We start from the raw sequence: 117,222 nt of genomic DNA, 5'->3' as shown, positions 1-117,222 counted from the left end.
GAATCGCACCCTCACACTCTTAGGCTGTCAGCCTGCACTTCTTCAAGGCAAGAGAATGTCAGCTTTTCCAGTTGGAAGCCAGAATTTTGGGGGACATGTATCAAGCCTTCTAAAGACTGCAGAAGTTACCAATGGCAACCGACTAGCTTCTTTATATCCTATTATAGAACAGGCAACATGTGGCCACCCAGATGTTGTAGAACTACACTACCCAGCATACCCTTCAATTACTAATGAGCTCTGGTAGTTGGTCACGTGACAATGCACTGCTGCTAATAAAGCTTATTGCAGTGGTTCCCAAACTGGGTGCCTCGGGGCACCTACAGGGGGGACACGGGTTGGTGGTCCAGAACCGAATCAAATTATTTATGGTCCATGTGATAGACAAAACCAGAGCTGGCAGCTGCCAATCATCAAACAGAAGAACAACCTGTCCTCCACCACATAACTGACCCTTCGAATGACAGATAAGCAACATTGAATTCATTTAATAATTTCTCCTTCATCCACTAGGGGACACTAAAGCTTAGACAGTAGGGTATAGACGGTGTTAGAGTAGAGCCTGGCACTTTAATTTAGAAGTGTGACTGGCTCCTCCCCCTCTTTGCCCCATCAGCCACAGTTTAGAAAATGTGCCCGAGAGAGCTGGTAGCACATTTGGCTGTCTCCAGCCTATTCAATTTTTTTATTCTTTTCTTTTTTATCAATAAGCTTTGAGGACAGGCAGAATGCTTGCTGTGGCAGTCTGCCTGCTATGGGGGAGCCGACTGGAGGGCACCGCCACGGCTACTGCAGCCTGTGTCTGGTGACCCTGAGGAGACCCTCTGCTACCTCTCCCTCCCCCCCCCCCCGCCGCATCCCCACATGTGGATACAACTAATGGAGGGTTAATTCCCGGTTTAAGCAGGTGAAGAGCTAATTATCGGCTTATGCTGGGCATTCACTATACAATTATCTGTCAGATATCTGTCCAATCTGGCTGGTTGGAATGAAAACCTGGTAATGTATGGGAGCAAATGATAGTCGACCATTTGCTCACAAACACTGGAAAACAGACAAAAAATATTCATTCAGACAAATTGGTTAAAACACACGGATTTAACCAATTTGAACAATTGTCTTTTGTCCGTTTTCCAGTGTTTAAAACCATATGATCGACTGTCATGTGCATCCTCTGGTGATGTTTGTATCCCTGCCTTCGTTACCAGAGATGATGTCACAGATAGGGGTGAGCATCGTTGGAGGTTGTATCCTGTCTTTGTCACTCCTCTGCTTGGAGTGTTTTTCCTCCATCTTGGAGGGAAAGTCATTCTCTGACGGGAATAGTTATATGATTCGCCTTTCCTGCCAGATGGGAGAATGGTAGTTCTCTTCGGAGCGCGAGATGAGCTCGCAGGCTGCTTCACGAGGGCTCTCCCTTAAGAAGATATGGACTTTTCATATCTTAATGCCCATTCTGCGGATTAGCATTTCATAATACTCTTGGGGGAAACCTTTTTTAGACCCCTTACTGGGTTTATGGTGCCTACAGGTCTCTCCCTCCCTTGGCTAGGATCATACACCCCCTACTGTATCACTGTATAGGTACACTTTTCAGGATGCATTCTGGTACACCAAAGAATTAACTTGTCGCTGACTGTACAGATCTAGCTCAGCAAGATAAGTCATTAACGCAATAGCCCCCATTTACGTTTCCCATTAAACATTCTCTCACAGAGCTTATTTGGTTTAAATTATAACAAGACTGTAGTTACGGTTGCTATTTCTACAGGCTTCTGTCCGGCTCCTGCAGTGGGTAATGGGACTGACGTCATGACATCTGTCCCATAATGCTGAGCACGCCAGCCTGGGCAGGAGCGGCGTCGCGAGCAGGACCAGGACCAGAGATTCAGGTAAGTATATATTTTTTTATATATATATATATTTTTATTTATTTTTTTCTTTATCTGCACAACAGGGGAGGGGGGTGGCTACTACTGGGGGGCCCTCTACTGGGGGAGGGGTGGCTACTACTGGGGGCACCTCTACTGGGGGAGGGGTGGCTACTACTCGGGGCGCCATTGGGTGGACCTACTCTACTGGGGACTACTACTTGGGGGGAACTACCACTGGGGGCATTATAAAAGGGGCTTACTACTAGAGGCACTGCACTCGGGGGACCACTACTGGGGGCAATAATAGGAAGGGCCACTACAGGGGGCACTGGATAGGGGGGATCACTATAGGGTGCCTGCATAAGGGGACCACTACTGGGAAAACTGCATGGGGGGGGACTACTACTGGGGGCACCATGTAAAGGGCACTGCATAAGGGGATACCGCTACTGGGCGCACTGCATTGTGGGGACTGCTACTGGGGGCACTGCATAAGGGGGAACACTACATGGGGCACTGCATTTGGGGGGCCACTACTGGGGGTACTGAGTAAGGGGAACTAATTGGGGGCTGTATAAGGGGGACCACTACTGGGGATACTGTATAAGGGGCACTACTATGGGCCTGCATAAGAGGGACCACAACTGCATACTGGGGGTACTGTATAAGGGGTACTACTGGGGTTAAGGTGCATATGGATAGGAATGTTCAGCGTGAAAATAAAGGGGTGTGTCATGTTGACACGCCCCATTTTTAAGTGACCACGTCCATTTTTCCCACGCACGCCTTCGGCACGCGCACATCTCGGGATGTTTGGGAGAGGGGGGGGAGCTCCCTTTTCAAATTTGCCCTCGACTCCAAATACCCTAGTTACGCCACTGACATAGTGTATTGTGTGTCATAATTCCAGCATATACAGGACCAGAGATCACAGTAACCTATTATATGTGTCATACATAGTGTATTGTGTGTCAAAATTCCAGCATATACAGGACCAGTGATCACAGTAACCCATTATATGTGTCATACATAGTGTATTGTGTGTCATAATTCCAGCATATACAGGACCAGCGAGCACAGTAACCCATTATATGTGTCATACATAGTGTATTGTGTGTTATATATCCAGCATATACAGGACCAGAGATCACAGTAACCCATTATATGTGTCATACATAGTGTATTGTGTGTCATAATTCCAGCATATACAGGACCAGAGATCACAGTAACCCATTATATGTGTCATACATAGTGTATTGTGTGTCATAATTCCTGCATATACAGGAGCAGTGATCACAGTAACCCATTATATGTGTCATACATAGTGTATTGTGTGTCATAATTCCAGCATATACAGGACCAGCGATCACAGTAACCCATTATATGTGTAATAGTGTATTGTGTGTCATAATTCCAGCATACACAGGACCAGAGATCACAGTAACCCATTATGTGTCATACATAGTGTATTGTGTGTCATAATTCCAGCATATACAGGACCAGTGATCACAGTAACCCATTATATGTGTCATACATAGTGTATTGTGTGTCATAATTCCAGCATATACAGGACCAGAGATCACAGTAACCCATTTTATGTGTCATACATAGTGTATTGTGTGTCATATATCCAGCATATACAGGGCCAGCGATCACAGTAACCCATTATATGTGTCATACATAGTGTATTGTGTGTCATAATTCCAGCATATACAGGACCAGCGATCACAGTAACCCATTATATGTGTCATACATAGTGTATTGTGTGTCATAATTCCAGCATATACAGGACCAGAGATCACAGTAACCCATTTTATGTGTCATACATAGTGTATTGTGTGTCATATATCCAGCATATACAGGACCAGTGATCACAGTAACCCATTATATGTGTCATACATAGTGTATTGTGTGTCATAATTCCAGCATATACAGGACCAGAGATCACAGTAACCCATTATATGTGTCATACATAGTGTATTGTGTGTCATAATTCCAGCATATACAGGACCAGCGATCACAGTAACCCATTATATATAGTGTATTGTGTGTCATAATTCCAGTATATACAGGACCAGTGATCACAGTAACCATTATATATGTCATACATAGTGTATTGTGTGTTATATATCCAGCATATACAGGACCAGTGATCACAGTAACCCATTATATGTGTCATACATAGTGTATTGTGTGTCATAATTCCAGCATATACAGGACCAGCGATCACAGTAACCCATTATATGTGTCATACATAGTGTATTGTGTGTCATATATCCAGCATATACAGGACCAGTGATCACAGTAACCCATTATATGTGTCATACATAGTGTATTGTGTGTCATATATCCAGCATATACAGGACCAGCGATCACAGTAACCCATTATATGTGGCATACATAGTGTATTGTGTGTCATATATCCAGCATATACAGGACCAGCGATCACAGTAACCCATTATATGTGTCATACATAGTGTACTGTGTGTCATAATTCCAGCATATACAGGACCAGTGATCACAGTAACCCATTATATGTGTCATATATAGTGTACTGTGTGTCATAATTCCAGCATATACAGGACCAGTGATCACAGTAACCCATTATATGTGTCATACATAGTGTATTGTGTGTCATATATCCAGTATATACAGGACCAGTGATCACAGTAACCCATTATATATAGTGTATTGTGTGTCATAATTCCAGTATATACAGGACCAGTGATCACAGTAACCCATTATATGTGTCATAAATAGTGTATTGTGTGTCATAATTCCAGCATATACAGGACCAGTGATCACAGTAACCCATTATATGTGTCATACATAGTGTATTGTGTGTCATATATCCAGTATATACAGGACCAGTGATCACAGTAACCCATTATATATAGTGTATTGTGTGTCATAATTCCAGTATATACAGGACCAGTGATCACAGTAACCCATTATATGTGTCATACATAGTGTACTGTGTGTCATAATTCCAGCATATACAGCACCAGTGATCACAGTAACCCATTATATGTGTCATACATAGTGTATTGTGTGTCATAATTCCAGCATATACAGGACCAGTGATCACAGTAACCCATTATATGTGTCATACATAGTGTATTGTGTGTCATAATTCCAGCATATACAGGACCAGCGATCACAGTAACCCATTATATGTGTCATACATAGTGTATTGTGTGTCATATATCCAGCGTATACAGGACCAGTGATCACAGTAACCCATTATATGTGTCATACATAGTGTATTGTGTGTCATAATTCCAGCATATACAGGACCAGCGATCACAGTAACCCATTATATGTGTCATACATAGTGTATTGTGTGTCATATATCCAGCATATACAGGACCAGTGATCACAGTAACCCATTATATGTGTCATACATAGTGTATTGTGTCATAATTCCAGCATATACAGGACCAGCGATCACAGTAACCCATTATATGTGTCATACATAGTGTATTGTGTGTCATATATCCAGCATATACAGGACCAGTGATCACAGTAACCCATTATATGTGTCATACATAGTGTATTGTGTCATAATTCCAGCATATACAGGACCAGCGATCACAGTAACCCATTATATGTGTCATACACAGTGTATTGTGTGTCATAATTCCAGCATATACAGGACCAGCGATTACAGTAACCCATTATATGTGTCATACATAGTGTACTGTGTGTCATAATTCCAGCATATACAGGACCAGTGATCACAGTAACCCATTATATGTGTCATATATAGTGTATTGTGTGTCATAATTCCAGCATATACAGGACCAGCGATCACAGTAACCCATTATATGTGTCATACATAGTGTATTGTGTGTCATAATTCCAGCATATACAGGACCAGTGATCACAGTAACCCATTATATGTGTCATACATAGTGTATTGTGTGTCATATATCCAGTATATACAGGACCAATGATCACAGTAACCCATTATATGTGTCATACATAGTGTATTGTGTCATAATTCCAGTATATACAGGACCAGTGATCACAGTAACCCATTATATGTGTCATACATAGTGTATTGTGTGTCATAATTCCAGCATATACAGGACCAGTGATCACAGTAACCTATTATATGTGTCATACATAGTGTACTGTGTGTCATAATTCCAGCATATACAGGACCAGTGATCACAGTAACCCATTATATGTGTCATACATAGTGTATTGTGTGTCATATATCCAGTATATACAGGACCAGTGATCACAGTAACCCATTATATATAGTGTATTGTGTGTCATAATTCCAGTATATACAGGACCAGTGATCACAGTAACCCATTATATGTGTCATACATAGTGTATTGTGTGTCATAATTCCAGCATATACAGGACCAGTGATCACAGTAACCCATTATATGTGTCATACATAGTGTATTGTGTGTCATATATCCAGTATATACAGGACCAGTGATCACAGTAACCCATTATATATAGTGTATTGTGTGTCATAATTCCAGTATATACAGGACCAGTGATCACAGTAACCCATTATATGTGTCATACATAGTGTACTGTGTGTCATAATTCCAGCATATACAGCACCAGTGATCACAGTAACCCATTATATGTGTCATACATAGTGTATTGTGTGTCATAATTCCAGCATATACAGGACCAGTGATCACAGTAACCCATTATATGTGTCATACATAGTGTATTGTGTGTCATAATTCCAGCATATACAGGACCAGCGATCACAGTAACCCATTATATGTGTCATACATAGTGTATTGTGTGTCATATATCCAGCGTATACAGGACCAGTGATCACAGTAACCCATTATATGTGTCATACATAGTGTATTGTGTGTCATAATTCCAGCATATACAGGACCAGCGATCACAGTAACCCATTATATGTGTCATACATAGTGTATTGTGTGTCATATATCCAGCATATACAGGACCAGTGATCACAGTAACCCATTATATGTGTCATACATAGTGTATTGTGTCATAATTCCAGCATATACAGGACCAGCGATCACAGTAACCCATTATATGTGTCATACATAGTGTATTGTGTGTCATAATTCCAGCATATACAGGACCAGCGATTACAGTAACCCATTATATGTGTCATACATAGTGTACTGTGTGTCATAATTCCAGCATATACAGGACCAGTGATCACAGTAACCCATTATATGTGTCATATATAGTGTATTGTGTGTCATAATTCCAGCATATACAGGACCAGCGATCACAGTAACCCATTATATGTGTCATACATAGTGTATTGTGTGTCATAATTCCAGCATATACAGGACCAGTGATCACAGTAACCCATTATATGTGTCATACATAGTGTATTGTGTGTCATATATCCAGTATATACAGGACCAATGATCACAGTAACCCATTATATGTGTCATACATAGTGTATTGTGTCATAATTCCAGTATATACAGGACCAGTGATCACCAGTAACCCATTATATGTGTCATACATAGTGTATTGTGTGTCATAATTCCAGCATATACAGGACCAGTGATCACAGTAACCCATTATATGTGTCATACATAGTGTACTGTGTGTCATAATTCCAGCATATACAGGACCAGTGATCACAGTAACCCATTATATGTGTCATACATAGTGTATTGTGTGTCATATATCCAGTATATACAGGACCAGTGATCACAGTAACCCATTATATATAGTGTATTGTGTGTCATAATTCCAGCATATACAGGACCAGCGATCACAGTAACCCATTATATGTGTCATACATAGTGCATTGTGTGTCATAATTCCAGCATATACAGGACCAGTGATCACAGTAACCCATTATATGTGTCATACATAGTGTATTGTGTGTCATAATTCCAGCATATACAGGACCAGCGATCACAGTAACCCATTATATGTGTCATACATAGTGTATTGTGTGTCATATATCCAGTATATACAGGACCAATGATCACAGTAACCCATTATATGTGTCATACATAGTGTATTGTGTCATAATTCCAGTATATACAGGACCAGTGATCACAGTAACCCATTATATGTGTCATACATAGTGTATTGTGTGTCATAATTCCAGCATATACAGGACCAGTGATCACAGTAACCCATTATATGTGTCATACATAGTGTATTGTGTGTCATATATCCAGTATATACAGGACCAGTGATCACAGTAACCCATTATATATAGTGTATTGTGTGTCATAATTCCAGCATATACAGGACCAGCGATCACAGTAACCCATTATATGTGTCATACATAGTGTATTGTGTGTCATAATTCCAGCATATACAGGACCAGCGATCACAGTAACCCATTATATGTGGCAGTAGAGCCATCCTGCCTGAGCTGAATGTTTTTATTTTGGATGTGGGCTCCATTCCAGAGTATTATTATTATTTATTTATTACCAGTTATTTATATAGCGCACACATATTCCGCAGCGCTTTACAGAGAATATTTGGCCACTCACATCAGTCCCTGCCCCAGTGGAGTTTACAATCTATGCTCCCTATCACATGCGCACACACATACACACTAGGGGTAATTTGTGTTGGGAGCCAATTAACCTACCAGTATATTTTTGGAGTGTATGGGAGCAAGTCCTGGAGTCTGGGGGATCAGCAGAAGAACCTAGCACTGCCCTGGACATATATGTACATATTGGGCTCTATAGCAGCACATCCCTAACAGTGCATGTTTTCCAGATCTCCTAGTTGGTGCACAGGTTATTTATTACTGGCTGATTCATGTTTAAAGATCCACAGGTGGTGCTAATTATTTAATTTGTGATGCTGAGAAGAACATGCAGCACCAGTAACTTTTATTATATTACTATTTCCATTGTGTCATGGTGTGGGCTGGGGAGGGGGGTTTCCAGGCAGACGGAACCCCCCCCTGCGTTTGACTATGCAAGGGGCATAGGAAGCCACTCTCCTGTCTTTCTGACAGGCCTATCTGGCTTCTAGGGGCTGCCGCTGATGCAATCCCCAGAAGCCGGTGGGCATGCGCTGTGGTTCTACCACTGTCGTGCGCATGCAAGATCCATTGCACAGGCGCCAGGACTGTGTCTGGAGTCCGGACTACAGCGCGGTCAGCAACACTCTTCCAAGAAGGGAGGTGCTGCCACTGCTAATATGGCTGACATCAGCTTCCACCCATAAGCACACCTCAGCCAGTGAACATATTCCTCTTATAACATGCTTGCCAGTAACATAGCTACGGAAGGTGAGAGTTAAGAGATAGGATGGCAGGTTAATGAGAGAGGTTAAGACATAGCGTCTGATTCAGCGATGGACACTAATCCGATCGCAGCTGCGATTTCGTACAGAACGCAGCTGTGAAAATATGCTGTTAGCAAAGATCACCCGTGCATAAAGACGCCCACTGCTGCCTTTTTACCTGCGCGCGACGACGCATACCTGCGTATATATCTGTAACATCAGAGCACATTGGTGGCCATCTTACCTGCCGCAGCCTTGGGAGCTCTTCTGACACGAAGAGCTGCGTATGCCATCACAGTGGCTAATTTACGCACACGCCCATGTAATGGCGTTCAAACGGCCAGGCACGCCTGCTTTTTGCAGACCACCCCTCCCGTCAACACCCCCAAAACGCTCACTGCCTGTCAGTCACTCTGCGGTGGGCCTCCGTGGCCGGCGTGATTGAAGTGCGATCGCAGAGCTGCCTTCGACCTGCGTGGAAATTGCATTAGCGTCCATCTCTGAATCAGGAGGATTGGGGTTAGTGGATTATAGTAATGATGCTGAGGTGGAATGTTGATGAAGTGGGATTATCTGGAGAAGAGTATGACAACATGGACAGTGGGATACAGAAGCAGTTAGTCATACTTGCCAACCATTGTTGGACTATCTCTCGGACAGCAATGGCCAACTTGCATCTCTTCCTGCCTTCTGATGCAGCTCCCGGGGCGGGAACGGTCTGTGCGGTGGCTCCAGGAGCTGGATAGACCACAGCCGCAATGAGGATCAGCCACAAACCCAGCACAGCTACAACCCCACTCCCCAGAGAGACAGAAGGAGAAGCCAGTTCGCCATTACATGACTTCTCCTGCACACAGCAACACCGTCTATCTGGCAAAAAGGGACAGGAGAGTATGCGGTGGGTTTTTCTGTCAACTGAGGCCTTCCTTCTTCCTCTGCGTGTGTGCTGCTGCAGTATTCAGCAGGGCACAGGCAGGAAAAGGGAGCCCAGGGGCTAACACAATAAAAATGAGAGTTTTATGGTAAGAACTTACCTTTGTTAACGCTCTTTCTTCGAAGTCCATAGGGTCCACAGGGAGACCTTGGGGTGTAGGTGGTGGGAATCAATCCGGGCACCACGCAGTTAAAGCTTTAGCTCCCAGGATGCACTGGCCCCTGAGCCAGAGGCACCTCAATTGATAATAAGCCAAAGGCCGGAGGAGGATAAGAGAGAAGAAAGACTGGTACACTCAAGAAACACTCTCACATAAAAGGAGATGGGAAACCGGTGACCAGCAATATCGTCCATATGAAGCTACGTGCGTCAGGGCGGGTGTCCTATGAACCCTATGGACTTCAGGGTCCATAGGTTCCACAGGGAGACCTTGGGGATGGCCCAAAGCAGCCCTTTTAAGGATGGGGACACTCCTGTGCTGAGAGGAGACTCCGGCGGCTAAAGGAAGCACCCTGAGAGGCGAAGGTATCAAATGCATAGAACCTTAGAAAGATCTGAACAGAAGACCACGTGGCCGCCTTACAAAGCTGAATAGCCAAGGCGCCACGGCAAGCTGTCCACGAGGGACCCATACTGAGTAGAATGAGCCTTAACAGAAGTCGGAACAGGCAGGCCTGCGAGTACGACACCGCCCTGTCCTGGTGAAATATCAGAAAAGGAGGATGACAGGAGAGCGCTCCCAATTCTGACACCCTTCTGGCAGATGCAATGGCCAGAAGAAAAAGACTCTTAGCTGTCAACGTCTTAAGATCAACTGAATCTAGTGGTTCAAATGGAGGACCCTAGAGGGCCCAAAGAACTACTGCCAAATACCAAGGAGTCACTGGTGGGACAAAGGGAGGTTGAATCCGGAGAACACCCTGGAGGAAGGTGCGGATATCCAGAAGCAGAGCAATTCTAAGTTGGAACCACACTGACAGTGCAGAGACATGCACTTTTAACGAGGCCAGGTGCAGACCAAGGTCCAACTCAGCTTGAAGGAATGCCAGTATTCTGGAAATTGGAAACACCTGAGGGTCGTAAGCTCTTGTACGACATCACTGGAAATATGTATGCCACACTGTGGTAAATCCTGGTGGAGGCAGGTTTACGCGCTTTAAGCATCGTATTGATGACCGAGCTAGAGAATCCTTTGGACCTTATGAGGGATGTGTCAAAAGCCACACCGTCTAAGACAGACGATCCAGGTCTGGGTAAGGCAAGGACCCTGAGACAACAGGTCTGGACGTTGAAGCAGCAGGAACGGAGTGTCGATGGAGAGACTCCGAAGATCTGAGTACCAAGCTGGAGCCACCAGCAGCACAGTGCCTCCGCCTTGCTTGAACTTCAGGAGAACTCGAGGAAGCAGAGAGACTGGAGGAAATATGTATGCAAACCGGAAGGTCCATTTTACTGACAGAGCATCCATCAGGCTTGCTTCTGCATCTCTTGTTCTGGACCCCTACACTGGTAACTTGTGATTGTATCAGGAGGCCATGAGGTCCACCTCTGGGAGACCCCATTTGTCCACTAGGAGTTGAAACACCTCTTGGTGAAGAGACCATTCCCCTGGATGCAAGTTGTGATGGTTGAGGACTCCCAGAATGAACACTGCCAAAATGGCCAGGAGATGAGATTCTGCCCATGTCAGAATGCGTGACACTTCTGTCATTGCTACCCGACTTCGAGTGCCTCCTTGATGGTTGATGTACACCACTGTGGTAGCGTTGTCGGACTGAACCTGCACAGGCTTTCCCTGAAATATGTGCTTTGCCATGAGGGCCCTGTACACAGCCTGAAGTTCCAATATGTTGATGGGCAGAGATGCCTCTACCGTTGTCCACCAGCCCTGAAAGGAGTGTGGACCGGTCACTGTGCCCCATCCCCAGAGACTGGCATCTGTTGTTAGGAGTATCCAGTCCAGGATCCAAAAGGGGTGACCCTTGGTTAGATGAGATATCTGCAGCCACTAAGAGAGGGATAGACGCACCTCCGGAGAGAGTACCATCGTCTGAGTTCTGATCCAGTGGGGTAATCCATTCCACCTGGAGAGGATCAGCCCCTGCAGGGGCCTGGAATGGAACTGAGCATATTCCACCATGTCGAATGTGGATACCATGGATCCCAGAACCTACATCGCCGAGTGGACTGACACCCGGTGACTGCGGAGACATCTGCATACTCGCAGCTGCAGCGTGGAGATCTTTTCTGGAGTTAGAAAGATTCTCTGCTGGAGAGAGTCCAGATGGGCACCCAAATGAACCATCCTCTGTGAGGGAATTAGGGAGGACATTTTCCAACTGATCAACCACCTGTGTATTTGTAGGCAAGCAACTGTTAGTTGCAGGTGGTGAAGTACATCTGAAGAACTCGCCAACAAGAGGAGGTCATCAAGATATAGTAGGAGTTGGATACCCTGACTCTGCAGGTGGGTTGCCATGACAGCTATAATTTTGGTAAATACCCTTGGAGCCGTGGATAGTCCAAAGGCCAATGACTGAAACTGGAAGTGCTGTTGCAGTATAGCAAACCACAGATAACGCTGGTGAGAAGGTGTTATTGGAACATGAAGGTATGCATCATGAATGTTCAGCGATACCATGTAATCCCCAGGTTCCATAGCAAGTATGATGGATCGTAAAGTTTCCATCCTGAACCCGGGCACCCTGAGAAACTTGTTCAGAGCTTTGAGGTTGAGGATAGGCTGATGAGACCCATTCGGTTTCTGAACCAGAAAGAGAGTAGAATAGTAACCAGTCCCTTGTTGAGATAGTGGAACTGGTACAATTACCCCTGCTCGCAGCAATGACTGTATGGCCTTCTGGATCTGCAAGGCCTTGGTTTTCTCTGAAGGAGGGCCTTTGCAGAAAAACTGTTGGGGAGGCCTTCGGAGGAATGAGAGGGCGTACCCCTGAGAGACCACTTCTTTTACCCAAGCATACTTGGTGGTTTGACACCAGTACTGGGTGAACTAAAGAAGTCTGCCTCCCACCCTGGGATCCCCCAGAGGGAGGCCCCCCCATCAGGCTGCAGGTTTATCCTCCTGTTTGGAGGCCGGGCGTCTTGTGCTCCAGGCCTGTTTCTTAGGCTTGACAGTTTTCTTGGCAGCGGACTGCCTAGGAAAGGACTGCCTTTTGGCTTTTCCTTGAGGACGAAAGGACCTAAAGGAGGAGCTACGAGACTTTGCAGATGCTGAAGGCAGAAATGCAGATTTGGATTTTGCTAACTTGTATACAATCTTGTCCAGGTCTGATCCAAACAAAATCTCGCCATTATAGGGTAAAGCCTCCAGGCCTTTCTTAGAATCGGCATCTGCGCTCCAATAGCGTAAGCACATGGAACGGCCAGCAGACACGGCACAGCCGAGACCCTGGATGTCAGTAGACTAGCATCCAGAGCGGCCTTACCAATATATGCAGCCGCGTCCCTAATATGGGCGATCAGTGACACATGATCCTCTGGAACTTCCGAGGAGTCCTCAAGTGTATCGGCCCAACTCTCTATAGCCTTAGCTACCCATGAGATAGCCATGGACGGGTGGGCAACAGCTCCTGCAAGAGAGTAAACAGACTTCAGGCAAGTTTCTACCTTCCTATCCGTAGGATCCTTTAAGGATGAAATGGAAGGCATGAGTAACATTGCACTCATTATTAGCCATGTAACGTGTGAATCCACCGCAGGGGGGGATTCCCACTATTTACAATGAGCCTCCGGAAATGGGTAGCAGGAGGTCAAACGTTTCTGAGGTTGATACCTCCAACCAGTCGATTGCCAGGCATCCGCCATGTGATCCACCAGCTGATCTGACAGAGGGAATACTGCTGAAGTCACCTTTACCTGTTTAAACAGGGTGTGTTTGGACTTAGGGGCTGGTTCGTCATCCTCAATAACCAATGCGGATCTGACCACACGCACCAAGGCAGGAATATTAATCCTTTTCTTAGGCTCTGCCTCTTGCTGAGGGTAGTCGGGGCTAGAGGCATCAGCCACCTCTCCGTCATCAGATGACATCTCAGATTCTGACAGCTGTGTGGATCGAGATGACAACACAGGACGCTTAGCTGGTCGTACAGGTTTCTCATTCTGCAACATGGTCTGAATGGCCGTAGAGGTCGCAGCCAGACTCTGTACTGAGGTAGAGAACACATCCGCCCTCAAATAATCCCACTGTAGGAATGACCGCCTGCTGTGGTACAGGAGGGGTCTGCACAATCAGTGGTAGTCCCTGTGAGTGTGGGACGGACTGCTGTGGTACCCTCATAGGAGGAACCACAGTCGGGACCGTGAGGCAGTCCACGATGGAGGCCAGCATCTGAGAAAAAAACACCTAAGGGGGCTCCTGTACTGATGTCGGGGGTTTGGGGCACCTGGCGAGGTATAACATCTCGTACATAACCCATCCCGAACCACAGCCTCCTCACTGGAAACCGCAGTACACAGTCTGCAAGTTTGCGACATTAGTACAGGCATGTGCCCATTACCCTCGTCAGACATGTCTGCAGGGTAAATGGCGCACAATTGCGCTCTGTGTACAAAGAAACCACTATTATATCTAGATACTAACAGGGAGCAATATACTGGTCCTGTCTTATGCTTATGGAAGCTGCAGGAACCCGTTGCCAAGATATGTCACAGTGCAGTACACAACAGTATGTGACAGACCTCAGCAATATAAAATCATATATGTATATATATATGAGGTCAGGTATGAACCACCCTAACAACACCTGTATTAGGGCAGAATGAGAGAAAGGGTATAGCCATAAGCTGACAGATAGAAAAAAAGGATACAGATAGATAGCACTGCTACAAGTCACATACAATGCAGGAAAGATGTTGCAAAGTGGCACTATACTCAACTACACAGATGCAGTGTCTGGTAGGGAAAAGTGCTACATACGCTGACCCTTTGGAGAGGTATGCAGGGGGACTGGGCCACGCTGTCCTGGAAAAACTGCGACTGCACCAGAGAAAATGGCCGCCGGAGAGCTCAGAGAGGGCGTGTCTGGAGGAGGAGAGCAACTCAGGGAAGCTAGACTGCAGTGGAAAGGCGCTCTGAGTTGAGGGGAAGAGCCGCTTGAACAGGGAAGCTGTCTCCCCTGGCCGGTTATTAATCCCTGGGATGCTGGTTTCCCGCATCAATAAGTCCCTGGTGGTCTAGTGGAGCGCAGGGTATGGGGGGCCTGCGTCCACACCCAGCACCCGCTCTGTCGCCTGAGACCGGAGGCATGACTGCTAATATGCGGGTGACCGCAAGCGGTGACCGACCTTACTTATCCCTGTGTCCCGGTTATTCCACGGGGCCCGGCCTAGATCCCAGATCAGTACTAGCGTCACGACGCCGGCGGGGTGACAGCGGCAGTGCGGACATCATATGGACAGTCTGCTGCTGCGCGCTCTGAAGATAGAAGAAAAAACTATCAAATCTTAAAATAAAAATAGCTTTAGGGCTGCTAAGCAGCCCCCCTGCGTTAACAGTGATCTGACTTCGGCCGGGCACCAACTAAAACTGAGGTGCCTCTGGCTCGGGGTATAGAGAGAGTGGCCCCAATGCATCCTGGGAGCTAAAGTTTTAACTGCGTGGTGCCCGGATTGGTTCCCATCACCTACACCCCAAGGTTTCCCTGTGGAGCCTATGGACCCTGAAGAAGAAATTTGCACACACAGCACTATTGACATCATGACGATGCACCACTGGATCAGAGTCATCCTCAAAGAGGAGCAGCAGACAGCAAGAGGTGTGAGCTGGGCTGGAGATGATGGGGCATGGAGGATCGAGCTGAAGACACGGGAATGGGGAGACACAGGCGGATGTACGGGAGGCACACAGAGTGATGGGGCTGAGAGACTGGGTGGGGGGTGATGTTGAAAGACCCAGGGGGGGAAAGGTTAAGAGAAATGGGTTGAGGCTGAGAGATACGGGAGATAAGTCGATGGCTGCATATGGAAAGACAGGGGTATGGCGCTGGAGAGACACAGGGATGGTGATGGAGCAGAACAGGCAAGGATGAGGCTGGAGTGGCACTGGTTGGAATAAGGCTGTAGAGACACAAGCGGGGATGAGGCTGGAGAGACATGTGGAGACAGGTTAACGCTCAGAGACACAGGCGGGAATGAGGTTGGAGAGATGTGGGGTTAACGCTGAGAGACACAGGCGGGGTTGAGGCTGGAGAGACGTGGGGTTAACGCTGAGAAACGCAGGTGGGATGAGGCTGTGGAGATGGAGGAATAAGGCTGGAGAAACGTGTGGGTATGGGTTAACGCTGACAGACAGGCGGGAATGAGGCTGGGGAGATGCGGGGTTAATGCTGAGAGACTCAGACGGAAATGAGGCTGGATAGACACAAGCGGGGATGAGGTTGGACAGATGTGGGGTTAACGCTGAGAGACACAGGCAGGGATGAGGCTAGGAAAATTCCAACAGTTTTATATAGGAAATTTATTGTAAATTATGTATTGTTTCAATGTATGTCTGTAAGTTATGTAAGTGTGCGTTTATAGGGAAAAAGGGAAAAGCCGGAAACATAGTAAATGCATTGAAAAAGCCAGAAATCATTGTAAATGTATTAGAAAAGCCGGAAATCATTGTAAATGTATTAGAAGAGCCGGAAATCCTTAGTGAATGTATTAGAAAAGCCGGAAATCATAGTAAATTATTAGAAAAGCCGGAAATCATAGTAAATGTATTAGAAGAGCCGGAAATCCATAGTAAATGTATTAGAAAAGCCGGAAATCATTGTAAATGTATTAGAAAAGCCGGAAATCATTGTAAATGTATTAGAAGAGCCGGAAATCCTTAGTGAATGTATTAGAAAAGCCGGAAATCATAGTAAATGTATTAGAAAAGCCGGAAATCATAGTAAATGTATTAGAAGAGCCGGAAATCCATAGTAAATGTATTAGAAAAGCCGGAAATCATAGTAAATGTATTAGAAAAGCCGGAAATCATTGTAAATGTATTAGAAAAGCCGGAAATCATAGTAACTGTATTAGAAAAGCCGGAAATCATAGTAAATGTATTAGAAAAGCCGGAAATCATAGTAAATTATTAGAAAAGCCGGAAATCCATAGTAAGTTATTAGAAAAGCCGGAAATCATAGTAAATGTATTAGAAAAGCCGGGAATGGCTGTTATTTATTCATACAGTGGAAAGCAAGTTTTTTGGGCAAAATAAATGCTGCAGTTAAATTAGGGGATATATTTTAGTGTCTACCCTGCCATAGGAAAATAGGGATACACAGGCCTGTATTCAACTAGAAGCGAAAAGCTGAGATCTGCGAAAAAGTATCGCCGATTGAGACTTTTCGTCAGGTGGAAACTTATCTCCGTATTCAATTCCATCGGGCTTTGCGCGGACGCGGAAATGCAATGCAATGTAATAGGCGAAAAAGATTTACCTATGAATAGGTGGAGAAAAAAAGTGCAAAATCGCGATTATGGGGTGCAAAGGAGGGAAACCACTCAGCACCGTGGGACAACCCCCCAAAGGATTTACTGCGTCAAAAAAAAAACTAAAAAAAAAGTGAGGAACACCCCAAAAAAGCACTTTGAAAAAGGGGGCGAAAAAGTGCAAAGTGGGGGTACAAACTTAGAAAGCAACGAAATAGACTTTGGGGGGGGTCTGTAAGTATGGGTGAGGTTTTTTGGGGGGTTTGTAGGTGCGTTTTTTACGTTTCTTATAACTTTAACAACTTTTAAATATGCTAGCGCCCGTTTTCAAGTACCCCAAATTTGTCAGGAATACTTATTGTCTCCTATAAATGCTGCTCTATGCCATTCTTCACCACTTGTGCAAAGATGCTAATTAGTAGTAATTGTGCGAACTTAAGTACCCCAGTTTTATTAGGGATATTCGGGAAGTGTGTGGGGCAGGTGGTGAGGACCAGAAGGATGTCATTATGTTAATGGTCTCTGCACAGAGGGGACATGAGTGGGTCCTGGCAGGGCTTGCTGAGACTCTTGGTTCCACAAATGGATAACCTACATGATGTGTAAACCGTCCTAATATTTATGGCAGCCCCACAAATTGAGGGGTGTTTCAGTCAGGGGTGACTTAAACCCTCACAGACAAAGAAAAGAGACGGGAGAGTAAGGAGTCCTGGTCCTGGATTATCAGCAACTGCCCCTACCAATATGGCGGACAGGTCGTTGCCACCACCAACATGGCGGCCGAAGCCGGCTGTGACAGGACGATTTTTCCGGTAAAGGAGTCTCTCACTTCCGGTAGCTGCTCTGCCTCAGTCACTGTCTGCAAGATGGCGTCAAGTGGCGGCTCCTCGGGGCCCGGGTGGGAGGTCGCGGTCCGCCCGCTCCTGTCCGCCTCATACTCCGCGTTTGACATGAAGGAGCTGCCGCAGCTGCTGTCCTCCGTGATAGAGAGGTGAGGAGGCCGGGGGAGGGCACACGGGGCCGGGGACCAGGGGGGAGGAGAGAGCAGTGTCACTGCGGCCATGACAGCCCTTCCCGGCCACTGACAGAGACAGAGAGACCCCCTCCCCGGCCACTGACAGAGAGACCCCCTCCCCGGCCACTGACAGAGACAGAGAGACCCCCTCCCCGGCCACTGACAGAGACAGAGAGACCCCCTCCCCGGCCACTGACAGAGACAGAGAGACCCCCTCCCCGGCCACTGACAGAGACAGAGAGACCCCCTCCCCGGCCACTGACAGAGACAGAGAGACCCCCTCCCCGGCCACTGACAGAGACAGAGACACCCCCTCCCCGGCCACTGACAGAGACAGAGACACCCCCTCCCCGGCCACTGACAGAGACAGAGACACCCCCTCCCCGGCCACTGACAGAGACAGAGAGACCCCCTCCCCGGCCACTGACAGAGACAGACCCTCCTCCCCGGCCACTGACAGACCCATCCCAGCCACTGATACCCCTGACAGACAGACCCCCAGCCACTGACACACCTGACAGACTCCCTCCCCCAGCCAATGATATCCCTGACAGACAGACAGACCCCCAGCCACTGACACCCCTGACAGACAGACCCCCAGCCACTGACACACCTAACAGACTCCCTCCCCCAGCCAATGACACAGACCCCCAGCCACTGACAGCCCTAACAAACAGACCCATCCCAGCCACTGACACTCCTAACAGACAGACAGACCCCCAGCCACTGACACACCTGACAGACTCCCTCCCCCATCCAATGACAGACCCGACAGACAGAGCCACCCCAGCCACTGACACCCCTGACAGACAGAGCCACCCCAGCCACTGACACAGACCCACCCCAGCCACTGACTCCCCAGCCACTGACTCCCCAGCCACAGACAGACCCACCCCAGCCACAGACAGACCCACCCCAGCCACAGACAGACCCACCCCAGCCACAGACAGACCCACCCCAGCCACAGACAGACCCACCCCAGCCACAGACAGACCCACCCCAGCCAGAGACACCAGACAGACCCACCCCAGCCACTGACAGAGACACCAGACAGACCCGCCACTGACAGAGACACCAGACAGACCCACCCCAGCCACTGACAGAGACACCAGACAGACCCACCCCAGCCACTGACAGAGACACCAGACAGACCCACCCCAGCCACTGACAGAGACACCAGACAGACCCACCCCAGCCACTGACAGAGACACCAGACAGACCCACCCCAGCCACTGACAGAGACACCAGACAGACCCACCCCAGCCACTGACAGAGACACCAGACAGACCCACCCCAGCCACTGACAGAGACACCAGACAGACCCACCCCAGCCACTGACAGAGACACCAGACAGACCCACCCCAGCCACTGACAGAGACACCAGACAGACCCAACCCAGCCACTGACAGAGACACCAGACAGACCCAACCACTGACAGACCAAGCCAAAGACAGACAGACCCCAGCCACTAACAGCCCTAACAGACAGACAGACCCCCAGCCACTGACACACCTCACAGACAGACCCACCCCAGCCACTGACACCCCAGCCACTGACAGACCCACCCCACCCTCCCCAGCCACTGACTCCCCAGCCACAGACAGACAGACAGACCCGCCCCAGCCACTGACAGATCTACCTGACAGACAGACCCCCAGCCACTGACACACCTGACAGACCCCCCTCCCCCAGCCAATGACAGACAGACCCACCCCAGCCAGAGACACCAGACAGACCCACCCCACCCCAGCCACAGACAGAGACACCAGACAGACCCGCCACAGACAGAGACACCAGACAGACCCACCCCAGCCACAGACAGAGACACCAGACAGACCCACCCCAGCCACAGACAGAGACACCAGACAGACCCACCCCAGCCACAGACAGAGACACCAGACAGACCCACCCCAGCCACAGACAGAGACACCAGACAGACCCACCCCAGCCACAGACAGAGACACCAGACAGACCCAACCCAGCCACTGACAGAGACACCAGACAGACCCAACCCAGCCACTGACAGAGACACCAGACAGACCCAACCCAGCCACTGACAGAGACACCAGACAGACCCAACCCAGCCACTGACAGAGACACCAGACAGACCCAACCCAGCCACTGACAGACCAAGCCAATGACAGACAGACCCCAGCCACTAACAGCCCTAACAGACAGACAGACCCCCAGCCACTGACACACCTCACAGACAGACCCACCCCAGCCACTGACACCCCAGCCACTGACAGACCCACCCCACCCTCCCCAGCCACTGACTCCCCAGCCACAGACAGACAGACAGACCCGCCCCAGCCACTGACAGATCTACCTGACAGACAGACCCCCAGCCACTGACACACCTGACAGACCCCCCTCCCCCAGCCAATGACAGACAGACCCACCCCAGCCAGAGACACCAGACAGACCCACCCCACCCCAGCCACAGACAGAGACACCAGACAGACCCGCCACAGACAGAGACACCAGACAGACCCACCCCAGCCACAGACAGAGACACCAGACAGACCCACCCCAGCCACAGACAGAGACACCAGACAGACCCACCCCAGCCACAGACAGAGACACCAGACAGACCCACCCCAGCCACAGACAGAGACACCAGACAGACCCACCCCAGCCACAGACAGAGACACCAGACAGACCCAACCCAGCCACTGACAGAGACACCAGACAGACCCAACCCAGCCACTGACAGAGACACCAGACAGACCCAACCCAGCCACTGACAGAGACACCAGACAGACCCAACCCAGCCACTGACAGAGACACCAGACAGACCCAACCCAGCCACTGACAGAGACACCAGACAGACCCAACCCAGCCACTGACAGACCAAGCCAATGACAGACAGACCCCAGCCACTAACAGCCCTAACAGACAGACAGACCCCCAGCCACTGACACACCTCACAGACAGACCCACCCCAGCCACTGACACCCCAGCCACTGACAGACCCACCCCACCCTCCCCAGCCACTGACAGACCCACCCCACCCTCCCCAGCCACTGACAGACCCACCCCACCCTCCCCAGCCACTGACAGACCCACCCCACCCTCCCCAGCCACTGACAGACCCACCCCACCCTCCCCAGCCACTGACTCCCCAGCCACAGACAGACAGACCCGCCCCAGCCACTGACAGATCTACCTGACAGACAGACCCCCAGCCACTGACACACCTGACAGACCCCCCTCCCCCAGCCAATGACAGACAGACCCACCCCAGCCACTGACTGACCCACCCAGCAGACCCCAGCTGACACACCTGACAGAGACACAACCCCCGGCCTAGCCGCTGACGCACCTGACAGAGACACAACCCCCGGCCTAGCCGCTGACGCACCTGACAGAGACACAACCCCCGGCCTAGCCGCTGACACACCTGACAGAGACACAACCCCCGGCCTAGCCGCTGACACACCTGACAGAGACACAACCCCCGGCCTAGCCGCTGACACACCTGACAGAGATATAACCCCCGGCCTAGCCACTGACACACCTGACAGAGGGCCTGATTCAGCAAGGATCGCAGTTGCATATACGCCCACAATCGGCTGATTAATTTGCACTGCGCATGCATCACAGTGCATGTGCGTGAACCAGACGCTGCTAGCGGGACTGCGATTGCAGAGGATACGCAGACCCATGGCAGAGTGATTGATAGGAAGTGCAGTTCATGGGTGGTGACGGGGGGTGGTCAGGTGAACGCAGACGTGCCAGTGCGTTTCAACGCAGTTGCATGGGCGTGCATAAATTAGCCACTGTGATACCAGGGGCAGCCTGAGGTCCCATAGCGTGCGCAGAAGTTAGCAATTCCTGAGTGAGGTCTGACCTGCCTTACCTGTGCGTATGGGTACGAAGTTACCGATCGTTTCGCTATGTTGCCCAAGTATACGGATATGAGTAAGGGGAAGTGGGCGTCCTTATGTCAGGCTGCGATCGCAATGCGAATGCAAAAATTGAGATCCCCCCCCTCCCCTGTTACTGACACAACTGGCGGAGACCCACCCCCCTCTCGCCACAGACTGACGGACCCCGCACCTGACGGAGACACCCCCTCTCCTGCCACTGACACAGACCTCCCCTACCCTGACACACTTGACAGAGACCCTACCTTTCCCCCCAGCCACTGACACACCTTTCTCCCCGACCACTAACATACCTGACAGAGACCCCCCCCCCCCCCCAGCCCAGCCACTGACAGAGACCCACTTCCCTCCCAGTCACTGAGGCAGACCCCCACCTCAGCCACTGACACACCTGACCCCTCCCCACTCACCGGCAACACTTGACTCAGATCCCCCCCAACCACTGACACCTGAAAACACCCCAAACCTCTGCTGACAGGCCTGGCAGACAACCCTGTACCAGCTCCCCAGTCACTGACTGTACCATATGACCAGGCTGACACCAACTAATGTGGGTTCTGGAAGCCCCAAATATATCCGCTGGAAGCATTCATCTCGTGTTGATTTAAATGATGGTGTGCTTTTATTAACGAGCTATGTGCCTGGTACTCTGGTGCCCAGCCCTGTGACATGCAGCCGTGGTGTCAGTTCTGGGAAACGGTCACTATTTATAATCCCATTTCACACATCGGGTGTCTGTAGGATGTTTCTGGAGGATTCATATTCATTACATAAACACTTCCCTGGCATATGGCCTCAGGGTGTTGGTAATCCTTTCACTGCGCATGTATGAGTTTTGGGGCAGGGATGGTGTGACCCAGAGAGGGCCTCCTATTTTGTGTTGCATTGTGAGATTTCCTACCTAAAGTATTTTGAGCACCCTTGTAGAAAACCGTTCTAGGTTTGGTGCCTGGAGACCACCATCCCTGGGACCTGCATGGCAGTATCCTGGACCAAATGCTGAGCCTGGGCTGGAAATTCTAAACCAGAAGATAAAGATGATAAATATATCACTGTATACTTTATATTTACGTCCGCACTTCTCAATGAGCTGTTACTATATAAAATGTATAGTAAAAATTAATTTGCAGACAAGAAACTAAATGTTCTTATGAAAATAACACTACAACCAGGGAGTAAGTAGATATGTGGCTACAGAGAACTGTGACCTAATAAAATACACAGCGATGGGTTCACCAGCCACTTTATCTGCTTGTTTAGATTGTTCTGCCCGCAATAGCGGCTCCTAGTTAGGGCCAGTAGACAAAATACGTAGTTTAATATCTAAATTATAAACATAAAATATTAGCATCGGGCTTGTGTAGGTGATCGCAGGCTAGCTCTGTTATATCAGTGGAGCCCCCCCCCACCACAGGCAGGTGCGGCTGCTGGTCCTCTGCCACACATGCTGTGCACAGGGCACCTTCCCCACGTTGGGCAGGCACAGGGTGCCCGTGGTGACACCTGCAGCCACTGTCTCTGGTCCAGGCTTGGCCCTGCACGTTCTCCCATTCCCAGGTATAGAGAGAGATGGGGGAAGAAAAGGACAAGCCAGGAGGATGCGTAGCTGCAATTGAAGCTGGCTCGGGTACTGACGCGGCACAGCAAATACCCGGCATCCCAATTGTCCTTCCCTGCGGCAGAGGAGGGGGCATATGGGGAGGTGAAAGCTGCTGCTGGCTGCTCCTTGAGATGGTTTCGGAGTCCATGCTGATGGACATGCCCAACTGGGAAGCCTCACCGGGGAGGACGTGCTGAAGTGATGTCACCGCCAATCACCACTCCGCACTGAGCAATGGCTGCCATGCAAAGGACCGCCCTAGTGCCATGACACGCAGCACCCACCCGCTTTCCTCTTGGCTCCTGCCAGTGATGGTCAAAATTTGTCAAAAGGATCAGTTTAGCTAAAAACCGTCCCCTTGTGTTCTACTGGCAGCGGGATTATTACCCCTGCTGAGAGCAATATGTTCCTGGCCTGATGCTTTTCCTGGCTTACTGGTTTTTGTTGGAGACAAACCATCAGGGTGGAGATTGATGATGGTTCAAATCCATAACTCCCCTTCCGTGGAATCTGAAGTGGATTTGAGCCACTGATCCTGGATGAGTAGAAGATTGGCTCTCATCGCAACTTCCACCTGGTGAATAGCCTTTTCTAGTGGAACTCCAGTCTGTGATGGTCTTAATAGCAGACTAAAAGTACCCTGTCCTGTGGGCACGCTGTGTCCAGCAGAGTGATGGAGGAGGCTTTATATATCCCCACGGTCCAGTATCCCACCAACGTGAAGAGCGCGGTGATGTATAGAAAGCGGAGCCAGATGATGGCAATAATCATGAAGCAGTGACCAGAACTTCATTTGTATATAGAACCTACACATGGTGATATTACAGCTGTCTCAGGCCACAAGATGAGGTCCTGGGTTGAATAGTAGGGAGGTGGGTTACCGTGCTGCACATCAGACTCTAGTGACGAAAAGTTTAATAACTTGGAGCAATAGCTTTGGGTAAATGTCCTGTTTTGTGTGCATTGAATTATTGGGTATTAAGATTAGTGACCCTAATTAATGCCGTTGTTCTCTTTCCAGTGAGTCCGAGATTTTGCACCATGACAAACAGTACGAACCTTTCTACTCATCCTATGTGGCACTGTCCACTCACTACATCGTCACTGTCTGCAACCAGAGTAAGTGCCAGACCTCTGCTACAGAACCTGTGGGTGTTGTATCCTTCTCTTAAACCAGAATCGGATGACCTGTATCTGATGGGTGTGCTGAGACTTGTAGTTCCACAGCCGTAGGACAGCCACAGGTCGCTTAACTTTCCTGTGCACTACTTTTGCCTTCAGGGTTTTGGATGCATGTGCTACTTTCACATGTGTTAGTGGGGTCTCCGGGTATGGAGGTTCCTGGTGGCTCACCCAGGCCAGGGCAGCACTACGCAGGGATTTATTAGGGACGGTAATGTGTGCGACACTTTCGCCAATGTTTGCTTTAATCACACATGGAATAGAATCTTCGTGTATGGTTTTCTGTTATTTTGTGAATTATTTGAGCTGTACACTCTTCATCCTTAGGCCACAAATCGTCTGGTGGCTTGCTTAAAAAAAAAAAAGATCACTTATGTATTCCTGAAAAGATAGAGCAGTCCATAAAACAATGCAATAAAGACACCAGTGGGTGGGGCCGTATGTAGTCAGGAGCCGGCGGTCGAAATGCCGACCACCGGCTTCCCGACTGTGAAATCACGGCATGGGACTAATGATGGGTATCTAAATACAGAAATCCCGACGCCCGGCATGCCGAACGTAGGTAAGCCGGGCATCGGGACATGTTAGCCGTGGAGGGGCGGGGGGGTTAGGGACTACCGGGGAGACTTGGGGTTAGGCACCCCCCCGGGAGGGTTGGCATTAGGCTAGGGGAAGGGGAGGGTTTGGTTTAGGCACCCCTGGGGGGAGTTTAGGGTTAGGCACTGGGGCAGATGTTGGGGTTAGGCACCCCTAAGGGAGGGTCGGGGGGGGGGCGGGGAGGAGGAGGGGAGGAGGAGGGGAGGCAGGAGGAGAAGAGGGGAGGGTTAGGATACTAGCTAGGCACCGTCAGGATCTTCATCTGCCGCGCTTCCGGCGTCGATATTTAAGCCCGGCGGTATGTCATACCGATTCCGGTGGGGCAACACTAGGTACAATGATTAATTAGAAAGTATTTCCTTCTCCCAGTTCCCAGGAACCAGCTACAGTCTGTGGCTGCAGCCTGCAAGGTCCTGCTTGAGTTCTCCGTGCTCCGGCTGGAGAGTCCTGATGAAGCCTGTGCGGTGTCCCAGGTGGGTGCATCTCTTCCTACTAATCATGTTCCTCCATCAGAATGGGAAGCTGCGCTTATTTACAGCATTGGAGACTGAATGGATATTCTCCGATGCTGCTCCTTGTTCAGATTGTTCTACATGGGAATGATGTGTAAGGGAACAGAGGGCCTGATTCAGACCCGGTCGCAAGCTGTGAGCGCTCGCAGCCGGGTCGATGGTGGTCCACAGCGCATGCGCACGACGGAGCCGGCACTGGCGTGCGCATGCACGAGACCCGGCTAGCGACGGGCAATCCGTCGCTCCGGGTCTCGCACCAAAGGGGGCGAGCTGTCGATGTTGAGTGACAGCTCGCCCCTTTTGGTGGGCGGGCCGGGGGGTGGCTGCCCAAAAGGAGGCGTTCCCATGAGAGAGCCTACCGTTTGGGGGCGTCCCCACTGATATCAGTGATGTCAGTGGGAGAGCTTCCGGCTCAATTTGAGCCAGAAGCACTCTGGGGCTTGCGGCCACGAGACCCTACCACAAGGGTCTCGTCGCAAGCCTGATGGTCGCGATGGTCTTGACCATCGCGACCATCACCATCACCCACAGCTTTGCGAGCGGCCAGGAGGCCACACCAAAAAAACAAAACGCCCTGATTCAGAGCGTCCGGCTCTGAATCAGGCCCAAAGTTTTTATATAACAGGCGGCACTCCCAGTAGGAATAAAGATCAACACAGGAACGTGAACTGAATCACCACCGACGTTTCGGTGGTGATTCAGTTCACGTTCCTGTGTTGATCTTTATTCCTACTGGGAGTGCCGCCTGTTTGCTATATATATATATATATATATATATATATATATATATATATATATATATATATATATATATATATATATATAGTAAATTGGGCCCGGCATATGGTGGGACACCTCAGTCCGCCCCTCCCAGCCACATCTCTCCCTCCTCTATTGATTAATTTCCGGTGCAGTGGTCATCCTCTTCGGCTGGTCTGTCTGAGCCTTTGGGTTGCGCGCGCAACGCAGCTATAACTGCGCATGGCACAGACAGGCCAATTTAGAGCATTGCAGATGTGTCCCACATACACCTATCCTTAAATCACGCCAAATAGCTTCACTTGTTACGCCTCAAACTTTGTGACTAAAGGCCCCCATACATCAGCAATTGATTGCAGCAATTTGCAATCGATTGTGTATAAAAATCTTTCCCTTTTTCAATCGATTGCAGAATTGCCACAATCGATTGAAAAAGGGAAAGATTTTTATACACAATCAATTGCAAATTGCACAATTACTGCAATCAATTGCTGATGTTTGGGGGCCTTTAGTCACGCCATGCATCCTGTTGCAAAGTTATGTACTAAATTTGCATCACTAATGCACCAAAAGTACATTGCATGGGTACCCTGGACACTGGGGTTGCATGTAGTCACTGCGTGTGACTCGGATGCTAACCTGGGTAAAAAACAAGATTAACAACCGATATGAGTGAGCCGCACCATGCAGCGTTGTGTATAATCTGGATTTTATAACAACTCCGTTGTGACAGATGTACATATCTCCTCGAGGACACTATAGCGACAGAAATAAGTATGAAAGCCCAGGAATCGCTGCTGGAGGAGGAGTGTCTGAGTTGTGCCATATGACGCACATAGGCTACCTGTAGGACACATCTGTACATAATAGATGGCTACATACATCCGACTGTTTTTGTTTCCTGGGCCAGGATGAAATCCCTTCTGGTGGATATGTAATAACTGATAGCATTGTGTGTTTGTATTTTGTAGAAGCACCTGATCCTCCTGATTAAGGGTCTGTGTACCGGCACCAGCCGCCTGGATCGCACGGAGATCATCACTTTCACCGCAATGATGAAATCCTCCAAACTCCCGCAGACTGTGCAGACTCTGTCGGATGGTGAGTGGGAGGGAATGTAAAGGTGTCTGTGAACGCTGGTGCATGTGGCGTTAGGCGCTGTTTGGACTTCTGCCACTAGCTGCGTCTGTGGGAGATTGGTTATATTTATGAAGTTGTTGTATCCAACGCTCCTGTTATCTCCAACAGTGGAGGACCAGAAAGAAATTGCAGTTCTGCTGAGTCCTGAGCTGCGCCAGAAGGAGGTGAAGATGAACTTTCTCAACCAGCTGAAGTCTGTGTTTAACCCCCGGAGCTCCACTTTACCACAGTCACACACACAGGTCGGTGCTCTACTGCTTTCTTACATCCTGCACTGTCATACAAGCAGGGAAAAGGAGATCACCCATAATCCAGTGCTCCCATCCTGTATCTGTGGTCCCCACGTTTCCATGCAGCTCTCCTGACTCTGGATATACTGTAACCTAGCAGCATCTTACATAGCGTATTACAGTGTATGAGAGACCCATCAGGTCTTCTCCTTGTGGGCTTGTGAGACGTCCTTTTTATTCTGCTCTGTTATCTTCTGATCCGTTAGGTGGAGACAGAGGGAGACGACACAAGTTCTGATCAATCATCTGCTGCTAATACCAAAAGCACCTTCATAGCCCAGAATGTGGCCAGTCTCCAGGAGCTGGGTAAGATGGGGGGCAGTCAGGTTCTAATGAGCCAGATAGAAGTGTTACACTCGGTGCTTCATGGCACTTCATATTCCCCACCACCCCTGCCACCAACCACCAAAATGAAAGCTCTGGTGGGGTTACATCTCAAGGGTCCCGACTCAGTCACATCCTCTAGTCCAGGCCTGGCCAACCTGTGGCTCTCCAGCTGTTGTGAAACTACAAGTCCCAGCATGCCCTGCTACAGTTTTGCTATTAGGGAATGCTAAAACTGTTGCAAGGCATGCTGGGACTTGTAGTTTCACAACAGCTGGAGAGCAACAGGTTGGCCAGGCCTGTGTCTGGTCAGCTGTTATATGCCCAGGTGTAAGTAATTGGCGATCTCTGTAATTAATAAATCCCTAGTGTGGTTTATAAATCCTGATTTCTAGAGACTTCTTAAACAGTGCAGCTTTTCAGAATATCCCTGTTTGAGCACGTTAATGTAGAGGTAACTCTGTGCTGTCACAGGAATGCTGCTCCTGTCCTGTAGCGTGAAGACGGTGGGATTGACACAGGCTGGTTTCTCCTAGGAGTAATGTAGAATTAGTATAATAGTGTTGTGTCTTGCACAGCACCATTAGACATATAGTTTATTTTAGCTCCGGTCATCTACCTTACGATGTTCTGTGCTATGTGGTGACCCTATTTTGCTCATTAGTGTTTCCCTTTGTGTGTTGTAGGCGGCTCAGAGAAGTTGCTAAGAGTCTGCCTGAACCTACCTTACTTCCTGAGATACATTAATCGTTTCCAGGACGCCGTATCCGCAAACTCCTTTTTCATAATGCCGGCGACAGTGGGAGACGCCACAGCCGTCCGCAATGGGTGAGTGGTTGAGAGATATTAACGTGTTGTAAGTGCTTGTAGCTTACACTGGGCAGGCACTATACTCTGATTGTCAGTCACCTTACAAGTCATGATCAGGCCGATATAATGTCCGCAGGAGAAGTAGGTACAAGCCACTCAATGGAAGTGACAAATCGGTTTACATAGGTGTCAGTGTCTGCTCTTGTGAAGTGGGTTAATGTGCGCTGCGCTCAGCCTCGTGTTCCCTGACATGTTACAGGTTTCATTCCCTTGTGATTGACGTGACGATGGCCCTGGACACACTGTCCCTCCCAGTGATGGAGCCTCTGACTCCTCCTCGGCTAAAAGACGTCACTCTCCTGGCCCTGAGCTGCCTGTATGCAGGTAAATCTTTCTCCTTATCCAACCGTTCTCTGCTCAGCTTGTGTCATAGCACAATGACGGGACCTCGTCTCTCCCGCTGTGTGCAGGTGTGAGCGTCGCTACCTGCATGGCTATTCTCCATGTTGGGGGTACCCAGCAGGTCCGGACCGGATCGACAAGCTGCAAAGAGGAAGACTACGAGAATGACGCTGCCACCATAGTGCAGAAATGTGTACGTGTCTCATTCTTTTTATGGTTTATTTACAAGGTGCCACAAAAAGCGCCGTAAAGTGGGAATATACATAAGACCTAATAGGTATGGTAATATAATATAGAAGGTATATAACTTGTTGTAAAGACCATGCTGGAGGCACGATACAAGGGTGCACGAGGTGGGAGCAGACAATGTTTTGTGAGCTTATAATAGTCATTTACTTTGATCATTCTGTCTTGTAGCTGGAGATCTATGAGCTGATCGGCCAGGCCATAAACAGTTCCAGGCGAGCAGGAGGAGAGGTGAGCTGCACTTCTGTCTCTAGGTGCTCATAGATCTGAAATGGGGGTATACCTGGAGACCGAGCAAAGCGTCCCGTTCAGGAAGCTCTTTCCATCCATTATCTCCTCAGGAGTAGTCATTCCAGTCCCAGAGGACCAGAAGGGGTTACTGTTCTACTCAAATCTCTTCTGCGTTTACAAACCGGACACATTCTTGTTGCCCATTCTAAACCCAAACATTCAGCTTCCAGTGGACAGGTTTAAGTTGGAGTCTTAGAGTATTACTCTTATATTTACATAGCGCCATAAGGGTTCCGTACTGCTGCACACGGAGGCAAGAACGTACTACAAAATACAATGTACACACCGCTAAAGACCTGTTCAGTTTTACATATATACATAAGTTCCGTAGAGAAAGCAAAGGGGAGAGGGCCCTGCTCACAAAAGCGTACATTCTAAAGGGAACCTGGGTGGATGCAGAGAGGGCGGGGGAGCGGAGCTGGGGAATGTAGAGAGTGGACATATAGGGGCATGGCTGGGAAGCTGGGTGTGGGAGGGCATTTCAGAGGTAGGCAGCTGTGTGGCAGAAATTCTGAAGGCGTGATGGAGAGGAGGCAGCAGTGTGTATATATGAGGTTGGAGATATAGGGAGGAGAAGAGTAATCAAGGTGGGAGTTTAATTCTGTAGGGGAGAGGGAGCCAGTGGGGAGACAGACGGAGGTGGCGCAACCAGAGAGGAAAATGAGGTGTAAGTGAATGTGAGGATAGACTGATGAGTGGGGCAAGGTGGTGTGGAATGCCAGGGGGGAAGGTCATGGTAGACAAGGTGAGAAATAAGCGGATAGATAAAGGATTTAGTGGCTTCCAGCTGAGTCTCTATAGCTAGTGTCCCAGTGTCCCCCCCAATGGACTCCGCAAAGAGGGTTTGATGAAACATCCCCCTTTTGTTATATATGAATGTGTTTCTGGATGTGTGTAATGAAGATCTGTGTGTTCTGTTCAGCCTGTAGTCACCGGTGCCTGTGATCTGTATTGTAGCATTATCAGAACTTCCAGCTCCTGGGGGCCTGGTGCTTGGTGAATAGTCTGTATCTGATCCTCAACCTCAGCCCTACAGCCCTGGCAGACAAAGGGAAGGAGAAAGATCCGCTGGCAGCGCTCCGCGTCCGGGACATCGCCCGAGCCAAAGAAGGGGTGGGCTCCCCAAAACTGGGTCCTGGTAAAGGGTAAGCATGCGGAGCAGAAATAGGGCAAAGATTATATCCTGCTGCCCTGACCTGCAGATGAGCCTTTGCCCAGTTGTCAGGGTGTAAATGAGGATCCCTGTTAGCTCTGACACGTAGCTCAGTTGTTGGACCGTTATGTGGCTGTTACTTATTCTCTCTAATTAGTTGATAATGATCGGAATCTGTTTATCATCCACTACCCGATAATACCATCTATGTCCTTCAGTGTTCCATAATTAAACAAGTCTATAAATTCTCTCTTATGACCGTGATACCTGACCAGCTAGTCAGAGGATGTTACATTATGCCTTTTCCATTAGGCACCAAGGCTTTGGAGTGCTGTCGGTCGTGCTGGCGAATCATGCTATAAAGCTGCTCACCTCTCTCTTCCAAGACCTGCAAGTGGAGACTCTGCACAAGGTGACTAATGTCTGAACTCCTCCTGTCCTCAGCTTCTCCCATAACACTGCACAACAATGAAAATGTGTCCGATGGGAAAATAGTTACTTCTAATTGATGTCAGCATGCAAAGAATGAATATGACATGTAAATCTCAGTTAGCTCTGAGTTCGGAGATATAGCCCATTTATGATGATGTAGGGGTATTCCTAGTGTAGTGGGCAGAATGGAGAGAATCTTACCAGCAATCTGCGTTCCGCGCAGAGGGGGCGGGGCCTAATGACCCAATTACATGAATCAGTTTTGTCCCCTCCCCTTTTCAAATATATGCAATTCATGGGATTACCCCACACAAGATAACTGTGGTGCACTGAGTGACCAGCATAGGGAGCGATTCCACCAAGACATCTCAGCAATGGGACAAAGATATCAGGGTAGGTGACAGTGACAAGAGATGCCCCAGAAGAGGAGTACAAGCGACAAGCAAAGAGAAAGCACCCCCATGTATAGGCCACTATATTACATAGTACTTTCCTGTGCTGTATGTATGTTTCCTAGGCTGTGTGTATGTTTCCTAGGCTGTGTGTATGTTTCCTAGGCTGTGTGTATGTTTCCTAGGCTGTGTGTATGTTTCCTGGGCTGTGTGTATGTTTCCTGGGCTGTGTGTATGTTTCCTGGGCTGTGTGTATGTTTCCTGGGCTGTGTGTTTGTTTCCTGGGCTGTGTGTTTGTTTCGTAGGCTGTGTGTTTGTTTCGTAGGCTGTATGTTTGTTTCGTTTTGTGTTCTTATTTGTGATTGATAGAAAATAAACAGTTGTTTTAATTCAATCAAGAAAATATCAGATTATTTAATAATAGCTTTCACTATGACTATGTTACTTAAGTACATACAGTATAGTGCAAGTAGTGTAGCTGAAAAAATAGAGCCAGTAAAAACATTCTGAAATCATTTGTTTTTCTTGACATCAGATTACTGATGTGTGACTGTTAGTAATGTGTGACTATTAGTAATGTATGGCTATTAGTGATGTATGACTATTAGTGATGTGTGGCTGTTAGTGATGTGTGGCTGTTAGTGATGTGTGACTGTTAGTGATTTGTGGCTGTTAGTGATGTGTGGCTGTTAGTGATGTGTGGCTGTTAGTGATGTGTGACTGTTAGTGATGTGTGACTGTTAGTGATGTGTGACTGTTAGTGATGTGTGACTGTTAGTGATGTGTGACTGTTAGTGATGTGTGACTGTTAGTGATGTGTGACTGTTAGTGATGTGTGACTGTTAGTGATGTGTGACTGTTAGTGATGTGTGACTGTTAGTGATGTGTGACTGTTAGTGATGTGTGACTGTTAGTGATGTGTGACTGTTAGTGATGTGTGACTATTAGTGATTGATGTATGACTGTTAGTAATGTGTGGCTGTTAGTAATGTGTGGCTGTTAGTGATGTAGGACTATTAGTGATGTAGGACTATTAGTGATGTAGGACTATTAGTGATGTAGGACTATTAGTGATGTAGGACTATTAGTGATGTAGGACTGTTAGTGATGTGTGACTGTTAGTGATGTGTGACTGTTAGTGATGTGTGACTGTTAGTGATGTGTGACTGTTAGTGATGTGTGACTGTTAGTGATGTGTGACTTAGTGATGTGTGACTTAGTAATGTGTGACTTAGTAATGTGTGACTTAGTAATGTATGACTGTTAGTGATGTGTGACTGTTAGTGATGTGTGACTGTTAGTGATGTGTGACTGTTAGTGATGTGTGACTGTTAGTGATGTGTGACTGTTAGTGATGTATGATTATTTTTTTAGAAAGGAAGCAAATTAAAAGTATTTGTTGTACAGTGTAATTGGCTAATGCCTGACCTTGTCTCTGACTGCCGTAACATGGTGCAGCGAGACCGCGCTGCCCCTGCTAAGATCACATGACCGCTTTTATCGCCCTTCTCTCACTACGCACGCACAGCCTCGTTCCATACTGTCCCTGCTTTACCCTCTATGCTGAGATCACACCTCGTCTCTTGCAGCAAACCTGGGACACAGACGGGCCCCTGGCTGAGCTCAGCATCGCAGCCCAGAGCACATCTATCCAGAGGATTCAGCGGCTCATTGACTCCGTTCCCCTGACAAACTTACTGTTCACCATTTTATCCACATCCTACCGCAAGGTGAGAGCAGTGCATTTCCTGGGATGTTTGGGGGAAGAGTCCCATGTACTAAAGGATTACATTGCCTCCCATCGCTCTCACGCAGGCCTGTGTCTTACAACGGCAGAGAAAGGGATCTGTGAGCAGCGATGCCAGCGCATCCACCGATTCCAACACCTACTATGAAGATGATTTCAGCAGCACAGAGGAAGACAGCAGCCAAGGTAGCTTCTACCCCCTACTCCTTCCATCTTTTATATACTACTCTGGGGGATCTATAACTATGCAGGCAGCCGGAGACGGGTATTTGTAGGTGTTTATCAATGCATGTTCCTACTAGTTTCTTAGTATTTGTGTGGGGCAGGATCACTGCCGCTATGAATTTTAAAGCTGTTGAAACTTATGCTGTTCTGGTTGGTCAGATTGTCCTGACATAGTTACACGCTCATTGTTTTAGTTATCTAAAGAATGTTTTTATTCTGCTTCTCCATCTGCAGAGGGGCAGTGACTTGTGTCTCACCCCTAGGAGGCAGGGCACTGTGAGACTATCCAGTCCTCCACCTCCCGGTATCCCCACTGCCGCTCGCTGAGTTCCTTGTACCCTGAATCGTGGGTGGGCTCAGGGTCTTTTGCCCCTTCTCATGCTGTTCATTTCACTCTATTGAAATACTCAGGCACCAGCTCCGTGTGTCCTTTCTTCGCCACTCCCACCTCTGGCACTGTCACGTGGTCCCTCGTCCGTTCAGGGCGAGGACAACTACAGGCCGCGCTGTCGGTCACACTAATGCTGTTGAAAAGATGTTAAGGCGCTAATAAAACAAAACTGCTATGAACTAGGTGAATGTAGCAATTACATCCCTAACATTCATAAGTCCTTAAGCATCACTTCGTCATAGAGTGGATGACTACAATAATAATAGTGCTGTATCTTATAATGTGTGTGAGATATACTATAGTCCCCTTTCAGAAGTTTGTTATACAATTAACATCTTAGTTTGGTACAGTCGGCGTGAATATTGCTACAATCGCCATTATTAACAGACTGAAATAGTTTGACCTCTGCAGCTTCCATGGCGTTCCTTGGGCTCCGCTTCATAGTGTGTTCCTACCCCAGGAGCTGCCTTCCCTCATTATTACCAACCTATGGCCCATTCTGCTGCACCACATTCACAGTGCTCTTTGTTTGATGCACAAATCTCTTGGCCACTACCATTTGTCTTCCTTACAGGGTGGGTGGGTCAGTCCTGTATGACGGCATGGCGACGACCCTGGGTGCCAGTCTCCTGGCATGGGGGAGGCAGTCTTCCTTCATCACAATGCCTAGATTACAGCTCAGTGTGCTAAATTGTGTCCTGAACATTGGTATCTTTCTCCACTGAGTTCTGCCTTGTTACTTTCTCCATCACTGTAGGGCCCACACACCATGGAATAGGTCTGTACTATTCCACTGGTTTGTGTTTTACTCTTCCCTGGGCTAGTTATGGGGGAACGAGTGTTGTCGGGTTTTGTTGTTTTCCAATGCCCGGCCTCCTAGGGATGAATCTAAGCCCACCATCTGTGTCCCCTACAGTCCCAGACCAAGGGATTTAGGACCTTATTCAGAGGCAGCCGTACGGTCTACAACCGCACGGCCGCCTCGATGTTTTGCCAGTGCGCATGCGCACGAGGGAGCCTGAGGGGGCGAGCTGTCGATGTTGATTGACAGCTCGCCCCATTTGGAAGGCGGGCCAGGGGGGGTGGCAGCCCAAACGGAGGCGTTCCCATGGGAACGCCTACCGTTTGGGGGAGGCCCCACTGACATCACTAGTGATGTCAGTGGAGAGCTTCCGGCTCTGACAGAGCCAGAAGCTCTCCGGGGCTTACGACAAGTGAAACCCTACCCTAGGGTCTCGTCGTAAGCCCCGATGGTCTCTGACCATCGCGACCATCACCCAAGCGGTCGTTAGAGCTGTGGGTGTTAACCCACAGCCTAACGACCGCAACAGAGGCGGGCGGTCAGGATGCAAGTGGCCGCCCAGTTTCTGAGCGACCGCTTGCATCCTCCGACCGCCTCTGAATGAGGCCCTTAATGGTAACTATAAAATTCCACCTTTAATTTTTACATTGGTTTGTTCTTGTTACAGTCTATAGTATTTCATGGTTAAAGGAGGCTTGTGTGCGGAATGTATAGGTCATTGTTGGCATGAACTTGTAATTCTGCTATTCCCCTGCAGATGATGACAGCGAGCCTATCCTGGGGCAGTGGTTCGAAGAGACTATCTCCCCAACTAAAGAGAAGGTACCACCTCCGCCCCCACCACCACCTCCTCTCGAGAGTTCCCCTAGAGCCAAAAGTCCGAGCAAACAGCACCCTGCTGGGAATGGCAATATCCTGGCCAGTCGCAAGGACCCAGAACTGGTATGAATGGTCTCATAACCTTTCCATCAGCAATGGTGCCTGTAGCCTGCACCAGGATCCTCTGCGTGATTCTGATTCCTTAATTTAGTCTGTGGTAACATCAAAGCTTGCGATCTCCTATTTACGCTACAAGACTGTCTGGATATTACACATATATGCACTATTCTGCTCTCTTAGACCTCTCAGAGTGCTCGTAGGCCTGTGGACGTATAACATGGCCTCTCTGTGTTTCCTCCAGTTTCTCAGTCTCGCGTCCAACACGTTGAACTTTATCACCAGCTGCATGCTGAACTCCCGCAGTAATTTCATCCGCAACTACCTGAGCGTCTCGCTGACCGAGCAGCACATGGCCACGCTGGCCTGCATCATCAAAGACGTGGATAAGGACGGCCTGAAAGGTGAGTGCTCATAAGAGGGAGCATCGCTTGCCCCGTAGGCGTGTTGGGTTTCTTACACGCGCGCAATTTGTCTCGTAGGCTCATCCGATGAGGACTTCGCTGTCGCTCTGTACCAGTTTAATCACTGTTTGGTGACCTCTGATCTCCAGTCTCCTACACTACAGGTAATCTCATGGGTTTGTCTGCACCGTGAATGGTAACCGCTACTAACTGGTACTTTAGCTTGTTACTTTACCCCAGTGAGTGATGCATTCCTGGTGTCTCTTTAATGATCTTTCCTGTCATTGATACTAATGAAGGTTCCTTGTAGGAAGCTAACAAGAGATCACAAGACCTTATCACAGAGCCGGGTGCTCGCTGTGTAGATGAGGCTGTAGCACAGGCCTGGCCAACCTGTGGCTCTCCAGCTGTTGTGAAACTACACATCCCAGCTTGCCCTGCCACAGTTTTAGCATTCCCTAAATAGCAAAGCTTTTGCAGGGCATGCTGGGACTTGTAGTTTCACAACAGCTGGAGAGCCACAGGTTGGCCAGGCCTTCTGTAGCACATAAAGCATTATGCTCTGTCCGAGCCCTGGCTGCACACTGATCCCTTTCATTCTCTGCTGTATTTTCAAACGTTGGGGGTGTTTTGGCGCAGGGCGTATGCAGCTACAGAGAAGGACTGTTAATGCCTATGAAGGGAGAAGTGTTACTTTGGGGGTCCATGTGTGGGAGTTAGTACGTGGTTCAGCATAGGGCGTTTAGGTCGGATTATTTTCTTTTTCCTGCAGATTATTGTTTTTTTAAAAAATGTTATTTCTTTTCTTGCCTGGCAGAGCGCCCTCCTGCAGCAGCTCGGCATCGCCCCCCTGAGCGAGGGCCCGTGGCCCCTTTACATACACCCCCAAAGTCTTTCTGTGCTGTCCCGTCTTCTCTTGCTCTGGCAGCACAAAGCCAGCATCCAGGGAGAGCCGGATATCGCGGAATGTCTCCGCGTCTGGGAGAGGTAAGCGCTGCTCTGGGCAAGAGCCCCAGCTCCATTCGCATTGTAACTGTCTGACGAGCGACACCCCAAATAACACAGACACCCCAACACCAGCAGCCTTTTTAAAGTGAGAAGACGCAGGAGACCTATGTCTATACGTTATTCTGCGGGATGCAGTTGAATTGATCAAAGACCAACATGGCAACGCACAGAGCGTTGCTTAATGACGCACATCGTACTATGATTTAGTAAACGGCAATATATAAAGCCCTTAGGGGTATATTTACTATTGTGAGAGTTGTTAGAAGTGGAGATGTTGCCCATAGCAACCAATCAGATTCTAGCTATTATCTTCTAGAAGGTGCTAGTCAAATGTTAAGTAGAACCTGGTTGCTATGGGCAACATCTCCATTCTAAAAACTCACTTTAGTAAATATACCGCTTAGAATTAACCTGGTGCCTATTATTACTAATATAAGATTATAAATGGGGAAAAACATGAAACATCACAACAAGTGCTGATCATCCAGTAGTTTGGAAAGGGGCAATTGTATGGGAATTAAAGTCACTATATTGTAAGGATGTTGGCAATAATAATGGTTTCTTGAATAGAGGTGAAGAGTTACATAATGAGCCCTTTTGTTCGGTAGTATGACAGCGCTACTGACCCCAGAACCATTAATAGCCGATTACTTTTACATCTAGATATTATTGTTGTTATACGTTTATGTAGATGACGCCAGTACTCTTCCCACTCTCCCGTCCTGTAATAGAGACTGTGTCAGTGGATCTGTTGTCTCTGAGACGTGTAGTGTTAGCTAAGTAACCTTTATAACGAGTATCCCCTTGCGGCAGACTTTCTGCCTGGACTTGAATATACCAGTCCTGGTTTACATGTCTTTGCTCTTCCTCAGATTTGTTGGGACCCTCAAACAGAACATCCTGCAGGGGGTGGTCCCAGGGGACATAGAAGACGTCAATGTGGATCACCTGCAGCTGCTTCTCTTGATCTTCCACAATTTATCAGACAGTGGGCGCCAGACCATCCTGTTACTGGTTATACAGACTCTGCAGGACCTGGCCAGTAACCTAGACTCCCAGCTGCCAGCAGTGCCCCTCCTGCTTGCAAGGCTGCTACTTGTTTTTGACTACCTCCTGCACCAGTATTCCAAGCCCCCACTCTACCTGTTTGAGCAGGTAAATAGAGAAACATAAGAATGTTACTACTTACCGGTCTTGTCTCATGGAGTCCGTTATGGTACTATAATGACCCAGATATGAGGGAAATAGACACAGAAATGTTTGTTGCTCCTGGTACTGTCTGATCATAGTATAATGGAGATATCATCTCTCTTATATATAGTGTTATACGGTACTGTATGATCATAGTATAAGGGAGATATCATCTCTCCTATATATAGTGTTATACGGTACTGTATGATCATAGTATAAGGGAGATATCATCCCTCCTATATATTGTTATAAGGTACTGTATGATCATAGTATAATGGAGATATCATCCCTCCTATTTATTGTGTTATATGGTACTGTATGATCATAGTATAATGGAGATATCATCCCTCCTATATATTGTGTTATATGGTACTGTATGATCATAGTATAATGGAGATATCATCCCTACTATATATAGTGTTATATGGTACTGTCTGATCATAGTATAATGGAGATATCATCCCTCCTATAGATTGTGTTATATGGTACTGTATGATCATAGTATAATGGAGATATCATCCCTCCTATATATTGTGTTATATGGTACTGTCTGATCATAGTATAATGGAGATATCATCCCTCCTATAGATTGTGTTATATGGTACTGTCTGATGATAGTATAATGGAGATATCATCCCTCCTATATATTGTGTTATATGGTACTGTCTGATCATCGTATAATGGAGATATCATCCCTCCTATAGATTGTGTTATACGGTACTGTCTGATCATAGTATAATGGAGATATCATCCCTCCTATAGATTGTGTTATATGGTACTGTCTGATCATAGTATAATGGAGATATTATCCCTCCTATATATTGTGTTATACGGTACTGTCTGATCATAGTATAATGGAGATATCATCCTCCTATATATTGTGTTATACGGTACTGTCTGATCATAGTATAATGGAGATTGTTATATAGTACTGTCTGATCATAGAATAAGGGAGATATCATCCCTCCTATATATTGTGTTACACAGTACTGTGTGATCATAGTATAAGGGAGATATCATCCCTCCTATAGATTGTTATATAGTACTGTCTGATCATAGTATAAGGGAGATATCATCCCTCCTTTAGATTGTGTTATATAATACTGTGTGATCATAGTATAAGGGAGATATCATCCCTCCTATAGATTGTTATATAGTACTGTCTGATCTCTTCCAGGTACAGTATAATCTGCTAACCCCTCCACTTGGCTCCGGGGCGTCACAGGAAGGGACTTGTCGCACCTCAGCTGTGTATTATGGGTTTAAAGAAGTGGAAGAAAATTGGGCCAAACATTGCACAGCCGGTGAGAAAATGGTGCGGAGAGATATCTGTGTAATACATAGCAAGAAGATCCCTCGTTCCTTATTATTCTCAGCATTCTCCATAATAATGGAGGCTATATGTTACTATAGAAAGAGATGCCCACTACCTGCATGTCTCTACCTCCTGCTGGCCTGGTTTATTAGTTACTGGGACATGGGACATATTCATTGCAAACCCTGAGTACATGCTGTGTCTGTCTTCTGTCTCAGATGCTGCTCCACAGCCCCGATTCTACAGCATCCTCTCCCAGGAAGCCTCTGAAGATGACCTACATAGGCTTGATAGTGAAGTAAGATCTTCTGGTTCACCAGTTGCCATCACTGGACACATTGCGTAGGTCCATGATGGAGCAGTCATTACCTGCTGTCTCTCTCCTCCAGGTATGTGAGGTCCTCTTCTCCCGAGCATTGAAGTACGATGACTTGTACACGGCCCTCATCTCGTTACTGGCTGCCGGATCCCAGTTTGATACAGTTCGGAGAAACGAGAACAAGAGCATCACGGCCCTGGTGAGACCTCCAGAAGATGTTCCAGCTTGTCCACATCTGTCAGATCAGGGCTGTTTTTGGTCTTTTATTTCCTCTCCTCTCCTTTCCTTATCGCAAACAAAAAACGTCTGTGTGTGTTTTGTTGTGTTATATCACTGTGCAGGTTTCAGGTTGGATATGAAATGTCTCATTCTCTCCCCCTGTAGGAGGCATGTGCTCTTCAGTATCACTTCCTTATTCTGTGGAGGATTCTGGGAATATTGCCTCCTTCCATGCACTACATGAATCAGCTGTCCCTGAATGTATCCGGGCCTAGCGAATGCGAAATCTTGCACACTCTGCGCTGGGCATCACGACTCAAAGTACCCTCTTACCAGCTGTGGATCAAGGTATGGAGGCTGGTGCCTACTCGGGCAGAATGCGAGGGCGACTCATGTTGGGAGGGGGTTTCAGCGGTAGCATCGGCATAGAACTGTTGTCTTAGCGCCTAGTCTTCATGTCCGCTATATGGACTTGGGGAGAGTGACAGTACAAAATGGCGGCCATCTATCTGCTAGACCTGAAAATGTGATTGATCATCTTTGTGTAGGACCATCTTGTGAAGCAGGGAATGAAGCCTGAGCAAGCCGCCTCTCTGGCGGAACAAACCTCAGCCAAATGCAACTCTATAACCTACGACGTGGAGGTGGCAGAAGAGTACATCGCCCAGCAGGTGCGTGCAGCTGGCATCATTGTGCACTGTTTGCCATTTTTAAAAGCATTGAATATCCGCTTTCTACTGTGATCTATAACCCAACCTCTTCAGTCATATGAAGTGTCCCCAGGTGTCCTCTTTTAGGGAACGGAAACCTCATTCACACGATTTAACTCCATAATTATTATCTCTGACGTCTCCATTATGTATTTGTTCTAGATCTCCACTTACTGCTGCTCTAACGGGTACACGTTCGAGCAGCTGCGCAAGGGACCTAACCTGCAGTGCATTTATACTTTGGACGCAGTGATCTGCAAGGTGCAAGTGTCTCTGGACGAGCATTTCTCCAAACTGTCAGCGGAGACTGACCCGCAGAAATCCTCGCAGGTGGCTAAGAACCTCCTGCCGGCTGCGTTGCAGCTGCTGGATATGTACGCCTCCATGGGCCGCTGTTACCTGCTCCGGAGCCTGCCCGAGGAAGGGTCCGATGAGACCAAGCTGCAGGGCTACGGGGCTGTGTTGGCCATCGGCTCTGCCCGCTGCAAAGCCAACACACTGGGTAAGATGAATGGCGTGTGTCAGGGGCCTTAGTGTTGAATGGAAGGGTCTAGGGTTAGGGGTAGGTCTGATTCTGTATCAGCCATTGTGAGAATTTGGATTGGGCTTCAGCTCTACAAGATCAGTCTGTGTAAGAGAAACTGCTCCTTGCTGCCAATACAGCTCCAGTGACTGCATTACTTAGTAACTCCTTAAAGAGACAACAGGCCGTTTTATTGTGTTATCCTCTGTATTGAGGTGGTTTCGGTTCTCCATTAATTACCAGGGATTTCTCTATCTCACGTTAGGTCCGGTCTTGATTCAGAACCTTCCTACCGCTGTACAGACCTTATGTGAATCTTGGAACAATATCCACACCAATGAGTTCCCCAGTATTGGATCATGGGTGAGTGCTGGTGACTCAGAATGAGGGTGTATGGACGATGCGTGCACCAGGCCGCTGTACCGCCAACAAGTAATCTTCATTCGGTGGATTTATGCTGGTAGCAGGATACATGTTAGGATGAAATGGGATCGTCTGTAAACGGAACAAAAGCTGTATGACCTCTTCTGTCTTTCAGCGCAATGCCTTTGCCAATGATACTATTCCTTCAGAGAGCTACATCGGAGCAGTGCAGGCGGCTCACCTGGGGACCCTGTGCAGCCCCAGCCTCTCTCTCGCAGCCTCACTAAAGCATGTTCTGTTGTCCCTGGTCAGGCTGACTGGTGACCTCATTGTGTAGGTTCTGCTGAACGTCACCCTTCTGTCCTCTTGGTGCCTGTTGAAGGTCACTGATGATTATTATTACACCCTAACAATACAGGTGGTGCCCAGAAGACCTGAACACCCGCCAGTTAATCCAGTCACTGCTTTTCCTGCTGCTGGAGAGTAGCACAGAGAGCGTGGCGGAGCTGTGCAGCACGTCCCTAGAGAGAGTCCTCGGACCCGCTGAGTCTGATGACTTCCTGTCCCGGGTGTACGAGAAGCTGATCACCGGATGCTACAATATCCTCGCCCACCACTCCGACCCTAGCAGGTCAGTCACCGTATGTATGTTCTAGAATGGGATGTAACGAGGAGCTTCTTCTGTAAGACCACTCACTGTGCTGTCGTCTTTCACAGCGGGCTGGATGAGTCCATCCTGGAGGAATGTCTGCAGTTCCTGGAGAAACAACTGGAGACTAGCCAGACCCGCAAAGCCATGGAAGAGTTCTTTACCGAGAGGTATGTTTTATAGGTGTCATCGTAGTGTCAGTAGAACCTGGTGGACTGACTAACCAACTTATATTGACTTTGTCTCCGTACAGTGGGGAACTGGTACAGATTATGATGGCCACTGCAAATGAATCCCTCTCCGCCAAGTTCTGTAACAGAGTCCTCAAGTTGTTTACAAAACTCTTCCAGCTAAGTGAGTAATGCCCGTTGTTGTGTAGGTGATGCCTATAGCGGAGTAAAGTGCAGCATTGCAAAGCAGCGGCCCAGTTTGCGGAATGTGTTGAGCCTCTGCTGTTCTGTACTTTGGCTAATTTTATAGGCATAATAAAGGGTTCACTATTGTTAAAGGGCACCTGTCAGCTACAGTGTGAGCAGCCATTTTGTAGATTGAAAAAGGGGTTCATGGGAATGCCACTCAAAACATTTTGTTGACTGAGCTAATCTTGAGAATGTTTTCTAGAACTCTGGGCCTAATTCAGACCTGCTAGCGAGTGCTGAGCACTCGCAAGCGGGTCGATGTTAGCCCAGTGCGCATGCGCACGAGGGAGCCGGCTCCGTTGTGCGCATGCGCGAGACCCAAATAGCGACGGCCAAGCCGTCACTGTGGGTCTCGCTACAAAGGGGGCGTGCTGTCGATGGTGAGTGACAGCACGCCCCCTTTGGTGGGCGTGCCGGGGGAGTTGCTGCCCATGGGAACGTCTACCGTCTGGGGCTGGCCCCACTGACATCACAAGTGATGTCAATGGGAGTGCTCTCGGCTCTGATAGAGCCGAAAGCACTCCAGGGCTTGCGGCAGCGAGACCCTACCACAAGGGTCTCGTCGCAAGCAAGATTGTCTTGACCATCGCGACCATCTTTTTGGCCGCTTGCTATGGCTGTGGTCACCCACAGCTATGCGAGCGGCCAGGAGGCCGCTCTAAAATTAGGAAGGACGGCCCTGATTCAGAGCGAGCGCTCTGTCAGAGTGTCCGGCTCTGAATCAGGGCCTCTGGGCTTAATTCAGAGCCGCTCGTAAGCAGCCGCTCGTTCGCTCTGACCGATGTTCGCACATCTGCGCATGCGTACGGATTGTAATACGCATGCGCGAACCAGTCAGTGCGGCCGAAAATTGTGTGCTCGCAAAATAGCGAATGCCTGCTAATTTGAGTGACAGAATGAGGCGTTTGTGGGTGGTAACAGGGGAAGGTGCTTGAAAACGGGGAGTGGAGATCCGAACGCAGGCGTGCCAAAAGGTCAAAACGGGCGTTTTAAGGGTGTGCATAATTAACAAAGCAGCGTCATCGACCACGTCAGTGGGGTGTCTTTTAGCCGGAACTGCTCGCATGATTGCGGAAGGAAAATCCAACCACAAGAATAGCGAGCAGTTCATTCGCCTTTCGATGTACTCGATTAATCTCATAAATAGCGGACATGACATATGATGCGAGCGGCCAGGGGGCGTTTTTTCAAAATTACGACCGCATGTTTTGTTCGCTCATTCAGACATAGAGGCTTCAACAGACCGCAAAAAGCGAACGGTCAATTTAAATATCTGGCCCCTTTTTCTGTATGAGCGAGCGCAAATAGCGTCCGGCTCTGAATCAGACCCTCTGTTTCTCGGTCATGTCACTGGTACCTATTTCATTGTTGGGGTATTTCTCTCATAAGAGCCTATGTATCAAGCCATTTCTTCAGGGTCCATAGGGCTCCACAGGGGTAACAATGGGGTGTAGGTAGGACCTGGAGGACCGGACATCGGCAGCAAAGCTTTTCAATCCCAGGATGCTCTGGTCCTTCCCCCCTATACCCCGCCCACAGCCTGAGGGCACTTCAGTTTCGTTGATGTCCGGCAGGAGCTGGACCACAATTATATCATTAAGCAGCCCAAGCTTTTATTTTAATTATTATTATTTTCTATTTTTACTATAACGTGCAAGCAGTACCAGACTGTCCTCCGGACGTCTGTGCTGAGCGCCATGACACCAAGCCTGTGCTAGGTACTCCCGGTGGGACTAGCTAGCAGGTTCCCCGGACTCCAGACTGCAGCCTGGAATTCAAGGGTCAGGTAAGGCGGGGACCCGCATTTTTGCGCAGTCTTACCTCTGGTCTCAAGAGACAGACCAGAGGCGCTGATGTGGACACTGGTGTGCCCACAAATCCACTAGACCACCGGGGCATATAATACACTGGCGCAGGGCATATGTAAGGAGGCCAGGGGACCTGGTGGTTAATGTCAGCATAGGGGAGAAGGCGCTCTCCCTGCAGCCCCTCCCCCAGCCCAGGGCGCCATTCCACTGCGGTCCTGGTGTTCCCTGGGCTGCTGCTCCCTCATCCCTCCGCCCTCTCAGAGACGCGCGGCAGCCATTTTTTTTTTTTGCAAGCAGGTCTCCGGGAACGCTGGGTCCAGTCTTCCTGTATACCTCTCCCACGGGCCAGGTCGTACAGCGCTATATCCTACCAGCCGCTGCGGTCTGTGTAGTTGGTTGGTAGTGCCCATGGCAGATATATACAGTGTTTTTCTGCGTTTGTATGTGACTTGTGCTAGCGCTAATCCCTACTTTCTATACTGTACAGCTTATACCTTTCCCTTTATTCTACTATTCTCTGACATACTAAGGTGTAAGTTCATTGTACCTCACATCTCCCAGATACTTGTGAGTGCTGTCACATACTTTATAATGCGGTTGCACGCAACACTGTGCCATATTATCCAGGGTGTTCACTGCACTCTATCATACTGTGTATGCTGCTCCTCCTACTCTGGTGTCTTGTAAGTCCAGCTCAGCGGGCTTAGTCACAGAGGACCTCATTCAGGATGGTCTATGTATTGTTACACAGCCCCAGGCCCCTCAGCCCCGGCGTCTCTCCCTCAGGACCCACCCTGGGCTGCCTTTACACAAATGCTGGCAAAACTTGTGGACCAAGTAGCAGTCCCTGTGGTAGCTCCCCCTATGGGATGGCCACAGCAGGTACTCCCTGCAAATCCTTTTCCTCCCCCATGGGTAGACGTACTATCTACCTCAGTACAGAGTTTGGCTAATACCTCTATGGTTTTTCAGTGATTCTTTGGCATATGCCTGGTAAAAAGTTTCAAACGGTTCAGTTCCATTTACCCTCTTCCAGCTACTGATTGTACTAAATGGGAAGTTCCCCCAGCAGTGGATTCTCATGTAACACGTCTGGTTAAAAATGCCACCCATTCATACTGCAACCTCCTTGAAGAAGACCACAGATAGACGTATAGAAGCTTGTCATATATCTATATATTCTTACAGGAGCTATTACTCGTCCTGCTAGGGCTACGGCCTAGGTGGCAAAAGCCATTTAGAGTTGGGCAGAGGCCCGATAAGAAACTTTTCCCCTGATGCTTGGAGGGAACAGCTGTCCTACGTATCTCACAATAGAGATGCAGCCTCCTACTTGGGTGAAGCAGCTATGGAAACTGCTCTCCTGGCCTCCAGGGTATCTGCCACTTCAGTAGTGGGCCGCCGTATTCTTTGGCTACGTTTCTGGAAAGCAGATTCAGAATCAAAATGGGCTCTAGAATCTCTGCCTTATGCAGGAGACATCCTATTTGGACCAGAATTGGATAAAATTGTGACTACTTTGGCGACTAACAAGACGGCATTCCTGCTCTCTGCATATAATACAAAGCCTCGGACATCCTTTCGGTCCTTTTGCCCTCAAGAAAAAGCCAAGGGTCAGTCCTTTCCACGACAGCAGACATCAGCCAAGGCCTCCAAGCCTAGGGCCAAACAGGCCTGGACTACTAGATGGCTACCTGCCAAGTCTGAGGACAAGTCTGCAGCCTGACTGGGTGGACCTCTCCCTGGGGGCTCCCATGGTGGGAGGCCAACCTCTTCATTTCACCCAAGTTTGGCATCAAACCACGTCGGATGCCTGGGTAAGGGAAGTGGTCCCCCACGGATACGCCCTCTCACTCCTGAGGAAACCCTTTCCCCCCCCCCCCCCCAGCAGTGCTTTTGCACAGGGCCTCCATCGGACCCAACCAGGGACTTGCTGCTTCAAAAAGCCAGTCAGACTTTACTGATTTCAGGAGTAATAATTTGGGTCCTCTCCTCACAACGGGGCAAGGGCTATTTTTCTACCCTTTTTCTTAGTTCAGAAGCCCAATGGCTCTCATCGGCCTTTCCTCAACAACAAATCTCTGAACAAGTTTATCAGGGTGCCCAGGTTTCGTATGGAAACCCTCTGTTCCATTATCCTAGCTATGGAACCTGGGGATTTTATGGTATCTCTAGACATGCAGGACACTTACCTACATGTACCTATAGCACCTTCTCAACAACAATATATCCGGTTTGCTATACTACAGCAACATTACCAATTTCAGGCTCTTTCAATTGCCCCCCGGGTCTTGGTCATGGCAGTTATGGCGGTCTCTTTTCGTCGTCAAGGGATCAGACTGCTCCCATACCTGGAGGATCTATTGCTTTTAGCCAGCTCCCCAGAGAGACTCTTTACCGCCATCTACAGGTAACCATTGCCTTTCTTAAAATGCGTGGTTGGCTGATCAACTGGAAAAAGTCTTCCCTAACACCCTCTCAAAGGATGGTACATTTGGGAGCCCTCCTGGACTCTGTAGTTCAGAGAATCTTCCTAACGGCGGACAAGATTTCAGTAATTCAGCTCAAACTACGCAGACTGTTCCACAATTGCCGAGTGTCAATTCACTCTGCAATGCAGGCCTTGGGATCAATGGTGTCCACATTCGACATGGTGGCGTTCACCCAGCTTCACTCCAGGCCCCTACAACACCTGATACACTCCAGGTGAAACGGGCTACCCTATCTGCTCAAATACCAGATGATGAGCCTCCCCCAAGAGGTTCGCCTGTCCCTAGCCTGGTGGCTACAGACTTCCCGTTTGAACAAGGGTCATCCATTTTGGATCCCCGACTGTCCTGTCCTCACCACGGACGCAAGACTCCGAGGGTGGGGCGCAGTGACAGGCCAGCACTTCTTCCAGGGCCGATGGTCCCCAGTCGAGGCAGTGTTACCGATCAATATCCTGGAACTTCGAGCCATCTACAAAGCTCTCTCTCTGGCTCAAAATATTCTGGAAGACAGGCCAGTACAAGTACAGTCCGACAACGCCACGGCTGTGGCTTACCTCAATCACCAAGCACTTTAAGTCAGTCAGCAATGACAAAAGTGTCCCGCATTCTCACATGGGCCAAACACAATCTCCCAGCCATGTCCGCAGTGTTCATCTAGGTGATTCTCAATTGGGAAGCGGATTTTCTCAGCCGTCACAACGTGCATACAGGAGAATGGTCTCTACATCCAGAAGTCTTTTAGCTTCTAGTTGACAAATGGGGTCTTCCAGAAGTGGGTCTCATGGCCTCAAGACACAACAACAGGCTTCCAAGTTATGGAGCCAGAACAAAGGACCCCGACGCGGCCTTCATAGACGCATTGTCAGTGAAATGGAACTTCCATTTGGCATAGCTCTTCCCTTCAATATACCTGCTTTCTTGAGTGCTTCGTAAGTTCCGACAGGAGGGGGGCACAGTCCTGTTCATAGCTCCGGCTTGGCCCAGACGTCATTGGTACTCCGATCTTCGAAGGCTCTCCATAGACATTCCTCTTCAACTTCCTCTACGAGCAGACCTGTTGTCTCAGGGTCCATGTCTACATCCGGATCTAGCCCGTCTGTCTGGCTAAGGGTTTTTCCAGCTCTGTGGTCCAGACCATGCTTCGAGCATGTAACCCGGCCTCAGCCAGGATTTACCACAGAATTTGGCATACATGTTTCCAATGGTGTGCTCCAAGAAACTACGACCCGCAAGTCTTTTAAGGTTTCTTGAATTCTTGCCTTTCTTCAGGCTGGATTGGATCTAGGCCTCCTAACATCTCTGAAAGTGCAGGTCTCCGCTTTGTCTATCTAGTTTCAGCGCAGAATTGCTACTACACTGGATATTCACACCTTCATGCAAGGTGTTCTAAGTATACAACCTCTCGTTGTCCCTCCTGTTGCTCCATGGGATTTGTCAGTGGTACTCCAAGCACTTCAGGAACCTCCATTCGAACCCCTGGATTCAGTGGATGTCAAGTGGCTCACTGCAAAGACTGTTTCTTCTGGCTATAGCATCTGCCCGTAGGGTTTCGGATTTAGGGGTGCTTTCATGTCGCTCCCCCTTTTTAATATTTCATCAAGACAGGGCTGTTCTTTGAACACACCCTGGCTTCCTTCCCAAGGTGGTTTCTCGCTTCCACATGAATCAGGAAACCGTGCTTCCGACCTTTAAATCACCAGACCTCTCGGCAGGTGAGGCCTCTTTTGGATGTGGTCCGTGCTCTGAAGATCTATGTGGACTGTACTAGTTCTATCTGGAAACCGGACTCCCTCTTTGTCCTATATGGATTCCACAAGAAGGGATGGGGAGCTAACAAACAGACTCTGGCCAGATGGATTCGGATGACTATCTCACAGGCTTACATGCAGACTGGTCTTCCTGTGGCAGCTTCAGTATCTGCTCATTCTACTCGCTCTGCGGGTCCCGGCGTGGCGCCTTAGCTGAACAGCTATGCAAGGCGACCACATGGTCTTCTGTCTACAACTTTGTTATGCTGCACACACAAGGTCAGATTTTGTTTCAGATCTGAACGATAACGATTGTAAAAATCGTTCATATCTTTGACATGTATGGCATGCATCGATGAACGATCCATGTTCCCGCATGTCGGATAACGATCTCTGACAATGACTGTTTGCAGTCAGATTTTGACGATTTCATTCATTTTAATACTGTCAGAAATCGTTCATCGTTGATGAAATCGTTGTAAAAATTGTTCATCGTTCAATCGTTCATCGATCTGCAAATCTGACCGTGTATGCACCATTCGGTTTTATGCCTTTGATACATTTGCCTCTCAGGAGAAATCTATGCCCGAAGGAAGCATCCTATCAGCTTAGGAGCGTTCCCGCCCTTGAATAACTGCTTTTGGGACATCCCCAATGTCACCCTGTGGAGCCCTATGGACCCTGAAGAAGAAAAGGAGAGTTATGGTAAAACTTCCCCTTGTTACCTCTTTCTTCAAAGTCCATAGGGTCCACAGGGCACCCGCCCTGACGCACTTGGCTTCTATGGGTTTCTTTTCTTGGTCACTTGTTTCCTTCTCTGTGTGAGTGTGAGTCCTCAGTGTACCAGTCTTCCTTCTCTCCTCTCCTGCCTTGGGCTTGTGAACAAAACTGCGTTGCCCTGTGGGCGGGGTATAGGGGGAAGGACTGGAGCATCCTGGGATTGAAAAGCTTTGCTGTTGGTGTCCGGTCCTCCAGGTTCCACCTACACCCCATTGTCTCCCTGTGGACCCTATGGACTTCGAAGAAAGAGAGTTAACAAAGGTAAGTTTTACCATAACTCTCCTATTCTGTGAGAATAGAGAATTACTACAAAATACTGTCGTAATTACAGTCCACACACCCCTTTTATACAAGCTGAAAATCGTATTTGGTAACGCTTGCAAGGCAGGTCCCTCTATCAGCCTTCGGCATTCATAACCAAAATCGAGGGTTTGTACCATGCTATAGGCAACAAGGAAAGAATATTTTATTTCATGATGAATTTCTTGCATTTTTTTTTATCCAATTGGATTATAAATTGTCTATTACTCACCCTGCACAGCCGAGAAGAACCCAAGCCCCAGTCTGCTGCATCTTTGCGGGACACTGGCTCAGCTTGCCTGTGTGGAGCCTTCGCAGTTACAGTCCTGGCTGGTCCGTATGACAACTCCCCCGCCCAAGGACTCCGACCAGACGGAGATAGTTCAGGAAAACCGTCAGTTACTCCAGCTGCTCACCGCTTACATTGTGCGAGAGAACAGGTAAGAGAGTCCGCATCGCCCAGCGCGTCTCCCTCTTCAGTGTTACACCCGAGTTCTCCGCTGATATTTGTGGTGGTTGTGTCCTGCAGTCAAGTCGGCGAAGGTGTTTGCACAGTCCTTCTCAGCACACTCATCCCTATGGCCACAGAGCTGCTAACCAACGGTGATGGGACTGGTTTTCCAGAGCTGATGGTGGTGATGGCCACCCTGGCGAGTGCAGGACAAGGCGCTGGACACCTCCAGCTTCACCATGCCGCCATGGACTGGCTGGCAAGATGGTGAGTTCCCCAGATGCGGTTTCTAAAATGAGTTCTCCAGAAATGCAGCCTGAAGGTCCTGACCGAGCTTTCTCTTGCAGTAAGAAATATCTCACCCAGAAGAATGTGGTGGAAAAATTGAACAACAATGTCATGCAGGGGAAGGTGAGGATACCCCGAGTCACGTGTAGTGGGTGAGCATTGGTACCGTGTGTGACCGGTAATAACCGTATTATATCTCTTTAGCACGTTACCATCCTGGAGTGTACGTGTCACATCGTTTCGTACTTGGCGGACGTCACCAGCGCGCTGAGTCACCACGCAGGACAAGGACACTGCCACCTCCCTGTGGACGGGGAGGAGCGGGCAATAGAGGTGGATTCAGACTGGGTAGAAGAGCTGGCTGTTGAAGAGGACGATTCCCAGGCTGAAGATTCTGTAAGTCCTCTAGTTTTGTTGTTCTGTTGAAATGGTCTCAAATTGAGTTTATTGACCCAAATTCTAGTAAGACCGGTTTGTGAAGGTTGTTAGGAAATGATGATATTCACTTAGCGTTTTCTAAATGTATTTCTCAGCTAGTACACCTGTGTGACACTATGTTTTGGGAAGCTGTTTGTCTAAAGCTGGCCACACATCTAAAGATTATCTGTCCAACTAGTTGATTGGTTGGAATGAAAATCTGGTAAGGAATACAATCAGCAATTTGCTCCCAAACGTGGACCAAAACTGTTGTTTGAACAAATAGTTTAGATCAAACATTTAACAAACTTGTCTGACGTCATTTTCATCTGTTTTCTGGCATTTAGGAGCAAATTGCTGATCATCAGTTACTCCCATACATTAGCAGATTTTCATATCAACCAATCAACAAGTTGGCTGGTTGGATGTAAGTTGGTCTAGTGTGTGGCCAGCTTCAGTATAACTCGCAGTGGGACCCTTGTGAGAGAAGTTTCTGAAAGATGCTACATCCTAAGCTGTTACTTTTTATTTTAGCCGGTGTGTTATATACAGAAGTTGTTACAAGGAAAGTTTCGGGAGAGTGGTTTTGTTAAAATCCTGGGACTAATCCTCAGCTTTCCTAGCTGAGAGGGGTGGGAGGGGCTGTGGTCTATTTAAGCGCAGGTTTTACTTTTCCAGGTAATGACGTTACACTGCTCAGGTGTGGCACGTTACACTGGATTCTGAGGTGATAAAGACCTGAGAGCCCCAAGATGTTCACTTTAAAGGCCCCTACACACTAGACAATATTTTTAACTATTTGGCAGATTCCGACGCATCGGAATGGCAAATCGTTCTAATTGTCAAGTATGTACGCACTATGCGCGCTCCCGTGGCGTTGTTTGTCGCATCTAAATAACTTTTATACAGGCAGGAAGATCTGTCAATCTCGTTTAAAGATTCACCCTCCGATCATGCAGTTTGTACGCACTACCGATAGACCAGGCGATATAGTTACATTATATAGTTAACGATCTGACCACCAAACCATACAGAATAAATCTTTTGGTGGTTTGTTAGATTGCACAGTGTGTATGCACTATATCGTTTGCCTGGGGGGAGTTCAGGAGAAATCGTTGACGACATCGCATAGTTTGCAATTTGTCTTGTGTGTACACATAGCTTTAGTATCTAGTCTGAGAGGGAGAACCTTCGGATAGAAATTCTACTCATGTCTGAATCCCTTGATGAAAACTGTGTATGGTAAATCCTGGGTGGCTGTAGCTGGCGTCAGGAGTAGGTTAAATCTGATGACCAAAACAGAGTAGCTTCTCTATCTCAACAACGCCAGCCTCCAGACCAGACGCAGGAGAGACTGGCATCCGGACGTAACAGTGAGACTATAGACCTCTTTCCATAATGTTGCATTCTCCAGTCGTATATGCTTCAATCAACCAGGTCTGTCCCATAGTTTCAGCATGCGTTGGGTAAATGGGGTGCAGTGGAACCATAGCCAATGTGTGTGTGTGTGTATATGTATGTATGTGTGAGTATGTGTGTGTGTGTGTATATATGTATGTATATATATATCTAAAGGCCTCCATACATCAGAGATTGATTGCAGCAATCGCGCAATTTCCAATCGATTGTGGCAATTCTGCAATCGATTGAGAATGGGAAAGATTTTTTTATACACAATCGATTGCAAATTGCACGATTGCTGCAATCAATCTCTGATGTATGGGGGCCTTTATGAGGTAAAGGCGAAGAATTAATTGGTCTGGTAAGGAACAAGCAAAATGGCAACTTTGAAGTTATTGAGAGAATTCTTAGTTTGTATTTTGGGATCACAATAGCAGATCTGCAAAGTCTGGGAGGGAGTAAGGGGGTCATTCAGACCCACTCGCGAGCGGCAGTACGCTCGCAAGTGGGTCGATGTTCCCCACTGCGCATGCGCACGATGGAGGGATGGTCAAGACCATCGCGACCATCTTTTTGGACGCTTGTATATGCTGTGGGTGGTCACCCACAGCTATACGAGCGTCCAGGAGGCCGCTCCATTTTAATGGAGGAGGGCCCTGATTCAGAGCGAGCGCTCTGGTCAGAGCGTCCGGCTCTGAATCAGGACCAAAGCCAGGAAGGAATTGGGTGTCCTTAAAACACAGGGGACAATCCATGCATACAGATTCTACTTAACATTTATCTAGCACCTTCTAGACTATAATAGCTAGAATCTGGTTGCTACGGGCAACATCTCCACTTCTAAAAAAAAAAAAAAAACCCTGCAGTTTAGTAAATGTACCCCCTAGGTGTCTTAAGCCATGATCAAAAATGACTAGTACCGTAGTTGTATGAGGTGAGTGATTTGTTATGTATGATCTGCAGACTGAGGGCCTGGTATGAAGACCCCCCCCCCCCCTGGTCTGGGTTAATGAGGGAAGAAATAACTTGACCCCAACACTGGACAGCAATTGGGTCAGTTTTATTATATTATTTGTGATATGCCTGCGCAAAGGTCGTGGGGGGCGCACGACAAAGAGCGAAAATTCTTTACCGAAATAAGCCGTAATGTGCATGTCACTGACCATTCAATTGTTCCGCAAAAGTTCTCCAAAAAGTGCAAAAATGCTAAAATTTGGCAAAGAGGAGGAACTCTAAGGGCCGTATTCAATTAGCGGTGAAAATGGCCGTTGTCTTTTGGCAAAGTACGCAACTTACGATTTTTTTTTTCTGGTAATTTATCATTAGGGGGGGTGTCCATAGGGTTCTGAAAGAAATCCCCACATTTTTAGCCAAAAATAGGGTTTTAGCATTTTTTTTCCCCCCTTGGTCTGGGATGGAGAAAACTTTTCTCCAGTGTTTTTTTCGCCTGTTGCCGTCTATTGTTGAAAACGTCAGTTTTCGCTGCTAATTGAATACGGCTCTAAGAGATTGATATGAATTGTTGTGTTTCGGATAAGCAACGGTTTTGAGGTCGCCCGCAACAGCTGCACTCACGTCAGTAGCGCTGCAAATCTCATCAAGTCAGTTGTTGGGTTATACACATACCTACCTTCTGGGCCAGTGATGATTTTGGTTGATGATGTATATTATATTAAAATGCTAAAGCCTCCACGTTTTGTTATAGTCAGAGGAGTAAAACGATGAAGGTTTCCCTAGAAGCGGTCTGTAAAGTGAGTTTGTTGTAGAGGCCCAATGCCTTACGCCAATTGTGTAGTTCTTGGGGCAAGTTCGTTTCAGGCTCATGCGGAGCAGGATGGAGTGAATCAAAAGGAGGAAAGACCTAGACTTACCTATGGCCAGGGGAAAATCCAGCAATGCCTTGGTAATGGGGAGATGGGGCGATGGAAGCCTGGGGACTAATGCAAACAGTGACAGGAAAACCTTGTGGCAACCGACTTAGCAGAAGGCTAAGTACCCGGGGCAGTGCCAAGCACACTGAGCAGCGCTTCAATTCACTTTTATTTATAGCCGAGTACAGAACTGTTAATGTCTGAGACGACCGTTATAATGTTTGTCAGATATGAAGTGACGCTATAGAGAACAGCACACAAGCTTTAAATCGCAGAAGCAATAATTTAGTTAACATATATATTAGGGGCATCCTAAGTTCCCCTGTCCAGAAATCCAGGCATAGTAGCTGGACTGAATATGGGATTGAGTGAGTAATTGGATCATCTAATATGCATTCATGCTAAAGCCACAATAAATAACTCTCCCTGCTATTCGCCAACTAACAACACCAACACTCAGCTTGCTAAATCTTGGAACTGACAATCTTCATGGCTGCCGGTGCTGTGTGAGGTCATATTCTGCACAGATTCCCTCTGCCGCAGTCTGTCCTCAGTCAATGAAACGTGGATGTTGCCATCAGTTTGAAACAATTAGCTACGTATGTAGCGGGATTCTAACTAATATTTATACATATGTTGCAACTAACCCAAGTTCTTCCTTCTGCTATATAAAGCTTGTGTGCTGAAAGGATAATATTCTCTTGTTACAATATATGCTTGATATATTTGCTCAATATATTGTAAGTGTTGATTCGTGTATTTGTACTTTGTGATTTGTGTAGTATTTTATTTTTTTTATTTTTTTTCAGTTTTTCTTTTAATAAATTCTATAACCGAAAAGCGCCCCGATTTTCCATTATTTACTCTACTCGATTGGGTTATTCCAGTTCCCCCATTATTCTGTGGTGGCTGCTATTATGTGAATTGAGTACATTGAAGTTTTTTAAATGCATAGACATATGATATTGGTATGTATTATTACTATATAGTGTTCCTGGATGGTTCGCGCCTGTTTATTATTGCTTTGTTTTTTGTGACGCTATAGAGCCCAGTAGCATACAGCATTCAGTTCAAATGGCGTAAGATGCATAAAGATTTTACTTTTTTTTTTTTTTTTTCTTTATTTGTGTGTATTTTGAGCGGTTTGGAACCTCCTTACCGGACAACTGACCTAGATCTGACGTGTTTCCTCTTATGATTAGGATGAAGATTCTCTTTGTAACAAGCTTTGTACATTCACCATCACTCAGAAAGAGTTCATGAATCAGCACTGGTGAGTTGGTCGTGTTCCTGCTGCCTATGTGCCCGGTATAACTAAATTGTGCACTGACCTAACTGTATCGCACTTTTATCATTTTTGTAATATGTACATATTGTGTTAATGATATAAAAGAAAAAAAAAAATCTAATGAAGGATGAGATTCAGTAACTCGCCTTGTGCCAGCAGACATCACTGCGATATCCAGATGCTCACATTAAATTCTGTTGCGGTAATCAATTTTGGATAATTTTTCTGCGCACCTCTAAGTGTGCGAGGATTTAATTGCCCGCTAAAAAGAATGAAAACTTTTGTGCGTTTCTGTGGTTTCATCTCTGGAAAGTTTGCAAGCTAGCGATCCATTTCATAGCCTAACCGTGTTCTAACACTCTGCTTGATGCTCACAGGTATCATTGTCACACCTGTAAGATGGTGGATGGCGTGGGCGTGTGCACTGTGTGCGCCAAAGTCTGTCACAAGGACCATGAAATATCTTATGCAAAGTATGGCTCGTTCTTCTGTGACTGTGGAGCCAAGGAAGACGGCAGCTGCATGGTGAGTCCCCTGTGCCCTCGCTCAGGGTATTGGTGTCCAGCAGATTATGTTTAACTACAACTATATATTTCCTTTAGGCTCTGGTTAAGAGAACCCCCAGCAGCGGAATAGGATCCACCATGAAGGAATCTGCCTTCCAGAGTGAGCCTCGCCTCCCTGAAAGCGCCATCAGACTCCCTGGCTCATCCCTCACCGACAAGGGAAAGGTGACAATCGGTGATGGCAAGGGAGACGATGAGAAGCCAAAAAGGAGCAGCTTGTGCCGTAACGTCGAGGGCTGCAGGGAAGAGCTAATGTGTCAAGTGAGTGTAGATTTCTATTGCAGGGTTTATATGCGCATCCGCACCTGTTTGGCGAGGCGCGGTTGGCCATCAGAAGTGACTTATTAAGACCGTGTCTTCACCAGGTAAACACCTCCTTTGCACCACTGATTCTGGACATGCTAAACTTCATGATGGACGCCATACGGAATAACTTCCAGCAGGCCTCTGCGGTGGGGAGCAGCAGCAGAGCTCAGCAGGCTCTAGACCAGCTGCACTCTCTGGAAAAGAGTGTGGAAATGACGGACCAGCTGATGGTAATGGCGCGAGTAGATGGGGGAATGTTCTGATGTGAAGAATGGGACGGACGGGGGGCGTATAGGTAACGATGTGTGTTCTGCCCTCCAGGTTCCTACTCTGGGCTCTCAGGAAGGAGCCTTTGAGAATGTGAGAATGAATTACAGCGGCGATCAGGGGCAAACCATCCGCCAGCTGATCAGTGCCCACGTGTTGCGTAGGGTCGCGATGTGCGTGTTGTCTTCTCCTCACGGCCGGAGACAACATCTTGCGGTCAGCCATGAGAAGGGAAAGGTGAGCAGACTTCTCAGTACATGTAGGAGGATACTTTAGTGTGAGAGAGAGGCTGGAGAACAAAGAGGTATTAGCGGAATGGTCCTGTAATGTGTGGCGATACGTTGGCCATGGTTGGCATAATAAATAGGAGCTTTTAGCTAAATATAGCATCAGTAATATAGTTATAGTGAGACATGCTTTATTTGAAATGCTATTAGATCTATTGTGCTCCAATTAAATTAAGGTAGGGGACAGAGGGGAGGAGGGTCAGACTTGTCAGATTCTTAGGGTCCAAACTGCTGCCTGCACCCTCTATAGTCTGTGATTCCAGTGTTCCATAAAAGAATAAAGAACTTATGGAAGTATAAGAGTCCCGTTCTCTAATCACTTGGTGTTTTCCCCAATTGTGTGTGTTCTATGTTTCTTCCGGTTTTCCACCTGGATAGCCTCAGAAACGCGTTACTGTTTATTGCCGCAGATCACGGTATTACAGCTCTCTGCCTTGCTGAAACAAGCCGATTCTAGCAAGAGGAAACTCACCTTGACCCGCTTGGCATCTGCCCCAGTCCCGTTTACCGTTCTCAGTCTGACCGGTAACCCCTGCAAGGAGGATTATCTGGCTGTGTGTGGCCTCAAAGTAAGTGTGCCCAGTCTACTTCCATCACTGCAGCCCACACAATCATGAGTGATCATCTATAGCCTCCTCCTTCTCTCTCTGCCTCCAGGATTGCCACGTCCTCACCTTTAGCAGCTCTGGATCCGTGTCTGATCACTTGGTGCTGCACCCTCAGCTGGCAACTGGCAACTTCATCATCAAAGCCGTGTGGCTGCCTGGATCCCAGACCGAGCTGGCTATTGTTACAGCGGATTTTGTTAAGGTCGGCAGGAAATGCTACAACCTGTATATCGTTATTCTTGAGATTCCTGGATAGATTACGTATGTCATGCATTTATATCCTTCAGGTTTATGATCTGTCATCGGACGCCCTGAGCCCAACTTTTTATTTCCTGCTGCCCAGCTCGAAGATCCGGGATGTCACCTTCCTGTTCAATGAGGAGGGGAAAAATATTATTGTGATCATGTCTTCTGCAGGATACGTGTACACTCAGCTGATGGAGGAGTCCAGCAGTGCCAAACACGGACCCTTTTATGTTACCAATGTTCTGGAAGTCAATGATGAAGACTTAAAGGTTTGTGCTGGGACATTGCTAGTTTGCTTGCTTGTTTCATCTGCTGGAGAAACGCGTCGGATTCCCAGAATCAGCAGATTCCAGGAGGAAATGGCTCTGATTCCAGTCTGTAACCTACAGACTATTAGAAGTTAAAACTTCCTAATACTTTAGTATAAGCATACACGCTAGGGAACATTTGCTTTTAGTAATGTATTGGAAACTGTTAGGAAGTTTTAATAAATATTCTGGAGGTGGCTGGCTGGTATTGTTAAACAGTTTCTCAGTTCATATAATACCTATGATACCGGGAAAATCTGTCTAATCCCTTTTCTCTGTCCCCTACCAGGACAGTAATGGGCAGGTGGCTGGTGGAGGAGTATCCGTCTATTACTCCCATGTCCTCCAGATGCTCTTTTTCAGTTACTGCCAAGGCAAATCCTTTGCCGCCACCATAAACCGATCTTCTCTGGAGATAATTCTGCTCTTCCCTATTAATATAAAAAGGTAAGTCAGGGACACAGCGGGTATGTAAGGAAGATACTACCTAGGCAGACGCTGGCTGCTGTAAGCTCACTGAGCAGTCCTTCTTAGTAATGTGTTTTTAATTGCTTACTACTATTTTCTTTCTAACACAGTTCAAACGGAGGAAGCAAGACCTCGCCTGCGCTCTGCCAGTGGTCCGAAGTCATGAACCACCCTGGGTTAGTGTGCTGCGTTCAGCAAACCACTGGGGTCCCTCTAGTGGTCATGGTCAAACCAGACAGTTTTCTGATTCAGGAGATTAAGACCTTGCCAGCTAAAGCCAAAGTGAGTGGCGATAACACCGGAGTAGTGAGCGCGAGTGATTTTTTTCATTTATTTTTTTCCCACCCACACCACCTTATTTTCCTTTTACATGCAGATTCAGGATATGGTGGCCATAAGGCACACAGCTAGCAATGACCAGCAGAGGACTACCATGATTCTCTTGTGTGAAGATGGCAGCCTGCGTATCTATATGGCAAACGTGGAGAACACCTCGTACTGGCTCCAGCCCTCTCTGCAGCCCAGCAGCAGCATCAGTATCATGAAACCCGTGCGCAAGCGCAAGCCGGCTGCCGTCAGTAAGGATGGCTTATCATTCCCCCCCCCCCTAAGAACAGTGTCTGCAAGTATAGCTCCAGTGTAAATAACTGGCGACCTTCTCTCTTACAGTGACGCGGGCGTCCAGCCAGGTGACCTTTCCCATCGATTTCTTTGAGCACAATCAGCAGCTGACAGACGTGGAGTTTGGAGGGAACGATCTCCTCCAGTTGTATAATGCGCAACAGATAAAACACCGCCTCAATTCCACTGGGATGTATGTGGCCAACACAAAGGTACACGCAATATTCTTAACAAGGCCTAGCTTGCTGCCGCGCCAGCCCTGTGCTGAACGACTCGCCCTTCTTTCCATAGCCTGGAGGTTTCACTGTAGAGGTTTCCAATAACAACAGTACAATGGTGATGACTGGCATCCGCCTTCAGATCGGCACACAGGCCATTGAGAGGGCCCCGTCCTATATTGAGATGTTTGGGCGTACGATGCAGCTGAACCTAAGCCGGGCAAGGTGGTTCGACTTTCCTTTTACACGGGAAGAAGCGTTACAGGCTGACAAAAAACTGACCATATTCAGTGAGTCCTGTGTTGTCCTTGTCAACTTCTCATAGGTTTCTCTGTCGTTTTACTGTTAAAGTCCAACTATTGATGGGCTGTCCTGCAGGGAGCCTGCATATGTTAGTATGGTGCGACCCTAAAGATTCTTCTCTATAGAATGGTCTTTCTGAAAAGTATGGGGAGACCGTGTGAACGGGACCCCTAAATTTCTTACGGATTATGCGCTTTTTTTTTTATAATAACAAATGTGCTACTTCCGCCAATTCGCTTTCACCATAGCACCAGTCTTTTTGGTAACCTACCTTCTTGCTTGTTTCAGTGGGTGCCTCTGTGGATCCAGCCGGTGTTACCATGATAGATGCTATTAAGATTTATGGAAAGACAAAGGAACAGTTTGGCTGGCCGGACGAGCCCCCAGAAGAGTTCCCCTCTGCGTCCGTAAGCAGTGTCTGCCCCCCAAACTTGAACCAAGGCAATGGGTCCACAGATGGGGAGACGACAACGCCGCCCTCAAGTAACGGCACTGTCATAGAAAGGTGAATGTCTTGGTGTCGGTTTAGTCAGTTGTGGTAGCAGTGGATAGCATTGGTTAAGACGGTATGATCTGTTTTGGGGTTCACCCTCTGTCTGAGCCCCATAACTCTCTTGGCTTCACATGTTCTTGTTTTTTATTTATTTTTTTTTCTTTGCTCCCCAAAAGTTCTGACCCAGCACCCTTAACGATCTTGGACCGGTTAGTAAGTTTTACTTCCTCTGCACGAGTGAGTGTGAGCGCGGTCTCCCTGCTGGTGTCCCACCTCTTGCGCTTGTTTGAGTTAGTGGCCCTGAGTGCATGGCGGTGTCGGTCATATACCTGTATAACCAGCCGCTCTAGTTACCGACTGTCTGGTGAATAATCATTGGTGGGCTTTGGGCATGAGTATTAACATTTCTACTACATTAGGATCAGGTTTCCTGAATAGCTAGATCCCGGACATTAATTATTAGTTAAGGTTAATAATGCACTAAAACAGGTTTTTAAAGTTTTCATCTGTCACTGTATAGAAAAACAATTACAGTCACGGAACACTACCAAAATGCAACAAGAATTTGGCACAGGCCTGGGGCTTTTGAGTGGCTTGGCTTGCACCCAGGCACTGTTTTTTGCATTAACCTTTCACCTCTATTTTATGAACCCCCCCCTCCCTCCCTGTACCTGTAGCAGAACTAAGCAATACTCCAGGTTTAAGGCTGTAAATGTGCGGAAGTGCTGCAGACCTAGTTTTTGTATACGAGTGTTGTAGTCACACGCTGTTTTGTACCTGCCTAGGCTGGTGGGAAGCTCTTTAGAAGCCCTGGAAAGCTGTTTTTCCTTTGGACCAGTTCCTGAGAAGGTAAGGGCTTTATTTTTACTTTCCGCATACACTCAGATTGCTCATCCGCACGCTAACGTCTGACTTGGTTCTTTGACTCAGGAGAAGAACAAGTCGTCAGCTCTGGAGCTGGCCACGGTCCTGCTGTCCATGCCGACTCCGGCCAGCGTCCAGCTACAGACAAAGAGCCTCTTGGCTAGTCTGCACACCAGCCGCTCGGCATACCACAACCACAAGGTAAAGTGTGGACTTTTGTCGGACTGTAGTCTTCTCAGTGTTTAGCTGGAGGTCACGAGTTTATTTTTATATCTGCAGGATCAAGCATTGCTGAGTAACGCTGTCCAGTGCTTGAGCTCTTGTAGCCACGACGGGAAGGACTTGGATCCAGAGGTATTCCAGAGACTGGTAATCACTGCGCGTTCCATCGCCATCATGCGCCCAAACAACCTTGTCCACTACACAGATTCCAAAATCCCAGCAGGAGAGACAGGTGAATGATGGTAAAGTGCTATCTTTGTTTTATTAAAGTGTCCAATGTTTCTTAATCTCAATATGATGCGTTTTACTCTTAGACAACAATGACGAAAGCAAAGAGATTCTCAAGGGCAGCGAAGGCGAGAGCTACAGCTTCATCACACAACTTGTCAACCAGTTCTGGAAAGTGCACGCATCCAAACCCAAAAACGCGTTTTTGGCGCCTGCCTGTCTGCCCGGTACGTTATGTTGCCACACACTTACCTTGTCGTCATTCCCATTAGCACGTTCCACATTTACGGTTTACTATTTAAGGGGGGGTTTTAAGGAAACAATGGGAGTACAACTTGTTATTGGCGGTAGTGTTATTACTGCCGATGGAGCAATGTTTATATACCACATCCTTGTCCTGCAATGGTTTGTGCTGTAAGTCACCGTTTCGTATGTACATTGCAAAGCTCTGCGGAACGCTTGTGGCGCCGTATAAATACGTATAATAATGACATAGGAAATGACTGTTACACAAAATGCAACATGGTTTCAATGGGTCGTTTAGACTAATGCTCAATCCTTGTATACATTGGCTAACACTGGACATAGAGATAGAGAGAAATAATATCCTCCCTCAGTTTTCCAAATATTAAGTCCTATTAACATAGCACTTCAGAGTCCTAACGACATCCAATGAATGAAGAGATCCTTCTTCCTCCAAAGAGAGGGAATATTATTATTTGTTTCTCAGTGCCGGACTTGCTTTACATCTATTTCTAGCATATTTATTAAAGCTTTGCTGCCGTCAAAGACCCTCAATCCAACAAATAAGAGCTGCTATTACTATTATTTCTCCTTCATCCACTAGGGGGGACACTGGAGGGGATGCAATTGGGAAGCCGGCTGACATCATACCGACAGCCGGCTTCCCGACTGTCATATCCCGGCGAGGGTGAAATGACCGGCGTCTAGATGTAGACGCCGCTCATTTCACCGGCGCCCGGCATCCCGACCGAAAGGGGCGGGAGGGTTAGGTTTAGGGCTCCCGGGGGGGGACTTGGGGATAGGCACCGCCCAGGAGGTTAGGGTTAGGCTAGGGGGAGGGAGGATTAGGGTTAGGCACCACTGGGGGGGAGGTTAGGGTTAGGCACCCCCCGGGGGGACTTAGGTTTAGGCAGCGGGGAAGGGGGGGGTTAGGATTAGGCACTTGGGGCGCAGGTTAGGGTTAGGCATCCCTAAGGTGGGTTAGGGGGGTAGGTTAGGTTAGTTCATACTTATCTGGGGACTACGGGGATTTCCAGTGCTGTCGGGCTGCCGCTGCTGGGATCTGTTCCTCTGTCGGCCTAACGCTGCCGGGAATAGAACTGCCGGCCTTGCGGCCGGCGGTATTACATACTGATTCCCACTGGAGCTATAACACTGGGGTATAGGGGTGGGTCGAGTAGAGCCGGGCACTGAAAGAATATCTAAAGATGTGACTGGCTCCTCCCCCTCTACGCCCTAGTTTTTAAAATGTGCCGGAGCACTGTGGGCTGTCTCCAGCCCTATTGGATTTTATTTTCTCAAAAACCCCAATGTATGATTCCTCTCATACAGGGCACCTGAAGTAGGCAACTGTTTTTTCTGCGTCCCTCAATGTTCAACTTGCTTTTTCCTACAGTGTGAAAGGGCCAAAACCTAGGAGCCCACAATTGTGATTCTTTAATGGTCAGAAAAAAACTTTCCACCCATGGCCTGGCTAATTATCTTATCCAGTTCTAGACCAAATGAGACATTTGCTAATATAGGCAGGGAAGAGAGACGTTTTATATTCTTCGTCTTCTTCCCAAAGCCTTGAGCCAGAGATTTGGATGTGTTTTTAACCAAGGTCTTCATTTCAGACCTGGTTATCTGTGACTTCTAACCCCCATAAAACTGCAAAAGCCACTTTTCCCACAGTCCCTTTAACCAAGAGTGGCAATAAAATGGGTCGAAGCTGTTGCAGCTTCAATCTTAAATAGGCCGCAACATTCAAGATTGGCATAGTGGTGTACTGGACCAAGCCTTCTTATAGGGGGCATTCACCTTGGCTGGGGATTCCCATTCATTCTTAGCCTCACTAGCGATAAGGGTCTGCAACCCACGTGAGACCCGGGAACCTCTGTTTAGATTTACTAAAGCTTTGGCTAAACCTGAAGAGCTGATGGGAAGACAATGGGCTCTGTGTTTCTCCTTCTAAAACGCATATACTTTAATCAAAGTACTTCTAATCACAGGTTACTTGCTACCTCCTTTTTATTACCTTTTATTGTGTCCCCTGTAGGACTTACCCACGTGGAAGCCACCGTCAATGCCCTGGTGGACATTATACACGGATATTGCACATGTGAGCTGGACTGTATTAACTTGGCCTCCAAGATCTATATGCAGATGTTACTCTGCCCGGTGAGTGGATGGTGTAGTGGGAGGGGGAAGGCGAGTCGGCTACAAGGCTTTGGTGTATAAAAGAGGCTTAGAACATGGGGAACCTCTGTCCATAGCTCATATAATATCACCTGTCAGCAGCGATACTTCCAATGTGAGTGTGCAGCCAGATACTACTATCCTTTTGTTGTGATAATAAAGTTTGGCATTTCACTCTAACATTATGTAATCTATATAAAGAATGCAACTATCTTGAAGCAACAATAAAAATATAATTAAAAAATTGGCTAAAATTGTAAATATAATGTATTCGTCATCCATCCGCATAATCTTGGTTTGTAGCTGCGCTATAGAAATGTAAAATAGAGGTATTGAAATAACGTGGCTTTCAGTAGTTTGTATGCTGTAGTGGAACTACAAGTCTCAGCATGCCTAAGGCACCAAGCCTCCACTAATCTATATCAATGACACCTTTTCATCTGCAGGATCCAGCAGTGAGTTTCTCCTGCAAACAGGGTCTGATCCGTGTCCTTCGTCCGCGGAACAAGCGACGTCATGTGACCCTTCCATCCTCTCCACGCAGCAACACGCCCATGGGTAAGCGCAACCTTGTTATAGGTCCAGCACCGAATAATCACACCCTCCAAGGCTGCAGATTCCTCTGAGACACTAAACAATTGATAAATACAAACATTCAAACTATTTCTGTTTTAATATGATGTGAAACTTAAGAGTGGACTAGTGTGTAACAGAGCTCTGGTTGTAGCATCAATGACTTTATTGTGAACGTCAGTGTTGTCCCTGGCAGCTTTTGTCGGGACAGCTGTGTCCTGGCTGAGACACCTGCAGCCTCCCGTTGACCTCAACGCACAGCGTTATCCCCCCATAGACACCCATACATCATCCTTTCAATTCTCTCTAGGTTGGAGAGCTTGGTTTCCTTCAGGTGTGGCTGTAATTAGGATGCCTCCGCCATACAAGGACCTCTTTAACCGTGAGCACTCGGGTTTCTGTTACCCTTGGCTAGGAATGGTCTCCTTTTATTGTGGTGGTCCTAGTGATGTGACCTATGCAGGCAGCCTGTGGTTTAGTTGGGTGCTAAGAGGATGGGGTTGTGATCAGTCTTTCTGGCCCAGGAGACAAGGACGATGACGACGACGACGAGGCTGAAGACAAGATTCAGACCTCTGGAATGCCAAATGGCGAACACGTGCGGCAGCAGAGCCAAGAGCAGAATGAGGTCGACCACGGAGACTTTGAGATGGTGGTGAGAATTGTGTGTACTGGCCGAGCTTTTGCTTGTAATCCTATCATGATGGTACAGACTTTGGGATGGTTGAAATAACGCTCCTTTTGCCCTCTGTTTTTTTTTTTTTTTTTAGTCTGAGTCGATGGTCCTGGAGAGTGCCGACAGTGTGAATAACGGCAATCCGTCACCTTTGGAGGCTCTGCTTGCGGGCTCAGAGGGCTTCCCACCAATGCTGGACATTCCTCCCGATGCGGATGATGAGACCATGGTGGAATTGGCCATTGCTCTTAGTTTACAGCAGGATCAGCAGGGTAAGCTTTCCTAGTTTATGGCTGCACGAAATGTGGTTTTATGTTAGGTTGACTTCTGTAGGGCACATTTCACAGCAGAATAACCCCCGATCATGATCTTTCTCATCAGGGAGCAGCAGTAGCGCCCTGGGACTCCAGAGTTTGGGGCTTTCTGGACAGGCCCCTAGCTCGTCCTCCTTAGATGCCGGAACGTTGTCTGACACCACCGCATCAGGTAACGGAAGATCACTCGGCCTCTTGGAGTTATCATCATGCTGCAAATTATGAAATGTGTTCACTTTTTGGTGCTGATGCAGAGTTAAACCCACTCATGTTCCTGTAATGTATCCTGTATGTATTTGCACTGCTCTGCACAGAAGTAAGGGCGTTGCATCCAAATTCTGTCACATCTATGCTTGTGAATGGATTGTAAAGGGGCCTGATCGTGTAGGCAAAGTTGAATGAGGTTGTGTTGCTGGGACTGCTGCCTTTGAAGAGCTGGATGTAGGAGAGGATAGACCTGTTTAGTGGCATATAGTTTTACACCTAGCACAGAGTAGGTACAAATACCTAGTAATAATTATTGGTAAACCAGGCACACACAGAGGTGGACGCATCACCACCCTTATGAGCAGAGTTATACACCTTCTGTTTTTTGTTTTTTTGAGCAAAGTACTCCCAATTTACTTCTAACTCTGCATCGTGCCCTTTGTGTGTGAGTAAGGGGCCGGGGAGATGGACTGTGCACTGGGAGTGCTGCTTACACTAATCTCATACAGTAAGACGGCTTTGCGCTTATTACAGTCCTGTTACTGCTGCTGTTTTGTGTCTTGTTGATTGGGGGGGGGGGGCAGGGGGGTTTGGTGTTTCGCTGGCTAAGTTAGTTAGAGACTGTGTTTTTACCTGTAACAGCTCTCCTCATGCTTATAGCTCCAGCATCGGATGACGAAGGCAGCACGGCCGCGACCGACGGCTCCACACTGCGCACCTCCCCGGCAGATCACGGAGGCAGTGTAGGTTCGGAGAGTGGTGCGAGCGCCGTGGATTCGGTAGCCGGTGAGCACAGCGGTACGTCTGTCGTTAATTAATTGGTTTGGGTTAAAGAGCGCGTATTAAGAACCCTGTATTACCTGGGTATTACAACACAGGCTGCTTGTTTTGTACAGTGCATCTATAAGAGGGTCACTTGCTACCTGCAGACAATTTGTTCATCCATTGAGCAGAAATGGAATAATTTCCTTTTTCTCTTTTAGTCTCGGGTCGAAGCAGTGCGTATGGGGACACAGCGGTTGAGGGGCATCCTGCTGGGCCTGGAAGTATCAGTTCTAGCACTGGGGCGATCAGCACCATAACTGGCCAACATGAAGGGGAAGGTTCGGAAGGAGAAGGCGAGACTGAAGGTGATACCCACACCAGCAACAGGTCTGTACAACCTCCGTAGACATCACCTATTGACACTACACTGGATGACGTCATGATGTTTGTTTCCTGCCTGTAGACTTCACATGGTTCGGCTAATGCTGCTGGAACGCCTCCTGCAGTCTATGCACAACCTCCGAGGTGTGGGAGGGGTCCGTGCTATCCCCTACATGCAGGTAAAGAGAGGCGTTGAGAAACCGGTAGTCTTGCAGAACCTTTCGGGTATCGCATAACAGGTATTACAATTTGGGGTGATGTCTCCGCAGGTGGTGCTGATGCTGACCGCTGATCTAGATGGAGAAGACGAGAAGGATAAGGGCGCCTTGGATAACCTCCTATCCCAGCTCATTGCAGAGCTAGGCTTAGATAAGAAGGTAACGCCGCTGTTCTTTGTCGAATAAGGTAGATATCGCACATCTTGTTCTTGATTTGTATTTGAGATGTCCTCTATCTACCTCTCTGCCCCAGGATGTCTCCAAGAAGAACGAGCGGACGCCTCTGAATGAAGTCCATCTTGTAGTCATGAGGCTCTTGAGTGTCTTCATGTCCAGGACAAAATCTGGTTCCAAATCGTCTATATGTGAGGTGAGTTTGGTGGTGGTCAGTTATTTGAGGCATTTGTGGAACTGCTGAGGGTACACGACACCTGAGCCTTACTGGTGATTGGTAAATACTCTCATAGCTTATATGAAGTTCATGGGTTTCTAAGATTTGACGGAGTTCTATGTGTTTAAGATGTACATCAGGCCTGCCCTGAGGACCCCCAACTCACCAGCCCCATTATAGATGATACAACATTCAACTACTGATGTAATTAGACCTATTAATGTTAAAGTGCATTTAACCCAATGAACAAAACAGAGATGATCTGGTCTTTAAATACTTGTGCCTGAGCTGTATTGTTAATCTTTTATAGCTGTGACGCGCTGTGACTGGGGTGTTTATTTTACATGTCCCTCTTCACTCTGTAGTCATCCTCGCTAATCTCCAGCTCAACTGCGACTGCCTTGCTGAGCTCAGGGGCTGTGGATTATTGTCTCCATGTGCTCAAGTCTCTGCTGGACTATTGGAAGAGCCAGCAGAGTGATGAGGAACCCGTGGCTACCAGCCAGCTCCTGAAACCTCACACCACTTCATCCCCCCCTGACATGAGCCCGTTCTTCCTCCGCCAGTATGTCAAGGTGAGCATAGCCAAGTGTTGCAGGGTTCACTGTTATATAAAGTTCCTGATGAAAAATCTTTTCCCATTGAAGCTACTTAATGTATCAACTGTAATGTTGAGTGGGACAGGATTTCCTGGTTGCTTAGGTTTTTTTTTTGTGTTCCTGACATAAGGTGAAACGCGTAGGTGGTGTTTGACTGCTTGGTCTGGTTGTCTCCTTGTAGGGCCATGCCGCTGATGTGTTCCAGGCCTACACTCAGCTTCTTACAGAGATGGTCCTCCGCCTGCCTTATCAGATCAAGAAAATTGCTGATACAAACCCTCGTATCCCACCACCAGTCTTTGATCATTCCTGGTTCTACTTCCTGTCTGAGGTCTGCAGATAAGACACAACTCCTTTTAGGAAAAAAAAAACAAATCTGTGGATTTTTCTTATTCAGTAATGTATCATAATTATTTATCTTTTTGTTATAGTATCTAATGATTCAGCAGACACCGTTCGTTCGCCGCCAAGTACGGAAACTCCTCCTGTTCATCTGCGGCTCAAAAGAGAAATATCGCCAGCTCAGAGACCTCCACACACTCGATTCCCATGTCCGAGGTATTAAGAAGTTGCTGGAAGAGCACGGTATCTTCTTGCGTGCCAGCGTGGTGACCGCTAGCTCTGGATCCGCGCTACAGTATGACACTTTGATCAATCTGGTAAGATGGGGTGAGGTGACTGGAAGCAGCGGGCGTCTAATGCAGATCCGTGCACGGTCGTGATGCAACGACTTGTATTTCAGATGGAGCATCTCAAAGCCTGCGCTGAAATCGCGTCCCAGCGGACGGTCAACTGGCAGAAGTTCTGCATCAAAGATGACTGTAAGCAATACAGGGTTATGTGCGGTATTACATGGGGTCCAAAAACACATGATGGTCTCTAATAACCAATTTCCACCACTTTTCATAGATCAGCACTGAGATATTTCATAGTTAGGCTTTTTTACTGTCCTATCAATAGGTTGGAGTCACTGACTTGTTTGGTAGTTTTCCACATTTGGAGAGATCTCGGGGGTATTCCCAGTTGTTTTAAAGTGGCAACAGTTTAAAATGCAAAATCAGCTTTTAAACTATTGCCGCGTAATAAAATGGGCAGACTGGCCGGGATCTCGCGACGCCTGAAACTTTTACTTTTCTCGCCTGCGTCTTCTGCTGATGCTGCAGCCGATTTTTCACCGAAAGGAGAGACTCACTTACAGCGTCTTAACTGTTCTATGGCAGGTGCAGCATCCTCCATATTGAGTACGGCGTCCTGTGTGAGCGTTCCGACGTCTTTGGTCGCAGCCGCATTCGGCGACACACCCGCCCTCTAAAATTCAGACCCTGCGTCGGATACGGTACCGAGTCTCTGAGCGCTAAAAATCTGTGTGACCGGGACGCATGCACAGACTAAAAACATCGGCCAACTGCGTGCGGCATCGACACTAAAAGTGCCTACACACTTGGCGATGTGCTTACGATCCGACATCGTGTCCGATTTCCCCTTGAACTCTCCCCGGCAGCTCCCCGGCAGTCGTGGGCACGATTTGGTATTAACTGTCCAATGTGACAAACGACCTATCGTGCCTCCTAACTATTCCAGTGCATCGTGCCTCCTAGCTATTCCAGTGCATCGTGCCTACTAACTAGTCCAGTGTATCGTGCCTACTAACTAGTCCAGTGTATCGTGCCTACTAACTAGTCCAGTGTATCGTGCCTACTAGCTATTCCAGTGCATCGTGCCTCCTAGCTATTCCAGTGCATCGTGCCTCCTAACTAGTCCAGTGTATCGTGCCTCCTAACTAGTCCAGTGTATCGTGCCTACTAACTAGTCCAGTGTATCGTGCCTACTAACTAGTCCAGTGTATCGTGCCTCCTAACTAGTCCAGTGTATCGTGCCTCCTAACTAGTCCAGTGTATCGTGCCTCCTAACTATTCCAGTGCATCGTGCCTCCTAACTATTCCAGTGCATCGTGCCTACTAACTAGTCCAGTGTATCGTGCCTCCTAATTATTCCAGTGCATCGTGCCTCCTAATTATTCCAGTGCATTGTGACTGAGATCGTCAGATCTGCCCTACAGCGTGGCAGATCTGAAGATGCGATGTACGACCTGCGGGGACGCGCATCGTGATCGTGAGTGGGCACTCACTATTTGGGCATGTTATACACGATTTGTCGTCACGATGCGCCTGAATCGGGCAAATCATGTAAAATTTCGCTAGGTGTGTAGGCACCTTAAGCTCCGACAAGGGATCGGCCGCATTATGTGGAGCTTTGTGCACCAAGTCTCGCTGAGCTATACAGAACCTGAGACCAGTCCATACTGAGACACTAATGGCTGGCTTTGTTTGTTACACAGCCGTCCTGTACTTCCTGCTACAAGTCAGCTTTCTGGTGGACGAAGGCGTCTCTCCGGTTCTGCTGCAGCTGCTCTCCTGCGCTCTCTGTGGCAGCAAGGTTCTGTCCGCAGCTTCATCCTCTGGTTCTTCCACCGCTCACTCCTCTGGGCAGCCGGGAGCGCAGACCAAGTCGTCCACCAAGAAGAGTAAGAAGGAAGAGAAGGACAAGGAGAAGGACGGTAAGTGGCTGCTGTAGACGTCACATGGTGGCTGAAGCATCTGCAGGTGACTTCACCACTGATTTTTGGAACGTAATCACAAGCAAAGGGATGTGTTATCTTGCAGGTGAGGGGTCTAACAGTCAGGAAGAACAGCTCTGCATGGCGCTTGTCAACCAGCTGAATAAATTCGCCGATAAGGAGACCTTGATCCAGTTCCTGCGCTGCTTCCTCCTGGAGTCCAATGCTTCGTCTGTCCGCTGGCAGGCGCACTGCTTAGCGCTGCACATCTACAGGTCAGCGGGTGCTACAGAGTCTCTCCAGATGGCTGTTTTGTTGTTCATTATATGGGAGATACTGGAGCCATGGCAACACGCACAGCCTGCAATGGGACTTTGTGCCTAACTTTATCCCCTCCCCCTCCTGTAGCCTAGCCGTACCCCTCCCCCTAGTAACTAGCGGTAAATCTCTGCCTAATGCATGATGTGTGAATTCCACGTGTCAACAGTGTGAACATGTCAACGTTCTGCAGATGCCAAGATGGTTAATGTTGACATTGCAACATTGTCGACATTGTGTTGTCGATATTTGAAATGTGTGTTTTATGACTACATTCCTCTTACCGGAGGTTCAGACTTTTTGGGAGGGATACCGCCATTCAGGCCTCCATTAGCTCCTTGGGACTTGTATTTAGTGTTGTTGGCATTATAGCTGCTTCAGTCAAGAGGGTGGCATAGACTGTGGTTTATAAGTCTCCCTGTCTCATTTTTCAAGGGGGTAGGGCTGTACCTCATCCAAAACTTATCTGTTCAGCCTAAGGTGCTATTTATATTCCGTCATTGTGATTCCAGCGTAGGAAGAGGGATTTCTGTGAATGCTATTAGTGCACTGAATCTGCGTAGCGAGGACACTACAGGTTAGGAAAACATGATCTGGTCCTCTGTGATGCTCACGTATGAGGGTGAACATTCCAGCTGCTCGGTGGATCATTTCTGTGATTCATATCTTTGCATTCAGGGGGGGAACCTGTTCCTTACATTGGGAGACCCCTGTGACCGTTTGTGGGTGTCGCAGCCTGAAGCTTCAGCTGAGCTGTATCATTAGGACACAAGGTTTTCTGTTCACCCCTTTACTACGATTCAATATCTTGTGTCCAAGGACGTCAAATTGTGGTTGAAAGGTGCCATCAGCTGAAACTTTATCAACACACCCACATCTTATATAAATCTCCATGGCTCAGTATTCCCCGTAGTCATGTGGGACAATGTTTCTATACTCTCCTGCTGTTAAGTTTCCCAAAGTTAGAGCTCGAGTGTTTTCAGGGGGGATACTTGGGGTCTCTCTCTCGCTCTGTTTTTGTCCTGTTGAGCTTGGTTAGAGAAATCACCTTGTTGGGAATATTGGAGGGAGGAGCACTATCTGTTTGGTACTTATCTGAAGTGCCAAAGTCCCATTGGAGGCTCTATATCCCCTTGGTCTAATGCCCCCCAATGGATGTAGCGAAAATTATTAATTTAAGTATGAAAGTCCCATTATTCTCCAGATGCCCCAATCACAGGCCAGGTATGACTTTATAAATAAGACCTGGACCTTTTTGTTTCCAAATATCACTCCCAGCTTGTGCACAATAGGCAGATTACAAACCTCTACATTGATTTTAATTATTTTATTCTTTTTCCTTTTTGCTTTAGGAACTCGAACAAGTCCCAGCAGGAGCTGCTCTTGGACCTGATGTGGTCCATTTGGCCAGAACTCCCGGCGTACGGGCGTAAAGCCGCTCAGTTTGTGGACCTCCTTGGTTACTTCTCATTAAAGACCCCTCAGACAGAAAAGAAGGTAAGGATTCGGCGCTTACCACAGTCACCTGTTCATATGATGGGTGTGACCTGAGCGAATTAATGTTCCTTTGTCCCTCCAGTTTAAGGAATATTCCCAGAAGGCCGTTGAGATCCTACGAGCTCAAAACCACATTCTGACCAACCATCCCAACTCCAACATCTACAAGTAAGAGCCGATGTCCTGCTTGAAACACAGTAAGGGGAGAGGGGTGTAACATACGTGTAAACTCACAACTGAATAGTGACACGACTGATTTTCAACGTGCCGGTCTAGAAATGTCCCTCTGTGTTTTTCACACTGAGGGTCTGATTCAGAGCCGGACGCTATTTGCGCTCGTTTGTTCAGATAAAGGGGCTGGCTATTTAAATTGACCGTTCGCTCTTTGCGGTCTGTTGACGCCTCCATGTCTGAACGAGCGAACAAAACATGCGGACGGTTTTTAGTACAAAACTCCCCCTGGCCGCTCGCATCCTACGTCATGTCCGCTATTTATTAGATTAATCGAGTACATCGAACAGCGTATGAACTGCTCGCTATTCTTGTGGTTGGTTTTTCCTACCGCAATCTTGCGAGCAGTTCTGGCTAAAAGACACCCCACTGACGTGGCCAATGACGCTGCTTTGTTAATTATGCACACCCTTAAACTGCCCGTTTTGACCGTTTGGCACGCCTGCGTTCTGATCTCCACTCCCCGTTTTCAAGCACCTTCCCCTGTTACCACCCACAAACGCCTCATCCTGTCACTCAAAATAGCAGGCATTCGCTATATTGCGAGCAAACGATTTCTGGCCGCACTGACTGGTTCGCGCATGCGTACTAATACCCATGTGCATGCGCATATGTGCGAACATCGCTCGGAAAGAACGAGCGGCCGCTTACGAGCAGCTCTGAATGAGACCCTAAGTCCCTCTTTTTTTTCCTTATATCTTCCCCAGCACCCTCTCTGGTTTGGTGGAGTTTGACGGCTATTACCTGGAAAGTGATCCGTGTCTAGTTTGCAACAACCCTGAAGTTCCCTTGTGTGTAAGTGCCTCATACAGTGGTCTGTGCATTATAATAGTATATTAGTTCTATAGACCCTCGTTTAATGTGCGGAGACTTATTTGTTCTCTATAAATATCTGCATCCGTTTGCCAGAACATCAAGCTTTCGTCCATTAAAGTGGACACTCGCTACACCACTACGCAGCAAGTCGTCAAGCTCATCGGCAGCCACACAATCAGCAAAGTGACCGTGAAGATCGGGGACTTAAAGCGCACCAAAATGGTCCGGACTATCAACTTGTACTACAACAACCGCACCGTGCAGGCCATTGTGGAATTGAAGAACAAGTGAGAAAGTCCTACATCTTATTATATAGTTGTCTCTCTCAGTTAAACAAGGTGTCTTAAATGAGCCCCCCCCCCCCCCATTCTCTTCTCTAGGCCAGCTCGCTGGCACAAAGCTAAGAAGGTACAGCTGACGCCAGGACAAACGGAAGTGAAGATCGATCTCCCGCTTCCCATCGTCGCTTCCAACCTGATGATTGAATTCGCCGACTTCTACGAGAACTACCAGGCCTCTTCTGAGACTCTCCAGTGCCCTCGCTGTAGCGCCTCTGTGCCAGCAAATCCTGGTGTGTGCGGGAACTGTGGTGAAAACGTCTACCAGTGTCACAAGTGCAGGTCAGGACTTAAATCTTGTGCGGCAGACTCTGTATGTTGGATTTCTTCCATGTGTTCTTCTCACAAGCGCTTTCTGCCACAGGTCCATTAACTACGATGAGAAGGATCCGTTCCTGTGCAATGCTTGCGGCTTCTGCAAGTATGCCCGATTCGACTTCATGCTGTACGCCAGACCCTGCTGTGCCGTAGACCCCATAGAAAATGAAGAGGATCGTAAGAAGGCACGTCTCGCTGTGGTGTCAGCCACTTGTGCGCTGGGGAAGCTCTGGCTCTTCGCTTGCCTATTTAGTAGCATTAATAGCGTTCCTGGCACTTTACCAAATGATACCATTGTCTATAATCCTATGTGCCGTGAGGCATGGCGCAGCCACTTATATCCGGAACCCTGTCCTTTGCCTTTTGCGACCAGATTTGCGGCTTAGTTGCGCACAGAAGTATATGTACAGATGCGCCAGAGTTCATTGTGGCTGATTGCGGCACAAACGTACCAACCAATCGAGCTATGCACCATCCTACGCTATGGCGCGTTCCCAGTCGCGAGACTGCGTCTCCATTCAATCCTATGGAGACGAGATCACGCGTCCCCGATCGTGGTAGTGCGTCTCCCGTTATATCCTATGAAGATGCAAATGCGCATTTCTGATCGCAGGAGTCCTTCTCGCACCACTCGTAGCGCGATTCGCTGCGCTATGGACAACAATGTAGCTGGGCAGAGCTGTAATGTCAGTACAACTCACGGCTACACAGACTACTGGGGCTTTCTGTCGCATTTGTCATGTGGCTAAGACACATATTTAAGGGAAAATACACTTGGCGTGGATAAGTCACAAATACGTGGCACACCAAATAGCCACACTTGAGAGAGGTGAATGTGGACACATCTGTAATAGGTGTATAATTGCTAGGAAGAGACTTATTACCTGATTGCCTGGATTATAAGGCGATAAACTATTAATTGACGTGTTTTCTTTTCTGCTAGTTTTATGGTTATATACATTTCATATTCAGGCTGTTACAAACATTAACACTTTGCTGGACAAAGCCGACCGGGTCTACCACCAGCTGATGGGCCACCGGCCACAGCTAGAGAACCTTCTTTATAAAGTCAATGAAGCTGCCCCCGAGAAGCCCCAGGTAAGAGATACCGTTATATATATACACAAAGGTTTTACACCTTGTTGTCTCCCACCCGGTAGTATCATTGTTGATCTAGTCACCGTTTACCATCATACAGGACGACTCTGCCAATGCCGGGGGAATAAGCTCCGCGTCGGCCAGCGTCAATCGCTACATCCTGCAGCTGGCCCAGGAATACTGCGGTGACTGCAAAAACTCTTTTGATGAGCTTTCAAAGATCATACAGGTAACGCAGCGGAGATATATATATATATAAAAATGTCATTCCCCTATGACGAAGCTGAAAACTAAAATGATGGATGTTAGACTTAGGACCTTCTTCTCACATTGTCCATTGATTTCTCCAGAAAGTTTTTGCTTCTCGGAAGGAGCTTCTGGAGTACGACCTGCAGCAAAGAGAAGCCGCCACCAGGTCCTCCCGCACTACCGTACAGCCCACCTTCACCGCTAGCCAGTACAGAGCCCTGTCCGTGCTAGGGTGCGGCCACACCTCATCCACCAAGTGTTACGGTTGCGCGTCCGCCGTGACGGAGCACTGCATCACCCAGCTGCGCGCCCTGGCTACCAATAGCACCATACGGCACATCCTGGTGTCGCAGGGCCTGATCCGGGAGCTCTTTGATTACAATCTCCGCCGCGGCCCCGCAGCTATGCGTGACGAGGTCCGACAGGTCATGTGCCTCCTCACCAGGTATGATCTGCCCCCACGTCGGCCCATGCGACGTTATTTATTTTCACCACTTAGGTCATTGTGCCCCTTTTTTGCTTCCTTTACCAGAGACAATCCAGAAGCCACCCAGCAGATGAACAATTTGATCATCAATAAAGTGTCAACGGCTCTCAAAGGACACTGGGCAAATCCAGACCTGGTAAGAACGTCTTGTGCCACCCGTCTAATTATCATCGTATGAGCCTGTAACCAAGGCAGCTTTACACCCAAATCTATGTTTGCAGTTAAACAAAAAGTTGTGTTTTGAGTTTAATGAACATTGTATCCCGTGAATTGTAGGCCAGCAGTCTGCAGTACGAGATGCTGCTACTCACAGACTCTATATCTAAGGAGGACAGTTGCTGGGAGCTTCGCTTGCGTTGCGGTGAGTATTAAATTAGTAGTGGCTTTGGCAATTAATTGGCTGCCCACCGTCTGTGACACTGGGGCACTGTAATATAGAAAGTTTTACTTAGTGTTCCACCTAAAACTTTATAAGAAATAACCTCACACTCCTGATTCGCCCAAGCCAACCTGCCGTGCCCACATTACGTAGCACCCTGCTGATTTATTATCGGGCATAAATCCTGTTTAAATTGAGGCTAAGGGGGATATAGAACTGTTCTGTGTTACTGATTGTTTAGAATGTGATAAAGAACGGTCTTTGTGCCCTCTGTGTTCTGTATTCCTGATTATACGGTCTCTCCACCTCAGCTCTCAGCCTTTTCTTAATGTCCGTCAACATCAAGACCCCTGTCGTGGTGGAAAACATCACGTTAATGTGCCTGAGAATCCTGCAGAAACTCATTAAACCTCCCACCCCAACCAGCAAGAAGAACAAGGTAAGTTCTGTCCGTCTGCTTGTCCTGCCCAGGTTCTACCTAAATTCCTTGCCGATCTTGGGATGAACTTTGCTTCGTCCAGATTGAGTTTTGTTTACTCTTTTTTTAGGATGTGCCTACGGAGGCACTAACGACTGTCAAACCGTACAGCAACGAGATCCATGCACAGGCCCAGCTCTGGCTCAAGAGGGACCCAAAGGCGTCTTATGAGGCCTGGAAGAAGTGTCTGCCGGCCCGAGGTAAGGCGGTCTGTGAGGCTGTGTTCAGATAAGCCAGTTCCTCATCTGGGGGGGATGTATTTTGGAGACGGGATGGGTTCAGTGAAAGGATCTGCTGATGGGGGGAGTGGCGTCTTGTCCCACGGATGACTTTTCTTGTTTATAATATCAGGTGTAGACATCGGTGGGAAGACGCCCAGCAAAGCCGAGCTGCGTGAGATGTACCTGCAGGAGAAATACGTGTGGAAATGGAAGCAGCTGCTGAGCAGGAAGGGCAAACGGACGACTCCGCTGGATCTCAAGCTTGGACATAACAACTGGCTGAGACAGGTGAGCGCACTGCCCCTGCCCTGCCGCTCACTGTCCCACTCTACGCGATCGGATGTAAAAGTGATGTTGCCGTCCCATTCTGTACACACAGGTGTTATTCACGCCAGCCACCCAGGCAGCGCGTCAGGCCGCGTGCACCATAGTGGAGGCCTTGGCCACTATTCCGAGCCGCAGACAGCAGGTCCTGGATCTCCTCACCAGGTCAGTGTGTCCGGTGTTAGTGCGATGACTTTGAGCTACGCGTTGTCTGGCGCTGACGCGGGGGATTCTCTCTCTTTTACAGCTATTTGGATGAGTTGAGTGTCGCCGGGGAATGCGCTGCCGAGTATCTAGCGTTATATCAGAAGCTGATCAAGCCGGCCCACTGGAAGGTGTATCTGGCAGCGCGGGGCGTCCTGCCGTATGTCGGAAATCTCATCACCAAGGTAACACCCACCTGTGCTCTAGCGCCGTAGGAAGCCTAGCTTGGGTATTAGTGATGTCTCAGCGGGGGGCAGCCGGACACCTACACGAAAATATACATTGGTCTGAAGTGAAGTCTTGCAACTATTGTTATGCTAATATATTCCTTTCCATATAGATGTATAGATCTCATGGTTCTAACTTGAGTTACATTTGTTGGTCGTCTGTCTTTTATTTGATGTCATGTTGCGGCTATTCCGTTTAGGCACGGAGCTGTGTTTTATCCTGCCTGTAACCATTGCCCTTGTCCTGCTTTTAGGAGATTGCCCGGCTGCTGGCCTTGGAGGAGGCGACTCTCAGTACAGATCTGCAACAGGGATATGCCTTAAAGAGCCTGACTGGTGAGACCCCCGTGATACTCCCCCCCCCGACCCCCCCCCCCCCCCCACCCGACCCCCTGCGTTACTGATGGCTCTTACTGACCTGACCCCTGACGTCCTTATCTGATGCTCCTCAGGTCTCTTGTCCTCCTTTGTGGAGGTGGAATCCATCAAGCGTCATTTCAAGAGCCGCCTGGTTGGCACGGTGCTTAACGGGTACCTCTGCCTGAGAAAGCTGGTGGTACAGAGAACCAAGCTGATCGATGAGACTCAGGACATGTTGCTGGAGATGCTGGAGGACATGACAACCGGTAACGCCTTGCGCTGCCTTTCCTGTGCCCGTCACTGTGTATTATGTGCTATCGATGCTGGCCTTGCTGGATTATAGGACCTGCATTGGTTTATTTCCTTAGCTAAAGTCGCCCGTTGACTTAAATTTCTGGCAGTGTCTTGGCACCATTAACTGGTCCATTTCCTCCCTGCAGGCACAGAATCGGAAACCAAGGCTTTCATGGCGGTGTGCATTGAGACCGCCAAGCGCTACAGCCTGGACGATTACAGGACGCCTGTGTTTATATTTGAGAGGCTGTGCAGCATCATCTATCCGGTGAGTGACGGAGGAAATGACCGTGTCCGTTTACTTTGTGTCCAAGTAAATCTCTGTAGATTATGGAATAAATGGTGGGTTTATTACTGTGCTCTAAGTAAGGAATTGGCTCGTGGTAGCAGAGGGGGTGGGGGGCATCTATCCCACCAGTGCCCTGGTTCTGGCAGCAGCTGTTAACCACATGGTTTGTGTCCCCCTCGCCAGGAAGAGAATGAGGTGACGGAGTTCTTTGTAACCCTCGAGAAAGACCCACAGCAAGAAGACTTCCTGCAGGGTCGGATGCCCGGGAACCCATACAGCAGTAATGAACCGGGCATCGGGCCCCTAATGAGAGACATCAAGAACAAGATCTGCCAAGACTGTGACCTCGTAGCCTTGTTAGAAGACGACAGTGGGATGGAGGTCAGTGTCTGACATGGGATGTTGTGTATTATGGGAGAGGTCTGTGTGATGTTATAGGGGAGGTATGTGTGACCTTATGGTGGAGTGGGAGGATTAATGAGGGTCTCAGACATTTGTGTCTTCTGATTGGTCTTGCCTATTAACCACTATCCTTCTGCATCCATTTAAAGTAATGAACAACAATGGCTGCCACCTTATGTGGTAGTGCGGGTTTACTTGGGGTATTTGCTTCCACTCATCCAATGTGTTTAAAGTGTTAGGGGTGTTTACTTCAGTTTATATACTGTATTTGTTGCTGACGGGCCAGCAGTGGGGATGCAGTCGATATCCCGACGTGAAGGATGGCGAACGCCGGTATCCCGGATTTAAGTAGCGGGGTTGGGGTTTGGCACTACGGGGAGGGTTAGGATTAGGCACTAAGGGAGGAGGGTTAAGGTTAGGCTCTAAGGGCGGAGGGTTAGGCTCTAAGGGGGGAGGGTTAGGGTTTGGGAGGGGGAGGAGAGGGAGAGGGGGAGGGTTAGAATACCGACCGACAGGTGTCTGCATCCTAACTCTGACTGGATACAGCCCGTACCCAGCCACAGCGACGATTTCAACTGATTTATCATATACTGACTAAGGGCAATTATTCATATTGGTAACATGAAGGATTAAACTTTATATATTTTTTCCAGCTTTTGGTGAACAACAAGATCATCAGCCTGGATCTGCCTGTGGCTGAAGTGTACAAGAAGGTCTGGTGTCCCACTAATGAGGTACGGTCTGTTCTCTGTAAGCCAGCAGGGGGCGTTTTTCCTCTACCCCTGTATACAGCCTTGCACTGCGCCAGTCCCCTGTATCATATTAGCACAGTCTAACAGAGTAACACGGGACCGGCAGCTCACTCACGCCTGACCAGTCGCGCTGTGTGGAGTATTGAGGCTAGATGTATGAGAACTTATCTGTCTGTAGTTGTGTAATCACTGTCAAATTGGAGGTGTATATTGCCACCTACAGGCAATCTAAGTAACTGCAGCCAGTATGTTTCCAGCACAGGTGTTACTCATGCTTATATACAATCAGAGGAGTTCTTTAACGTAACTATAGTTACAAGTGCTATTGCCGCATAAAGAAACCGTAATATTGAAAATTTTAAGGGGATTTCCACCTCCCCGGAGGGAGCAGAATTTCTGTGCCTGCCTTTTGGTTTTATTTGTGGGTTTCCCAAGTATTCACTTTAATAAATGGTACCTCGTCTCTACCAATATATAAAGCATAGCTGTTCCTCTGATGTCCTTAGGACCTGCTGCTCTAACCTGATGTGTTGTTTCAGGGCGAGCCAATGAGAATTATTTACCGAATGCGGGGTCTTTTGGGGGATGCGACGGAAGAATTCATTGAGAGTTTGGACTCCACAACAGGTAACATAATAACCAGCTGACTCTCACTAAGCCAAGGATGTAACTAAACCATAGTAATAAGAGTGGCAGTTAGACAAGCGAGGCTCCCTATTACTGGGTGCGATCCCTACACTTGTGAAAACCAGCCATATTGATGTAGGAGAGATTTCCTGCAAGTTACACCAGACCTCATTATTAATGTTAGTTATATTTGGTTGGGATGTGCGAGTGCCTTCTGAGTCTCTGCATTAGAACGGTTATGGTAATAAGGTCCTTTAAATTCTCAACGCTCAATGGCAGATGAGGAGGAAGATGAAGAGGAGGTGTACAAGATGGCCGGCGTGATGGCGCAGTGCGGTGGTCTGGAATGTATGCTGAACCGTCTGGCTGGCATCAAGGACTTCAAGCAAGGGCGGCATCTTCTAACAGTGAGTCTGGCTGCTTATGTGTGGGATGGGCTGTGCAGAATATATATGTATATATATATATTATGGACGTGACCACCCTCGGGTCTGTCCTCTCCTCCAGGTGCTCCTGAAGCTCTTCAGTTACTGTGTGAAGGTGAAAGTGAACCGTCAGCAGCTGGTGAAACCAGAGATGAACACCCTGAACGTCATGCTGGGCACCTTGAACTTGGTAAGCCTTTGCCTGATCTATGGGGGGTGGGTCGTGTGGTCCTGTAGGTGAAGGAGGCAGTGATGATGATGACGACTCTTTTTTCTCCCCAGGCTCTGGTGGCCGAGCAGGAGAGTAAAGACAGTGGTGGGGCCGCTGTGGCAGAACAGGTTCTGAGCATCATGGAGATTATACTGGATGAGTCCAATGCAGAGCCCCTGAGTGAGGACAAGGTGAGAGACTTCGGTGTGTGGTGATTGTAGGCAAGGCCGTCTTCTGCCACCATCACTGCTCCGCTTACCCAGCCTGTCTGTCTATTCATCTTCGTTGACTTTTCTTTTGTCCCAACAAATGATCGTTTATGGCTGATATTTCCAGTGAATGGACCTTACCCTGCCATGTATGTCAGCAGAGCAAACTTGTGTAGTTACTACCCCTGTGTGACCAGTAGGTGGCACTGTAATCTCCTGCAATTGCTGGTGTAAGAACCTATGAAGTTTCTGCATCTTCAGCATTAATACATTAGGAAACACAGGGAAGGCTCCACCCTATCAGATTCAGCAATAAATATGATCTTCTCCGCTGCGCAAGTTATGGTCACAGTTGTTCTAGTTTTTTGGGGGGGATTGTTTTATTTTTGTTTTGACTTTTTAGGGGTTTGTTTTGTTTTTTTTGTCCCGAGTGTTTTATTTTTATTGTGTTTGATGTAAAGACCTTGTGTATGTCCTTTGCATAGACATGGGGTGGGGAACCTTTTTTTCTGCCGAGGGCCATTTTGATATATATACTTTTATTTGAAGGCCACGCCCCCTCCATGTGATGTCACCGGTGATTATAGCAATGCCCGGAGCATCCTGAAGATGCTGTGGGGAGCTGTAAGGACAGCGGTGTGACCATCCAGGCGGCACTGCTGTATAGATACTGGCTGCATGATGCCATTCTAGGCACCCTGATGGCCAGATGAGGCTAGCAGAAAAAAGCTCAGAGGGCCAGACCAAATGGTTCCGGGGGACCTTATACGGCCCCTGGGCCTGAGGTTCCCCATCCCTGGCATAGACACTAATGAGCATTTATACAGAAGAGTGACCCCGGCCCTCCTGGGAAACGTGTACAAATGTCACTTGTTCTATTTCACCTTTCTCACATTTAGATAATGAAATTGCACAGCCCTGGCTGGCGTTTTTGTACCCTAGCATATCACAACCGTATATAGGCACAAGCGGATACGGGAGAGCGGAAAGGACACGCTTCCGTTGCGTCACCCGGCCGCGCAGCGTGCTTTGTGCTTTTCCTGACACTAGTATTATACCGGCCTGGCGCTGTGCGGCTAATACCGCTCTCTGACATACGCAGGGGAACTTGTTGCTCACCGGAGACAAGGACCAGCTGGTGATGCTGCTGGATCAGATCAACAGCACCTTTGTGCGCTCTAACCCCAGCGTGCTGCAGGGCCTCCTGCGAATCATCCCCTACCTGTCATTCGGCGAGATGGAGAAGATGCAGATCCTGGTGGACCGCTTTAAGCCGTTCTGCACGTTCGAGAAGTAAGTGAAGCACTCCAGTAATGACGAGAGGGGGAGGACACTTATATTATCTCACTGAACCTGGTTACTTTGTACAAGGGTCTGGAGCAATGGGGAAAACGTGGTGTAAGTGTCTACTGCTGTGTGTCTTGCTTTTTTTAATCCAATGTATGTAAACCTCTTTACACAGGAGGTAAACGCTCCATCAAATCATCTGGGTTTCACTATCCACACATGTTATTGCTATGGGTATCCCTTATCTATCTGTCATGGTCTATGGTGGTTCTAAATCCAGAGAGACTTCAGAGCTTCCCTATGACAGTGGTCATTACACTACAGCAACATCGCCCTCTACTGGTGCTCTAGAGAATAAACCATGGGGTCCCGTGCTCCTTCCCTGTGCTGGTGACAGGTGGAGAGGAGTTACTATCTCCGGTGCTAGGACACAGACCAGCTCCCCCCAATAGCTCGAGGCCTCACATACACCAACAATTCTCCCATATTATTTTCCTGCAGGCTATCTCTCTGTATGAGTTTCTGCAAGGACGGTGGCGGCCCGGTCATGTGACTGTGCTTGCAGTGCATTCTGGGACAATAACCTCCGCCTCTCCTCCCCCAGGTACGATGATGAGCAGCACTGTGCCGATGACAAGGTGTTCCTGGACTGTTTCTGTAAGATAGCCGCAGGCATCAAGAATAACAGCAATGGCCACCAGCTGAAAGACCTCATCCTGCAGAAAGGGATCACGCAGAATGCCCTGGACTACATGAAGAAGCACATTCCTAGTGCCAAGAAGTGAGCCCGTGTCCTGCCCCCTGTTACTAGATGAGCTATATGAGAGGGCTAAGCATTCTCACAGCCGCACCTCTGTGTATAGAGCATGGAGGACTGTCAGCCTCACAGTATATACATAGTTTGCATTCTCCTTACTGCATTTCTTACGCTCTGCACCAGTGTGTGTTATAAAGGTCTCCTCTGTTTGTGCCCCCGCTGGTTTTGCCTTTATGTTCTGCCCATACATGAAGCTGCAGGCACAGTAGATTACTCAGGGGTCTAGCTAGCCTGTACTGCAGGGGAAGGGGAGGGTCTGGTGGGCTCTGGGTGCACGCGTGTAAAGGCTTGTCTCGTATTCCTCCTCATTGCATCCTTTGTTTTCCAGTTTGGATGCCGATATCTGGAAGAAGTTCCTTTCCCGACCGGCTCTCCCTTTTATCCTGAGGTTGCTGAGAGGACTGGCCACCCAGCACCCACCTTCACAGGTGAGTGTTCCCCGTCCGCCGGTGGCTCCCCGCTGGTCATGTGACTCTGCACGTAGGATCAGCGTGATCTAATGGCTCCCTCGCCAAGGGCATAACTCTCTGATGATCTTCCATCTCTGTATCTGAGGTGTAAAGTCCCTGTCAGTGCTGTATTCCCACCAGCTGGGATGTCCCCCATTGGCCTCTGTAGTCCGCACAGCGCAGGTTGTGCTTATAGTGAAAAACCTTCTGTTAAAGATTCTTGAGTATTAGTCTGTGCAGTCGTCCACTCTTCCATGTAACACAGATACATAAACCGTTTGCTTCACAAAATCAAGGAGTCTAAATAAAGCCATTCATTGTGCTGCCGAAACTTATAGAAGATGCTGCAGGTCTCCACTGTAGGGCGCAGGGGGAGGCAGTGCCTCATATGGTCATCACATGTGCTTAGGAATGTATTAGTGTTAGTATTCCCCTAGGTTCCCCTCTGTGTGATCATCTTTATTCTGACGCTGGAGATAGAAACGTGGTCAATCGCATTATCCCTGTTTCTACTTCAGGGTCCATAGGGGGTCCACAGGGTTGACCTTGGGGTTATAGCTGGAACAGGATCCATGGGCACCACACAGTTAAGCTTTTAACTCCCAGGATGCACTTGGGTCCTCCTCTATACCCCGCCCCCGAGCCACTGGCACCTCAGTGTAAGCTGGTGCCCGGCCGGAGTCGGTCACCGCGCAGGGGGGCTGCAGGAGCAGCCCCCAGAAGCTTTTTATTTTAAGTTAGATTTTATTTATTTTAATCTTTTTACTACAGACGGCAGCGAAGGGCTGTCTGTACAGACGCCCACGCTGCCGCTCTGATCCCCGACTGGCGCCGCGACGCCAGTACTGATCTGGGGATCGCGGCGGGAGGGCAGAGTCCGTACTAGCCGGACTCTGTCTACCTCCCAGGACTGCTGCCGGAGTCGCCGGGGATTCAGGTAAGCCGCGCGTCGCTGGCTAGCGGCGGCGCGCGGAATGCCTTAAATGCAGTCCTTTAGCCTCCGGTCCTGGGGACAGACCGGAGTCTGCTGGCAGTGGCGGCGGGCCCCCCCATAACCCGTGGGACCACTAGACCACCAGGGATAAAGGGGCAAGCGGGAAGCCAGCATCCCTGGGGTTATGGCCAGCCAGGGGAGGAAGCCTTCCCTGTCAGCGGCTCCTCCCCTCAGCTCAGCGTGCCTTTCAGCAAGGAGTCTGGCGTCGCTGAGCTGCAGTTACACGGCCACTCCTCCTCTGAGGTCTCCAGCGGCCATTTTCCCAGTGGCAGCGCAGATCTCAGGGAGCACGCGGACCGGTCCCCCTGTGTACCTCTCCCCTGATTAAGGACAGCGTACACAGCACTATAGCCCTCCCAGACACTGAATCTGGGCAGGTTGATTGTAGTGGAAAGGTGCAGTGAGTATATCTTCCTGCATGGTATGTGACTATTGCTAGTGCTGCCGTCTGTGCTTATTTTCTACTTACTGTCAGCTTATACCTATCCCTTTACTTCTCCTACAAGCCCTACAGGTGTGTGGGGGAGGGGCGTTTCTACTGACCTCACTTATATAGATCACGTATTTGTGAGGTCCGTCACATACAGTTGTGTGCTACTCAGTGCCATATTGTGGGCTGTTGTTCAGCACACCGGTGAGTGAGTTTTACTTCTACCCTGGTGCCAGATATATAATATTTCTACTTCAGGGTCCATAGGGTATCCACAGGATACCTTGGGGTATAGGTGTGACGTCAGTCGCAGGGCACCAAAGAGTTAAGCTTTCAGCCTCCCAGGATGCACTAGGTCCCCCTCCTATACCCCGCCCCCGAACCAAGGCACCTCAGTTTAGTTTGGTGCCCGGCCGGAGTCGGGTGCACCTGTTGGAGTGGGGGCTAGAAGAGCCCCTGAAGCTTATTCTTCATGCAGCTGTGGCTGCACAACTGGATGAACAGCATGGACAGTCAGTCCTGACGTCCATGCTGTCTTCCCTACACCCCGCCGGTACCAGAACGCCGGTACTGATCCGGGGATGCTGGTGGGCGTCTGGGGTCACAGCTAGCGGTGACCCCAGATGCTCCGGACCATGGCCGGATTCAAGGGGGACAGAGGTAAGCAGCGGGGTCCCGCGGTGGGTCCCCGCTGATCACATGGTCCTAAGTCCCCAGGCAGGGGGCTCCCTGGGGACTGGCTGCAGCGTGGAGCCAGGCGACCAACCTGCGCTTCCACTACCCCCTGGGACAGCGGACCGCAGCAGAGCGGTAGCGCTGCGGCGTCCCAGGGGTTAAATGCATGCCAGGGGAGCGCGCCTTCCCTGTCTCACAGCCGGCGCCTCCCCCGCTGCACACAGCCCTCTCTGCATGCTGCCGACTGGTCCTGTGGCAGCGCTCCTCCCCCAGGCCAGCCTCCTCTCTGCTCCTCGGCGGCCATCTTCTCCAGAACGCATGGTGAACGCTGCTGGAAGCGCTGGAAGGAAGCATCGTGGTCTGGGTCCCCCCGCATACCTCTCCTCCGCTGTGGTCAGGTCTGTGTATGCAGCGCTGTGTCCTACCAGGCCCTGTGTCTGTGTAGTTGAGTGATCAGCGCTGTTAGTGCAGGAATTGTTATTTTTCTGCATTGTATGTGACTGTGCTAGCGCTGCTGCCTGTAATCTTTTCTTCTCTAAACTGTCAGCTTTATTACTGTCCCTGTTCTTTCTGCTAAAGCCCTTGCGGTGCGGTGCTGCAGGGTGGTCTCTCGCCTATTTAATACTTAATTGGTGAGAGAGGTCACATACGTGGTGCCATCATGTCTGAAAGTGATTTTCCCCTCCGGCTACAGTGTACCACGTGCAAAGTACCGTTAGCGGAGGGGGAGGGTAGCGCGGAGGGCCTTTGCCGGCAGTGTTTGTCCATGGCGCGGCCTATTACGGTTACAGCACCGGTACAGGAGCCGCCCTGGGCTTGTTTCGCTCAGGCGTTAACAGCTTTAGTGGGCCAGTTAGCTCCGCAGCCCGCGTTTACTCCGATGGGTTTGTCCCAGCAGTCTGTGGTGTCGTCACCCATGCAGGGGTTCCCACGACAATTGGTGGTACCCCACAGTCTCCCTATTTCCCCGCTCCCGGGTTCTCAGGAGCCAGCGTGGGTTAACTCCCTGACGAGTTCTGTACAGCACTTGTCGGATGTGTTGCAAGGGGAGTCTGTGATGCGGCCTCATAAAAGGCCGGTGGCGTCTCTGTCCGCTCCTTATGAGGATGACGAAGGGACGTCTGATGATGGGGAGATTCTAGATCCTTACGATCAGGAACCTCTCCATACTAAGGACGCTGATGCTAAGTCCAAAGTATATATTCCTGGACTTATTCGGGCGGTCCGCACAGCCTTGGTGATTGAGGACGAAGTTCCCCCAGCGGCTAAATCTAAGTATGCCTTTTTCAAAGATGTGAAGGGCGATGCCACAGTCTTTCCTCTTTCGGGTCAGTTGGTGGACCATTTAGAGGAGGCGTGGAAACAACCTGGCAAAAGATACCAGCCGCAGAGACGCCTGGCGGTGGCTTATCCGTTCGCGGATAATTATTTTGCGAAGTGGGAATCCCCTCCACAGGTGGATTCTCACGTGACCCGTCTTGTCCGTAGTGCCACATTGCCGATGCCATCCATGTCCTCCCTTAAGGATGCTACGGACCGCAAGGTAGAAATCTGCCTGAAGTCCGCTTATTCCCTTGGAGGGGGGGCAGCACGGCCGGCTATGGCCATTTGCTGGGTTGCCAGAGCGATGGAGCGCTGGGCGGATTCATTAGAGGCTTCTTTTGAATCCGACTGTCCGGCCGATCAGGCGGAGTTGATTGGCAATCTCCGTGATTCGGCCACCTACATCAACGAGGCGGCTCTAGACATTAGTACTCTGGTGTCTAGAATTTCTTCAGCAGCGGTAGCTGCTCGTCGCACCTTGTGGCTGCGATCCTGGAAGGCGGACGCAGATTCCAAGAAAGGTCTGGAAGCGTTGCCGTTTACCGGAGAAGTTCTCTTCGGTCCGGATCTGGATAAGATTGTGGCCACGCTGGCGGCAGCCAAATCTGCCTGTCTCCCGTCGGCCGCTGCTCCTTCTTCTGGTTCGGGACCATCGTCCTTTCGGTCATCTAGGGCCCAGGGCAGGCCCAAACCACAGTCGTTTCCTCGACAGGCAGGCCCTAAGAAATCGGTCAAGCCCCGGAAGCAGGCATGGAGTACCAGACGTCCGGCCCCCAAGCCAGATGACAAGCCTGCGGCCTGACGGTCCGGGCCTCCCTTTGGGGGATCCCAGGGTGGGAGGCCGCCTGCTACAGTTCGCCCAGTGTTGGTCGACCACTACGACAGACACTTGGGTTCTGGAGGTGGTTTCCCACGGATACGCCCTCTCCTTCCGGCACAGACCCCCGGCTCGCTTCTTCACCACGGGTCTCCCATCAGACCGGAACAAGGCTACGGAGCTGCGGAAGGTATTGCACACTATGCTCCAGGCTGGAGTTATAGTGGCGGTTCCATTCTCCCAGAGGGGCCAGGGTTTCTATTCAAATCTATTTTTGGTACAGAAACCCAATGGGTCATATCGTCCGATTCTCAACCTCAAAGCACTCAACAAGTCTTTGCGGGTCCCGAAGTTTCGGATGGAGACCCTACGGTCCATCATTCTGGCGCTGGAACCTGGGGACTACTTGGTGTCATTGGACATACAGGACGCTTACCTGCATGTCCCTATTCTTTGGCGCCATCAACAGTTCCTCAGGTTTGCAATCAGCAGCGACCACTTCCAGTTTCGGGCGTTACCTTTTGGCCTGGCAACAGCACCACGTGTTTTCACCAAGGTGATGGCGGTCATGGCGGCTTCTCTGCGGCTGCAGGGAGTCCGCATGTTGCCGTATTTGGACGACCTGTTATTGGTGGCAGGATCTCCAGAGCTCCTGTTACGCCACTTGGACCTGACCATTGCACTGCTGCAACGGCACGGCTGGCTAATCAACTGGCAGAAGTCCACTCTAATCCCGTCTCGGAGGATTCTGCATCTTGGAGCCTTATTGGACTCGGGACAGCAAAGGATCTTCGTGACGGAGGACAAGATCTCTGCTTTACAGTCAAGGGTGCGCAGTTGTCTGCACAGCCGCCGGGTGTCCTTACACTCGGCGATGAGGTTACTGGGCTCCATGGTGTCGGTGTTCGACATGGTGGAATACGCCCAGTTTCACTCCAGACCTCTGCAGCACCTGATCCTGTCCAAGTGGAACGGGCTGACTCAGTCTCTGAAGTCCCAGACGATTGTGCTCACCCAGGAGGTTCGCCTGTCCCTTACGTGGTGGTTACAGACGACCCACCTCAACAAGGGACGTCCGTTCTGGGTTCCAAATTGGGTCCTGTTGACAACGGACGCCAGTCTTCGGGGCTGGGGAGCAGTTTCGGGTCCACACTTGTTCCAGGGCAGGTGGACGCCGACAGAAGCGGAGCTTCCAATAAATATCTTGGAACTCCGTGCGGTCTTCAATGCTCTCCAGCAGGCACAGCGGTTTCTCCAGGGTCGCCCGGTGCAGGTCCAGTCGGACAACGCTACCACCGTGGCCTACATAAACAGGCAAGGAGGAACTCGCAGTCGGGCGGCTCTCGTAGAGGTCTCTCGGATCCTGGTTTGGGCGGAGCGCAATCTTCCGGCCATATCAGCGGTCTTCATCCCGGGAGTGCTCAATTGGGAGGCGGACTTTCTAAGTCGCCAGGACGTTCATCCGGGGGAATGGTCCCAGCACCCGGATGTTTTTCAACTACTGGTGGACAGGTGGGGTCTTCCAGAAATCGACCTCATGGCGTCCCGGCACAACAACAAGTTGCCGGTGTACGGGTCTCGCACAAGAGACGAAGGGGCGTCTCTGGTGGATGCTCTGTCCGTCCGGTGGACGTTCCGGTTCGCATACCTGTTCCCTCCGGTCTCCCTTCTTCCACGGGTAATCCGGAAATTCAAACAGGAAGGAGGGACGCTCCCGTTGATAGCTCCCGCGTGGCCCAGACGGCACTGGTTCTCAGACCTTCAGGGTCTGTCCGTGGACATTCCTCTGCGGTTGCCGCTACGACCGGACCTTCTGTCTCAGGGTCCTTGCCTTCACCCGGACCTGACTCGGCTGTCTTTGACGGCGTGGCTGTTGAGACGGCCATGCTGAGGTCCCGGGGGTTTTCCAGCTCTGTGGTGCGTACCATGTTGCGAGCTCGGAAACCGTCTTCCGCGAGGATATACCATCGCGTGTGGCATACGTTCTTCCAGTGGTGTCGACCGAGAGGTTATGCACCGCGGGAGTTTCGTCTGTCTCGGATTCTCGCCTTCCTGCAAGCGGGACTAGATCATGGGCTTCGCCTTGCTTCTTTGAAGGTACAGGTTTCGGCCCTATCTGTCTGGTTTCACCGTAGGATTGCTACAATCCCGGATGTGCGCACCTTTATGCAGGGTGTTCTCCGCATTCAGCCGCCCTTTGTTCCACCTGTGGCGCCTTGGGATTTGGCTGTGGTCCTGAGGGCTCTCCAAGGACCGCCGTTTGAACCACTGGGCTCAGTGGATCTTAAATGGCTAACAGCTAAGACTGTTTTCCTTCTGGCCATTGCTTCGGCCAGACGTGTTTCTGAGTTAGGGGCTCTTTCTTGTAGACCCCCTTTCTTGGTTTTTTATGGGAACAGGGCAGTGCTCCGCACTCGGCCCGAGTTTCTTCCCAAAGTTGTTTCCCAGTTTCATATTAACGAGGAAATAGTTGTTCCGGCCTTTAACTCACCGGGTCTTTCCGTGGGTGAGGCCTCTTTGGATGTTGTGCGGGCCTTAAGGACTTATGTTGACCGCACTTCTTCGTTTAGGAAGTCGGACGCTTTGTTTGTCCTCTTTGGCTTCCGTAAAAAGGGTTGGCCTGCTTCAAAGCAAACTTTGGCAGCCTGGATCCGTATGGCTATTTCTGAAGCTTATCTTCATGAAGGCCTACCGGTCCCTCCTCTGAAGGCTCATTCCACTAGGTCTGTGGGTCCTTCGTGGGCAGCTCGACGTGGTGCCTCGGCAGTTCAGATCTGCAAGGCTGCTACGTGGTCTTCTGTCCATACCTTCGTGAGGTATTACAGGTTTGACACCTTCGCCTCTCAGGATGCTTCCTTCGGGCGGCGGATTCTCCTTTCTGCACAGGAGCGTCCCCACCCTTAAAGGATACTGCTTTGGGACATCCCCAAGGTATCCTGTGGATACCCTATGGACCCTGAAGTAGAAAATATGAGATATGGTAAGAACTTACCCTTGTTATCTCTATTTCTACGAAGTCCATAGGGTTCCACAGGACTCCCGCCCTGTCGCACCTGTGCTGCAGATGGGCTTTGCTCTGGTCACCGGTTTTCCGTCTCCCTCTGGTGAGAATGTGATTCTTGTATGTGTCCAGATCTTTGTTCTCTCTCTTCCTTCTCCTCCTCCGGCCTATGGCTTGGTAACTAACTGAGGTGCCTTGGCTCGGGGGCGGGGTATAGGAGGGGGACCTAGTGCATCCTGGGAGGCTGAAAGCTTAACTCTTTGGTGCCCTGCGACTGACGTCACACCTATACCCCAAGGTATCCTGTGGAACCCTATGGACTTCGTAGAAATAGAGATAACAAGGGTAAGTTCTTACCATATCTCATATTATTCTGTCATGTCAGACGAGGAGGTTGAGCGCTCAGTGGCTCCGGTGTTGGCCTCCTGCGGACGCTGTTCTGCAGGAGTAGATAGGGAGGATTTGTCACAGGATGGCCTGTGTAGTCGATGCCAGGTGGCTCCTGGCCCATCCAGACCTTCTCTGGCGCAGGAACCACCGTGGGCGATGTTTTCTCAAGTGCTGGTGTCTATTGCGGACCGTCTGTCGGTCCCGACTGCTCTCCCTACTAGGGCGGTGCCCCAGCCGACCATCCCCCATTCCCCGGGTGTCCCGCAGTTATTGCGGAGTCCTCCTGGGTCTCAATCAGTAGGTCCCTATGCGGGGTTGCCTATGTATATACAGGCTTCCCCTGTGCCGCAGCAGCCTGTGGTACCTTTTCAGGCCCCTATGGCGACTCCTCCACCATGGGTGGATGTGCTCTCCAACTCCGTGCAAAATTTGGCGGCCGCTTCCTCGGCTTTTCAGTCAATGTTGCAGACTGACATGCCTTCTAGGATTTCAAAACGCCCACTCATGACACGGGCTGCTCAGGTATCGGACTCAGAGGGTTCCTCAGATGATGGGGAGGTCCCTGATAACACTGACTCGGACGCCTCGGTCCAGGAAATGGATACCAAGTCGTCCATTAATGTGCGAGCACTAGTTAGGGCGGTGCGAGCCATTCTTCTTATAGAGGATGTGGCACCGGTTCCTAAGTCGAAGTTTCCTAGTTTAAAAAAAAAAAAAAACTAAGGTGGCTTCTGCGGTGTTCCCCCTGTCGGATCAGTTGACGGATCATATGGCGGTAGCTTGGCAGGCGCCCAGTAAGAGATTCCTTCCTCAGAAGCGGTTGGCTTCTAATTACCCCTTCCCTGAGGCACATTGTAAAAAATGGGAAACTCCACCGGCGGTGGATTCCCATGTCACCCGTTTAACTCGGGGCGCCACCTTACCATTACCGTCGATATCCTCGCTGAAGGATCCCACGGACAGGAAAGTTGAGACTTGCTTAAAGTCTATTTACTCCCTCTCCGGGGCGGTGGCCCGACCGTCCATGGCCATCTCCTGGGTGGCCAAGGCCATTGAGGGTTGGGCCAATGCATTGGAAGATACCTTCCCAGACGACGCTCCGGATGTCCAGCGGGCGTTGTTGGGACAAATGAGGGATGCTGCTTCTTACATTGGTGAAGCTTCTTTAGATGCTAGTCTGCTGACCTCGCGGGTATCGGCTGCAGCGGTGTCTGGCCGCCGATCCTTGTGGTTGCGGTCCTGGAGAGCGGACTCTGATTCAAAGAAGGGTCTGGAGGCCTTACCTTTCAATGGGGAATTACTATTTGGTCCGGACTTGGACAAAATAGTGGACACCCTGGCTAAATCCAAGTCGGCCTTCCTCCCTTCGGCGGCACTGCCGGCTAAGGTTCGGAGTTCGGCTTTTCGTTCCTTTCGGGTTCAGGGTAAGGCGAAAGGTCAGTCCTTCCCGAGACAGTCTGCGAGTAAGACTGCCTCTAAACCCAAGAAGCAAGCCTGGAGTGCCCTTCTTCCAAGCAGGAAGATAAACCTGCGGCCTGATGGGACGGGCCTCCCTCTGGGGGACCTCAGAGTGGGAGGCCGACTTATTCTATTTGCCCAGTGCTGGCACAATACCACCACGGATGCCTGGGTTCGAGAAGTGGTCTCCCAGGGGTACGCCCTGTCTTTTCGGCACAGACCACCCCACCAGTTTTTCTGCACAAGTCCTTCTCAGGACAAGACCAAGGCGTTACAGGTTCAGGAGGCTATAAAGTCCTTGCTGAAAGCAGGGGTCATTGTTCCCGTTCCTCTATCACAACGAGGGACGGGGTATTATTCGTCTCTGTTTCTGGTGCAGAAACCCAATGGTTCTTATCGCCCTATCCTCAACTTGAAGTCTCTGAACAAATTCCTCAGAGTTCCCAAGTTCAGGATGGAAACGTTACGTTCCATCATTCTAGCGATGGAACCGGGGGATTACATGGTGTCTCTGGACATCCAGGGCGCCTATCTCCATGTTGCGATAGCATTTTCGCACCAGCGGTATCTCAGGTTCGCTATCCTTCAACACCACTATCAGTTCCGGGCGCTACCCTTTGGTCTCTCCACGGCACCAAGGGTGTTCACGAAGATTATGGCGGTCATGGCCGCACATCTTCGGAACCAGAATGTACGGCTGCTGCCGTATCTGGACGACCTCCTGTTGCTGGCGAGCTCCCCGGAGGTACTGCTTCAACATCTCCACCTGACGATCGCTTGCCTGCAAGCACACGGGTGGTTGATAAATTGGAAAAAGTCCTCCCTGATTCCATCACAGCGGATGGTTCATTTGGGAGCCCTGCTGGATTCGCGTCGGCAAAGGATCTTCCTGACTCCAGAGAATGTCGCCTCCCTACAGCTGCGGATACACAGTTGCCTGAGCCGTTGCCGTCTGTCGGTCCATTCGGCTATGAGAGTTCTGGGGTCCATGGTGTCGACATTCGACATGGTGGAATTTGCCCAGTTCCATTCCCGGCCCCTGCAGGGGCTGATTCTATCAGAATGGAACGGGTTACCTCACCGGATCCGCTCTCAGGTGCTGGTGTTGTCTCCGGACGTTCGGCAATCTTTGGCTTGGTGGCTTCAGACAGCTCATCTGGTCGAGGGGCGCCCATTTTGGATCCCGGACTGGGTCCTGCTCACGACGGATGCCAGTCTCCGGGGTTGGGGGGCAGTGACCGGCTCTTTGTCGCTTCAGGGTCGTTGGTCAGCGGAAGAAGCACTTCTCCCCATCAACATCCTGGAACTGCGGGCAGTATACAGGGCCCTGCAGTCGTCCGGCCCCGCTCTTCACGGAAGGGCGGTACAGGTGCAGTCCGACAACGCCACCACGGTGGCGTATATCAACCACCAAGGCGGAACTCGCAGTCAGGCAGCGATGTCGGAGGTGTCTCGTATCCTGACTTGGGCGGAGGGTCACATTCCGGCGATCTCGGCGGTCTTCATCCCCGGAGTCCTCAATTGGGAGGCGGACTTCCTCAGCCGTCACGACGTGCATCCCGGGGAATGGTCGCTTCACCCAGAGGTGTTTCAGCTACTCGTGGACAGGTGGGGACTGCCGGAGCTGGACTTGATGGCCTCCCGTCACAATCACAAGTTGCCCGTTTACGGGTCAAGGACAAGAGACGCAGGCGCAAGTCTGGTGGACGCGCTGTCGGTGACATGGACGTTTCACCTGGCGTATCTGTTTCCTCCGCTATCCCTGCTTCCTCGGGTTCTGCGGAAATTCAAGCAGGACGGCGGCATGCTCGTGCTGGTAGCTCCGGCGTGGCCCAGACGTCCTTGGTACTCCGATCTCAGGAGCCTCTCCATCGACGCTCCGTACCTTCTTCCTCAGCGTCGGGACCTGTTGTCTCAGGGGCCCTGCCTTTACCCGGATCTGGGTCGGCTGTCTTTGACGGCGTGGCTCTTGAGACAGCCGTCTTGAGGTCTCGGGGCTTCTCCAGTTCGGTTATTGGTACCATGCTCAGGGCACGCAAGCCTGCTTCAGCACGGATTTATCACAGAGTGTGGCACACTTACTTTCAGTGGTGTGAGTCCAGACATTATGATCCTCAGGTGTTAAGAGTTTCCAGGATCTTGGAATTTCTTCAGTCAGGATTGGATCTCGGCTTACGCCTTGCATCTCTGAAGGTTCATGTGTCCGCCTTGTCCGTGTGGTTTCAACGGCGGATTGCAATACTACCAGACGTTCACACCTTTTTCCAGGGTGTTCTCAGAATCCAGCCTCCCTTTGTGCCTCCTGTGGCTCCTTGGGACTTGGCGGTGGTGCTACGGGTCCTGCAGGGTCCTCCGTTTGAGCCTCTTGAGGCGGTGGAGCTCAAGTGGCTGACATTTAAGACGGTTTTTCTCCTGGCAATTGCTTCGGCCAGGAGGGTGTCTGAATTGGGGGCGCTTTCCTGTCGCCCTCCTTTCCTGATTTTTCACCAGGACAGAGCGGTGCTCCGCACTCGTCCTGAGTTTTTGCCCAAAGTGGTCTCGAAGTTCCACATTAATCAGGAACTTGTTGTGCCAGCTTTTCAGTCCCCTGATCTTTCAGCTGGTGAGACTTCCTTAGATGTGGTCCGGGCGCTTAGAATTTATGTAGACCGGACGGCTTCGGTTAGGAAGTCTGATTCCTTGTTTATCCTCTTTGGTTTTCACAAGAGGGGTTGGCCTGCCAACAAACAAACGTTAGCCCGTTGGCTTCGTTCCGTTATTTGTGAGGCTTATGCACAAGAGGGTTTACCTGTGCCAGCCTCTGTTAAGGCTCATTCCACTCGTTCTGTGGGTCCCTCTTGGGCTGCTAGAAGTGGCGCTTCTGCTGTTCAGCTGTGTAAGGCGGCCACTTGGTCTTCTATTCAAACGATTTTGAGGTTCTATGCGTTTGACACCTTCGCCTCTCAGGATGCTTCCTTTGGGCGCCGGGTGCTCCTTTCAGCACAGGAGCGTCCCCGCCCTTAGTTGAACTGCTTTGGGACATCCCCAAGGTCAACCCTGTGGACCCCCTATGGACCCTGAAGTAGAAAACAAGAGATATGGTAAGAACTTACCTTTGTTATCTCTGTTTCTACGAAGTCCATAGGGTCCACAGGGCGCCCGCCCTGACGCACCTGGCTTCAAATGGGCTGTGTGGCTGGTCACCGGTTTTCCGTCTCCTATTGCTGTGAGTATGGTTTCTTGTGTGTTCCAGTCTTCCTTCTCTCTGTTCCATATTCTCCTCCGGCCTAGGCTGCTTACCAACTGAGGTGCCTGTGGCTCGGGGGCGGGGTATAGAGGAGGACCCAAGTGCATCCTGGGAGTTAAAAGCTTAACTGTGTGGTGCCCATGGATCCTGTTCCAGCTATAACCCCAAGGTCAACCCTGTGGACCCTATGGACTTCGTAGAAACAGAGATAACAAAGGTAAGTTCGTACCATATCTCCTGTTATTCCCTGCAGCTGAGTGTTTCTAAAGATCAGTGGTGGCCTTTCCCCCTCATGTGATTGTGCCAGTGAGGGCAGGGTCCCCAGCAGCACAGAGTATATCAGGAGATGAGTGATGTGTTAGTGAGGACAGGGCTGCATGTGACAGGGGCAGTGACATGATGTGAGGAGGGGAATAGAGGCAGCAGGAAGCCATAGACTGAGAGTTATATAGTGTAAGGAGCAGGGTCCCCAGCAGCACAGAGTATATCAGGAGATGACTGATGTGTTAGTGAGGACAGGGCTGCATGTGACAGGGGCAGTGACAGGATGTGAGGAGGGGAATGGAGGCAGCAGGAAGCCAGTTATATTAGTGGAAGGAGCAGGGTCCCCCAGCAGCACAGAGTATATCAGGAGATGAGTGATGTGTCAGGATAGGGCTGTATGTAACAGGGGCAGTGACATGATATGAGAAGGGGAATGGGGGCAGCAGGATGGAGTTATATAGTGGGTGGAGCGGGGTTCCCGTTAAGCCGACGTAGATAGCCTTGTTTCATATCGTTTGACAACAAAACCTAATACATCTGTTTTTCTTGTATGCACCATTTGGGGGCTTTAGTTCTTTTGTTTAAAGTGTAACAATGTTTTTTCCCAGGGGTGGTGATTCTCCTGCAGGTTTTCTCTTGTGGGACTTGTTAGAAAGTAACGGGTGCACATATATAAGAGGGAGTAGGTTCTCTGTACACTACGTTGCAGTGCCCAAATGGATTCAGATAAAATTAGATTAAAGTAATTATATTCCACGTATAGTGTAAAAGACATTAGGTTAGTGTAAACGCTCCCAGCCATGGTCTCTCATTGACTGTATTGTTTAGCAGGCCCTCATTGGCACGGACTCCATCACAAATCTCCACAAACTAGAACAAGTGTCCAGCGACGAGGGGATCGGGACCCTGGCGGAGAACCTGCTGGAGGCTCTACGAGAACATCCTGATGTCAATAAGAAAATAGATGCCGCCAGGAAAGAAACGCGAGCGGAGAAGAAGCGGATGGCCATGGCGATGAGACAGAAAGCCCTGGGAACGCTGGGCATGACCGTGAGTTAATAACAGCCCCCCCCCTGTGCGCGGCGACGGTTATAGTCGGGATCTCTGCCCTGTATTAGGCGAGGGGGCAGGTGCAGTTCCTGGGCTGAGACCTCAGGATAAGAGGAGGAGCTGAGGAGAGTAACTGCGTTTCCTATAGTGATCTGGTTATTGCTGGAACCTGTAACACTGCCCTTATTCCTCATTCTACTCTTCCAGACCAACGAGAAGGGTCAGGTGGTGACGAAGACGGCTCTTCTCAAACAGATGGAAGAACTGATCGAGGAGCCAGGACTTACCTGTTGTATCTGCAGGGAAGGGTACAAGTTCCAGGTACATGGTGATTTGTGTCTGCCCTGAACACAGATAGGACTCTGGTGCCCCCGTATGTGGGGGGAGGATAGTAGTCTGGGCTCTCTCCTGTATGTGGGGGCTCTCTCCCCTGTGTGTGGGGGGAGGATAGTAGTCTGGGCTCTCTCCCCTGTATGTGGAGGGAGGATAGTAGTGGGGGCTCTCTCCCCCGTGTGTGGGGGGAGGATAGTAGTGGGGGCTCTCTCCCCCGTGTGTGGGGGGAGGATAGTAGTGGGGGCTCTCTCCCCCGTGTGTGGGGGGAGGATAGTAGTGGGGACTCTCTCCCCTGTGTGTGGGGGGAGGATAGTAGTCTGGCCTCTCTCCCCTGTGTGTGGGGGGAGGATAGTAGTGGGGGCTCTCTCCCCTGTGTGTGGGGGGAGGATAGTAGTGGGGGCTCTCTCCCCTGTGTGTGGGGGGAGGATAGTAGTCTGGGCTCTCTCCCCTGTATGTGGGGGGAGGATAGTAGTCTGGGCTCTCTCCCCTGTATGTGGGGGGAGGATAGTAGTGGGGGCTCTCTCCCCTGTGTGTGGGGAGAGGATAGTAGTGGGGGCTCTCTCCCCTGTGTGTGGGGGGAGGATAGTAGTGGGGGCTCTCTCCCCTGTGTGTGGGGAGAGGATAGTAGTGGGGGCTCTCTCCCCTGTGTGTGGGGGGAGGATAGTAGTGGGGGCGCTCTCCCCTGTGTGTGGGGGGAGGATAGTAGTGGGGGCGCTCTCCCCTGTGTGTGGGGGAAGGATAGTAGTGGGGGCTCTCTCCCCCGTGTGTGGGGGGAGGATAGTAGTGGGGGCTCTCTCCCCCGTGTGTGGGGGGAGGATAGTAGTCTGGGCTCTCTCCCCCGTGTGTGGGGGGAGGATAGTAGTGGGGGCTCTCTCCCCCGTGTGTGGGGGGAGGATAGTAGTCTGGGCTCTCTCCCCCGTGTGTGGGGGGAGGATAGTAGTCTGGGCTCTCTCCTGTATGTGGGGGGAGGATAGTAGTGGGGGCTTTCTCCCCTGTATGTGGGAAGAGGATAGTAGTCTGGGCTCTCTCCCCTGTATGTGGGGGGAGTATAGTAGTCTGGGCTCTCTCCCCTGTATGTGGGGGAGGATAGTAGTGGGGGCTCTCTCCCCTGTATGTGGGGGGAGGATAGTAGTCTGGGCTCTCTCCCTTGTATGTGGGGGAGGATAGTAGTCTGGGCTCTCTCCCCTGTATGTGGGGGAGGATAGTAGTGGGGGCTCTCTCCCCTGTATGTGGGGAGAGGATAGTAGTCTGGGCTCTCTCCCCTGTGTGTGGGGGGAGGATAGTAGTGGGGGCTCTCTCCCCTGTGTGTGGGGAGAGGATAGTAGTCTGGGCTCTCTTCCCTGTATGTGGGCGGAGGATAGTAGTGGGGGCTCTCTCCCCTGTGTGTGGGGAGAGGATAGTAGTCTGGGCTCTCTCCCCTGTATGTGGGGGGAGGATAGTAGTCTGGGCTCTCTCCCCTGTATGTGGGGGGAGGATAGTAGTGGGGGCTCTCTCCCCTGTGTGTGGGGGGAGGATAGTAGTGGGGGCTCTCTCCCCTGTGTGTGGGGGGAGGATAGTAGTGGGGGCTCTCTCCCCTGTGTGTGGGGGGAGGATAGTAGTGGGGGCTCTCTCCCCTGTGTGTGGGGAGAGGATAGTAGTCTGGGCTCTCTCCCCTGTATGTGGGGGGAGGATAGTAGTCTGGGCTCTCTCCCCTGTATGTGGGGGGAGGATAGTAGTCTGGGCTCTCTCCCCTGTGTGTGGGGGGAGGATAGTAGTGGGGGCTCTCTCCCCTGTGTGTGGGGGGAGGATAGTAGTGGGGGCTCTCTCCCCTGTGTGTGGGGGGAGGATAGTAGTGGGGGCTCTCTCCCCTGTGTGTGGGGGGAGGATAGTAGTGGGGGCTCTCTCCCCTGTGTGTGGGGGGAGGATAGTAGTGGGGGCTCTCTCCCCTGTGTGTGGGGGGAGGATAGTAGTGGGGGCTCTCTCCCCTGTATGTGCTGCTGGACTGTAGTTGTGGCTCCATGTGCTGCTTAGTAAAGTGTTGGTGCTCAGTATAACACTGCAGGATGTGACATTGTGCCCTAATACTTACAGCAGGTTCCCTACGTGTGTGTGAGCCATTTCCACTTATGCCATTAATACTGACTTCTAGTTTGTATTCTTCATCCCTTGCTGTAATTTCCACCTAATATGGAAGACTTGTTACAATAAGGGAGACGGGCAGGAGTGGTCACTTTATCCCGGAAGGTGTAATAGAAAGTACTTATCTAATGTCATTGTCTTTTAAATGCAGATATAATCTGATTTTGTGTTTTTGGTAACCCACCTTTCTGTTGTGTCTTACATAACTGTGGCAGAATAGTTACCATAGTCTGACAGGTATAACAATATTAAACCTGTATTCTGGCATTGACACCATGTTCATAAACCTGGTGCCCCCTGTGGGGGATGTTACAGGATTTATCGGTACAACCCCTGGAAGCCGCCTGTTTTCATGTTATCTGCCCTTAAAGTTGACTTAGCAGACTTGGGTAGTACTGTATATTCTCCATCTGCGGTGGAACCGCATGGCTTAGCATACGGGCATGCTGGGACTTGTAATTCTACAGCATTTGGCATTGCACAGGTAGTGTACATCTGATGTAATTGTGACAATGACTTTGTTTTCCAGCCAACAAAAGTTCTCGGTATCTACACATTTACTAAACGCGTCTCCCTGGAGGAGACTGAGAACAAACCTCGCAAGCAGTACGCTTACAGCACCGTGTCTCACTTCAACATCGTACACTACGACTGTCACCTCGCTGCTGTCAGGTGCCGGAACATTGTCTGTCTCTTCTGTACTGGTGGCGGGGAGGGGAGGGGGACATTTGAGTCAGGGTGTAAAGATTGTTGTAGGGTGGATTAGTTGGTTTGGGGGTGCAAAGGAGATGGGGTCACAGGTGAGGTTGGGGGGTACAGTTGCTATGACTTTGATTATGGGTGCAGTTGCTGTAGATGGTGAATTAGTTGGATTGGGGGTGGGTATAGTGATTACTGTACAGGAGTAATTGCCTGGTTTTGGGATATAGATTAGGGGGTCGGTAGGTGTATAGTGATTGCTGTAGAGGAGTAATTGGCTGGTGTTGGGGTATAGATTAGGAGGGAAGGTATAGTGATTACTGTACAGGATGAATTGCCTGGTACATAGGTATAGTAGAGGTCGGGGGAAGGTATAGTGATTACTGTACAGGATGGATTGGCTGGTACATAGGTATAGTAGAGGTCGGGGGAAGGTACAGTGATTGCTGTACACGATGAATTGGCTGGTACATAGGTATAGTAGAGGTAGGGGGAAGGTACAGTGATTACTGTACAGGATGGATTGGCTGGTACATAGATATAGTAGAGGTCGGGGGAAGGTACAGTGATTACTGTACAGGATGAATTACCTATTGCAGAGTTATAGTAGCAGTGGGGGGGGGTGTAGGGTCCAGGGTTTTCTGTACAGAAGTAATTACCTGGTATATCTGCTTGCACATATTGGGCTCATGTTCTGTCGTCTGCTGCTTGCACACAGGTTAGCACGTGGGCGGGAGGAATGGGACAGCGCGGCCCTGCAGAACGCCAACACTAAGTGCAATGGTCTGCTTCCTGTCTGGGGTCCCCATGTGCCAGAGTCTGCGTTCGCCACCTGTTTGGCCAGGTAAGCTGTACGTGCGTGTCTGTGTAGCTCCTGTTCTGAGCGCACATTATATCAACGTGTCCGTATGATCTCTCCAGGCACAACACTTACCTACAGGAGTGTACAGGACAGCGGGAGCCCACCTACCAGCTCAACATCCACGACCTGAAGCTGCTGTTCCTGCGCTTTGCTATGGAGCAGTCCTTCAGCGCCGAGTCGGGGGGAGGAGGAAGAGAAAGCAACATACACCTGATCCCCTACATCATACACACCGTGCTTTACGTCCTCAACACGTATGTATCAGAGGGTAATGGCTGTCCAATAGCAGGCGTCATACAGTGTCCAGTCCACATAAGTGATCGGTGGCGTGGTCTTATGTGAGGATCCGCGTTGTGTATTTGTGGCTTTTCTTTAGTAGTAAATTACTGTATGAAGATAGTTTGATGGCAGTGAGGAGCCAGCAGGACTCGCTAATATACCCTAGTAGTGTGTGTTTGGTTCTGTTATGTACGGTGAGGAGAGTTGTTGTTTATGTTTGTTTTTTGGCTCTTAGTTTGATAACAAGAGATATGGTAAGAACTTACCTTTGTTATCTCTGTTTCTACGAAGTCCATAGGGTCCACAGGGTTGACCTTGGGGTATAGGTTGGGAACCAAATCCGGGCACCACGCAGTTAAAGCTTTTAGCTCCCAGGATGCACTTGGGTCCACTCTCCCTATAACCCCACCCCCAGCCAGAGGCACCTCAGTTTGTAAGTAGCCAAAGGCCGGAGGAGGAGAAAAAAAGAGAGAAAACTGGAACACTCGATAACCATACTCACAGAAATGGGAGACGGAAAACCGGTGACCAGTCACACAGCCCATTTGAAGCCAGGTGCGTCAGGGCGGGCGCCCTGTGGACCCTATGGACTTCGTAGAAACAGAGATAACAAAGGTAAGTTCTTACCATATCTCTTGTTTTCTACTTCAGGGTCCATAGGGGGTCCACAGGGTTGACCTTGGGGATGTCCCAAAGCAGTTCAACCAAGGGAGGGGACGCTCCTGTGCTGAGAGGAGAATCCGCCGCCAAAAAGGAAGCATCCTGAGAGGCAAAGGAAAACAATGCCTAGAACCTTAAAAAGGTGTAGACAGAAGACCAGGTGGCCACCTAGCAAGGCAAACCAGCCAAGGTGCCACCGCGAGCCACCCACGAGGGTTACATGGCCCGAGAAAAAAAAAAAAAAAAAACAAGCAGCAACAACAGAAAGGCCTACCCATGGGTAGGCCCCTGAAGAAGACATACGAGGCCGTCCAGCCAACATATGGCCATAGGCCGGCCATCCTTTCCTGTTAAAACCAGAAATCTCAGACCACCAATAAGGAGTCCGATTTCCGTCAGGAACTTGAATGGATCACATAAATCCACAGAGGCCGGACCACAGTCAATGAGGCCACACCAGCCGAGAGGACTGGGGACTGAATGGCCGCACCATAAGTTCCAGAATAATATGGAACCTGAAAATCACTAAGAAGAAACACAGGGTGAGAGCAACTCACACCCTAACAAGATGCCCTCCAGAAGAGGGAGCCACATGAGAACGCTCCCAATTCCGACACTCACCTGGTTGATATAAACTCCCTGATAGAAAGAGAGAAAGCCAAAGCAATAGACCATGTAATGGCTATTACAACCAGCGGTTCCATTAACTTTCCCCGGAGTTAACGAAGAACCACTACTAACTCCCAAGGAGACCCTAGGGAGGACAAATGGAGGCATAATCCAGAGAACACTCCAAAGGATGAACTGGATATCAGAGCGGAGCAATTCCATAACCTAATCATACTGACAGTGTAGAGATCTGCACTGTCAGGAAGGCCAGGCCGAGGGAGAAACCCAAGCCAGCCGGAAGGAATGCCAGAAAATCTGGAAATCCTGGACACCAGAGGATCGTATTGATAGGTATAATACCATAAGAATTATGGCTGCCACAGATTGTGGTAGGTCCCAGCAAAAGCTGATCCATGTGCTCCAATCATTCCAACGATGACAACGCCATGGAAGCCGTAAGACCACTATAGGGACGTAGTCAAAGACAAACGACCCAGGTCCAAGGCAAACCCCAGGACCCTGAGACAACAGGTCTGGGTAGCGAAGCATCAGGAATGGAGTATCGATGGAGAGACTCCGAAAAACCAAGTACCCCTGACATCTGGGGCAATCAGGAGCCACCAGCAGGAAAGCATCTCTGTCTCTATTGAAACACTTCCCTCGAGGAAGAATGGAGACTGGAGAACACAGGTACGCAAATTGGAAGAACCCCTTCACCGACAAAGAGTCACTGAAGGTTGCTTCAGAATCCCCAGAGTTGGACTGTAACACCATAGTGTGATAGAGTCAGAAGGCCATGAGTGTCACCTCAGGAGGGCCCCCCCCCCCTGCTCACCAGGAGATGAAACCTCTCTTGGGGAAGAGACTAGTCCCCGGGATGCACGTCGTAACGGCTGAGGACTCCCGCTTCCCAATGGAGAGCACCCGAAATGAACACTGTCGAGATGGTCGGGAGGAGACCCTCAGACAATTCCCGAATGTATGACATACCTGACATTGCCACCCAACGAACAGTATTGCTAAAAAGGAAGCCACTGTTCTGACCCTGTCGGACTGAACTTTTTCAGGTTCACCTGGAAACAAGGGCTATGCCAGAGTGAAGCCCAAGACAGGCTAAAGTTCCAACAAGTTAATTGACAGGGTGGAATCGACAGACATCCAATTGCACTGAAATGGATGCGAACCAGACACTGTCCTTAGCAAAGAATACCCTGGACGAGATGGCCATAGTCACCCGAAAAGGGACCGACTTGCCTCCGGGGAGAGCATCATCGTTTGAACAGTGATCCGACAGAAAAAACTCGTTCCATCTGTAGATAAGCCAATTATGGAAAGGCCTGGAATGGAACTGAGCCCATTCCACCCTTCCAAAGGCAGACACTGAATAGTGGACCATGCATCCCAGAGTGTAAAGACATATGGCGACTGCGCAGACATCCATGTACTCCTAATGGAAGAGTGGAGATGCCGTCTTAAGCCAGAAGAATTCTCAGATTTTGAGAATCCAGCAGGGCTCCTAGGTGAAGAATACCCAGAGAGGGATGCAGGGAGGACTTTTTTCCCCTTGATTAAACGTCTGCACCCTGAAGAACCCACAGTCAACCAGACCCGGCTGTAAAGTACCCCGGTGATCCTGCTAAGAGCAGGAGGCCATCCAGGTACAGGAGCATTGGGATATACTGAACAGAAGAACTGTCAGAAAATCCCAAATGCTGGTAAACCCCTGTGGGGCTGAGATCAGTCCCAACAGGCAGAGCCCGAAAAATCGTAAGTGCTGTGATACAGCAAACCTCAGTCCATGCTGAGGTAAGGTCTCTGTAAGTACCCGTAGGCACGCGTCCTGTATATCCAGTGATACCATAAAGTCCCCGGGTTCCAAACATAGTATGATGGAGCATAGGGATTGCTTCCTGAACCCAGGTAGCTTTAGGAACTGGTTCGGGGAATTGAGACAGAGAATAGGCCAAAGAGGACCATTCAGCCACCGCACCAGAAAGAAAGCAGAACAACCAGTCCCTCGCTGAGAAAGTGGGGATGGCCCAATTAGCTCCGCTTACCGCAACAACTGTATAGCTTTCTGGATTTGTAAGGCCCTGTTCCGAATAAGGGCCTGCGTACCATCACATGGAAATAGGCCGCCTGAGCAAAGAGAGGGCGTACCCTCCTACCCACGTAGCCGCGGCAACTAGACACTAGTACCGGGCAAACTGAGAAATCGCCATCTCCCAGTGGTAGGCCTGTCTCGTCAGGCTGACGATATATCCGTTGGTTCAGAAGCAGGATCGGCTGGCAGTCCAGGCCTGCTCGGAACTGGATATGTCAGCCCTTGTAAAGGCCGACAGTCTATGAAAAAACAGACCTTTAGGCTGACCCAGAGGACAAAAAGACTTAATAGTCTGAGGCCCCGTAGTGAGCATAGCTGACGGCGGGAAATTTGTACTGCCACTGTCAAGGTCAGATATACCCTATAGATGGTATCTGCACCTCTGCATTCCCAGAGCGCAGCCATAGGGTATTACGGAGGATACCGTCGCAGCCGGAACTCTGAAAGTTTGGAGCTGGTATCCAATATAGGCATGTCCACCTATGACAACTGCGTATATTACGTGAGCGACCAAATACACTTGAACCCCAGACGTGTTGGAGGGGAAAAACATTACAAATACATCAGCTCAGTATGCAATAGTATTACCCATCCTACCATGGCTATAGCATGGTTGGTTAACAACCCCTGAAAGCGAGTATACTGATTTCAGGCAGAGTTACCACCTACGGATCAGAAGAATCCGACCACGCAGGAATGGGATGCGTAGTAACGTCTGTAATCCGACGAGTAACACGCCCATCCACCCCAGGAGGGGCTCATGATGACCCTCAGGGAATTTGGGACAGGAGACCAAACACTGTTGTAATACCTCATATCTGGCAACAGCCAGAGTCCCGCCCTGCGATCCACCCGCTAGTCAGCAACAGGGACCCAGAATGCACGTAATACTGAGGGTGTATGATACAGGTGCAGGTCAACATTCACTCTAACCAGAATGGACCTGCTACCAGCCCGAAAGCAGGGATAATAATACTTGAGATAGGCTTCCCCCCCGTGTAAGAGGGAAAGAGCCCAAAACAGTATCCAGTTCACGGTAGAGCCAAGTGGGAAGTAACCACAGGGCGTCAACCACGCCAATTTGCGTTTCATAGAAAAACGACTTCCACCCAGGGTGGCTGTTGTGGTAATCCCTGCAAGGGGCATGACAGACTATTGTGGCACCAGGGGGAATTCATATACTCGAAAAAACCCCTGTAGGGAGCGGTAGTCTGTGTCACAGGGGAAGAGTGCAAGAAACTGCGAGATACCCTGAGATGAAAAGGGCAGTATGGTGAAGTAACCCCAAGTGAGGTACAACAATGGGGCCCGCCCGGCGATCCGCAATTAAGAGGATCCCGAGAAAACAAACAGCCCAAGGGGGTCGTGAAAGGGACCGGCACCCGATGACGCCACATACAGAACCCTTTAAGAGTTAAATCCTCCGCACTAACACCTGCAGCACATGGCTTGCAGGATAGTAAAAATGGGTGCAGTATAACGCTCTATCTCCTGGTCAGACATATCTGACCAAGCCTTGTGATCAAGCAGCGCTATACTGGTCCTGACTGAAACAAAAAATTAGCTGCAGGGACCCATTTTCAGCGTATGCAACACACAGTTCCACTCAAAATATGGCAACGTGCAGCACGCAACAGTATGTGACAAACCTCACAAATATTAACAAGTATATAAATGTGAGGTCTCAGAACCACCCCAAGTACAGCTGTATTAGGGCAGATAAGGAAAGGGATAGATATACACTGACAGGTGAGAGAATAAAGTACAGTCAGCACTAGCATAAGTCACATACAATGCAGATATACACATATATACATAAACATGTCATATAATATACTGCACTATTACACTGCATTCAACTGCCCAGATTCAGTGTCTGGGAAGGCTACAGCGCTGTGTACACTGACCTAATGGTGAGGTACGCAGGGGGACTGGACTCACTGCCATCCTGAGAGATCTCTGCTGCACCACAGAGATAAAATGGCCGCTGGAGACCTCAGAGGAAGCGTGGCCCGCGGAGGAAGCAGCTCAGCGACGCCAGACTATGGATACTGAAAGGCGCGCTGAGCTGAGGGGAGGAGCCGCTATAACAGGGAAGGCTGTCTCCCCTGGCCGGCTATTAACCCCCGGGACGCCGGCTCCCTGCACCGAACACTAAGTCCCTGGTGGTCTAGTGGACACACGGGGTATGGGGGGCCCGCCGCCACTGCCGACGCCTCCGGTCTGTCCCCAGAGACCGGAGGCACAGGACTGCATTTCAAATGCGCGGATCACCGCAAGCGGTGACCCGCGCCTTACCTGCTCCCCGTGAATCCGGCAGCAGTCCTGGGCGCCCGCAGAGTCCGGCTAGTACAGACTCTGGGGTCCCGCTGAGATCCCCAGATCTGTACTGGCGTCTCAGCGCCAGCGGGGTGACGGAGCGGCAGCTTAGACGTCCTATGGACAGTCTGACGCTGCCGCTCTGAAGAATCCAAAGGAAAAATAAAAAACTCTGTCCTTTAGAAAAAAATAAAGCTTAGGGGCTGCTAATCAGCTCCCCACTGCACTAAACGGTGACCCGACTCCGGCCGGGCACAACTTAAACTGAGGTGCCTCTGGCTGGGGGTGGGGTTATAGGGAGAGTGGACCCAAGTGCATCCTGGGAGCTAAAAGCTTTAACTGCGTGGTGCCCGGATTTGGTTCCCAACCTATACCCCAAGGTCAACCCTGTGGACCCCCTATGGACCCTGAAGTAGAAATTGGTATTCACAAAACCAGTGCGTTTGTCCCATGTATTGTTTTACTCTGAATCTCCATCAGCACAGCTGGGAGCCTGCCCGTATCTCGATCACCTTCTCTGTAAGGAAGTTCTGCCTTTCAGTCTTCCTCCAATATCCGCTCTAGAAATCCCTTAATCCCTATAGATGCTGCTTTCCTGATATCGGTCAGTGCCGCTCTCCCATCTCCGCGCCAGGCCCCGGCGCTATATCTGCTGTGTAGGGCCTAGTGCCATCTGACCCAGAATCTCCAGCGGAGCCCTCATAGACCCCAGCTACAGGACTGGGGCTTCCCCTACCGATTCTGATTCTCAGGCTGCCCGAGTTAAACGGGATGCAATAAGGAAGCCGGCTAATATTCTACCGACAGCCGGCTTCCCGACTGTCCTATCCCGGCGAGTGTGAAATGACCGGCGTCTAGATGTAGACGCCACTCATTTACCCGACGAGCGGACAGCCGCGGGGAGGGGGGGGAAGGGTTACTTTTAGAGCTCCCTGGGGATACTTAGGGTTAGGCACCCCCCCGGGAGGTTAGGGCTACGCTAGGGAGAGGGAGGGTTAGGGTTAGGCACCCCCGGGGGGGAGGTTAGGGTTAGGCACTCCCAGGGGGGAGGTTAGGGTTAGGCACCCCCCCAGGGGACTTAGGTTTAGGCACTTAGAGGAGGGATTAGGGTTAGGCACTTGGGGGGGGTGTTAGGGTTAGGCACCCCTAAGGGAGGGTTAGGGATAGGGGGGTAGGTTAGGTTAGTTAATACTTACCTAGGGACGATCGGGATTTCCAGCGCTGTCGGGCTGCCACTGCCGGGAATCGAACCATGCGGCCGGCGGTATTTCATACCGATTCTGAGTTAAACACCTCCTGCATTATTCGCCCTCCCCTGGCGCCTGTCCATGTTTTGTTTTGGTTGATATGAAGTTTCGGGTTAGCGCTGTTAATATGGGTTCCCTCTAATGAGGAAGAAATGTTTCATGCTTACTCTATTATGGGAAAGATTTTTTTATTTTTTATTGTTTTAATCTTTGGAAGAATGTAACAGAGCCTCACAGATTGATCAGTGCCTTAAGGAATAAACAGATCTTTGGCCTTCTCTTCATTCTAGAACTCGGGCCATATCCCGCGAGGAGAAAATTGTGCAGAACTTCCTAGAACAGCCCAAAGAGAAGTGGGTGGAAAGTGCCTTCGAGGTGGATGGGCCCCATTATTTCACAGTCTTAGCACTACATCTCCTGCCTACAGAGAAATGGAAAACCATCCGCATAGACGTACTGCGGCGCCTGCTAGTGGTCAGCCACGTGCGGGCGGTCTCATCCGGAGGGGCAACCAGGTAACATGCATCCAATCCCGCAGGGCGTCTGTCTTTGCTTTTTCCACAGCTAAATAGTCATTGTGATGGCTATGCTAATGCCAGGGGCGAGATACATACCTGGGAGGGGTACTACCAATCAAGGCTCTTTGACGGGGGGAGCACGGCAGGCCTTCATCTTGCAATAACCCCTCCATTGATTTTTGGTTGGCTAATTAGTCCCTAGAAGTCTTCCCTTTAGCAGCGAGTGACCTCCAGGTCCCATTGTATAGTATTACTTTCTGTGGAGAAGGGTCACCAGCTAGATGCATAACCCCCTGTGAGTCTCTCTCGTCTGGTGGATGCAGACTAGGCTCTATTCTTCCCATAGGCATTTGGTGTCTACACACACAGGCCCCTTAGGGTGTGGTGGTGGTCTTGCTGTTAAGGGCCGCTGGTACCAAGCCGAATCGCTACTCTCTAAAATAATGTTCTGGAGAGGATGGTAATACCCCGTATTCAATTTGAAAGTACGTGAAAACGGGACCCGGCGAAACTTGAACAGGCGGAAAGTACTGTCAGATTTGGGGAAATCAGCCTGACACCCCCCAAACGATGCTCTGACATGGGGTTAGCTATGGTTACCCCCGATTTGGCTTTCTGAAGGTATTTGGTGTTTTTAAACTGGCTGAATAGCTGCTAAATAGCGTTTTTCTATACGTGGTGCAGAATAGTATTCAGGAGCGTTTTTTCTAGAAAACAAGTAATCCCAGCAAATTTGGGGTACTTGAAAATGGGGGTCAGCATATTTAAAAGTTGCTAAAGTGAAGTTGAAATAATCGTGAAAAATCCACCTGCCACAAGCACCTGCAATCAAAAAAACACTTGGGGACCCCCCAGAGTCAAGTTCACTAGTTTTTAAGTTTGTACCCCAACAATTTTTTTCCGCCCCTTTTTCAAAGTAATTTTTTGGGGTGTCCTAAAGTGTTTTTTAACAAAATAAAAATTTGACACAGTTTACCTTTGGGGGACTGTCTGAAGGCTGCTCGGGGGGTTCCCGTAACGTTGCACCCCAAAACTGCACTTTTTTCCCGCCTCCCATTCATAGGCGATACTTTTCCGCCTTTTACATTGCATTGACTTTCTGCCTAGGCAGAAAGTCTTTCAAATTGAATACGTGTATAAAAGCAAAACAGGCGAAAATGACGTCATCAGCGAAAAGTTTCCGCCAAAAACACGCGGAAACTGACTCTTCGCGTCAAATTGAATACGGCCCTAAGTTGGAGTCCACATAGACAGTGCTGTAATGTTGGTGTCGTTCGGTCCTCTCGGCCAGCAGGAAAGTGATATAGATACGAGGGTTCCTACATACAGGGAAGCAGTGTGGTGTATGCGCGGGGGGCACACGGATTCTGGATTCATACACCCACCTATCTGCACACACAAAGTAAGTTATCAGGTACGGCCACTGGCTGCAGGGGGAGCTCATGACCGTTGTGTGTATGTTATCTGAAGACTCTCCGAGGCTCGTTTTCTGATGACTGGATGGAAATGCCGGATGCTCTCTCTGTTTTTAGTGGTATGTTCAAAAGATGTCTCAGGACCTGAAGGAATCTCCCCGAGGGCTAATGTCGCTGCCCAGCCTTCAGTTGCCCAACGATTTTCTCATGCCTTAGTGAATTTCCCCAGAACCACTGTGACGTGAGATAAGTCATTAGCACAGTGTAAGTGGTTATACCGGAGTGTTGCGGAGATTCCTCAGCTAGGTGAGCCTGTCTGTGTGAGCGGCCTGGCTCTGTAGGCATGTTCTGCAGCTGACACTCCCCATCTGTGCTTGTTTTCTCTTCTGTAGATTGAGGGTTTATGGCAGTGGTTCATAAATGTATTATTAATAGACTTTTACGCTGCTGTAGATCATTAATAACACCATAAAGGAGGGTCTACCATATACTAAACGCCGGTGGGTAGGAGGGATGAGCTGCAGATTTTCAGCACTAAGACTTCCTTCCTTCCTAGGCGTGTAGTGGGGCAGTACAGGCGTGTGCGCTAACTATATACATAACTGGTAATATGTATATAGCACGCGCACATTCCGCAGCGCTGTACAGAGAATATATCAGTCACTCACATCAGCCCCTGCTCCAGTGGAGCTTACACTCTATATTCCCGATCACATGCTCACACAGCTACACACTAGGGGGTAAATTTACTAAGATGGGAGTAATATTTAAGAAGTGATGTTGCCCATGGCAACCAATCAGATTCTACTTCTCATTTATCTAGCACCTTCTAGAACTCCCATATTAGTAAATTTACCCCTAGGGGTCATATTTTGTCAGAAGCTAATAACCTACCAAATAAGTTTTTGGAGTGTGGGAGAAAACCCACGTAACCACGGGTAACAACACACAATCTCCAGGAGAGAGATTATCTCTTGGTGAAGCCAGTTGCTCATTCAGTACACACCTCCCGACCTGCGCATCTTCACTCGCATACCGCTGTAGTCATCCGCACTGAGAGATCACAGCCCCCCCGTCCTGTCCGTCCGCGCTAATGTGAGAGCCTGGGAGATCTAGTTCCGCTGAGACTTTGGTCTATGAGTAGATGGGTCCTGGACTGTGGACGCTCACCAATGTACTTGTTCTCCCCCCTCTCCTACAGATTGACAGAAAAAACTGTGAAAGACTATTCTGTGTATCGGTCCAGCCTGCTCTTCTGGGCCCTGGTTGACCTCATTTACAGCATGTTTAAGGTAATGATTTAATACAGACAATCGTTCTGATTGCGACAACAAATGTACAGGAAACAATGTAATCTGCTACTATTGAAACTCATTAGAGGTTCATCACTGAGTGCAATGACATAGTTCCCTGTCACCGTGGTATGTCTAAGTCACTCCTTTGCTTGTAGCGTGTGTCTCGCCCAGTACTGGCATCCCAGCCAGAATTAGGGCTTGTCAGCGACTCTTAGGGTGCTGAAATAATATTTAGAGGTAAATTTACCAATTACAAGCGGTGGTTTCCTTACATAGGTTCTGGAACTAACTCGCCCCTCTCTCAGCCCATTCTGGCCCCGTACTCGTAGGTTTTTCTATGTATCCCTACGGGCTGCGATTAAGTACGGCAAATAGCCGTGCTTACTCACGGGGCGGGCCGACTCACCCCTAATTGAGTTCCCTCCTATATATGTTACACTGAAAATCTTGTATTGGCCACTGAGGCTTGGAGCTGGCCCCTGGTAACCTCTATGACCAACAGGGCCGGATAAACGGGGGGACGGTCGCCCCAGAGTCCCCACACAGGGACGATGTGACCCTGCCGAGAACAGGTGTCCAGCGGGCACCTGTTCCCGAGTCTCCTCATCAGTGTCACATAACATGTCAAGGGGTGGGGTAGGCTCCGTAATGGCTTGGAGGGGGCCCCCACCAGCCTTAATCCGGCCCTGATGACCAATACACTGGTAGAAGGCACTTCAGCAATTTATCTTGGTGGCCAGCAGATGGCCGACTAAAGACCAGGCTGCTTGAAATGGAAACATATTGCTATATAAATATTCAAGCTTCTAGCTGTTGTATAGTATTTTTAAGGCTGTATATTAATTTTTTTCAGTATAGAAAGCCTGTAATATAGTATACAGAGCCTGTGATCGCCACGCAGCAGTTACAGCATGAATTGTGTTTACGTTGCAGAAGGTACCGATAAGTAACACAGAAGGAGGCTGGTCCTACTCCCTGGCAGATTACATCCGTCTCAACGACATGCCCATCTACGAGGCCGCAGACAGAGCCCTGAAGACGTTCCAGGACGAGTTCATGCCCGTAGAGTCGTTCTCAGAGTTCATGGATGTGGCTGGTTGGTATCCTTTATCCCTCTCTTTTTGTCCTGCCATTTGTTAGGATAATAAGCTTTAGTCAAGGCAAGTAAACAGGTGCAGGAGTCTAGATCTGCTTATTGGAAGGACAAGTAACCCTTGTGTAACCCCGCTGTCTGGGGACCCGTTTAGTTCTCAGTCATTGGTCTCGCAGTGTAACACGTAAGAGAGCGTTTTTCTGGCCGGTCGTCCCGTACTTTTTGCCTTGACTCAGCCCTTGTTGTTTCACGTGAACTTGGCAGGACTCCCCAGGAACACATTATAGATGGCTTTCATGCCTTTCTCTTTGTTTTCCAGGTCTTTTATCTGAAATCAGCGACCCAGACAGCTTTCTTAAGGATCTTTTGAACTCTGTTCCTTGAGCTCCTCCCGTGAGAGAGGAGTCTGCTTTTAGCCTGTGGATGCTCCGTTTTCCTCCCCTGGGTGTTGCAGTAATGTTTTTTCCTCCATTATTTTTGAAATTTTGGTGAACATGGGGAGAGAAGTGCGTTAGCTCGCCTGCGGTCTCTAAGATCTGCCGACAACACCACAGTCTCATCTGGCGGCAAATACTACTTTTATCTTCAGTTTCAGAAGCGTTCGTGTCATCACATAAATTCAGATCGCGCTGCCCACGCTGGCTGCCATTTTTTGTTTGTTTTTAGTGCGTTTGTGTGAGTGTTCCAGAATCCGCAAAGGACAACAGGAAGCCGCAGTGAACCAACAATTTACTGCAAACGAAATTCCCAGGAGGGACACGCTCCTCTCTTCGCTATATTGCATGAAGTTTCCAGCCCACCAAAGAAAATAATGCATGCCCACCTTCTCTACAACATGCTCTTTTGTGTCATGGCGGCAACCGGGGGAGGGGATTGGCTCAGTGGGACCAGTCTGCGCTTGCTGTGGTCTCCTCCTTCCTCTGCGGACCCCTGTGTTGCTGTAGCCAGTGCTACAGAAGAACCCAATCATTTCTGGATGTGTTTCGATGACAATCTCGCTATCGCACTGCGCTGAATCGGGCTGGAGCAGTCGGGGCTTTGTGTGATACAAGTGATGTGTGTGACGATTCAGCATCTTTACTGTACGTGTCCATTTGTGCAGTCTGCTCACTGGCATAGGGGCCTCGGCAATGGGGCGTCTCCGGCAGTCAATTAACATGTAACCGGCTGTTGTCTGCTTAAGATATAATGTAATAAAGCTTTTGTTTCTCAGTCTTGAGTCCTTTGAGAGCTGATGATTTGCGATAAGTGATTGATGCTACTTGACCTGTGTTTCTGTTTTTCTTCATCTCTGTTCATTTCATAACTGCCCCCGAGAGTCCTCCCGAACCTCCCAAAGCAATACGACAACACGGGGGGGGGTTTACATTTAGACGTCGTAAGGAATTTCTTTTAGTTGTTGGCCCTTGTATGACTTTGTTAAGCCGTATAATTGTTTTACATATGTAGAAGAACGAGCAGGTGAATTAAGTCTTAATGGTGGTGAAGCCGCTTATCCGAACACTTATTCTGACTGGGTGATCCGTATGTTACATGTTGGACGTTATCTTGTTTTTCAGTTTAGTGGAGACTACGGAATGCCTGAGCTGATTAGCATATAAATTAAATTATTGTGCTGATTGGCAGTTGAGCAATAAGGTACTTTTGGTTATTGAATTAGGCAAGAGCGTTCCTGCCCCGGCTTCTCACCTGCAGACGGCTCTGGGGCTTCACATGCCAGGTTAAACCCTCATTTGTAAGCCATATAAAGATGTTTACATGAATCGGAGCCAAAACACATTGTAAGCGATGTTCTCAAGACACAGGTGGAGGAACAACTAGTGCAGGTAAATGCAAAGCAGCAGGAAAAACAATCATCTCTTATTGGTTCATTAATCAGCCCATGTTACTAGCAGTTACTGCACCCTGGCATCTGTCCGCGGCCTGGGAAAACAGGGACTGGCTGACTTTATGCAAATGAACTGAGACGCGTGCGTTGAGCCATCTGCAGAACGCTGTAATATCGCCTGGTGCGTCTTTAGACTCCGCCATCGGTCAGACCATCGAAACTTGCACCAGCCCTATGGCAAGTCCAGATTTCTACTTCAGGGTCCATAGGGGGTCCACAGGGTTGACCTTGGGGTATAGCTGGATCTGGATCCACGGGCACCACGCAGTTAAAGCTTTGCTGCTCCCAGGATGCACTTGGGTCCGTCCTCCTCTATACCCCGCCCCGGCCACAGGCACCTCAGTTTTAGTTGGTGCCCGGCCGGAGTCGGGTCACCCTGTCGCAGTGGGGCTGCAGGAGCAGCCCCTAAGCTTTATTTTAAAAGAGAAATTTTTTATTTTTTTCTTTTTTTTTTTACACTTTTAGAGCGGCAGCATCAGACTGTCCTTTAGGACGTCCACGCTGCCGCTCCTCCCCGCTGGCGCCGCGACGCCAGTACAGCTCTGGGGATCGCGGCGGGACCCCAGAGCCTGTACTAGCCGGGCTCTGGGGACTCCCTTGACTGCTGCCGGACGCGACGGGGATCAGGTAAGCCGCGGGTCGCCGCGTGCGGCGGCCCGCGGATACTTTAATGCAGTCAGGAGCCTCCGGTCTCTGGGGACAGACCGGAGGCGCTAGCGGCGGCGGGCTCCCCCTCAATTGAGGAATACCCCGCGTGTCCGCTAGACCACCAGGGTATCAGGCTGGTAGCGGGACCGGCAACCCGGGGGTTAATTGCTAGCCAGGGGAGGCAGCCTTCCCTGTCTAGCGGCTCCTCCCCTCAGCTCAGCGCGCCTTTCAACTAGCAGTCTGGCGTCGCTGAGCTGCTCTTATCTCTCGGCCACTCCTCCTCTGAGGTCTCCGGCGGCCATCTTTACTGGCACATCGCAGACTCCCAGGCGGTATCAAGTGGACTGGTCCCCCTGTGTACCTCTCCCCTGCTAAAGGACAGTGTACACAGCGCTATAGCCCTCCCAGACACTGAATCTGGGCGGTTGATTGTAGCGGAAGGTGCAGTGAGTATAACTTTTCTGCATTGTATGTGACTATTGCTAGTGCTGCCTGTCTGTGACTTATTCTCCTTA

The 117,222-nt window shown here is 49.4% G+C and overlaps 1 protein-coding gene across 11 annotated transcripts; it reads left to right on the top strand.

The window, feature by feature from the left end:
- The first annotated feature begins 18,321 nt into the window (after positions 1-18,321).
- On the top strand, positions 18,322-115,383 carry UBR4 (ubiquitin protein ligase E3 component n-recognin 4). Of its 11 annotated transcripts, none has more exons than XM_088466279.1 (107): positions 18,322-18,469; positions 25,005-25,102; positions 26,132-26,235; positions 28,005-28,134; positions 28,282-28,415; positions 28,670-28,769; positions 29,474-29,615; positions 29,857-29,981; positions 30,068-30,192; positions 30,417-30,476; positions 31,494-31,681; positions 32,002-32,101; positions 34,103-34,243; positions 34,329-34,446; positions 36,436-36,620; positions 36,859-37,018; positions 37,097-37,182; positions 37,836-38,005; positions 38,899-39,181; positions 40,395-40,521; positions 40,751-40,830; positions 40,922-41,050; positions 41,236-41,418; positions 41,619-41,741; positions 41,943-42,282; positions 42,569-42,666; positions 42,842-42,999; positions 43,085-43,297; positions 43,384-43,485; positions 43,569-43,669; positions 51,104-51,302; positions 51,392-51,580; positions 51,661-51,724; positions 51,806-51,997; positions 56,493-56,563; positions 56,956-57,103; positions 57,181-57,405; positions 57,510-57,680; positions 57,772-57,954; positions 58,415-58,573; positions 58,662-58,814; positions 58,900-59,127; positions 59,456-59,613; positions 59,745-59,916; positions 60,011-60,212; positions 60,304-60,467; positions 60,547-60,763; positions 61,065-61,281; positions 61,446-61,478; positions 62,055-62,118; positions 62,200-62,334; positions 62,413-62,587; positions 62,670-62,810; positions 64,865-64,986; positions 65,451-65,562; positions 65,888-65,959; positions 66,102-66,232; positions 66,348-66,525; positions 66,635-66,739; positions 67,435-67,572; positions 67,758-67,926; positions 68,003-68,099; positions 68,190-68,297; positions 68,392-68,508; positions 68,895-69,104; positions 69,310-69,459; positions 69,560-69,787; positions 69,871-69,949; positions 71,467-71,685; positions 71,792-71,960; positions 73,356-73,500; positions 73,583-73,668; positions 74,439-74,526; positions 74,641-74,834; positions 74,928-75,167; positions 75,250-75,388; positions 76,176-76,301; positions 76,381-76,530; positions 76,652-76,995; positions 77,083-77,173; positions 77,314-77,398; positions 77,728-77,855; positions 77,965-78,094; positions 78,246-78,403; positions 78,495-78,604; positions 78,687-78,828; positions 79,125-79,206; positions 79,323-79,496; positions 79,671-79,792; positions 79,997-80,194; positions 80,869-80,949; positions 81,507-81,594; positions 81,874-82,001; positions 82,102-82,209; positions 82,302-82,421; positions 83,542-83,732; positions 84,331-84,507; positions 84,872-84,971; positions 98,399-98,620; positions 98,828-98,941; positions 101,601-101,743; positions 102,489-102,614; positions 102,692-102,886; positions 110,141-110,365; positions 112,985-113,075; positions 114,012-114,174; positions 114,491-115,383. In XM_088466279.1, the coding sequence occupies exons 1-107, from the start codon at positions 18,345-18,347 to the stop codon at positions 114,553-114,555; spliced, it is 15,561 nt and encodes a 5,186-aa protein (XP_088322405.1). In that variant the 5' UTR covers positions 18,322-18,344; the 3' UTR covers positions 114,556-115,383. The 11 variants fall into 11 exon arrangements, with proteins under 11 accessions (XP_088322405.1, XP_088322404.1, XP_088322407.1 ...); XM_088466278.1 differs by having other exon boundaries at positions 66,102-66,241; positions 67,441-67,572; XM_088466281.1 differs by having other exon boundaries at positions 66,102-66,241; positions 76,402-76,530; positions 98,402-98,620.
- Positions 115,384-117,222: the final 1,839 nt, after the last annotated feature.

The sequence above is a fragment of the Taudactylus pleione genome, unplaced genomic scaffold, assembly GCF_031769625.1.
Source record: "Taudactylus pleione unplaced genomic scaffold, aTauple2 ptg002751l, whole genome shotgun sequence".
Lineage (NCBI taxonomy): Eukaryota > Metazoa > Chordata > Amphibia > Anura > Myobatrachidae > Taudactylus > Taudactylus pleione.
Note: the sequence above shows the minus strand (reverse complement) of the source record. Positions and strands in the feature narration are given on the sequence as shown.

Excerpts from the sequence above, each read along its gene's own strand:
- UBR4 (XM_088466276.1), top strand. The coding sequence starts at position 18,345 with ATGGCGTCAAGTGGCGGCTCCTCGGGGCCCGGGTGGGAGGTCGCGGTC. Across the intron at positions 59,614-59,744 it reads TTCCCTATTAATATAAAAAG|TTCAAACGGAGGAAGCAAGA; the intron begins GTAAGTCAGGGA and ends TTTCTAACACAG. Across the intron at positions 98,942-101,600 it reads GGGAAGGGTACAAGTTCCAG|CCAACAAAAGTTCTCGGTAT; the intron begins GTACATGGTGAT and ends TTTGTTTTCCAG.